Source organism: Arachis hypogaea, chromosome 4 (genome assembly GCF_003086295.3).
Source record: "Arachis hypogaea cultivar Tifrunner chromosome 4, arahy.Tifrunner.gnm2.J5K5, whole genome shotgun sequence".
NCBI classification, from domain to species: Eukaryota; Viridiplantae; Streptophyta; class Magnoliopsida; order Fabales; family Fabaceae; genus Arachis; species Arachis hypogaea.
The window spans coordinates 6,295,018-6,439,196 of record NC_092039.1 but is presented as its reverse complement, the minus strand read 5'-3'; the positions used below and the strand labels follow the sequence as shown (position 1 = coordinate 6,439,196).

At 31.7% G+C, this 144,179-nt stretch overlaps 12 protein-coding genes, 4 long non-coding RNA genes and 3 other non-coding genes across 25 annotated transcripts; 11 read left to right on the top strand and 8 right to left on the bottom strand.

Moving 5' to 3' along the window:
• The first annotated feature begins 1,590 nt into the window (after positions 1–1,590).
• LOC112796027 (uncharacterized) lies at positions 1,591–3,693 on the top strand. Its single transcript, XM_025838273.3, has 5 exons — positions 1,591–2,143; positions 2,235–2,453; positions 2,533–2,631; positions 2,925–3,014; positions 3,168–3,693. Exons 1-5 carry the CDS (start codon positions 1,658–1,660, stop codon positions 3,417–3,419), a joined length of 1,146 nt encoding a protein of 381 aa, XP_025694058.1. The 5' UTR covers positions 1,591–1,657; the 3' UTR covers positions 3,420–3,693.
• LOC112796028 (uncharacterized) lies at positions 3,660–5,809 on the bottom strand. Its single transcript, XR_003199008.3, has 3 exons — positions 5,529–5,809; positions 4,109–4,256; positions 3,660–4,023 (listed from the first exon to the last, which is right to left on the bottom strand). It is a non-coding gene; the product is annotated as an uncharacterized lncRNA (long non-coding RNA).
• A 9,384-nt stretch (positions 5,810–15,193) lies between these two features.
• Positions 15,194–20,035, bottom strand: LOC112796026 (protein NAR1). Its single transcript, XM_025838272.3, has 11 exons — positions 19,664–20,035; positions 19,424–19,497; positions 18,342–18,495; positions 17,950–18,136; positions 17,193–17,319; positions 16,850–17,027; positions 16,705–16,754; positions 16,454–16,625; positions 16,161–16,287; positions 15,981–16,072; positions 15,194–15,842 (listed from the first exon to the last, which is right to left on the bottom strand). Exons 1-11 carry the CDS (start codon positions 19,784–19,786, stop codon positions 15,690–15,692), a joined length of 1,437 nt encoding a protein of 478 aa, XP_025694057.1. The 5' UTR covers positions 19,787–20,035; the 3' UTR covers positions 15,194–15,689.
• Positions 20,036–22,198: 2,163 nt separating this feature from the next.
• Positions 22,199–23,612, bottom strand: LOC140184384 (uncharacterized). Its single transcript, XR_011880885.1, has 2 exons — positions 23,163–23,612; positions 22,199–22,887 (listed from the first exon to the last, which is right to left on the bottom strand). It is a non-coding gene; the product is annotated as an uncharacterized lncRNA (long non-coding RNA).
• Positions 23,613–25,121: 1,509 nt separating this feature from the next.
• LOC112796024 (CASP-like protein 2B1) lies at positions 25,122–28,079 on the bottom strand. Its single transcript, XM_025838269.3, has 3 exons — positions 27,283–28,079; positions 27,042–27,174; positions 25,122–25,664 (listed from the first exon to the last, which is right to left on the bottom strand). Exons 1-3 carry the CDS (start codon positions 27,504–27,506, stop codon positions 25,416–25,418), a joined length of 606 nt encoding a protein of 201 aa, XP_025694054.1. The 5' UTR covers positions 27,507–28,079; the 3' UTR covers positions 25,122–25,415.
• Positions 28,080–32,562: 4,483 nt separating this feature from the next.
• Positions 32,563–36,469, bottom strand: LOC112796023 (DEAD-box ATP-dependent RNA helicase 36). The gene is made up of 6 exons (XM_025838268.3): positions 35,811–36,469; positions 35,012–35,334; positions 34,023–34,226; positions 33,848–33,929; positions 33,276–33,374; positions 32,563–33,149 (listed from the first exon to the last, which is right to left on the bottom strand). The coding sequence occupies exons 1-6, from the start codon at positions 36,408–36,410 to the stop codon at positions 32,916–32,918; spliced, it is 1,542 nt and encodes a 513-aa protein (XP_025694053.1). The 5' UTR covers positions 36,411–36,469; the 3' UTR covers positions 32,563–32,915.
• A 4,267-nt stretch (positions 36,470–40,736) lies between these two features.
• LOC112794553 (FAS1 domain-containing protein SELMODRAFT_448915-like) lies at positions 40,737–41,195 on the top strand. The gene has a single exon (XM_025836548.1). It carries the CDS (start codon positions 40,737–40,739, stop codon positions 41,193–41,195), a length of 459 nt encoding a protein of 152 aa, XP_025692333.1.
• A 5,758-nt stretch (positions 41,196–46,953) lies between these two features.
• LOC112796022 (NADH-ubiquinone oxidoreductase 20.9 kDa subunit) lies at positions 46,954–47,734 on the top strand. The gene is made up of 2 exons (XM_025838267.3): positions 46,954–47,205; positions 47,314–47,734. Exons 1-2 carry the CDS (start codon positions 47,052–47,054, stop codon positions 47,463–47,465), a joined length of 306 nt encoding a protein of 101 aa, XP_025694052.1. The 5' UTR covers positions 46,954–47,051; the 3' UTR covers positions 47,466–47,734.
• A 27,766-nt stretch (positions 47,735–75,500) lies between these two features.
• LOC112796020 (scarecrow-like protein 13) lies at positions 75,501–79,273 on the top strand. Its single transcript, XM_025838260.3, has 2 exons — positions 75,501–75,917; positions 77,021–79,273. The coding sequence occupies exon 2, from the start codon at positions 77,310–77,312 to the stop codon at positions 78,963–78,965; it is 1,656 nt and encodes a 551-aa protein (XP_025694045.1). The 5' UTR covers positions 75,501–75,917; positions 77,021–77,309; the 3' UTR covers positions 78,966–79,273.
• Positions 79,274–79,287: 14 nt separating this feature from the next.
• On the top strand, positions 79,288–82,377 carry LOC112796021 (uncharacterized). Of its 5 annotated transcripts, none has more exons than XM_025838266.3 (5): positions 79,288–80,578; positions 80,763–81,235; positions 81,326–81,496; positions 81,691–81,877; positions 81,988–82,377. In XM_025838266.3, exons 2-4 carry the CDS (start codon positions 80,899–80,901, stop codon positions 81,843–81,845), a joined length of 663 nt encoding a protein of 220 aa, XP_025694051.1. In that variant the 5' UTR covers positions 79,288–80,578; positions 80,763–80,898; the 3' UTR covers positions 81,846–81,877; positions 81,988–82,377. The 5 variants fall into 5 exon arrangements, with proteins under 5 accessions (XP_025694051.1, XP_072091009.1, XP_025694050.1 ...); XM_072234908.1 differs by having other exon boundaries at positions 80,274–80,578; positions 81,995–82,377; XM_025838265.3 differs by having other exon boundaries at positions 80,274–80,578; positions 81,314–81,496; positions 81,995–82,377.
• Positions 82,378–83,545: 1,168 nt separating this feature from the next.
• TRNAT-AGU (transfer RNA threonine (anticodon AGU)) lies at positions 83,546–83,619 on the top strand. The gene has a single exon. It is a non-coding gene; the product is annotated as a tRNA-Thr (tRNA).
• Positions 83,620–83,713: 94 nt separating this feature from the next.
• On the top strand, positions 83,714–83,817 carry LOC112799089 (small nucleolar RNA SNORD96 family). Its single transcript, XR_003200674.1, has one exon. It is a non-coding gene; the product is annotated as a small nucleolar RNA SNORD96 family (small nucleolar RNA).
• Positions 83,818–85,475: 1,658 nt separating this feature from the next.
• Positions 85,476–89,292, bottom strand: LOC112796019 (thymidine kinase a). Of its 2 annotated transcripts, none has more exons than XR_011880884.1 (4): positions 88,856–89,225; positions 86,442–88,610; positions 86,206–86,327; positions 85,476–86,076 (listed from the first exon to the last, which is right to left on the bottom strand). XR_011880884.1 is itself a non-coding variant. In XM_025838259.3 (4 exons), exons 1-4 carry the CDS (start codon positions 89,161–89,163, stop codon positions 85,815–85,817), a joined length of 837 nt encoding a protein of 278 aa, XP_025694044.1. In that variant the 5' UTR covers positions 89,164–89,292; the 3' UTR covers positions 85,476–85,814. The 2 variants fall into 2 exon arrangements, 1 of the variants encoding a protein (XP_025694044.1); XM_025838259.3 differs by having other exon boundaries at positions 86,442–86,586; positions 88,856–89,292.
• A 4,287-nt stretch (positions 89,293–93,579) lies between these two features.
• LOC112796017 (uncharacterized) lies at positions 93,580–101,517 on the top strand. 2 transcript variants are annotated; one of them, XM_072234906.1, is made up of 5 exons: positions 93,580–93,667; positions 97,406–97,623; positions 98,159–98,387; positions 99,067–100,261; positions 101,013–101,517. In XM_072234906.1, exons 3-5 carry the CDS (start codon positions 98,160–98,162, stop codon positions 101,024–101,026), a joined length of 1,437 nt encoding a protein of 478 aa, XP_072091007.1. In that variant the 5' UTR covers positions 93,580–93,667; positions 97,406–97,623; position 98,159; the 3' UTR covers positions 101,027–101,517. The 2 variants fall into 2 exon arrangements, with proteins under 2 accessions (XP_072091007.1, XP_025694041.1); XM_025838256.3 differs by lacking the exon at positions 93,580–93,667 and having other exon boundaries at positions 96,344–97,623.
• A 1,286-nt stretch (positions 101,518–102,803) lies between these two features.
• On the top strand, positions 102,804–102,884 carry TRNAL-CAG (transfer RNA leucine (anticodon CAG)). The gene has a single exon. It is a non-coding gene; the product is annotated as a tRNA-Leu (tRNA).
• Positions 102,885–118,083: 15,199 nt separating this feature from the next.
• Positions 118,084–122,052, top strand: LOC112796015 (inositol transporter 4). The gene is made up of 6 exons (XM_025838253.3): positions 118,084–118,694; positions 118,767–118,837; positions 119,134–119,469; positions 119,567–119,674; positions 120,269–120,874; positions 121,241–122,052. Exons 1-6 carry the CDS (start codon positions 118,562–118,564, stop codon positions 121,751–121,753), a joined length of 1,767 nt encoding a protein of 588 aa, XP_025694038.1. The 5' UTR covers positions 118,084–118,561; the 3' UTR covers positions 121,754–122,052.
• Positions 122,053–122,253: 201 nt separating this feature from the next.
• Positions 122,254–123,420, bottom strand: LOC140184383 (uncharacterized). Its single transcript, XR_011880883.1, has 2 exons — positions 123,305–123,420; positions 122,254–123,169 (listed from the first exon to the last, which is right to left on the bottom strand). It is a non-coding gene; the product is annotated as an uncharacterized lncRNA (long non-coding RNA).
• Positions 123,421–123,500: 80 nt separating this feature from the next.
• On the bottom strand, positions 123,501–126,255 carry LOC112796016 (uncharacterized). Its single transcript, XM_025838255.3, has 2 exons — positions 124,287–126,255; positions 123,501–123,952 (listed from the first exon to the last, which is right to left on the bottom strand). The coding sequence occupies exons 1-2, from the start codon at positions 125,616–125,618 to the stop codon at positions 123,890–123,892; spliced, it is 1,395 nt and encodes a 464-aa protein (XP_025694040.1). The 5' UTR covers positions 125,619–126,255; the 3' UTR covers positions 123,501–123,889.
• Positions 126,256–135,790: 9,535 nt separating this feature from the next.
• LOC112796014 (uncharacterized) lies at positions 135,791–137,524 on the top strand. The gene is made up of 4 exons (XR_011880882.1): positions 135,791–136,143; positions 136,400–136,508; positions 136,609–136,643; positions 137,100–137,524. It is a non-coding gene; the product is annotated as an uncharacterized lncRNA (long non-coding RNA).
• The last annotated feature ends 6,655 nt before the right edge of the window (positions 137,525–144,179 follow it).

The window sequence follows — 144,179 nt, the reverse complement described above, 5'->3', positions numbered from 1 at the left end:
TGATAAAACTGAGTCAGCTAGTGCCAAGTGAGTTTGCAACAACATTGTTGTTCATCTCCTTCCATTTTTCATCTGTAATTCCAGTAGGTCTACCTTTAATTGCTGCCACGCAATTCTTTTTTTCTCATAATGGCTTTATCCATACGAAAAAATTACTCCCACTAAATTTTAGAATTTCATACTTTGCTGCCATTTTTTTACGCGGTAACTTGCAGCGGAAGAAAAAAAAAGATCAATCAGCAACCTTTGGTTCTGATACAACTGTTAGGTACCAGACAAATGACACAGCAAAATATAGAGATGAAAAATTAGAAATTTGTATAAAATATGGAAACAACTGAATAACTTTCTTTGAAATTACAACTTCTCTCAATCACAAGGAGATTACAATAACACTCTCTCTTGGCGAAAGGAAAATTTACCTTTCTCTATGAAAAAAATCTCTAAAAAAATTCTTATATTTTTCTCTTAGGATGATTTTTCACTTGTTTGATACTTATTGTTATCTAATGAAATTATTTATTTATATCAAAATTCTTCTCACTTTAACCACACAACAATAATTGATGAATAATGCGTATTACTTTTCATCGTTAATTTTTAATAGCTTATAAGTAGGAGAATTTTCCTCCTTTCATTTTGTTTAAATTTGTTTTTCTTAATCTTTATAATTTTTTTATAAAAAATTAGCTTTATTATTTTTACAACAATTAGTCAATGATTAAGTTTTTATTTTTCAAGTTTTTACATAGTATTAATTAGTCATTGAACATGGTATTTTGGTAGATAAATTGTAAACAATGAAGATTGATTTTGAATTCCTTAACTAGTGTATATTATGTCACATTCATAACAAGTTACATGTTAAATTACATCAGTCAAATCATCATTTTCCCATTACATTAGCAAAGTCATAGTAAGCACGTACGGATTGGTAACAGATCCAAAACTGGTATATGCAGAGCGGTTCAATCCATGATAATGGTTTTGCAGCTTGGATGATTCTACTAGTATACATTTTAGATGGCCAACAAAATGCGTTAACCTAATACAAGCACATACAAAACAATAAACATAAATAACAAAAATGACAGCTCATAAATACATACCTGTGACTCTTAGGCGGTGATGAGTATTGAGTAGTGTGCATTCAATTTTCAATTTTTCATTCACCTTTTTGCTTTCTCAAATTTCCAAACATAGCAAGGCAGAACAGTACAGTACTACTGTAATGTGTTATATGTCATGCCTTACAATTATGATTTATAATTAGAACACTACTAAGAAGTCAATAACTTTTGTAATTTATAGTTATTAAATAATTATTAATAATATTTTTAGTAGTATAAAATTTTATTTAATAGTATAAAATTATTCATTTTTTTTAATTATTACTGCTAGACTTTTTCTTATGATTATTATTAAACACATAAACACTAAAGAGCACAGTGGCCGCGCCCAACACGTGAAATCAAAATATAAACATTTGAATCAAGACACCGCCAAAATAGGGTACCCACTCAATTATCCGCCACGTGTCCTCATTCCAAACCCTATAACCCCCTTCACTCCCTCTTCTTTCAAACTCAAACTTCAATTCAAACCTCTCTCTCTCTCTCTCTCTCTCTCTCTCTCTCTCTCTCTCTCTCTCTCTTCAATGGCGTCTTCAATGAAGCCATCTTCAAGGTACAGCACCTACGATTCTCGCTCCTCAACTTCCTCGCACTTTTCCGACCCTTCTTCATCTTCCGACTTCACCACCAAACCCCACTCTTCATCTCGCGCGCTCGTGAATGCCACCAAGAAGGTGGATCCGAGCTTAACCACAATGGTGAAGAAGCTCATCATGCAGAAGAAGCCCAAGTCCACCAACCACCAACCCAAACTAATTGTTCCCTCCGATTTGATAGCACAACAACTGAAGAAAGACGCAAAGAAGGCTACAGGGCTGTCGTCGCTGCAGAAGAAGCTCTTCGGCGGGAAGCCACGGTCGTCGGAGGTGAAGGCGCTCACGGAGGTCAAGGGGAACACCAGGACACTGGCAATGGTGCTAAGAAGCGAGAGGGAACTTCTCACCATGAATAAGGAGCAGGAAGGGGAGATTTCTCAGCTCAAGATCTTGCTCGATGAGAAGAACAAAGAAGTAAGTCTTTAATAAGTGTTTGTTTGATTTCCAATTATAGGAAATGAAATAGTGATTTTGTTTGAATTAAGTTAGGGTTATGAATTTGCAGGTGGAGAAGCTGAAGGATTTGTGCTTAAAGCAAAGAGAAGAGATAAAGTCATTGAAGAGTGCAATACTGTTCCCTGATACAACGAATTCTGAGCTTCAGGAACTTGTAGAGAAGCAAAGCTCAGAGCTGAAGCAGGCTAAGATGGTCATTCCAACTCTACAGCAGCAGGTCACTTCTCTCACTGGTCAGCTTCAAACCCTTGCCGAGGATCTTGCAGAGGTATAACTATTTCAACAAATCTGTTAGATCTTTGTTGCTTCTTCATTTGTTTGTAACTCTGTATTTGATATGATTGAAGGTTAAGGCCGATAAGTATTCAGCAAAAACAAGCTTCCAGGGCTATGCAAGTTCTCCAAGAACACCCACACATGCCCGTGAAGATTCTTGTAACTCTTGGGTAAGCAAAATTGAGTTCATCTCTTTGAATAAGAAAAATTGGACTGAGATGTGACAACTTTGTTATTCCCATGATAAGCTTAACTAAGCTCGAACTTTATACAATGCTATGATGCATCATGCATTAAGATAATCTATCATCATGGATCTTGATATACTTTTAAATCAGTTACTTTATCATACACCAAATTTCACTCGTCCTACTGTAAGACTAATGGGAGCTGTCAATATTTCTTGGGCAATTATATCGAGCTGACAAGCGTTTTGGTTCATCTGGCTCAACACTTAATGCAGGATTTCAGCTCTGATGACCAATCAGATGACTTATTACTTAAGGATCTAAATCCATGCTTAACACCAGTCAATACCAAGTCAAGATCAAGGGTAACTCGCACCCTCTCTAGTGATATCCTGAAAAAATGTCTCCTTTCGGCAAAATGTTTTAAAATAGAAATACATAGACACTGAGATAGAGATACAGCAAAAACATTTGATAAATTTTGGTGCAATTTTCTGATCAAATTAACTTTTATACAGGATTTTGAGGTTATGGGGTCCGGCTCAGGCTCTCTACCTGATGAAAGCTTATCTGTATCTGAGGAGGATGTTAATGTTAAAGTATATCCTGAGATTGATTTCAGCTCTTTTGACAGAAAGTTCTCCAAGAGTTCTGATTGTTGCCACAACTCCACCAAGAAAAGCGTGGCAACAACAAAAAAGTTTATAGGTCGAAGATCTGATGAGAGCAAAGTAGCCTATGGAGGTAGAGTGAACCACAGATTTGCATAAATAAAAGAATCTCAAATGTTTTGTTAGAGATTTGTTATCTCTTCTTCACTGTCACCATCTTCCAGTTTTGTTATTACACATGTCTGTTTCAGATGTTGGACATTGTCTCTTTAAACATGAAGAGTAAATTATTGCTAGTTGTATATGGTCAAACATCACAGAGAATAAGGTAACGAGATTACCATGAAACTCGATACAAATATTACCAAAATACCAGTCACTGAACCAAAGATATTTGGGTTTATAGGGTAATAAAGGAATTTATTCTTAGCAAGATTCTTTTACATAATTTTAGTACTGCATCCACACATGTAAGAATCAAATGTTGCTATGAACTATGACTTCACTACACCAAGTTAGCTTGTTGGGCACAGGGCTTAAATAAAAACAGGGCATTTTAACAGAACTAGAAACTAACTATTTATTCATTATCATATCAAAGCAGTTCTGAATTCACTCTCGATCAACATTCAGCTGATCCAAGGTGGACTCTAATATAACATTTCTTTTAGAAACCTGTTGGATGTTTTATAAACTGCACAGACTACAGTAGTAAACGTTCACAACCCTCGGCTTGAAGCGGTCCTAATGATCACAAACAGAGCTGCAAACAAACAAATTCTAATAAATTGGACAGACATTTTAATTTATTAAATTTTGAGAGGGAAAGAAAGGGAGCAATAGCTTACATGAACCGATGAGGATGGAGAGAAGGAAACCAATCAAGATGTGGCAAATTGGATAAGGAAAGATTCCTTTCTTGTTTTCGGAACATCTCTTTGCAATGTTCCTTTCAAACCTTGCAACCTTCCTGTCTGCTACACGCCTTGAAGTAGTCTGTGATATGATATCCCAACAATTGAAGTAACCAATAAGTACATACACACCATACCCACTATAATCTGATTCAGAAACATGATATCTTTAACAATAAACATGTCCAATCTTGCCATGTTCAAATACGATGTTACAAAGTACAGACACCAAAACTCCAAAAGGATGAGATTTTTAGGGAAAAAAAAAATTAGTGTTTTCTTCATAGGCATGTTTGTTTATACTTGATCCATTATATTATAAGTTCGTCTACTCGACTTCATTTGCCTTCATTCTAAGCTTGTTATGAACGATCATATAATAACCATTATTTCCGAGTTAACGACCAACGGTCATAACATCAATTCTATTAATCAATTCTATACCTATAAAAAGACACATATTTCTATATCTCAAAAAAATACTCACATGATAAGTTTTATAAATTCTATTTCATGTGTCTAACATTCTATATTCATAGAATTCTTACATCTCCCCTAAACACACACACTTGAGCGTGAAAAAGTACACCCACAGTGTTTTTTGGTGTTTAAGTTATACTCACCCCATAAAAAAAACACATATTACAACAACTCAAGAAATGAATTATATCTCGAAAGTTCATCCCCACAAGAATAATACTATTTTCGATTTCGAAAAATATTATTTATAAACCAAACACTCTTCACATCCGTATAAAAACCTATAAAAATAGCGTATTATTTATTTTTAATTAAAAAAACAAAGAGAACTGGTATATGATTATTAAGAGGGTATACGAGTCACCAAAAAAATTAAGAGGGTATACGTAGCGCGATTGATCTATATTTTAGCTTGCTGTAAATATAGGATTTTTTGCGGCTTTTATATATCTTTTTTGCACAAAAATAATTCCAACAGCGAAAACCACTTAGAATTAAAAAAAAAAAAGAGACTATGTAATTTTTTTTTTTAAGGAAAGAAAAGAAAAGAGACTCCAAAGTTTCATCATTTTCAAATTCAAAGGCTATTAACTGGCTTGAAAAATCTATCTTCACTGCCATCCTAGAATCAGCTCAGCAGAGCAAAAAAATATGGAATAAAAAATTAAAAAAATGCAGGAAAAAAAAACAATTATTTTCTATTGAAAAATACACAGAAAAATGATCAAGTGAGATAAAACAATGCCATTCAAATGAGAAATTGAGAATCAACAAAAAAAACACCTCCATATTAGTTACACACAGCAGCATTAAAACAACAAATAATGATCAGAAACAAATAGAAAATAGGACAAAAGTAAGTGAAAATCTTTACCATTAGTAGGGCAGAGTAGATAGCCAAAGAACTCTTTGGAGAGAAGAATGCAATGTTCTAAGATCAAACAAAAGCAGCTTACTATAGTTCGGCTTTGTTCCCTAATAAAACAATAATGTGTGATGTAACGACTGAGCAGCCCAACAAGATCCCTAGTTTCACCTATAAATAAACTGAAAAAACAAATGAGGTGAAGATGAATGATGAATTGAGAGGAGGGTGTTATTGTTTTTGGAATCTTATGTTATATGTCAACACCTAAAGATGACTCGTGTGAGTTGCCAACCTACCCACCTCCTCAATTTCTGCAATATATACTTTCTTTCTTTTTGTATTTATTTTCAATGGAAAATTATGCGTTTGGAAGGTAAATGACATGAACAAATTAAATGGCCTTTAGTATTACATTAATCTCTTAAAATAAAACGGTTTATATGTATATTTTATTTTAGTATGTATATATTGTATCAGTAACAAATCAAATCAATTTGATTTGATTTATTATTTATATAAAATATTGATATTTATTATTTTTAAAATATAAATATTAATAAAAAATATTTTTATTTAAATTTAAATAAAATATTAAAAAATCAAAATAAATAAAAATAAAAATGTAATTTTTGTATTTTATTTTAAATTTTAAAAAATGTATATTTTTATAAATTTATAAATTTAAAATAGAATAATAATAATTTTTAAAAATTTATTAAAAATCATCCTTTAACTCATTAGTATCTAAAGAATAATTAAGATTTTGATATTAAAAAAGTTAATATAAACTATAATTTTCTAAAGTAGCATAAGGATTAAACTTGATTTTTTTCAAAATCAGAAATAACAAATAATTATACAATATAAAATAATAAACTATATTTATATAATATGTAATTAAAATTTTAATTATTTTTTAAATTATAAGTAATAAATATCAATAATTTGTACAAATAATAAATCAAATCAATTTAATTGTTTTCAATTTAGTATATATATGTTATAACAATAGTAAATCGATTATTCGATTTAATTGATTCGATTTTTTTTTGTGACTAATTGATTCGATTTATATAATGTTATCTAGATTATTTTTTTATTAGTTTAATATTGATGGTAATTAATTATAATAAGAATACGGGAGAGGATTCATTTTGCATAAGATTAACCACAAAATATTTTTTTGTTGAGAGAGAAAAAAAATTGATTCTTCTCATTTTAAAAATTTTAAATGAATGAAAATAAAAAACTAAAAAAAATATTTTATAACTAATCTTATATGCTCTTTATATATGCTCCTATTATAATTAATTATCATCAACATTAATAATAAGAAAAATAATCTTTGTAATATATAGAATCATTTAAAATATACTTATAACAAAAATTAAAATAATTAAAATAATATATAAAATCTCTATGAGACAAATTTTTAGTTTTATTCAATTTAATTTATTATTTTTTTTCTTTAAAATTTTTCTTCGTTTTTCGACCATGCACCGCTGGATGAATACTTTATATATTATTTTAAAAAATCTCCACTTTTTATTATACTGTCCTGTGTTTGGACATTTTTATATTTTATTTTTCAATAATTAATAAAATATAACCTATTAAAAAAACAAAAACTAAAATAAAACATTGACATAATTTTAAAATTAAAATAATTATTAATGTATTTGACCTAAATAAATATACGGAAATGTTTTGTAAATAGGTTTTATTTACTTATATATATTAATAAAATGAATTCATAAGGTTACGTGGAAACTTTATCTCTAACAGATACGTTGTAATCTAGAATTAAATGCAAATCGGGTTATTGCTATAAAAAAAAAAACAAATGTGTTAAAGAACATTAAATAACCACAATTAATTAAAAGTTATTACAAACATTACCATAAAAAAAAAGTTATAAAATTATAGAAAAACAATTAAAAGAAAACACTTGTTTGAAAATGAAAAAAAAAACATAATAACTTATAGCCAGCTTGATTTGGTCAAATTTTTTTGGTAGATATATAATAACTTCATGTTTGATAAATAAAAAAAACAAATATCTTTGATAAAAAAAATAGCATATTTTTTAATTTTGAAAATTTAAAAGTATTTTAAAAATACCTATAAAAATATCTTTAAAAATTAACTTTTGTCTTTTAAGGTTAAAAAATCAAATATATTTTTAGAAGATATTCATGTATGCCACTATATTTGTTTAGAATATGATATTTTAACTTTTAAAATCATTAAAATTTATATTAAATAATAGATGTGGTCAAAATTTAGTGAATAAAAAAAGAATTTCTGAACCGTCAAGGTTAATGTACTCTTTTAAATTTAACAAAATTTCTGCGCTGTCAAGATCAATATATTTTACTATACATATCACAATTTCATTATAATTCAAAATTACCAAATAAAAACAAATAGAAAATAGGACAAAAAGTAAGTGAAAATCTTTACCATTAGTAGGGCAGAGTAGATAGCCAAACAAGATGTAACCACAGTTTCACACTGAGCAGCCCAACAACATCCCTAGTTTCAATTATAAATTTATAAGTAAATAAGTAAATTGAAAAAACTGAATTCAGAGAAGGGTGTTATTGTTTTTGGAATCTTAAGTTATATGTCAACGCCTAAAAGATGACTCGTGTGAGTTGCCAATCTACCCATCTCCTCAATTTCTCCCATATGGACAGTATCTATACTATCTTTCTTTTTGAGAGAATTTATTTTCTATCAACTAATCTCATCCTTTATTATTCATATCAGGAATTTTGTTGTCTTTCCTTTTTATAATATTTTTGTAGTACTTCTTCATACATGTTATTATTTTTTATATAATTTTTATTATTTTTATTCATATTATTTTTTATTGTTTTTTTTTATGAAATTTTTTTACTTTGTATTGTGATTTAATTAATTTTATTAAAAAGACTAAATTAAATAAAATATTAACATAAAAATAATATTAAAATTATAAAAAACATTAGAATTTATTTAAATATTTAAAATAATATAATATAAAATAATAATTTAAATATATTTTTTTAATAATTTTTTATCTAAAAATAATTTTGTGTATCGTAAAATTTGATGTAATTAACCACTGAAAGAGTATAACAGTTTACAATGCGCGAGACCTCTCTTGCGATTTCTATGAATTTCTAAAAACTACATCTGCAATATTTAAAAATTATAATACAGTAATTTTAGTTCCCAATTGATTTATTTGGATAACTTATGCTTTATTATATATATTATAACAAAATTACAATAAGTAATTGGTGATTAATTTTTTTATGTATGATCAAATTTATTTATATTAATATAATAAAAAATTATAAAATATTAAATACATATATCTATATATAATAAGTAATTGATGATTACTTTTTTTTATGTATAATTAACATAATTAAATAGATAAATAACAAAAACAAATTAAATAACCTCCAATATTACATCAATCTCTTAAAAAAATTTATATACATATTTTATTTGTATATTTACGTAGATTTGATTTATACTTTTTTCGATGTAAATCAAATGTTGTCAGTAATAAATCAAATTAGTTTAATTTGGTTTACTACTTGTACAAATTATTAATATTTATTATTTTTAAAATATAAATGTTAATAAAAATGCTCCCATTTAAATTAAATAAAATATCAAAAAAATTAAAACAAATAAGAATAGAAATTTAACTTTTGTATTTTAGTTTAAATTCTAAAAAATCTGTATTTTTATATATTTATGATTTTAAAATAGAATAATAAAAAATTTCTAAAAATTCATTAAAAATCATCCTTTAATTCATTAGCAACTAAAAAATTATTATCAGAATTTTGATGTTAAAAAGTTAATATAAAGTATAACTTTTTAAGGTGGCATAGAAGTTAAAACTTAAAATTTAAATTTATTCAAATTTCAGAAGTAACAGATAGTTATATAATATAAAATAATCAACTATATTTATACAATATATAACTAGAACTTTAATTATTTCTCAAATTATAAGTAATAAATGTCAATAATCTACAAATAGTAAATCGAATCAAATTAATTTAATTTATTATATATGTGCTGTTTAGTAATAAATCTAATCAATTAACATGTATATATTGTTTAAGTAGTAAATCGAATTAACTAAATTTAATTTACTACTAATATACATCATATATTAATTCGATTCACATTAAAACAGTATAAATTGAATCTAATTTTTTTTATTTATATAGAAAGAATGTTTAAAATAAAAATAAAAAATAAAGCATATATTAACATAATTTTAAGGTTAAAATGATTTATTAATATGATTATTTTAATTAAATAAATAAATAAATATCTTGCATTTTACTTATTAATAAAATGAATTCATACTTTTAATGGTTAAGTGAAAATTTTATTTCTAACCGTTATTATCCAAAATTAAATGCAAATCGAGTTATCGCTATAAAAAAAAAACAAATGTGTTAAAAGAACATTAAATATCCACAATTAAATAAAATAGTAATTTTTAATTAAATATTTATTTGATCTAGCTAATTTGTCTCTCCTAAGGGTTGATGGTAAAGTTATAAATGTAAAAAAAATTAAAATTTATAGTAATAATAAGTGTTAAGTACGATTTTGGTTTTATATAGATCCAAAAAAATTTTTATCTCCAACTTTTTTTACATATAAAATCGTTCTTAAAATTTAAAACCAAATTTCAAAATCGTTATTTTTATTTAAATATTAAAATATTTTAGACCAAATTATTTATAATAAAAAAAAGAAACAAAAAGAATGTTTTTACTACTGGGAAAAAAAGAAAAAATGGTCTACAATTCATCTCTATTTTCGTTTCTTTGGTCACTTCGATATAGTTTTGATTATTAAAATAAAAATAATTTTAAAATTAAGTTAAATTTTATAGACGATTTTATATGAAAAAAATTCAAAACAAAAAAAAATTGATTTATACCTTAAAAAATTAAAATCATACTTAACTCTAATAATAATTTTATTATAAAATTTTAAAACACATATTAACTAAAAAGTCAGGTGCAGCGAATACCATCTTAAGTGCAATACTTAGTACTAGTACTAATGTGAGGTACATGTATTGCTTTGGTGTCTATGTGAGGTGCATGTATATTTCATCCTTTTCCTGATACAATGTTGAATGTCAAAATTGGAATGAAAATAAATTGAAATGGAGTCAAATCAAAAAAATTTGACAACATTAAAACATATGATCGAGCTGCATCCAAAATTGACTTAAAGAAAATACATACATTATAAACATTACCGTCAAAAAATAAGTTATAAAATTATAGAAAAACAATTAAAAAGAAAGCACTTATTTGAAAATGAAATAAAAAGTAACATAGTAACTTATAGCCAGATTGATTTGGTCAAATTTTTTTTGTCAGATATACTTCATGTTTGATAAAAAAAGATATATATATATATATATATATATATATATATATATATATATATATATATATATATATATATATATATATATATCGTGTTTTTTTTAGTTTTGAAAATTTAAAAGTATTTTAAAATCACCTACAAATATATCTTTAAAAATTAACTTATGTCATTTAAAGTTGAGAAATCAAATATACTTTTGGGAGATGTTCGTGTAAGCCATTATATTTACTTAGAATATAATATTTCAACTTTTATAATCATTGAGATTTATATTAAACAATATATGTGGTCAAGATTTGGTCAATAAGTAATTATAGAAAATTACAAATAAATTATAATTTAAATAATATAATTTTTTTATTTTTATTTAAAAGTTTTGAATTCGAGTTTTATTCATAATTTAAAAAAAATTATAAAAAGTCTAAGAAAAGCTTGCAACAGATTTTTTTTTTGTGTGTGGAATGGATAAAAATGTCTAATTTATCCAACTTACATTAAACTCTTGCATCATGATATATGATGAGTCAATAACTTCTATGAGTTATGTCAAGCCTTTTTTTCTTTTTTCCAAAGCATGAGTCTTCAGCTCAACTTAGTTCATAGTGGATTTAAGTATTTAACCCTTTCTTTTTTTAAATTGGCCTCTTAAATACATGTATATTGAATCAATTTGGGTTGGTCGAGTGGTTAGTTTATTTGTCCGCTTAAGTAAGTGTCGGGAGTTCGAACCTCGCCTTGTGCATGCAGCAACTCATTGGCCAGCGGCAGACCCTTAAATAGAGCTCAGATCCACGACGGATTAGTTCTTAACCTGTCGGATTGGAGATACCATTTGAGTAAACCAAAAAAAAAATACATATATATTGTATTATCGTGAATATTGTGGGATTAAAAGCTTATTAAAAAATCGATGAAAAATAATGTTAGAATGTTTTATTTTATTCTTTTTTAATTTATTTAAAATATTTAATTTTGTGTAAAATTTTAAAATTTATTATTTTATATATTATTTTCATATTTCGGTAACAAAATAATAAAATATATATAAAAAATTTTACTTATATTTTATAAGTTTATGTATGAAAAGTATGTAAATATTTCGCTTCTATATAAGCGAAATATACACATCTAAATCAAACGAAAATATTGAAAAAAAATAATTTTGAGTCTCGCTATAAAAATTATATTTCTATGTTAAATGTAATTTTTTTTATCTTTTATTTTTAACTGAGCCATTTCTCAAGGATTACATCAAAATGTCAAATGGCTTGAATTAATTGTTATTTGTACTTTAAGATTGAATTAATTGAATTATATTTTTTACTTCACAAATCTTGGTTTTTTTTTAGAAAATAATAAATAGGTAATTGATCTTTTATCTCGAAAATAAATAAATTATCGACTAATTGAAAATAAAAAAATATTTTTTATTTTCTAAAAAATAAGACATTTAAGACCTTTCGGAGGATTTATTTATCTTTATATATTTTGAACAAAAAAATTTAAATATTTCATGTTTTAAAAGATGAAAAATATTTTTATATTTTTAATTAATAAAAAATTTACGTATCTTCAAATTAAAATGTCAGGACTTATTTATTTTTTTTATTATTTTTATTCGTCTTTAAATTTTTTTCATGTTTAAAACTATTTTTAATATATATCATGTATTTAATACATGTGTTTCTTTTTACCATATAATTTGTTCATTATGAATAAGGTTCTATCTTAATTAAAGTGTGTATTTAAGATTAACAAGTAAAGAATATTCTTTTCATATATAATTTTGTTAATTTTTTTTTATCTTTTGAGACCAAATTTATAATACTTATAAGTGTTGATTAATATATTCATAATTTGCTTTTACGTATTATAATATATATCAAAGGATTTTATTTTATAGAAAAAAATTGTTAAATTTTTTAGTTAATTATTAAATTCTTATAAGTTAACGAATTTAGATTAATAAAACAAGTAAGTTTAATAACTAATAATTTAAATTTAAATAAATTAAAATGAATTCGAATAGATTTCGTAAATTTGCACAAACTTGTATAAATTTGATAACCCTCAAATATATTAGTTTAAATTTATTTTGACCTCTTAAGTATTAAAACATGTAATTTTAAATTAAAATTTTAAAATAAAAAATTTGCCATTTATATCTAATAAATTTTAGTTTTTAATACCATACATCTGTGATTTATTCAAAAATAGATGATTAGGATAGAAAAAAAAAGAATGTTTAATAAAATGAGATAAAATTTTACTATTGTATATTTGATTGCTTAATTCATGTGAGAAAAACAAATTAAAAAAAGACTTAAAATCGTTTTATAACAGAATATTGACATATAAATAAACAAAATTTGCGTATTTTAAGTAATTTTAAAAATAAACTCGAATTAAACTCTCTAATTTAATTATCAAATTAAATAATAATTTAGCAAATATTAGAAATAAGCTTATATATTTAATATTAAACGAATAAGTCACATTATATTTAGTATCGGTTGTTCTTTTATGCATATTAATACTATAATTTATGTAAAAGATACATAAAAATTAATTACTAAATTAATTATTATATATTTTTATATAATATATATAATATTTAATTTATTTTTAATATATTTTATATTTTAATATATATTTTATGTGAGTAATTAATGTTTAGTATAACATATAATATAGTTAATGACCTACCGCTTTATTAAACTTTTTAAAATATTAAATTATAACTATTTTTTATTATATTAACTTATATAATTTATTAATGATATTGTCTATATATAGACCCACCGGAAATCAATTTCCATTAAATTGGATTTGAACACAACAATTATGGGCCAAATCATCTTTGTGAGTTGGGTTTTGTGACAAATCAACTCTACAACGGGAATTATATTTGTCATTTCTACACTCGCTACAAGATAAATAACTACTTAACAAACATTTGGTACATGAGTATCATATTTCAGGTTTTTATACTGGAATATGTGATAATTTTTTTATATTTTTATGTTAGGATAGAGTATTTTTTTGCCTTTATAAAATTTGACAAAAATTTTAAAAATACTCTTAAATTTTATTTTCTTTTAATTTTGTCCTAAAATTTTTCAATTTGCATCAAATATACCATCGACGGCTAAATTTTCAAAAAATTTAAGACTAGTCTAATAATAATGCATGAAAATTATGCTTAATTTGTTTTCGTTGAGGATTGTTCTTATGAAATTGTTTTTGAATTGGTTTTAAATTTTTTAGAAAAATAACCGTTAGAGGTATATTTGATGCAAATAAAAATTTTTTTGAACAAAATTAAAGCAAAATAAAATTTAAGAATATCTTTAAAACTTTTGTCAAAATTCAATCTAACAACAATAATAAATTAATAATAACTAACTGCCTAACAATAATAATTATAATTAAAAAATATTAAAAAAATAAGTTTCTAACAATAATAATTATAATTATAAAATATTAAAAAAATTTCAAAAAGAACTTACATAATCAGAATGACTGAAATAATGTAATATGAAGTTCGGGAATCAACATCTCTATCTTTATGTTTCTTTGGCATTTTCATTTTTCGGATGGTGGGTGTGGGTCTCTTGCATAGATCTATGTTAGGATTAAAGACACCATTGCAGGGAAGTGTCTGTGTGCAACACGTGTCTAGGACACCACAACTCGAACCGTGCGTTTTGTCCTTAACAAATCGGACCGTCCAATTAATAGGCAGAAACTCGCATGGTCCGATTAGTATTACTCTGACACCACACGGATGTAAAACACCTGTGTTCTTTATATCCCAATCCAACTCCATTGTTGCCTCCATATTCAAATTAAAAAGCGTCTTAGAAAAAATCGATAAAAGACAAAACTAAATACCTTAAGTTATATTTACCAAAAAATACGTGTGCATATATTTTGCGGAACCAAAAACTTATTTATGCAATTTTTTATCACAAATAAATAAAAAATATTATATATACACAAAATTATCTACTAAATTAATTATTATATATATAACATTATTTTTAATGTATAATTTATATTCTAACGTATATCTATTTTTTTATATACACGTATAGTTGCAAATAACTTTAGCATCATAGTAAAGGAATTTCATCAAATTAGTGAATATTAAAGAGTGAAAAAAGATTGTCTTTATTTAGAAACGGTTTAAATTTTAATAAAATTTTGTACATATCAATTAAAGAAGCTTACAGCAAAGAGTAACACATAACCCCATAGCCTCTTATTCGACTCCATAGTCAAGATTTACTTGCTTCCTTACTAAACTCAACTGTCATTAGAAGTTAATACATGGAATGAACCGGCAGATGTGTTGGAACAACACACAAAACAGTATGTTTAGTTATCTACACATTGAAATTATTGACAAACCTGGATCCCACAAATAATAGTGGCTCCAGGGGAAAAAAACTAAACAAATATCTGAGTGATTTTTCCATTTGCAATCTAATTGGGTTAAGACTTGAGATGAAGGGTATACAATACAAAACTCACTGGTGCTGACTGGGGTTGGTATAAATATGGAGGGTGTAAACTATATATACATAAGAAAAAAAAACTGCCCACTACCAAAATTGGATGATGATGACCCATTGACCCTTCTGATACCACAAGATTAATTGAAGAAAAATACTGGGAAAAAGGTCCTGTTCCTTTCAATCCCATTTCTGTTCAAACTTTACTTCTGAAATTTTCTCACCAATTATGCAATTGAGAGGTAATGCTTTTCTCGACGGGATGGTACTGCGTGTAAAGGTGTCTCTTAGCTTTATCGGAGCCAGGCTGCTCGAGCCACTTGTCATATAAGCCTCTTACGATGGGATTATCGAATGGTTCTGCTACATGAACCTAGCATATACAGAAATTTAGTCATTCACTGATTCAGAAATGTTGTAAGGAGAAAAATGCAGAAAAAACTTAAAAAGTACAATGCCCCAAAATTATATCATTCATGAAAACTAATGGCAAGTTTGCAACGGTTCTTACATTTTCCATGTAAATAGTTTCCAACAACTGGCTCAATTCTTTGGGAGATTGCCCTTTCTTTGGTTTAATTTGACCTCCGCCATTCAAGCAACCTGCTTAAAATCAGTAGCATGTTAAATCAACATATAAATAAAAGGCTCCATCAAAAAACATTTGAGATGGAAAGGAAAAATGCAATACCTGAAGGGCATGCCATGATCTCCAGAAAATGGTAGTCACATTTACCAGTTTTAACTTTTCTGACAACATTTTGCAGGTTCCGGAAACCATAACAGAGAGCAAATCTCAACACTGTTTTCCCCTCCACCTGCATAAACATTAGAAAACAATTTATATCACTATATGAAGATAATGATATATATTCCATAAATTGTTATTATGCATGAATATGCAATATCTTAAATACTTTGACAACCTTCATATACTCGAGCATAAACAAAATAAGCTATATAAATATTTTCACAAGAACTTGCCTCAAGTGTAACTTCCTGAAAATCTGAATTCCGTATATTTCTAAAGTTCAGAGGGCCATCAATCTGTCTTCCAAAAAAAGTTCTAGCGGCATATCGGAAAATTGTTTCTGCATAACCTCCAGAGCTTCCACGAACCCCATAAAGGTAACCTTCTTCATTAATATTTGTCAACCTGCATGAAAGTGCATCACATCTAAACTATTTCACAAACACAAGAAACTAAAAGATAGAGGCAGTTTTTAGTTTCTTACGGTCTATCCAAAGGAGATTCTTCTAAGCTTTGAAAATCAACTTCTTTTAACTGCAAAATAGAAACAGAGCAGAAAATTATTCACAAGCCATTAGATAGAAGTGAATGAATTCACAAAACTGATGAGATGCATGGAGAATACTAACCTGAATCAATTCCAAAACTTCTCCTGTTGTGAGTACCGAATCGACCTCTGTCATCATGTTATCTTCATTCCCACTCCCTTCATCATGGGACTCCGGTTGGAAAACAAAGTCATCCCTAGCAGCCTCAAGCTTTTTATCATAACAAGGCATAACAGTGACGTGGTAAATTTCTTCAGGCCTGTTAAAAAATTTCCAAGCATTTCACTACATAGATAATTGGGGAAGTTGGCTTCTTTTTCAGCATGACAAAAAAATTAAGACATCATATATTATCATAAAAATAACAGGGGACCTTTTCAGTTTTCATCAGTAGAAACTTTAATATGTTGAGTGAACACCCTACCTAAGCCCCATATCTTGGCATAAATAGTGTTTTATGATGGCTCCAATTGTTTGTTGTGGACTCTTTACTTTTGAAATATTTGGTAAAACAAACGACCCAAGTTGCTTCTCTGCATAGCATATCCAACCTGAAAACATATGTTCACATCACAGTAATCAGTTAGCATTTCTCCCTCCTACTTGAATCCTCACTAAAACCTATTCTAAATACTTTGAAAGTAAAATTTTCAGTTCTCCCTTTCTTATCTCAAACTCCAAATGCAATACCATAAAGCCACTAGTAACTAAAGAAAGAAGCCATTTTTCATTTTTTTTTTTTTTGTGATCAAGACACACAAAATTTACAGAATTAATAACTTAAGATCCCAGTTAAAGTTCCTATTTCCAAATTCAGTACCAAAACAATTGCAAATCCAATATTTCTTCAATACTTCTCCAGGTAATATTAAATAAAAGCCAAGTACTTTCACAAATCACAATATCGTTTTGTCCAGCATCCAGGTGTATGTGCTTGAGACAGTTTTCGAGTGCATTTGCTTGAGATAAGAAAAAGGAGTGTTTTTTATCATATAGTTTTCAGCAAGAGTCTATTACATAAGGTACTTTGTTTAGCTTATAGGAAATGCTCTCAAACTTGGTCTTTTCACAAATATTTATATAATTCTTAGAAGTCTGTATTGGTCTCGTTTAATTAGATTAAACAACCAGGCCTTAAATGTAGCCGCTACCAAAACTAATAAAGAGTTAAATTTATATACCTGGGCATGCAGAAGCAATCATAGGTAGGCTCGACTTATTCTTCTCATCATCAGACAGTTGACTCTGTTTGTACCTTGACATGAACTCCATACAAGATTCAATAAGGGTTAAATCTCTACTGCAACTTGTATCGAAAATTGCCTTCACTCCCAATGATTTGAAAAATCTTGTCAGCTTCTTGAAAACCTGTAATAGCAAATATTTCACATTTAAACCATGAGTAAAAGAATAAGAGAAAAGCAGTCTGGTACAAAGATAAACCAAACAAGCTAGAATTCATAGAAACTGAATGTAGGAGGCTAGAATTCAAAATGGTTGTTTAAATAATGGCATAGCCACATAATTCATAGACTTCAATTCATAGACTAAAAGCAAATATCCAAAGCATCACCTGAAGGGGAGAAATGCCAAAATGAGCTGCAAGGGAGGCCCTTGACTGGGGAGAAACAGACATAATCACTGCTTTTCCTTTATTAATATTAGATAAGAACTCATCCAAACTTTGTTTCTCCAGCATAACTGTCTCCGCAGATGTCACACAGCCACTGTATTGTCAGAAAAACTCATTATGTAAGCCATATAGGCCTTATTAACCATCCCATAAACATAGGGGAATATGTTATTTTTTTTAATGCTAAAAAATAACCACACGTATGACCTATTGACATTAGGTATCTTGGATGGTCAGTCATAAAAAATTCCCTTGGTGTAACCCAGATTCTCATGTTTGGCCTTCAGGATATTTCCCCATAAGTCTATTTTAAACTGCTAATATCTAATCCTTCTATATAAATTTCAGCTTTAACGAATTCTTTATGGAAGATCGAAGTCTTCTTTATGGTGCTAAGGGTTTTGTTTGGATAATAAATAAATTGCTTAGGCATTGTGGAATTCTGATCATTGGCTTTTTAAGGATGTTCTGATTCTCAGACTTGCAATTTTCAACCTTTTAGAGAATTTGGAAAGAGTTGCTTTTGATATAAAGAACAACTTGGACTAGTGTCTTAGAAGTAATTTCTAAAATAGTTTCATCCAATACACCCTTTATTGCATTCAGTTCTAAGAGCCAAAACGAATAAATGCTTTAACATAAATCCAAATACCAACTCTCAAGCTATATTATAAGATTAAGACTCCTAAGCATGAATTGTACGGTTATATCTCCAACAACAAACTACTATGTTTTTGTATATCAGTTCTCTCATAATTCATAGAATGTTTTCATCTTGATGCAAAGTGATCTGATCATTCCATAATCCCGTAGTCCGGAATCCCAATACAGCCCTATCACAATCATAATATTACTGACAGAACAAAAACGTCATGAAAGGTCTAAATTCAATCATCAACTTCTGTACTTTTCATTGTTTTCCTAATGAAAGTTCGCTAGATGTCCAAGGTCATGGGGAAAAAAAGTAATAATAATACTAAAAAAATCACTTCACACTCGCTGAATGTTAAGAGAGGACAAACCTGCATGCCAAACAATCCTTTAGAGAAATCTTAACAGGCTCTGACTGAACTTGCTTGTTTCTGCCAACTGAAACCTACAGTCACACCAATAACAAAAATTATATATGAATAAAGACCCAAAAGAAAAAAACAATGAAAGTTTCAGCTGAATATGAAAAAGAGCTTTTTTTTTTAAACAAAAGAACACTTATTTTCTTTCTATAACAAGAGGAGGATTGAAAAGTGAGTTGCGGAAGTTACCTCGGAATCGGGCTTGTTGGCGTTTGCTTTCAAGCCCTTGAGCGATACTATGCATGCCTGAGACGGCGCTATGAAATCGTTGAGGTCCCCAATCCGAAGCGCCGCCGAGAATTTTTCCGACATGATCAACAATTTGTAGTTGGGGAAGCTGAAAAAGAGAGGTCATGTGGCGGTACGCGGTAAGTTGATTGATGATAAGGAGGTAGAGGGTGTCTGTAAATGATGAAAAGTTAGGGTTTTGGGAGGGAAACAAATATTGGGACGCGCCCAGAAAGTTGGAGAGGGATCTAAGTTAGGTCGGTCAAATGAAGAAGAGGGAGAGAAGTGAAGATGATCGATTCAGTATTCATTTGTTTCGTCGAATAAAATGTCAAATCCGTCCTCGAAAAGTTCACTCGTTTTGTAAACTGATCACCAAATTTTTTTAAATAAATTTATTCTTTAAAAATTTAGAAAGTAGGAATTAAAATTCACTCAACAATTACATTTTTTATTTTAAAATTATTAAAAATAAATGATTTAAATTTTTTTAAAATTTTAATTCCTATTTTTTATTTATATATGAGATTAAAAAGAGTCTAATTTCCAAATATAGTTACACATTTTTTAAACTTGAATTCTATTCTATTAATAATTTAATATATTAGAAATAATTTTTTTTAAAGAAAATAGATTTTTTTCTCATATTAAATGATTTCTAAAGATTTTAAATCTTTTCATCAAGTTAAATGTTTGTTGATAACATGATATGGCATATTAAAGAGTAATTATACATCTAAATCTTTTTATGAACTAAATCTAATTTATTTAAATAATAAAACTTACAATAATACTAGTTATACTGATTTATTATATTATATCAATTTAATTAAATTTAATTAATAAAAAAATTTAAATATATAGTATTATTCTATATTAAATAACACTTCAGTATATATATAACATTTTTAATTAATAGCTGACATAATAAATTTATAAAATTATAAAATCAACCATAAATTAAAATTTTCTTTAATTTAAAATTAACTTAATCTAATTACATAAATTTATTATGTTAGTAGCTAATCATCAAGTGTGTATTGTAGTTTGGTTTTATCTAGGGTGTTATATAAGTGAATTTTGACATATAAGCAAATTTTGACATTATTAGCAACATAAATAACAGAATGACTAATATAAAATTTTAGAAAGACGAATATTTTATTAAAAAAATATTTCAAAGACCATTTTAAAAAATAAATGACTTTTTAAAAACGAATATAACTATTTTTTTCTGTTTGTTCATTGTTTAATTGTGTATTGGGCAACAATAATCTGTTTAAGAAAAATGATTAAGAGTTTTGAATATAAATAAACTCGAAAAAAATTTAAATTTTTTATGTATTTAATATATAAAAAATAAAAAATTAGTAATTTTTAATAAAATATTTTTATTATATTATTAAAATATATCTTTAAGACATGTATTAGTAAGATCCAAAATATTGGACAACAATAATTATTAATTAGGAGTTCTAATTTATTTTTTAATTATCTTTTTTATTTTGAAAATTTTTTTATATATAATCAAATTTTTTTTTAAGTATTACGAGGACGAATTAAAACTCCTAATTGTGATTTTACATTTAATTATTCTTGGTGAAAAGAGAAAAAAGAAAAAAAAACATTATGTAATTATTTAAGATCAAATTTTACTTTTGAATTAAGTTATTTTTCTAAAAAACTTCTCTAACTTAATTCATGAAATAGAATCCTAATCCCAAATAAGAATAATATTATATATTTGTATAATTCTTTAACTGCTTTTATTTTTATTTTTAGTGTTAAAATAATTGATAAAAAATAAGAGAAATAAATATTTTTTTATAAAATAAAAAATATAAAATAGAAATTGTACAAATGAAATTATCTCGACCACCGAAAAGACTTTGAAAAAAATCAAATAAGAGAACATAAGATGAGAAGATACCACATCCAATTCAAAACTTTAAAGTGTCAAATTAATGGGTCTCTTATCTTATAAATTTTTTACCATTGGTTATCAAAATCGAACTGATAATTAACCCGGTCATACGACTAGATCACCGAATCACTGATTCAACCGGTGAGTCACTGATTCACTCGGTTGACTCAGTCATAATTAAATAAAAATATAAAATTATAAAAAAAATAAAATCAAAAGTTAAAATACATGTCTTTACAAACATATTAATAATAATCAAGTATCAACTCAGGTAACTAACTATATAAACATATATAATAAACTAGTCACTAATATAAAATACTTTCTCAATTTAAATAAAAAAAAGCAAAACATAACCAATATTGCCTATGTAATTGTCAATACTCAATATTAAATCAACTCTTATTATTACAATTAAAGGCTAAGACTAAGACTATGAGTCTCTCCACAGAAACTATCTATTCTTACAGTAATAAATTCATCTTGGTGACGATTTTCAACAACAAATTCAACTCACCGATGATTTTCAGCAACAAAAAATATAGTTCAAAAGATGATTTACAGCAACAAACTAAACTCAACAGCAACAATAAATTTAGCTCAATACAGCAATAATTCAACTCAATACAGCGATAAATTTGACTCAATACAGCAACAAAAGATGGTTCAGTAATGATTTACAACAACAAATTGACAGGGACAAGGGAAAAGGAAAAATTGAAAAAGATAGAAGAGGGGAATGCAGGGACAAATTCAGCAACAAATTCAACTTAGAGCAACAATTTAAAAGCAATAAAAGATAGGTATTCTATCATACTTGATACGTAGCCTAAGAACTCGGTCAACCGACTATATCTCCACACACAAACCTCGGCCAGCAAAGCAAATCTCATCTAATAACAAACACCGCCAAAACCGACGATAAGTGCATAACTCAGAATCACAACTGACTACACCAACGGCATCAGCATAACCTCGGTCAACACGAATAATCCCTAAATAAACTCCAACTGAACGAGTTCCCAAACGCCTATATAAACAAATTAGTAACCTCGGGGCAAGGCAGGTCACAGAATTTACTCTGATTTATTTCTCTCATTTTCTTATAACCTATATTCTTACTTGAGCGTCGGAGTCCTTTTTGCATGTGCTCCCGCCGTGGTGTTCCAACCCAGCCGACGTATACCTCTTCCACCTGAGCACAGCAGCAGGCAGAAGGAGTCACTATACCTCGGCCTCATACGCACGGAACAATACTCATCTGTTACAATAAAATGCATCATCAATTCAACATGTTTTCCAGCAACGCAAAAATTTACTGAGCAATATATTCAGCAACAAATTCAGCTCATTGATAATTTTCAACAACAAATCAACTATGATAATTTTCACCAACAAAAACTTTACCTACAAATATGATTTACAGCAACAACAAAAAATTAACTAAATCATTATTCCAGCAACAAATTCAAGGTGTAGTGATGATATACAGCAATTAAAATTGAAAAAGAAATAACAGGGCCGACGGAAGCTCACCTCAGCACCTGCCACGGACCAACTGACGGCGAAGGAAGGAAGCTGACCAACTAAATTGACGGCGGAAGCAATAAGACGACAACGACCACCACCCGAGGGACCAGATGCTAGTTCCGTCTGATTCTTCCGCCGTCGAAGCGAGCGCAGAACAGCGGCGACTGAGCTTGAGACGGTGAGGGCACAGCGCGACGAGTTTGAGTCTGAAACGGTGACTGCCAGACCGAGAGAGAAGTGAGACACCGGAGACAAGAATGGCGTGAGAGAGGTGAGAGAGCTTGAGGGAGAGAGTGGCGCGAAAGAGAGACACGTTGAGGCTTGGTCGTGGGTGATCACTGCACTTCAGAATTAGGGCATTTGGGGTGGATTGGCTTGGGACGACGTCGTTTCCATTTTTATCCCAAAAAAAAAAATTAAACATGATCCGATCCGGGTCTGAAACATGAGCGGTCCAACGAGTGGCTTTGGCCTGGCCAAATAACCAGGTGAGCAGATTTTTGGTCAAACCACCTGAATCAAACAGAATTTGATAACTACATTTTTTAGATGGACACTTTAATGATATTTTCACATAAAAATAATATTATAGACTATTAAATGAGTTTAATTAATCATCTAAAAATTCACAATATCATCTTTATATGAAAATGTCATCATGTGTAGGGATGTCAATGGACAGGGCCAGGGTGGGGGCGGGGGATGCTTCCTGCTCCCCATCCTCACCCCAGATTTACTTCCCGTCTCCGTCTCCGTTCTCCGCCGTGGGGAATATTGTTCCGCATCTCCATTCTCTACAGGGCCCCATTTTCAGCGGGGACCTCATTCCCATAAAAAAATAACAAGATTTTATACAAAGAGTCTAAATAATAAGATGGTGACTTCTTTCCAAATGACGCAATGGGAATGCAACGGCAAGCCACAGGATAGAGAAGTGGACAAGGTAGGAGACGTGACAACAGAGAGGAGAATGGACATGACAACAAAGTTACAGAAAGGAACACCGTGCAAATAGAGAGCACGATGCGGTGAGGATCATGGCACGGTGAGGTATGACGATGCGGTGAGAAGGGAGAGCGGCGAGAGGGTGGCTGCAGAGATGTTGGATGGAGTATGGACACTGTTAGACATTTTCTAAATTGAAGAAGAGTTATACAAATGAGGATTAGGAGTTTTGGGATTCTATATATATGTGTGTGAAATGACTAAAAAACATAAATGAAAAATAAACTATTAAGGACAATTCAGTAAATTTATAAACTTTAGGAATTAACGGGGATAGGGCGGGGATCCCCGCATCTGCCTCGGGGAAATTTTGTCCCCCGTTCCCATCCCCACAGAAAAAATTCTCCACAATCGGATCCTCATTCAGAGCAGTCCGAAACCCCCACATCTCAGTGAGTTTTGCTATCCCTAATCATGTGAGTATTTTTCTATTTTTTATTCATTCTTATTTTTTTCATCGTAAGACTAATTTTCTTGCATAAAACTTCGTTGAAAATTTGAAATCAGACAGAAAATTTGAAACAAGACCTTGTGTGCCAGCATCATTCGCTAACTCATCCGGATTTAGATACCCACAAATTATATGCCATATCATTTACAAATTGTGCACATTAATAACATTCACCACAAAATTTGGTTTTCTTACTTTTCTTCTTTCCTTTGATTAAGAATTTTTTTTTTCTCTAAAAGACCTTTAATTTATTAATAATCTGGCAAAATAATAAAAGTGATGAAAAAAAAAGTAGAAAGCAAATAAGAACTTTTAGTAGCTATATATTGATCATAGACATATATGCTCCATTGATATTTTAGAACAAAATATCATAATTACTTAAACTAGCATCTATCGCATATATTCTAATTCAGAATCATCAATCATGTCTCTTGATTATTAACCTTCCACGCACATAACAAAGAAGTCAACAACCTTCAACTTAAATGGCATAAATAATTAAGCCCTTGACCAGTAAAATATCCTTTCATATTATCAAATAACAACATCATTCACCACAACTAGATCCATACATATACACAAAAAGAAGAATGTTACATGCACTACGATTGTGTACATCTCTTTTGTACATTTTTAATCTTTTGATATTATACCAAAAAATGAAAAATATACAAAGAGGTGTACACAAAAGAAAAAGAAAAACAATTTTCTTTCCTAAATTACATAAATAACTGTTGTAATGGTCCAAAAGAGAGGTAGCTAGCTAGGTTACTTCTTAGTTGCAAAGTGATGCATTATTATTACCAAGCAGCAGATTTGGTTTTGTTAGGACCATACAAACGGAAGAGAGTGAAAGAAGAAATGCAAGAGAGGAGCACCATGCTGATGCAAGCTACAACAGCACTAGCCACTCCTTCTCCCACTTGGTTGCAGAATTTCTCATACATGTTGCATACTTTCATCCATTGCAGTTCTTGCTGCCCCTCCTTTGCAAACACTGCTGATTGCCCTGCACCCGCCACTGCTGAAACTGTTACATATGCCATTATCTGCATACATACCCAAAATATATTAATTTCTAGTCATATCAATGTGTGTAAAGTATATTAAACTACTCTTTCACCTTAGTCCATGATAACAATAAAGAAGTCTCGTGACCTAGAAATTTAATCCAACAGAATACATAAATTCAATTACAATTTTAGTCTTTATTATCTTATATTATCTTATCTTTATCTTATCTTTATTTGCTTTTATCTTTTATAAGACAATGCTCTATATATATTTAGTTTTATCCTCATAGTTTACAACAACACTATAATACAATTCAATCAATCAACAATTAATAAAAGTTCTTTTCTTTGCTTTCCCTATTCTTTCACAATTTTATCAAAGTGTAAACATATTTATTCATTCACTTTTTTATCTATTAAATGTGTGTAAAAATAATTGAGATGGTAAATTTCTTATAATTGGTGACACTGTATGGGGACCTATTCTTTGGGAATTGGGAATGATGTATTTAGAAGAGAGAAAAATATTTGTACAATAAAAGTCTATACAAGTTGTGGGGCAGGGCACATCTACCATACCCATGAAATGTAATTGCTTTGGAAATTCCCAACCACATATTAAAAATCTAAACAATCAGAAGGCATTTGTGACATACCAAACCTTGAGGTTAAGTATATCTTATGTTATGATATATGGTACCTAAAACCAAAGTGGTCCCTCAATGGGCCATACATTAATATTTCATGATTGATATTGAAACACCTCAATTTTGTGGGTCATCATTACCTCTTACATCTCACTATGTATTTTTCTGATATGTTATACTAACTCCTTTCAAATTAATAATTTTTTTATTTGTAAAGATTAAAACAAACTTCTTTGAGTCTCTGTCTATGATATTTTCCAAACTGACCCTACTTTCTTTGAGTCTCCATAGCATATTAAATCAGATCATATTTCTTGTATTGGAAGTCAATAAGAAAAGTCAATCAAATAATTCACACTATGTCCTATGACAGTTTTGCCTAATTAATTTCACATGGGTTCACCACCTCATTTCATAATTCATACACCAAGTTGGTGTGCAGAACAAACAAATAAAACTTCTTTTTTAAATTAAGCCTATCAAACTTGAAAGTTTACCTAAACTTGTGGAACCTAGAAAACTTAAAATTATAAAACAAAAAAAATATATATTGTCACTTATGTTATATCACTATGGACATAATGACAAATTACTTTTTATTATGTCTTTGCATGAATTTATAAAAAAAAATAAGTGATATTAATCAACATGGCAACAAAATGCTTGAGGAAAAAGCAAGATGTTGATGCAAGAATCTTGATAATCTTGTGTTTTAAGACAACAAAAAAACAAAGTAGGATGTGATCTTTTAAATATAAAAGGGTACCTGATCAGCAGAAAAAATGGCCCAAGCTAAGGGCTTGTTGAAGAGAACACTTCCCCTAACCAAACTCACAACACAACGCAGTCCTTGAATCAAAGAGTATCCAGCAGCCAAACCATTAGCAACTACCAAGAATCTGCAGAGTTTTTTAATCCATCAAAAACTAATGAATTAGGACAACAAAACATGCAACACTTTTATTGCTAGAAATTAACATAGAACATAGAGATAAATAGATACTTACACCAAAGCCTTAACATCAGTGAATTTAGCTTCCTTCTCAAAGGAGAAAAACACCTTCACTTGTGAATCAGTTCCAATAAGAACAACTGCAACAACTCCAAGACCAAGAATCATAAACCTTAACACCAACTCAGCTATCTTGATCCTCTTATCCAACAATTTCAGGTTTGTGCTATGGTACACTGGAACTGTTCCAGGACTAACACCTACACCCAAATAACTCATTTTCTCTATACACTAACAATGCAAAAGAAAACAATGGAGATGAACACCAACCACTAAATTCTTCACCACTTAAATAGACACAGGTTTCAATTATGCATTTAAGTTTTTGTAAGATAGTACTAATGGTGTGTGGAGCTTAGATTGTGCCAAGTGGTCAAAGTTTGAGGGTGTGAGGACTGAGAACAGTGAACTGGTACAAATGACAAAGGCACTTCATATTCACACACATAAGGGGTCATTAAATAGGGTCTGGTTTTGCATTTAAGGGAATGGTAAATGAAAAGAAAGAAAGAAGGAAGAAAATGTGGTTTTTAGTGCTCCTTTATGTTTATGGTGTCTAGAAAGAAGTAACATTTTTCATGTCCCAAGAAAAAATATCTCTGATCATTGAAGGGACAGTGTGGTGTGGTAAGTGGTAACAATTTATAGACCATACCAATTAGTACAAGGCAAAACAATACAACTTGCCTTGTTTTTAGGTTTTTACCATTTCTTTTGGAGCTTGGGAAATAGAGATGGGTTATCCAAAACAATTTGCATTATGGGCTTAGCTAAGAATAACAAAATTGGTATAAAAAAAATTAGCTAACATATATCTTAAGACTATAAATTAAAATTATTAATAAAAAATTTATTATAGAAAAATATGCAAAGTTAAGTTTTTAATGTAATTATTGTGTATTTATTAAAATAAAAAGTTAAAATCTTCCATTAATAATAATATTAACTTTTTTTTGGGATACATATTAATTAAATCTTTAAAAAAATAAAAAATTTAATTTTTAATGTACATTTATTAAAAACTTTACTAATAATATCTTTAATGTGTCTTAGTGAATATGTCAGTTGAACTCTTGTATTATTTCTAGGTCATCAAAATTATTAGTTTTGCAAATAAAAATATTTTCTATGCATAAAAAATATTATCTACTAGATAAATCATCATGTATTTATATAAAAAAAATTATATATTTTTTAGTTAACTAATATTAGTCAACTTTGGTATTTATATTTATAATTTATAATTTAGGGTTAAAAATTTATTATTTAAAATTTAAAATTAAAATAAACAAAATAACTTTAAAAAAATTGATTGATATAAATTGAAAAAACTTAATTACATAATATTATTTGTATATAAATATATGTATTGCTTATCATATTTTTAATATATATTTTATATTTTAATACACATACTGATTTTTTTTTTTTGGTCAAGTAATAAACATAACTGATTGTTTCTGTATAGGTAGCATGGTTGGATACAAATATATAGGATTTTTGGGCCTCCATTAAGCAGCAATACTATTATAGTATATGTATTATATTATATATAATGTTGGATCAGGCACCATTATGATAAATAAACAAAAATCTTAATAAATAAAATAAAACAAATTTAAGTTGATTTTGATGTTCAAATTCTCAATTATGCTCCAAATTTTGAAACCTTAAACAATTATCTTAAATTTTAACTTTTATATTTTAAATTTAAATTCTAAATTCTAAAACCTAAACTCTACGCTTTAAATTTTAAATTTCATGTTTCACTCAATATAAATATTGTTAAGTTTAATCATATATATATAGTGAGAGTACGTTTATTTATTTTTTGTTGATGCAATATATAATTAGAGACTAAAGTTTTAGAGTCATATTCGAAATGACATCTTTATATTTTGGTTAACTTAGTTTAATAAATAATTTATAAAAAAATCAATAGGAGTTGAAAAGGAGACCACTTAATAAAAACACTAAAAATGTCTTTTTTATTTTAAGATGTTTATATGTGTCATTTTATTATTAGACATCTTTATTAAATCAGTTAATAATTTATTTTTTAATAAACTAGAACAAAATCGGTTTATTATAGCAATAATAAACTCAATTGTCTGCATTATAATTATTAGATCCGGTTTAATCCGATCAAATTACACAATCTAAATCGAATATCTTTAAATTTTTTGATAAAAAGATAAATATATTTCTGACTTTTTGTTTTGTTGGCATTTGAATCCCTAAAAATTTAAAAATACAATTAAATCCCCAAAAAGAAATTGAATTTATTGTTATTATTATAAAAAAATCGGTTTTATTCTAATTTGTTAAGAAATTTAAAAATAACCAGTTTATTAATATGTCTAATAATAATGCGACACGTAAACGTCTTTACAAAAAGACGTTTTTACACGTCTTTATGGAAGCATCTCCCGGTTGAAAATTTTGGTAGGAAAGAAAAATGAGGGATTAGAAATTAGTCAAATTGGTAATTTTAATTAAAGGATGATTAAACTTTAGTTTTTCATTTTATCACCTTTCTAGCTTGATCTAAGATGAATATTCATAATAGAGATGAGTTTGTTTTGGTTGGGCCAATGGAGAAACATGGTTGTTGGAAACTTGAGCACGATTAAAGTTGATTTCACATGAAGATGGGAATGAAGTTTGTTTGCTTGGGAGGGTCGCTCATTTTGTGTGCTTTTGCAGTATCCGAAGAATTAGTCATTGAATTTCCAGCCTAATGGATATCCTGGTGCAAACGAAAAAAAAAGTTGATTTCATATGAAGGTCGTCTATTGTATCTACTTTGTGGGGGCATATGCATGAAGTAGTAGGGGTTTATAATTGTCCACAAATCGCATCAAACCAAAAGGGTTTGTGAGAATGTGACTATAGTCTCAAATAGAAAAATGGATGGATATAATGGATTGCATTAGCAATGTCCAATGAAAGATAATCCAAAATGATTGTGTCCCACTCCCACTATATGCCAACTACTTTGTTCAACGTAACATACCAAACAGGTTCACAATAGATTGCTACGCGTGTTCATGTTGGGTCCAAAGAGATAGGAAGGTTTCCTTCTACCTGCTATGTTAGGTACACATTCAAATCAAAATGTCTCTTTCTCTCCATTCGTTTTCCTTCATAATCTATTCAATATTAGCGTTTCAACAGTTTTAACTGTCAGTTTCAATCATAAGACATATATATAATTAATATTAATGATTAAAAGGACTAGAACACTAGTATTTTTAGATTATTTGAAAATTTTCTAATCAATTTATTAGTGCACCTAAGTCACATCAAATCTTTGGGTTATTAGGTCTTATAATAAAGAATAAATATAAATATTTATTAATACGTAGAGTTACATGAAACTTTTTTATTTTAATAAATATGAGTTAATTTAGAAAAATATTTTTCAAGTGAAGTTACAAATATAAATATATGATTTTTTATTTATCAACCACAGTGAAATATTTATATTTTTTAAAAGTATAAATACCTTTTCAAAATTTTTTTTACTAAACTTGATACTATATTCTAACTAAAAAAATTTTGAATTATTAATGGAACTGGAACGTAAATAAAAACATGGTTGGAAAACATGCGATGTTTTTCCTTCATAGTGTAGGTATGAATACCATTTAAAGGGCTTCTAATAAATGATAAGTGATGACATCTCTGCCTTTGGTCATCCATGCGCTGAGATCAGTTTTTCCTTTTTCGTTTTTCTTTTTTCTTTTTTATTTATTTATTTATTTATTTTATCTTGCAGTGACTAACGAACTAATTGTATTTTTTCTCTAATTTATTTATTTTTTTGGAAAATAAACTGGGATATTTCCGTATATCATAGGCAAAGGGCCTTTGTGTTTTTGGAAGTAGAAGACTACAAAGTTTGAAACTTTCCGTGTGTCCCATTAGGGCCCAACCCAAGTAAAAATAGGAAAACCCACATTGCTGCATTGGGACCCCTACAAATTAATAAATGAAAATTATGATAGGTTTAATGGTTGAAGCCTTGAACCCTGTATCTGCTCAGGTAAAAAGAAAAACCAACTAAGTGATAATATTTGGTAGGTAAAATAAAAGGCTGCATTCTCCTCTGCATCATTGCAAAAAAAAAAAAAAAAAACGTTTACAAACTTTTTCTTTTCTTTTCTATTGTTCATCTCTATATTAAGATAGGTAGGGTTTATTTTAAAGCATCGAGCCAAAGACTCTGAGATTCAGTGTTATGTTTGTTGACTCAGAAATTAGTACTAAAATTTCGGTCTCTGTATCCAAAATTTCAATATCTCCAAAAAATGGAGACACAAGGAACTGAAATTTTAATAACATTTTATACCTAAAATACTTTCATTTTAATTAATTAATTTTAATTTTACTCTTTGTGCAAATTAAATTAAAGCTTTATTCTTATTTCAATTTCGGTCTCTCATTTTACACCAAACAAAATACTGAAATTTATTTCAGTCTCCGTCTCAGCGTCTCTTAAGGTAGCGTTTGGTGAAGAGACAGAGACGGAAAGACTGAAACTGAGAGACAGAGACTAAGAGACAGAAATTAGAATAAATCTCAATATTCTGTTTGGTGCAAAGTGGAAGACAGAAATTAAAACAAGAATGAAATTCTAATTTAACTTGTATAAAGGGTAAAATTAGAATTAATTAATTGAAATGAAAATATTTTAAGTATAAAATGTTATTAAAGTTTCAGTCTCTATCTCTAAAAATTTTAGTCTTCTATGTCCCTACTTTTTGAAGGTATTGAAATACTAAAATTTCGAAGACAGAGGCAAAAATTTTAGTACCAGTCTCTAGATCAATAAACATGATACCGAATCTCAATCTTCCAGTCTCTGTCTCAGTATCTCAAAACAAACGCTATCTCTTTACCAAACACTACCATATATATGTCTTGGAATTATGTGAGTTGAGTCCCGAAATTTAATGATGATACCTAATTTAGTGCTACCGAATAAAAAAAAGGTTTAGAAGGTTTTGGTGGACTAAATAACTCTAGAAGAGATAAGAGTTCAAATAATATACACTAACGATATATACTTATTCGACTTAAAATGCCTACATCTAATCTCCTTAATCGGAATATCTTTGTAAGTACCGAAACCTAGAGCTCCCAAAGAGTGTTAACCCAAAATAAACCTCACCAATTGCCTCGGCCTTTGTAAAATGTAAATACTCCCACCGTACCGTGCATACATTGGAGATTCTCTCAGGTTCCAAAAAGTTCCAAACACTGGTCAAAATTTGAAAAGCAATGTGGTGTATAAATCTTTTCCTCCATAGAGAATGATAAAACTTCTTACAAAAAATTATGGTCCTAAAATCTAACGTCAGTAATACATGCATTCAGTGTAATTTTTCAAAAATTAGACCGTCACAAACAAAATCTGCCACCTTGTAAAGATGTGAAAACCACTCCAAATTGTTGGAACAGCCATAACTTATCAAAACACTACTATGTTTTAGTTCCATTAAGTCCTCTACTTCAATGATCTTTCTCCTCTTCCTTTTGCTTTGAATTTTGACTACTTTTAGGCCCTTTTCTTTAATAATTCCAATTTGTCCTTTGAGGGGCTTTCCCCATAGTCATACCAGTTTACTCCCTCTTCTTACTCACATTTTTTAAGGATGATTTATCTGCTGATGCTTCCACTTCTTTTTTCTGCTTCTTTCCTTCTGCAAATTTGTTTCTTTTTCTCTTATTACCTCTTTTATTTAACAATCCTTTCTCTGCTAGCATTTTCAGCTTCTGTTTTTTCCTCTCCTTTGCTTTCTCCTCAAATCCATCATCCATCATCTTCATTTCTGCCACATTTTTGGCACTGAAAACCTACAACACCACAAAGGGGAAAAAAAAGGAAATTGGAAAATGTTAAACTTAGCAGAGTTTCTGATTGAACAAGCCACAACCACAAAAGAGATAGGGGAGGGAACCAAATATGAAATTCAGCCATACCTTTTTCATGATAGAAAGAACCTCATTTTCTTTGTATTCAATCATTTCAAGTTGCCTTTCAATAAGAGCTTCTATTTCACAAACAAGTTCAACATCATTCTGCAAGAGCCAAGTTAAAATGATAACTTAGTTACAAAATCAATGCAATGTAAAATCACAATCCTTGATGTTCTCATTAATGACATGAAACAAATCAAATAACAAGGACACTGCAACTGCAAAGCCTATAAAGTTACAACACAAAAAGACACCTATCACACAAATAAATAAAAGGAGAGATATCGAGCAACTAGCAACCACCACTACCCCAAAATTTCACTGCCCTCTTCAGAAAATAAGAGGACAAATAGAATGAAAAGGAAGAGGAGGAAAGTAAGCTTCTGGGAATTCAATTTATTCGCTGGTACTTTCCACTAAGAGTGGTCAGAAGTAATAAGCCAGATAGTACAGTGGTCTTGGTTCAAGCAATGGTAAGAATTAGAAGGGGTGAAAGACAAACAAATCAATATACTTACCAAAAGGTATTCCAAATATTATTAGCAGCTCATTATACTTCTAAGAACTTGACTTACCTGGGTGACAAGGCTCAAAGCCAGTCCTCCTCTACCTGCTCTGGCAGTACGACCAACACGATGAACATAGTCTCGTGGAAACCTGCAGATGAGAAGTTGAACTATCTTTTATCAAATATCAGGTGCTTCAGAAGTCAACTACGAAATATTATAAAAAATGGTCAAGAAAAATAACCTTGGAACATCATAATTGATAACAAGGTCGACTGTCGGGATATCCAAACCACGGCTGGCAACATCTGTTGCTAGCAGTATAGAGACCTTCCCTGATTTAAACCGTTGAAGTGCCTCAAGCCTTTGAGCCTGCGATTTAAATGAATATAGAGCTGCTGCTTCAAGATCAAGCACTTCTAGCATTAAACTTAAACGATGACAATCTCTGCAATTGAGGAACAATAGATGTTATCAATCTTATATGGGGATATCAGTGACAGGCAGCAAACAACCTTTACATAGAAAGCGGAAAAGCCAGTACAGTTAACATAAAATTAATATTTTAATTAACTAAGAGACTATGACCATTCCTTGGAAAGTATAAATGCATAACAATAATCTACCGAAATTGCAAGAATTTAACTGTATTATAGTAGTTATTCTATGTCAAAAAACCATTGTTATGCTATTATCACTCTTCCAGGTCTGGTCATAGTTAATTAAAAGTTGCATCAGATTACCTAACAAAAGTTATATATATCATCACTTTTTTTTACCCAAACAGAAGAGTAGATCAAATTGAGGATAGTTCAATAGGTAGGAAGGATAAGGAAAACAAAGAAAACTATGGACAGAAACATTAAACAAGACTTGGATTTTAATTAATGGATCGGGCACTCGGCCATAAACATGGTTTACAGTAGGACACATAATGTCATTTGATTCATAGACAGTACTCTGCTAAGTGAAAAAAAGTTGCTGTTATAACTGTGAAAGTTGTCTGGGATTAGCTGATAGTTTTCCATAGATGCATAAGTGCCAACTATAACATTAGAAAAATAAGTAGCCATACTTGTTTGAGATATTACCCAAAATGGCAGCACGGTGCTTTAGAACCCAAAATAAATAAATAAGATTATGCACCATAGATAAGAAAAAATGAATAGGAAACCATAAGACAGAAAACAAAAGCGGGATATGAAAGTTCACTAATGTTATTAAGAGAGATACCTGCATGTAGAGATAAATACAATGGCAGATCGGATGTCCATATCTTCCATTTTTGATAAAATATGCATCAAATATACCTCCTTGACCTTTTTAGGGATGAACATAGCCTGTTGCTTAAGTGTTTGTACAGTTTTCAGGCCTTCATATGCCTCATAGACATACAGTCTATCCTGGTAACGCTCAGACAACTTTTGCAGATTACTTGTGGTTGTTGCAGAAAAGAACAGATTTTGTCGATTTTCTGGTAAGCACTTAAAGATAAATTTCAATTCCTCCTGAAAACCGACATCAAGAACTCGATCTGCTTCATCCAGGACAAGGAACTGCATATAAATATGAAGGTAAAGAAATGCATAACATTTAGCATTTAGATATACACAATGTAGTTCCATATATATACACACACATATATAACCTATGTCCTACATTTCAAGCTTCTGGGACACAGTTCTACACTACAAGCCCTCCATATACCTCCATTGAAAATCACAGCATCATTAACAGTAAACCAGAACCACAACAACATCAACACCAAAACCTCATTATCCATTAACAAAACAAAAAAACATCACGATCATTAATACATAGATTAAAGTAAGGTTGCTTCCTAGAAATTCCCTGACTTTTAAACCCTCCTATAATTTAAAAATTGCAATTGAATTCTTCAAATTAAACATTTTTTTAAGCAAGTCACTCCTCACAAACAGTACTCATAGTTTGAGAAATTATCGTTAGACATTGTGAACAATCACATATTTTTAGACTATACAAACACGAAAGAGTTGAACCTAGTTATTACCTTAGTTCTAGCAAAAACTAGAGGAATATCAGGATTCTCGAGCAAGGCCTTGATCCTCCCCGGCGTGGCAATAACGACGTGGGGCCTGGCAGCAAGCTCCTTGGTCTGCCGAAGCATGTCCATGCCGCCGACAACCACTGCAATGCGGAGGTGGAGGCAGGAACCGAGGGCGCGGAACTGCTCCGCTAGCTGGAACGCCAGTTCCCTAGTGGGCGTCACCACCAACGCGAACACACCGAACGGGTGCTCCGACAGGCGGTGGAGGATCGGGAGGGCGAAAGCGGCGGTCTTGCCGCTGCCAGTTTCATCGATGCCGAGCACGTGGCGGCCCTCCAGCACGCGCGGGATGCAGTGCGACTGAACACGCCGGGGACGCTTCATCCCGAGCTCGCCGCAAGTCTTGACAGCCCATTCGGCAAGGCCGAGTTGGGCGAATGTGGAGGCGGAGGAAGAGGAGGAATCTGTGGTGGTGGATGCGGCGGCAGCTGGTGGCTTAGAGGTTGAGTGATTGTTGTTGACGGTGGAGATAGGGTTTCGGGAGGGTTTGGAGGTGGGTTTGAAGAGAGGGAAGTTTTGGTCTGCAAGGATTTGTTGCTCCATTATGTTTCCTAAGTGTAAGCCAACATGTTTCCCTAATATTCACTTTTTGGGTATTAGCTAATTACTAACCTCTCTTACTTTTTTTGTTATTAGAGAAATTTTGTTTCAACAACCAAGATTTTTATTAAATTTATAAAAGTATATGCATTGCATATAATAATTTTTTATTTATAAATAATCTTTATTTTTTGGAACCATTCAGGTAGAGACGTTTAAAACGTCTTTTTTTAAAAGATATTTTTAATAATTAAATTTTAATACATATAATTAATTAAATCGTGTTATTTTTTATCAAAATTAGGTCGATAAATTAGTTTGACTGAAAAAATAATAAATCAAATTTTGAACTAATATAAATTAATATTATTTTTTATACAAAATTACTACAATATTTTTATTATAAAAAATAACTAAAATATTATATATATATATATATATATATATATATATATATATATTAATTTTGAAAACTCTAAATTCTAGCCCTATAACGACAGAAAAGTAAAGGGCTAGAATTTAGGATTCTCTATATAAGAGGAGTATTTTAGTCATTTTCTATAATATATAAGAGTATTATAGTTATTTTTTATAAAAAAATAATATTAATTTAGATCAGTTTAAAATTTAATTCACTATTTTTTCGGTCAAATTAATTTATCTGACCTAATTTTAACAAAAATAATTGTTTAATTAATTATATGTGTTAAATTTTAATTACTAAAAAATATCTTTAAAAATAATAGCTCTCTTATTTTTTACCAGCCAATGAATTATAACTCAAATAATCTTTTCATACTCATCTAAAAAGTCGTGAGTTCGAATTTTCTTATCTTTGGTAAAAAAAAATTCTTTATTCTTTACTATAATATTATTCTTATTATTAGATTATACTACTAAAATTATGTCTAATTTTTTAATTTGCCGATAAAATATTTTAAAATGTTATAAAAATACTCAAACGTTACATAATTATTTTTAAAAAATTTGTTACAGATTAATTTTAATGTGAGTTTTTATAAGTATGATTTAAAAAATGAGATTTTTTATATTTAAAATTTGATGATTTTATTAAGTGAATTATTTATATTTTTTTGTTAGTATTAAAAATACTTTTAAATAAAAAATTCTAAAAATTTAATTTTGATAAATTTTTATATATATTTTAAATATTGTTACAAAATTTTGGACGTCCATGTGCAAGACAACAATGAGTCGGTTGTTCATATTGTTGGAGACTGCTTCATATTCAACGCTAAAAGTATGCAAACCAACACTTTGTTCAACTTGGATTTGATAAGCTGGATTGAAAATAATCTCTCTTCTCCTAATAATCTCTCTTTATGGTTTTACACTTTTTGAAGGTACTACTATCCCAATTTCAGTAGCTTTAAAGCAAATTAAAGTGCGAAACAAGAAATTCTTATGTCATGAACTATAAAACATGATACAGCTTTTTGAGTGATGCCAAGGTCTAAGCAGAACCCAGGCATCTATTATGTTAGCTGGTTACATGTTTTTCGTGAAGCAAATTATGTTGCCAATATTATAGCAAAGAAAGGGCAAAATCTCATCTTTGATGAACTTTGATTGTTTTGGCACCCTTGCTTTCATGGGATCTTCATTTGCTTCCTTCTGTTTTTTCCTTTCCTGGAATCTTTGACCCCCTTCTCACCAAAAAGTAACTCTCCCAAAACCAAATTAGCCAACACATTCTAGACAGAAAAAATTATTAAAATAATATCTAAAAATTTATTTTGATGACAGATATAATTTTAGAAGATATTATTGATAAATAAGTTTCAAACAATAAAAAATATGATAAAAAAATTAGATATTAAATATATTTTTTTAAAAAAATAAAAATTATATTCTAATGTAATTTTTTGAAAACATCATTAGAAAAATAAGATTTCTGAATTTTGTTAGTATACTTTTTAAATATTTATTCAAATGTTTGGTACAAAAATTCAAATTAAATAGATAAATTGTTTGAAAAATATAAAAAAATTTTGTTACTTATAAAAAATATAATATTTATTAATTATTTTTATCATATTTTAAAATTATTTAGAATCTATTTTGTTAATAAAATTTTTAATTTTTTAAAGATTTTATCTGTATTTAAATCTTTTGAATATCAAATAGGTAGGTAATTATTGTAGATATTATTGTGGAAAAAATACAGAGGAGCACAAATTGACCGAGGCGCTCTCACTTTCAACATCCTTTTCTTAAAAAATAAACTAAAGTTCTGCATGTAATTTCAGGGTGATATGATGATTTGGCACTTTGTCTAAGGTTTTCTCTGTCACCATCATTTTGTCATACGAAAATTTTACACTCTCTTACTTTAATGTGTTACATCTGCTAGTTTGGATCTTCATTTCCGTCCTAATGTTGAATTGTCCTCATGAGATAGCTAACAGTAAATGTATAATATTTTAATTAGATTCAAACTAGTAATGATATGTACTTTTAAATATGCTCCAAATTTTTAAACAAAGTAAAAAACGGAATATATTTAATATTTTAGAAATTTACGAGAATATAATAGTAAGTTAGTAACTAATGTTTCCTTAACCAATTTGTTTTCTTAATTAAAAAAGAACTTCGGAAGTAGCACTTATTAGTTAGCTATTACGGATTAGTGAACCTGTGGGGTGGAACAAAGTAGTTAGGGATGGCAAAATTTTTTGAGATGTGAAAATTTCTATAGGGATTGTTTTAAAGGGGAATTTGGGGGACAAAATTTGGTAGGCGCGGAGATTCAAGGGGGATTTCGTCCTTTTTTTTTTTTTTTTCTAATTACCGAAATTTATAAATTTATTAAATTATTTTTAATAATATATTTTTTATATATATTTTTTTAGTAATTTCACACACATATGTATATATAAATTTAAAATTTCTAATTTTAATTTGCATAATCCTTCTTTAATTTAGAGATTTTTAACGCTCTCTATATTCTATCTAACTTCTCTATAGCCAACCTGTTGTTACTTTCCTTTCTCATCGCATTGTCACACCTCACCTTGTCATCATCCTCACCGCATCGTGCTCATTATTTGCGACGTTCTTTTTCGTACTTCTGTCATCGTGTCCATTCTTCTCTCTATTGCTGGGTCTCTCATCTCGTACACTGCTCTGTCTTTTAGCTCGCCATTGCGTTCTCCCACTGCGTTATTTCGAAAGAAGTCACCATCTTATGATTTAGATTTTTTATATAAATCTTACTGCTTTTATATATGATGGATACTTAGCTTGCAGTTCTATTCATATGAAACTTAATAATTAATTAAAACTATCAGATAGATAGGAAATGTGGTCCTCGCGGAGAATGGAGTTCTATAGAAAATGGAGACGGATAGCAATATTCCATCACAACGAAAAATAAAAACGAAAATAAAGAGCAAATCTGGCCGGAGATGAGGAGTAGGGAGACATCCCCCGCCTCCGCCCTACCCCATTGACATCCTTAAAAGTAGTAATCTATAATTGATTAGTTCTAGTAAGCCTTAAATATGCCAATTAAGTATTTTTATAGATCCCATTAAGATGAGATTGATTTTTTTTAAATGAAAAATTGATAAAATAAAAAAAAAGTTCTATTACACTTGTATTTTTTATTTTATTTTATCAATTTTAGAAGAATTTTTTCCATCAAGATGACCCATCAATTTGACAATTAAGCTAACTTATATAAATAAAAAAGATTAAGATCTTATAAAGTAAGAAAGTTAGTAAATTAATAATAAAATAAGTAAATTAATTATTTTTAAATTAAAATAGTGGAACACATATTTTATGAAATCACAAAATCAATCATAATTAACCTTTCATTAACTTTCTTATTTTAGAAGATTTAAATTTAAATAAATAGGAATCAGTAACAACTCCCAACTAAAAAAATAGTATTTTTTAAAAAGGTAAAATACTCTTTCTTCATGACCCCTCAAATTTTCATTTGAAAAGAAAAATCTTGGGATCGGTTGGATTAGGTGCATGATAATAAAAGATTAATCAAATGCTTAATTAATTAACATATTGAGAGCACAGTTAGCACACTAGTACACATTTACATATACAACATTATACCAAAACAAAAGCTTATTGCATGGTTTCCAAGAAAGTGCTTCCTCTCATGTACAACCTACTCTGAATTAGGTTCTGTGAAATAATATTATGAAGCTCCTCATGCTTCTTATCCCTCAGCACCTTCCTCCTTGTCTTCACTTATTTATTCACACACACAAACAAACTCAAGTCTCTATCCACAATCAAAAAATGGGGTTGCATTGTTATTATTATTATTATTATTTGTTGATGATGCTTGTTCTTGTAACTGGCTATGCAGAATCACAGCCAATTTTTCACCCTTTTAACCACACTGATTTACAAGCAGCAATATCTGACATGAGAACAAAATCTTACTATGGATTTGCAATGCTATTGCAAATGCTAAATGGAACATCACAACCAAGTAGCTCCTTAACATTCTTGATGCCAGATGATAGGGAACTATCAACATCAGCCATTGCTGCTGATGAAATTGAAGATTTCTTGCTAAGCCATGCAATTCCAATGCCACTCTACTTCAATGATTTATCTCATTTCCCAACTGGGACCCTTGTTCCCTCAGGCATAAGCACCAAAATGATTAGGATCCATAACCGTGGAAGGGGTGATTTCTTTGTTAATAATGCTCAGATTGTTTCTGCTAATGTTTGCTTGGGCTCTGTCATCAAGTGCCATGGCATTGATGCAATTATTGAATATGATGCTTGACATCATTCCACATTATTATTATTATTGTTATTGTTCTTAGGATCCTTCACTTGCAAGCAATCCACCCTGGCTATATGATCAAATATCAGAAATAAAACCAATAACAATTCTCTTATTTTGATGATTTCTACTGTTTAATTATATATAGGTATGAGTAGTAGTAACCTTTGTGGTTGGATTTTATGTGGTTACCTAACTCCTAAACACATAAAAGAGACAATTTGGACTCAATTGAACTACTTGGAAGTCATCTTCATTGTTGTACTTTCTACAAAACCTTATTGCATGGAAACCGTTTACTTGTTCAGAGGGATTTGTTACTTCTTGTTTCTGCTCTTGAAAACAGTAATTACATGTTCCTATTTCTAAATCTATATATTAAAAGAACATACTATAGAAAACAAATTAAAACATTCTCTAAAGATCCTTCTCATCATCATGAACATACTATATATATAAGGTAGTTATATAATAGCACATAGATCATACAATAATACTAACTAGACATGATGATATGTGCCAACGAACCCACCATATATATATGGAATGTGTAATGTGTCACATTATAGATTGTACTAGGTGTACATTTTATGTGACCCATCATCATCATCATCATATATAATATATAGTTTTAGAGATGAAGAGAAGTGTCAACACCAGAATCACCAGAAGCACAAGAGTCCCAATCATACAAATCGTCATTATTAGTATTATTGTTGTTGTTGTTATTCTTCCATGGCTCTGCATGAGATGTATAGTTCTTCTGGAAGCTTCTTCTGTGGTCCTGATGATGATCCTGCTCTTCCTGTGAAGTTGGCCAAAGAGAAAGAGAAACATGGGGTGGTGGGGATGGTGATGAAGATGACCTTGATGATGATGATCTTGTTCTACTACTTGTTGTTGCTGCTGCAGATACATAACTGTGATTATTATGATTATTGGGACTGAATAATAAGTGTTTATTATTGTTCATAGACTCAGTAGTTAGCATTAACTTTCTGAGCTCTCTTTCTTGTCTCATTTCCTTCACTCTCTGGAGTTGCCTAAACCTCTCTTGTAGAAGAGCAATGGAGGAATGACGAGCCACACTTGCATCATTGTTGTTGTTGTTGTGACTTTCCCTACCCATTTTGAATAGGGTGCAATAAGGGTCTAAGGAAGCATGAGTTGATGTACGTGTGTATATATAGGGTGATCATGAGATTTGCTTATATAATCATGTACTCAACTTTTTAATAACTTGTTGGAACATGTTATTGGACTACTACTCTTCTTTCTTTTCAAAATAAGCCTACTCACGTGAAGATGTAGTGTAAAAATGTATCTGAAAAAAGGTTAGATGGTTTTATAGGTAGGAATAGTAATAAAATAGTATTTTAATATCTACACCTGTTTCTAATATTAACTACTTATTCGGTTACTCGTTTTATTATCAAGTAAATACTCATATTTGTTCGTAAAAAATTAGTCATTTTTTAAATTAGTTTTTTATTTTTTTTTTTTAAATTTATCCTCTAAAAACTTTAAGTTAATCATCACGTTGGTTTTTTTGCCATTTTTTTTAGTAACAATATCAAAGTTTGCTAATATAACACGTTAAATGATACCATAATATATATTTAAGAGTTTTAATCGACTATTAATATAATAAATTTATAAAATTAGATCAAATTAAAACTTAATTAAAAAAAATTTTGAGACATACATTAGAATTCCTTATGAGATTAGTTTTATATAATTTTATAGACTTATCATATTATTTACCAATTAAGATTACTATATATATATATATATATATATATATATATATATATATATTGCTGTGTCACTTAACGTATCACATCCGTAAACTCTAATGCCATTAACAACGGAAGTAAAAAAAGGATTAATATCACTAACTTAAATTTTTTAAAGGATGAATTTGAATAAAAAAAAAATTTTAAAGATCAATTTAAAAAATGAGTAATCTTTTAAAAACTAATTTGACCCTTTACTTAATATTTCTTGATATTTTATTATTAAAAATTCACAATACTTTAATTATAAATAGAGTTGGTTTAAATTACCTTCACTAAAATATTTAACATAATATATATAAATATCTTAATGAGAAATGTTAAGGGTTATCAGTATTTATTGTTTTTTTTATCTAACTCAATATATTTGATCTCATATTTATTCCATTTCAATCATTATCTTTACACAAAAATATCTGATAAAGATGTAAAATTAGGTGTAGTAAAGAATAGAATTAAAATAATACTAAAAAGAGAAAAGAAGTAAATAAAAATGGTGTGATGAAGTGAAGTGATTGAAATGAATGAGAATCGGGAGAAAGGATGGAAAGTCCAAAAGGAAGAAGATGAAAGGGCAATCTGAGGGCTCGGGGATGGTGGGGGAAGGAGGGAGCTCCTTCTTTTTCGGTAGAAAGAGGCAAAAGCATTGCTAAAGCAGAAAAGGAGCGAGTAGAATAGTCCAAGAGAATGTCGGAAGCAAGCACATGGAAGGGTGTGTTTGGAGGAATAATAAGTCGAGTGAGGCACTGCCAACATGTCCCAAAAGTACTTCCTCTCCCTATTCATCTTTCCTTATGCTATTGCTTCTTTCTCAACTCTCCCCTTCACACATACACCAGTTCCCGGCTTACTAGAGTCATGTGGTATTTACAAAGACATTTCTATGCCAATTTAAAAAAGCCAAAGTAATATTAGGTTTAGGTTTAGGGGTGAAAACAGATCGAATCGGAGTCGACTATGATTAAAATTTCGATTCGGTTCGCACAAAAATTATTGAATTGAATTTAATATGATTACTACCTTTGTGGATCAGATATCGGAAATATTTGTAAAACATAAAAATATTTTAAATGTGTATTTTTATTCAAAAAATATCAATAATTTTTGTTTGCACTCTTTTAAATATGTCTACTTTTAAAATATTATTAAACATATTTTTTAAAATAATAAAAATAAAATAATTCAACATATATTATTATTATTAGTTGAAATAAAATATAAAAATAATACTTATTTATTTATCTTTTGCAAATTCGCAGAGAATCGATATACAATAACTACTTAGAAATCTGTAATTCAATTTTATTAGTATGCGAATTAAATTAATATCCACAATTTTCAGATTCGATTCAGATAAATGGTGCGGAAGTAACAGCTATTTTGGCTTGGACGTGACCCTTTTGAGCCGTAACTTGTGTGCCCCCCAATCGCCCGTTTGGGCCTTGGCCAAGATCCAAGAGGTTGCCTTTGGGTCATCTCTTAACACTTTGTATAATGTTATTGCTTCTTCTAATCAATTTCAACTAAAATGAAAATGTTGGTAATGGTACATTATTTGTTTCACCTCTAGTTATTAGATTTATTATTAGGTGTTTCTACCACAATGAACCTTTTCCTTTTGTTGGTTGAGGAATTGGGGGCAGTGTATAATAGGAAGAAGACAAGGGCTTAGAAGGAGGAATAATGTTTGGAGGTAATGATGCTTTGATTGAAGAAATTATGTATGACAAGTACAAACATCCCAACATTCCTTTCTCTCTCTTCATATCTCTATGCAACTCCTTTGTCCACAAGCATTTGGATCTCAATGGCATGCACTAATGAAAGCTGCAGATACCACTAATGCTTTATATTGGATTTTCCTCTCAGAATGAACCTAGCTACCCCCACTTCAATTCTTCTTCCCTCTATTATTTTCTAGCTTAGATATTCTTAAATTACAAGACAAGGCGTGCATTACAAATCTTATTATATTAATTTTTCTTCTCATTGGACTACATTATGTTTAGGTAAAAATATAGATATATATATGTTGGTATATTAGTCCAAATTAGGAACATAACAAGCATAAAAAGTTGATTGGAGGTGCAATAATAATAAGGTTAAGGTGCTACCATTTTGATGACTTGATTATTATGTAGTTAGTGTGGTGTAATAATATATAAACTTGTGCATCGCTATGTCCAATAAAGAAAGAGGCGTTTTTGGAGTTGAGCTTTGAATTGGACATGCATGCAGCAGCCTCAGAAGGGAAGATGTTAGGTTTGCTTCAAATCAGAAAAGGTATCAAAACAAAATGCCTAATGAGTAATGACATTGTAAGTAGCTAGAAGTTCATGTACTTTAACAGCCTGTATGAATCATATGATCATCATGATGGGACTAATTAATTCAATCAAAACTTCAAAACTCATTTTTCAATGTTTAAATTTTCATCTTTCTTCATTTTGTTTATTTTCCCACGGTATTTTCAATTCGACTAATTTATTCGTAGATCGAAATTTTTTTTAAAGATATGTCATAAGTTAATGGGTTATTGCATAAGACTAAATTTAAACTTAAACTTACTTAAATGGACGAATGAACTAATTAATAACCATTAATATACTTATTTTTATAACTTGAATTTTAGTGTAGTTTTCACGTTGTTATTTAAATATAGGTTCTTTTCACATCGGAATAATAATCTTTTAAAGTTTTTATTCTTAAGTATGCATAAAAAGTTAATCACTAGATTAATCAATCGTATAAAATATATATTAAATTATAAAAATACACATTAAAAAATTAATACATAATATTTAAACACAAATATATGGTAATTGTTTTTTTTTTAATGTATAACACATTTTTAATATTTAGTATGCATATTGAAAGATCATTAAAGTTGATACCTATAAGAAACTTTTACAATTTACTAGGATTGAAGATATGATTAAGTTAAACATGATATTATCTCTCTCTATAAACTTGGACCAAATTAAGCATTAGAAGCAGTTATTTAATGGGGAAAAGAAAGCGGTAAAAAGGTACGAGAAGAAGTGAGATATAATTTGGTGGATAGTGGAAAACATGGGTACTTCAGGAATGCAAACATGCAGATTGTTGATTGTTCCGCTAAATAATGGAATCTCGAGATTATCAACGCCAAGTTTGATTGAATCTGAGTTGTCTCCAACATGATTCATTACATTATATATTTCACCTCATCATCACATTCATGTCTACTATATGACGCTACTAAATCAAAATTATTCTTGAAAGAAAAAATACAGTAACTAATAATATTTTTGAATAATGTGTGAATAATGTGAATTAATAGAATTAAAAAAATAGATTTAATAAATAACATTAAATTAGAATGTAGTATATTTGTAAAATAAAATTATAATAGCTATGTTTAGCCGAGTTCGGTCCTTGTATAATACTAGTAATTAATTTTATATACTTAACGTGATTATAAAAGTTGTATTTGATAAAATTACTTTTAACATTTAAAATGAATTTAATAATAAAGAATAGAATAAATATAGATATTTATTATTATATAAAATTTTATTAAACTTTCAATTTAAAAAAAGACAAATTAAATTTTAAAATCATAAAATGAGGTGTCATATACCGTAAAAGTGCAGTAAAATAGAAGTAAACATAAAATGTTGTCATATACTGTATAAGAATTTAAAATTCTGTATAAGAAATCAAAATTCTATATATCAGAAAAATATGTCTTAAATACCGGGCAGGTTTCTTACTTTCTTGTAAGATTTTTTTTTTTAGACAGAAGGTTTCTTGTAAGATTAAAAAACAAAAGTAGTAAAGAAAATTAACTACTGTTTGAAAGCAAAGTCGAAGCCCAATATAGAGAGTGGGCCAAAAGTGTTATCCCTAAAGCTGTAGGTAAGGCCCAATAATAAAAGCCCAATATAAAGCCCACAATACAAAAAACACAGTCTCTTCTTAGTTCTGCTGTTACAGTAGCTGTGTTGGGTGGTGCGTGCGTCTGGTATAGTAATCGATCTGGAGTGAGAGATTCAGCGAAGAAGAAGAAGAAGCGAAGATGAACACAGACATCACAGCATCGACGAAGCCAGAGTACCCTGTAATTGATCGCAACCCTCCCTTCACCAAAGTCGTAGGCAACTTCAGCACCCTCGATTATCTCCGATTCTCCACCCTCACCGGCATTTCGGTCACCGTCGGTTACCTCTCCGGTCACCTCTCTTTTTCCCTCTCTATTAGTTATATTTCAATTAAGCAATTCAATTGAATAATAATAATGATGATAAGATTAAAATTGCCCCCAATTTGGTTGAAATTAGGGATTAAGCCTGGAATCAAGGGACCTTCCATGGTGACTGGGGGACTCATTGGGCTCATGGGCGGTTTCATGTACGCTTACCAGAACTCAGCGGGTAGACTCATGGGTTTCTTCCCCAACGACGATGAGGTAGCTCGCTACAAGAAGAAATAAGCTTTTTTTTTTTTACTATTTAATTTTTTTTATTAGTTGTTATTTTCACATTTGGGACCTCTCTATTACTTTTTAACTCTACGGTGCTAGCTCTGAATAATTTGATCTCCCTTTATTGTTGGGATTGCTTGTTTCTTGAGCTGCATTTCCTTTGTGACGAGCTTGTCTTGTTGGAATGATAAATCAATGTTATGTGGATTTTTCTGTGGCTCTGTATGATTGAGGTTCGATTTAGTAATATACCAAGAGAATTTGTGGTGTGTTTGCAAGTTTGGGGTTTTGTTCTTTCTGGAAAAGAGTTAAGAGTCATAGTCATTCTTTAAACCAGTTCCTTCGTAAATGCAATGTTATCTTATCTTTGAGGGATTCTAAGGGAACATTTGTTATACAAGTTAATAGATGGTATAAGGGGGAATTTACTTACTGTTAGCATTGGTCACCATATTTGCTACCAAATTAAACATGAAGTCGTGCTAATCATTAACATGCCATCAGCCTTTCCCTTTTCTGATTGAGATAAAACACTAGGTGCACGGTTAACACTTAGAATGTTCAGAAGATGAGAAATAGGGGATGTGATAACACAAAAACGGTCATTGTTCCCCATATAGAGAAATGTGTAGAGATAAAAGAGTGAGTCCAACTCTGGTGCTAATACTTGCAACCAGTTTCTCCATGCGAAAGGTTCTACATTGTCCAACTCTGTGCTCTGCTATTAAATTCTGAATCTAAAACCACCTTTTTTCATGCTGTTTCAAATTGTAGCACCAGTTAGTACATGCTTATGTACTACTGTTGTTGCAATGAATATGTGTCATATGTTATGTGCTTGGTGGCTAAGGAGTTAAGGAGATACTGATTTTTTGTCCCCCAGAGCTTATGTTGTTGTGAATGAAAAAATCTAAATTTGGTAATACACTAATACATAATTTATAAGCTGCTTGGGTCATGCTTCATGGGGTTATTTTTTATCGTTTTTTCTTCAACCTGCGATTATCCCTGGTAGGAGCAACATGGTCATGTTACTGTATAAATTGGTAGGGAAAAAAAGGAAGCATATGAATGGATTTTATTACTATAGTTGAACATATTTGGATTTTTTTTCTGTACCCAATTCTTATTCTGATGCTGGTACCTTGTATCCAATATTTGTTTGGTGGATATATAGACTTTCATAAGAATAATTGAGTTGGTGAGATAGGTTGATTTTTAGCTATAATAGCTGAATGGCATCAATATCTTTAAACTTCATAGAATACTCTTGTAATAATCAATTTTTGTGTATTATTAAATATTAATTACAAGCCATGTGATCTTGCACAGTTGCTATATCTGGACTAATTACAAAAGCATGGTGAGTTTCATTGGTCAGAAATGTAAATCCTAATGCCTAGTTGCCTACACATTGGTTGAATAGTAATCAACTAATCACTTAGTAAAGTGCTATTTATAAACTTTAAAGCTGACAGAGTTAAAGGGTTACTTTTATGTGACATGATATCTAACTTTCATCACCTTGTTTTGGCAAGAATAGAGAATGCGTTCACATTGATTTAGTGAATGACAAAAAGAGTTCATACTACGGTATGAACTCTTTTTATCGTTCATGTTTCTTTATTTGTGGTTATAAGGAGCCTCATTATGAGCTTTTTGCATAGTTTTGAAGTGGAAAGAGATAAAAATCAGCTACGAGACAAGTGGGAACAAGGGTTATTACTTAATACTAGATTTGCTCCAAGTGAAGGTGACATGAGCTATTTAGAGAGCAAAGGAATTCACACCTCATAATTACGTTTATCTTTATATGGTGAGAGCTTGAATGTGTGGAGACTGGTGACATTTGAATTGCTTTGCGGCCGAAGGATGATGGGATAGGATTGGTATTATAGTACTACACCACACAAAAGTAGAAACAGGGAGATTGATTGGATTTGGAGGGCGTGGATGACCTCAAAAGTAGATAGTTCTTTCTTCTTTCTTCTTTTCTTTTTTCAAAAAAAGAAAATATAGCATGGAAATGATTGACATAAAAATTATGAATTTAATGGTTTATTAAACATTTTTGTTATACTAATTAAAAAAAAAAAAAGCTGTTGATCGAAGCACAAAGAATTTTCATGTATAATAAAATGATTCAGTTTCCTTTTTGTTTTGGAAACATCTCAATTTCTCTAAGAAGTGTCAATCTGCCGAAGATCTTGGGTATGTTTGTCTTAAGCTATTCATTGATGGGATAGGATTATCTCATATTTATTTTGATTATGACCAAATATATGATAACAAAAATAAACTCTCAAAATATAGTCTTCTTAAATTTTATTTGGCTTATTTTAAGTATCTTCCTTTAAATGTTTATCTATCTTTTAACAGAATCAAGTTATTCAGTCCTAAAACATAAAAATAAAACTAGAAGTCATAACATGGTATACTGGTATGAGTGTGACTAAATATATGGTGGCACAGCACAGGATTTTTTTATTTTAATTAAATAAATATAATAATTACAAAAATGAATCAATGGTGAGGTATTTACGAAAATGCATTTTCGGACACTCGAATGGTGAGGGATAACTCCAAAATGGCTATATCTTAGATGCTGTGACCCCGTGTTGTGATAGGGTGACGGCGAGTCACATCCTGAGTGCACTCGGGATATGTATAAAGGTTGAAATCGAATACTGAGCATTCGAGATAGGCGCATAACGTGTAGGGAGTCTCAGCATCCGAGATATGAGCAACTCCCTAATTCTTTCCTCAGCATCCGAGATATAGTCAAGGATTTAATTAGGATGTCAGCACCCAGGATATGGGTATTATGGTTTAGATGTCTCTGCATCCAATATATGTTGAAGAATAAATCTATTTATAGAGCTCATCCTAATACCTCCTCCCACACAATTCACAAACCAATCTTTTCTTTCTCTTCTTTCCATTTTGTTCTGATGGAGTATAATCAATTCTTTTTTGTTGTGGTTTATCCCAATGGGGTAGTAAGAGACAGTAATGAAGGAATGGTTTTCGAGTCTGATAAGACTATGATGTTGCGCACAAATCAGGTTGATCATCCTAAACAATATGGGGGGAGTAAGTACAAAGGAGGTTGGGTGGGTTGCGTATAGATTTTTGCACGTTCTTCCGAACAGTGGATTTACCAACCGATTATCTCGGATGCTGAGACTCCATCCACGACGATTGCTCATATTTCGGGTACTGAGACCTCCTACACGTTATGCGCCTATCTCAGATGCTCAATATCCGATTTCAATCCTTATACATACTCCGGGTGCACTCAAGATGTGATTCGCCATCACCTTATCACAATACGAGGTCACAATATTCGAGATATGACCATTTCAGGATTACTCCCTCAACGTTCGAAATGTGTCTCAAGATACATTTTTGTAAATATTTCACTGTTTATTCATTTTTGTAATTACTATATTTATTTAATTTAAATAAAAAATTCCACAGCATTACATGTATTGAGATCAGAGAACAGTTATATTTTTTTATTTTACTTTTTTAGTAGCTAAATAATGGTGTGAAATTTGAAATTTCATAATCTTAACATGAATATCCTACCTATAGTCATACTTTTTTCCCTGGTAGTAAAAATACACGAAATTAATTTGACTAAATAATATTTTTTGAACATTGAACTCAGTATATTATTTAGGTTTTTAATTTATTATTTTAAAAAAAATGTTATTTGTACACTAAAATAAAAAAAAGTTAGTCATTTTAGATCTTGGTGCATTTAACATTGTAACATGTAAACTCTTCATTATTTTATTATTATTATTATTATTATTATTATTATTATTATTGTTGTTGTTATTATTATTAAATGAAATACTTAGATGTTAAGTTGTTAACAAATAACAATTTTGTAAGTATAGAGATCATAAAATAGTATTATTATTGTTGTTGTTATTATTAAATGAAATACTTAGATGTTAAGTTGTTAACAAATAACAATTTTGTAAGTATAGAGATCATAAAATAGTAGGGAAAAAAAATCTAAACCATTAAACTTTATATCTGTCACAACGATAACCGTAATATTTTTTATTAGGATTAATCTCTACATATAAGTGTTTTGCGCTTACAAGCTTTACAAGTACTTAGAAAATAAAACCTATAAACGTGCTGTTTATGTTACGGGCCTCTTTAATAAACTTTTAAATCAATCCAAATCAATTAACGCGTGAATATATAACTTCCATTTTTCAAAAGATTTCGTTTACTTTTTCGAGTTTCTTACCAAATTTGTTCGATCTCTTTTGTACGTTCTCTTTTTGCCTTTGATCTCCTTCTGTATTTTTCGATTTTCATGGTTTCTGAAACAAAGTTTTGAAATTGTTTTAAAGATAATAGAATTTCAGAAATACACTCAAACGATTCCAAAAGTACACCCAAAGGCTTATAGAAATACACCCAAAGGATTACAGAAATACACCCAAACAGTTACAAAAATAAACCAAACAATTACAGAAATACACCCAAAGGGTTACAGAAATACACCCAAAGGATTTAAGAAATATACCCAATATCAGGGAGGAAACAATATATTTATTCTTGAAATCTTTTAATGTTTTGCTGGTTAAGGATGAGGCACATGACAGAGACAATCTAGAAAAAAAATCTAGAAGAACAGTAAAACAGTATCTTAAATAATGTTTTTTTGTTTTTTCTGGTGATTTTTTATGGAGATTTGTATCTTTTCTTCTTGATTTCTTCTACTCTTCGCAGAATCGTAATTTGTTTCGAATGTCGCTTGAATCTTGACGGTTTGCGTTTTGATTGAGGAAGAAGAGGAAGAGTGTGGCATAATGAACGTGTTGTAAGGCGCGTGCGTTAAACGCTCAATTTAAAGAAGTGATACGCGTGTTTTTTTTTATTTTATTTGGCTAACTTGTATAACTTGTAAACTAAAAATGTTTGTATACGTAGCAAACCCCTTTTTATTATTACTATTATTTTGCGAGTGATAAAGCTAGATAGATCATGCATAGATATCATCATTGTTATTCTAAATTGGATGAGATGAGTGCAATGATAGGATGGTAGAAAAAGGAACTTATTATACTTTTCTGGTACACGCATTACATAAGCAATTAAGCATACTCACTTTACTTATCTCAATCTTGTCCCTCTTTATTTTAAAGTGAGCCATTTATATTTCTATCTTCTGCACTTTCCTGGTTGTCCCGAAAGAGGAAAAAATTTCTAAGTGGGGTGACGGAATATTGTGGACCTTCTCACGTGTTGCTAGACCTGTTGACAAACTTTGTATATTTACAAAATATGATATAATTAATAAATTAGAAATCAAATTAAATTTGTAAGGATTTAACTGTTTAAGACTTAAGTTTGATTTTCGTTATTGATACAAAGTCAATTTTAATTTGTTAAATATTTAGATATATATAATTTTAGGAGATGATGAATATTGAACCTATTTAAATGTTTTTAAAAAATGCATAATTATGACTATATGAATAAAATTGAGTTTATAACTCAATTAATTAAACAAATATTGTGCATTAAGAGATTAACCGCTTTTAATTAGTAGAATATAATTATGATTAGAGTAAACTATTAAAATAATACTAAAAAATTTACGTTGTTGCTGACCAAAAAGGAAACTCATAAAAAGATTTAAAAATGTTCGGTAGGTCGGGTACCGGACGTTCGGGATGATCCTTGGGTGGATAGTTGGGGCGTGATCTGGAATGGGTCATGAGGGTGAGATGGGGAACTGACGTTCCGAGCTCTCGAAAAAGATGGGGGGTGCCACCTACAATGACACTCCGATGCTCAAGTCAGTCGAATGTGCAGGCGAAAAGGGGGTAAGGCAGTGTATGACGTACCTTGGGGGAAGGGCTGGTCCTTCCCCATTTATATCGTGTCAGAGGTGGGCCCTACAAGGCTAGACCCACTTTCCTCGAAGCTTCCTCACAGCTGTAGTGGAGAGCTGCTAAGGACGCGTGTCCGGCTCGCGCAGCGAGCGGTACGTGCCCGACCGCTCGAGTCGGGTCATCCGAGGGTCGGGGTCGACCCGCGAGAAGAGGTCAGGAGTGCTAGTGCTAGTCTTTCCAGTTTACTGTACTTTGCTTCTGCTCCTTGTAGCGCCCTACTCACGAAGTAGATTGGCTGTTGAGCCTTTCCTTATTCTCGCACTAAGACTACCGCGAGTACTCCCTACGTTATGGCCAAATATAGGTAAAGTGGTTCTCCGACCCTGGGCTTTCCGAGTACGGGGGGTGCCGCTAGGATCTCCTTGAAGTGTTTGAACGCTACCTCACATGCAGGAATCCACTCGAATGCTATCCCTTTTCTCATCAAATTGAAAAAGGGTAGAGCTTTTGCCGCCGATGCCCCGAGGAAGCGAGATAATGCGGTGAGCCGCCCCGTTAGCCTCTGGACGTCTTTGATACAGCCTGGGCTCTTCATTTGTAGTATTGCCTGACATTTTTCGGGGTTAGCTTCTACCCCCTTTGGGTGATCATGAAACCCAGAAATTTCCCGGCCTCCATGACGAAGGCACATTTGAGTGGATTGAGCCTCATGCCATTTTTTTAGAGGGACGCGAATATATTTCCCAAATCTCCCAGGAGATCATCTAGCCAGGTGGTCTTTGCGAGAATGTCGTTCACATAGACCTCCACCGTCTTCCCTATGAGATCGTCGAATATCTTATTCATCAATCTCTAATATGTAGCTCCCGCATTTTTCAAGCCAAAGGGCATCATCGTGTAACAATAGATTCCTTTTGGAGTTATGAATGCTGTTTTGTCCTCATCAGGCCGGTGCATCGGTATCTGATTGTAGCCGAAATAGGCGTCTATGAAGCTAAGGTACCGGTATCCCGCCGCCGCGTCGACGAGCGCGTCAATGTTGGGAAGGGGGTAGCTGTCCTTGGGACACGCCTTGTTAAGATCCGAATAATCCACACACATTCTCCATTTTCCGTTGTGTTTTTTCACCAGGACTACATTCGACAACCAGGTCGAGTAGTCTAGTTCTCGAATAGAACCTGCTTCTAGGAGGCTGGCCATTTGCCTGGCCACCTCCTCTGCCCTTTCTTGCGACATCTTCCTCCTCCTTTGAGCCACTGGCCGAGCTTCAAACTTGACGGCCAGGTGGTGCGACATAAGATGTGGGTCTATGCCTAGCATGTCGGCCGGCGTCCAGGCGAACAGATCGCCGTTGGCTCTGATCATCTCTACCAAAGGTTCTTTCAATTCATGTGGGAGGTTTCTATTAATGAATGTGAATTTTTCCTCTGTGTCCCCAACTCTGAACTTCTCTAGGTCCCCCTCTGGTTCAGGTCTGGGGTTGTCGTCGATTCGGGCATCCAGGTCGGCGAGAAACACTCCTGACGCTTCTTTGGATTTTTTCCTCAGGGAGAGACTGGCATTGTCGCAAGCGATCGCCGTTTCTAATTCTCCTTTTATGGACCCTACAGATCCGTTGTCCGTGACAAACTTCATGATGAGTAGCTTTGTGCTGATCACTGCGCTGACCTCGTTGATGGTCTTCCTCCCTAAGATGATGTTGTAAGCTGTGGAGTCTCGTAGAACTACGAACTCGGCCATAACCGATCTCCGTCCTTGTTCACCTCCTAGGGAAATCGGTAGGAAAATTATGCCATCTGGCTTGATGAAGTGATCGCCTAGCCCGACGACGCCGTGTTGATGAGTCCTTAGGTCGGCGTCTCGTAGCCCCAACACGTCGAAAACGTTTCGAAACATAATGTTCGAGTCTGCTCCTATATCTATAAGAATCCGTTTGACGAGGCCGGTTCCCACCCGGGCCGTAATGACCATGGGGGGATTTTCCAGGATCTCGTCGAACCATTGATCTTATGGTCCAAAGGAAATGGACGGGGCCCTTTTAGAACTTTGTGAGGGTGAAGAGGAGATCGCCAGAACTTTCGTGTCTTTTTTATGTGCTGATCTTGATTTTGGTGCTGTGTTCCTTGCGGTCACTACGTTTACTATGGTAAGACCCTGGTCCTCGTCCCTTGGTTCTTGCTGCCGCTTCGCTGTTCGGGACTTGTCTTCCCCGTCTTGGTCACGACCTCGTCTCTTCGGTTCCCTGGTGATATGGGAGAATTCAGCCAGTTTTCCATCTCTAATTGCTTGTTCAAGCGCATCTTTTAGGTCGAAACAGTCCTGCGTCTTATGTCCGTAGCCTTTATGGTAATCGCAGTACAGGCTTTTGTTACCGCCAGTCCGATCCTTCAGTGGACAGGGCTTCGACAAGATTCCCTTCTCAGCTATCTATTAGTAGACTTCCATGATGGGGAGAGTGAGGGGTGTATAGTTGGTGAACTTCCCTACACGAGGTACCGGTCTAGGTGTTCTGCTCGGGCCGCCGTCTCTGGCGTGCTCCTTCGGTCGTTCTCCGTTGCTGTGTTGCCTGGGCTGAGTGTAGGAGGGTTGCCGCTTGTTGGCGGCCACAACTCGACTGACCTCCTCGTCGTTAATGTATTTGCGTGCCACCGTTTGGATCTCTTGCATCGTCTAGACTGGCCTAGTGGTGAGATGCTTTCTGAAATCATCATTGAGAAGTCCATTGGTCAGGCACAGGCTCGCCACCGAATCCGTTAACCCCTCTATTTCCAAACATTCGTCATTGAAGCGATCTAGGTATTTTCTGGTCGTCTCGTCGGCTTTCTGAGTGACGCCAAGTAGATTGATCGGGTGTTTTGCCTTCGCGATTCTAGTGGTGAATTATGCTAAGAAGGCGCGGCTGATGTCCGAGAAACCGGCCATGGAGCCTTATGGGAGGCTATTGAACCACCGTATCGCAGGGCCTGCCAGGATGACCGGGAAGGCGCGACACCTTACCTCGTCTCCCACTCCCTCTAGGTTCATTCGGGCCTCGAAGGCCGTGAGGTGTTCCTGTGGGTCTTGTGTCCCGTCATACCTCATGTCCGTTGGTTTGTCAAAGTGCTTTGGCAACCGGACCTCGAGGATAGAATGGTGGAATGGGGTGGCGCCCATGATGACGGGTCGTCGCGTTCTCTCGGACCTCTCTTCTCCGTTTTCACAGTCTCGTCTCATGACACACGCTCGCTTGCCCCGAGCGTAGATGATTGTATCGTTTCGTCTCCTAGGGCGCTCCCGGTCCTCCCGACTGCTTTTTTATTCCAATTCCGAGACGGGAGTGAGTCGGGAGCGATTGCTTTGGTGGGAGGCTTTGCCTCGACTTTCGGGGAATTGGGAGTAGTCAGGGTCGGAGGCCTCTTGGTGACGTTCCTGATCCGCTAATTGGCGTTCCAGGTTCTACACCCTATGGCGCAACTCTTGCATTATCCTGGCGCTATCGCTGCCCGTTCCCCCGAAGGGACATCTTTCACGGACTCTTTGTTGTGGCTCGGTTCGTCGTGGAGGGGATCTTAACCGCTCCCGGGGGGAGGCGACGGAGGCAGCCCCCTCAAGACCTCCCGGGCGGCCTTGGTCCCCTGACCTGGCACGATCTCCATTCAGTCTCGTCGTTCCCCACAGACGGCGCCAATGTTCGGTAGGTCGGGTACCGGATGTTCGGGATAATCCTTGGGTGGATAGCTGGGGCGTGATCTGGAATGGATCGTGAGGGTGAGATGGGGAACCGACGTTCCGAGCTCTCGAAAAAGAGGGGGGTGCCACCTGCAATGACACTCCGACGCTCAAGTCAGTCGAATGTGCAGGCGAAAAGGGGATAAGGCAGTGTATGACGTACCTTGGGTCCTTCCCCATTTATATCGTGTCAGAGGTGGGCCCTACAAGGCCAGGCCCACTTTCCTCGAAACTTCCTCACAGCTATAGTGGAGAGCTGCTAAGGACGCGTGTCCGGGTTGCGCAGCAAGCGGTACGTGTCCGACCGCTCGGGTCGGGTCATCCGAGTGTCGGGTTGACCCATGAGAGACCTAGGTTAGGCCGTAACAAAAAATATGACAAAATAAAAGAGTTAGATATTAAATATATATTTTAAAATATATTTAAAGATAAAATTTTGATATAAATTTTTATAATTATTATTAAAATAATAAAATTTTTTATTTTTAAAATTTGATAATTTTATGTTAAGTAAATTTTTTATTGTGAATGACTACAATTTTTTAAGAAAAAAAATTTTCTAGAGACCAAATATACTGAATTAGTAGTTCTTTACCATGACTATATTTTTTGTCCAATTTTTAAATTATTCAAAGTCTGTTTTATTAATAATATTTAAAAAAAATTGTCAATAGCAACATTTTTTGAATACTAAATTGATAATTAATCTTATATAATTAGAAAGAAATAAAAAACTTCACGCCAATTGTAAACGGTAAAAATTACTATAGAAAGATGGAGATAACATAATAAAAGCCACTCAAGAATAGTTAATTATAAGTTTTTAGAAATAATCTTTAAGTGATTTCTGAATTAAATATACTCCCTTATATATTTATTTATTTATTTTATTTATTTATTTATTTATTTATTTATATCACTGAGTTAATACATTCCATAGATGTGATCAGTTGGTATGGTTGGTTGGAACTTGGAACCGGTGCGATCACGACAAATCATTTAGGATCATCTTTGGATAATTTAATCTTAGACATAAGAAATATATCAAATAATTGCTACTAAACAAAATTTTGATTTTATGTTAAATTTATTATGGTTATATATGTCACATAATACATTCTCTAACAATAAAATAAAAATATTTAAATTTCAAATTACTGATAGCTATATCAATTTTTTAGTGAAGACATCAAGAGTAGCCATTTGACCTCTTACAAATTTAAAATTCCACATTTCTGTTTATTCAATTATATGTTGTCCTATTATAAGATAAGATTATAATTTGTCAATAACTCAAATATTATTTATTTTGTCTACCTCATATGACGCTCTAGCTGACGCATCTGGACCTCTATTTGTGACGTGCGATCATTTTTATTTTTAATTCTCCACTAAACCGTGACCCACTTCTATATTTTAAACTTCAATTTAGAATTTTGAACTTTAAAACACTAAACCTAAGCCATATGGTTATATAATATTTTGGAATTCAAAACTGGCAATTTTTTAAATAAGAAAATTCATGCATATAAGAGTAACAATATGTATCCTACTTACGATTGAATAGAATTATTTATTTGATAAGATAAAATGCAGATAGAATTTATTGTAAATTTAAGGTATATTCTATCTTATTTTAACTGTAGTCTTAATATATTATATAATATATATTTAAAAATTATATATTTAATGAAAAAATGAATATTAAATCTACAATCTCCTTCTTATAAAAATTCAAAATAACTATTAAGCTAATTATTTAAATTACTTAATTAATATATTTGTAATTTAAAGAGTAATATTATAAAAGTTTACATTAAAAAAAAGTGACAAATATTTATTTTTATTTATATTATTTTTATTTTATTAAGAATTTTATGATTATGTTATTTATAATTTTATGTTAAATTTTTTAAAAATTTTATTATTTTTAGTTTTAATTTAAATTTAATTTTTATATTTTATTTTATTAATTAATATATATAAATTATTGAATAATTAAATTTTATATTTACTTAAAAATATTATATTTTTCTATGAATAAGATTGAATAGAATAGGATTGAAAATTTTAAATGTAAATAGAGTTAAAATTAAAAGATTTTTAACTCATAAATAAAATAAAATTAAATTTAAAAAAATTAATATATAAATAAAATTAAAATAAAATCCAAATTTTATCCTATTTTATTCTATCTTAATATTGATGTGCAAAAATCTTACTTCAATTTCGAAGTTACATTCGATGAAAATATCTCAACACAGGACTATTTAATCATTAAATCATGAATTAAAAAATAGAAATAATATAAAAATAGATAACATATTCAGGTTAGATATTATTAATGGCAACAATAATAAACAGAAAAATAAAAAAAAATATACATATATCTGAAATAATTAATGTGGAGGAGCAAGTTTGGTACCACATTTAGGTTAAAAAAATTTAGATATAAAAGTGAGATAAATAATATATTTTAATATTGTAATTTTTTGTGTTTTTTAAAATGGTAAGATGTATATAAATCGAAATTTTTTGATTTGTGTTTAAAAATTTTAAAAATTTGCAGTAACAATTTGTATATCAAAAAATTAAACGGTGCGATTTTTATATCTCTTACAAATTATACGATTTAATTTTAATTTTTGACATTATAATTGTATAAAGTATCGATACATTTTATAACTACGTCTTATACTATTCTCTCTTTTATATCTATATTAAAAAATGTGAGATTTATCCAAATAAATAAAAATAAAATAGCCGTTGCCATAATATATATGTGGCTCAGAATGATTATTTTTCGTCATTCTTGTAGACTTAATTTTTAAAATATTGAAAAGTTTAAGTAATATACAATACCTAATCTTCTTACGTCCTATAAAGCATAATAATAATTTTTATTAAATTAAAAAATAAAATTTACTAATAATTAATTTAACATATATTTTTAAAATTCTTAGTTAAATTCTCAACTTTTTTTTGGTCCGGGACTTTTCTTTTTTATTTTATTTATTTATTTATTTATTATAAATAACATTCTAACCTGTTGGGCACGGTGAGTGGTGATAATTTGATGATGATGGTCAGTGGGCCATAGCTTGCTCTTTCTTGGAAGCATAAAAGAAGGTACCCAGATTCTTCTTTTTGGAGTTTGTACACATCCTTACCAACCCTGTTTTGATTTTTGGATATTGGTGAATTATAATGATTTAGTCTATAATCTTTTAATTGTTATAATTTAATTTTTTAAATTTAAAAAAATATATTAATATAATTTTTTGTATATTCTTTTTGTTGTTAGAGTTCAACGTTGTTAATGACTGATTCAAATTTTGTCATACTTGATATATTAAAATTGTGATGAAACCACTCATCCCAAAAGCTTAAGCTGATAGGAGAAGGTAACATTAATGGTTATATTTCTAACAAAAATGATGTTATATAAATTTTGGCGCTAAAGAAGGTATTAAACAATGTCGTTTGAGAATTAACTATTCAAAAAAAAGATATAACGTTTTAGTGTTGTTCAAACCCTCAAACGTCGTTATTTAGTACCTTTTAGTGTCAAAATGCGTACAACATCGTTTTAATATGTCCAGCATCACGACAATATTTGAGTCATGTCACTAGTGACATTGAGTTTGAGGTGACAAAAAAAATATATGAGGACTATATTGATGCATTTTTTTTTAAATTTGGGAGACCAAAATGTATCAATTGAAAAATTAAAGACAGAAACAATGTAATTCGTTAATGTCAGGAACTAAAATTAGGCTTAACTCATAATTTTAACTCACTCCTATATCAATTTATTGACTAATAATAAAATTTTTAAATAAAACTTAAATTTACGATAGATAAATTGATTCTTAATCTTCTATTAGACTAAAAAATATCATAAAAAATAAAAAAATATTTGTTAATAATATCTCAACATTATTCTGATCAATTATTTTATAATATACAAAATTATAAATTTAATTTTAATATGCTTTTGTAAGTTTCGGAGTTTAGCATCATATAATCTAATTAAACAGAATCATTTATGTAGTATATATATGTATGTTGTGTGTGTGTGTGTTTTTTTAATTCAAATTTATTTTCCACTAAATAAGTAGTGCTAGACTCTACTTGAATTAAACTTACATTTTATTGATAATAAATAGAAGTGAACTTAGTATTATTTTAAATATAATTATTTATGCATGTAATATTTTTCAATTAAACAAAAATATAATCAAAATAAAGTAGTAATATTTAATTAAACAAAAAAAGGGTACAGTTTTGTGAAGGGTCATGTTCACTTTTAAAACAATTAAAATTGAAATATTCATACAAAAAAAAATCACTTTTAATTTCTTAAAAAATAACCAAAGGCTATAATGACCAAAATTCTTGTATAAAAGAAAAGCGATGCCACACGTTGGTATTTGACAAGTCTTCTCATCAAGAAAAAGTGAAAAAAAAAAAAAGGAGAAAGTCGAAAAATATAATCGAATATTGAAATTAAAATAGTGAGCCATAAAAGGCCATAAACCGATATAAGTGGGTTAATCAACAACCAACGAGTGCTGCATTAATTAATATTTAATTAACAAGATTAGACTGAAGACTGGAGTTTGTTGAAATAATCAAGATTACATGTACTTAGTTTCAAAATAATTGTGAAAGACTCATAATAATAATAAACACACATTTTGAAAACTTTAAATGACAATTGGTTCTTTTAAAATGATATATACATAAATTTGTTCTAAACTTCTAACAGGGTCCAACGTTGGTCACGTGGAGAGAACCAACCCCATTTGACATTTATGAGTTACAAGTAAAAAACTAATCTTACTCATATCTATGTAGGTATGGAGATTTAATTTGAAAACCCACGTGATCATATTACTCACCAAAAATATAAAGGAAAATCAAAACCACATTAATGATAGTTGACTCTACCGAGTGAAAAAAAAAAAAAAATAGGTATGAGAGGGAATAAAAATAAACTCTACCGAGTACTGAAAAGTAAAAACTATATATAATCAAAATTTGACACTAGAGATGGTAATTTTAGGAGAATTACTTAAAATATCACTAAAAGTTATTCTCCTAAGTCCTAAGACTAATTATATACAGCACTCTAGTTTGATGATACAAATTAAAAAAAATATTACCTAATTTCATTTAAAACATATAAATAAAATTAATTTGAAAATATTTTCTAGTTTTTAAATGTAACTAACTTATTAGAATAAATGAAAAATGAAAGATGGTAACATGCCAAATGTCGCTGATTATTTTTTATACGATAGAATTATGTAATATATTAATATGAATTTAAATTGGTGTATTTTATAAGTGTGATACATAATACAAATTATAAGTATCAATTTATATAATAAAAAAAATCGTTATTTATAATTTTATATATTATCATTTTTTAGATTAAAAATTAAAATTGTGATTCAATTATTTTTTGTTTTATTTAAAATTGTAATTTTTAATTTTTAATTGTTTTTTAATTTTTTTGTTTAATTTAAAATTATTATTTATAGTTTTTTATTTTATATATTTTTATATGATTATATTACATTAAAATATTATAATATTAACGAAAATCTTCAATTACATTCCAATATAAAAAGAAAAAAATAGCCGCTAAATGTTGGGTGAGTGAAAAATTGATTCTCTTAATTTTTTTAATTTATTATTAATTTTATAAGTGAAATAAAAAATAAATATAAAAAATAAAAAATTAAATTAAACAATTAACAACATTTAATTTTTTTTATCGGAGAGAATCTGCTCCGGATGAGTGAGGCTTCGGCGAAAGTAGGAATGGGAGGGGCTGTACAATTAATTAAGACCCCTCAAACTTTAACAAAATTTCGACAATGCCATGGAATTCATTGTTAGCACACAGAAATACTCCATTCTTCTCAAACCAAGAATTTAAGTACGGTCCTTTATTCATGGTAAAAAATATCGTACAATCATTTTTTTCTGGTCAAAATTTTCCCACAATGTCAAACACTCAAAACACCCGATATAAATAATTTAAAGAAATGTGTTTCTTCTGCATCTATGTCTATTCTAATAAATGGCTCATTCTCTAAACCGTTCAAAATGGAGAAGAGTCTAAGATAAGGAGACTTATTGTCCCTTTTTTTGTTTGTGCTAGTTGTGGATGTTTTTCATAGAATGATTAGAAAGGCTGTGAGGAACGAGCGCATTATTCCGCTTTTGGTTAGGCAGGACAATATTGAGTTATCACACTTGCAATTTATAGACGATACTATCCTGTTCTGTCCGACTAAGGAGGAGATTATCCGGAACTACCAATGGTTGTTGCGTTGCTTTGAGTTGATGTCTGGGTTGAGCATCAACTTTGAAAAGTCCAATTTTATTCCAGTTAATTGTGAGCGGCATTGGACACGGAAGATGTGTCATATATTGGGGTGCAAGGAGGCTTATTTATCAGTCAGGTACCTGTGCATTTCTCTGGGAGCAAACCCGAGACTCGTTAGGACATAGAAACCTGTGGAAAGCGAAGTCCCTCAATAAGGCGGGTAAGCTGGTCCTTATTAAATCGGTTCTTAATAGACTGTCTGTTTACTATCTCAATTTATACAAGATGCCCAAGACAGTGGCGGAGAAGTTGATCTCACTATAAAAACGGTTCTTATGGAGTAAAGAGGATGGGGTGTATGGGATGCCGCTAGTAAAATGGGATATAGTAATGGCTCCAAAAAGACAGGCGACTTGGGAGTTGGTGATGCAGTGGTCCGGAATACCGCCTTACTCTTTAAGTGGTGGTGGGGATTTTTGAAGGAAGATTGTCCCCTATGGAAGAAAGTTGTTTGCTCCTGTAATAATATGAATCCTTCTGAGATGCTGAGTGGACAGCCAATACTTAAAAGAAGGGGTCCGTGGAAGGAGATATGTCAACTACAAATCAGTCAGCCACAAGTGAGGGAAAAAATGATCAGTGGTTTGTCCATGGAGGTCAGAAATGGCGGATTAATCCGATTCTGGGAGGATAACTGGCTACCTAGTGGTCCATTGAAAGAAGTGTTTTCAAGACTTTTCTCGGTCTCAAGCCTTAAAGGATCTTCTATAGGGAATTGTGGGTTCTGGGATGGGTTAGAGTGGGTTTGGAGTCTTCAATGGATGAGAGAGTTATTCCAATGGGAGTTGGAGCTAGTAAACCAGCTTCAAGAGAGGTTACAAACAGTAAAGCTAACGAATGATAGAGAGGATTGTGTGGTATAAAAATTTGATAAATCTGGTATTTTTTTCACTAACTCCTTTGTGCAGGTGCTGCAAGCAGAGGTTCTCCTGGAGGACATCACAACCTATAGTTTCACTAGTGCTATTTGGAGAGGATTCGTACCTCCAAGGATCGAGTTGTTTGCTTGGTTTGTGCTAGTCGGTAGGGTGAATACCAAGGATAGACTATGAAGATTGGGCGTTATAGCACATCATGATAATTTGTGTGTGTTATGCTGTAAGTCTGAAGAGACTGCGTTTCATTTGTTTATTGGGTGTGAGCTCACTTGGCAGGTGTGGAGTGCTTGGCTGTTCGTTCTTTGGAGGCTTTGGACAATGCCAGGTTCATTAAAGGAGCACTTTCAAAGTTGGACGAATGGGTCAGTGCGAAAGGATGAGAGGAAGCGGTGGTTCATTGGATTCTATGCTGTTATATGGACAATTTGGCTAGAAAGAAATTGTAAAATTTTCAAAACCCAAGCATCTTGTGTAGAAGAAATTCAGAACAGATCTTTCGAATTTGCTTATGAATGGCTTGGTGGTGAACCCTATGGTTGTTGATGGTATTGCCGAAGATAACTAGGGGTTGTCATGTAAGTTGACTTGTCTGGTGTTGTTACCTAGTTCTTGTGTTGTACTGGTTTGCTTTAACGCTTCACCTTGTGTGTTGAACTCTTTACTCCAAAAAAAATTAATTTTTTATTTAAAATTTTGTGTGAAAAATATAATTCGTTTGATTAATCAGACATTGCACATTGGTAACATGGTTGCTTAATCTACTGATTTATTAAAATTGAGATTGAATAGGTCTAATTTAATTTTTGAAAAGATTTATAGAATTAAAAATATCTTATAGTTATAATTCTTTTAGAGATTTTGGTATTGAGAGATATAAAATTTATAAAATAATTTATTTTAAATAAAAAGTTCAACACAGTGAGGTGAAGCATTTAGAAAGTTCAGAGTTACAATATAAACACTAAACAAAAAATCGTAGTTATCTCTCGGCATTGCCATCAATAATTAAACGGAACAAAGCCAACTCACTCTTTGTAGCTCCTAATCGACTTGGTAATAACTTCTGCAACGCATGTTTCTTGATTCCTGAAAATCCTGACATTCCTTTCCAACAACGTATTCCAAATGATAACAAAAAAAACCAATCAGCCACCTATTACGTTCGACTTTTTTTTACAGGAGCTCCTGTCCAACTTTTAAAGTGTTGCTTAATAGTTCCTGGAATAAACCAAAATTTATTATAAACGTATAACCAAGCACACCACACCTACCATGTGAACTCACAACCAATGAATAAGTGGAAATCATTCTCAATTTCTTTTTTACATAAAACAAAAATCATATCCCTATGATCAATAATGTCAAATCTAATCAATATTTTCTTAGTATTGACCCTACCAACTAACATAAATCAGGTGAATAGCTCAACTCTTGGTGGTACTAGTCCTCTCCATATAAATCTAGTGAAACTATAACTCGTAATGTTCTTCGAGGAGAGTCTCAGCCTGCAAAGCCTGCACAAATGAGTTAGTAGAGTAAACTCCTGATCTATCAAATTTTCATACTATTCTGTCATCCATTTCACTTGTTAACCTGACAGATTGTAGAACACTAGAACTCCATGAAGTTGGCTAACTAATTCTGACTCCCATTGGAATAGCACCCTTCTCCAATGAAAGTTTCATATCCACTTCAACTCATCCCAGAACCTACAGTCCCCTATTACAGATCTGACTTTATTTGAAATCGAGAAAAGTCTTGGAAATACATCCTGCAATACACCACATGGTAGCCAATTATCTTCCTAGAAACGAATTCTTCTACCATCTCCTAACTCTAATGATAATCCTCTGACCATCTTATCTCTCGCTTGTTGTTCTCTTATCTGCAATTGACAAATGTCCCTCCACGGACCCTTTGTATTAGGAACCGGCTGACAAGAAAGAAGGATATTTGGATTTAAGTCATTGTAGGAGCACACAATTTTCTTCCATAATGGGCAATTCTCCTTTGAAAACCGCCACCACCACTTGAACAACAATGCTGTATTTCAGAGCACTGCATTGCCCACGCCCAAATCCCCGAAGCGTTTTGGAGCTTGCACAATATCCCACCTTACCAAAGGTACCCCATCCCTTCCGTCCTCATTACTCCACAAGAACCTCCTCTGCAAATATATCAACTTATCTGCTGCTGCTCTGTGCATCTTATATAAGCTAAGATAGTAAACCGGCAGACTATTAAGCACAGATTTGATGAGTACCAACTTACCAGCTTTATTAATCGTTTTGGCTTTCCACAGATTAAGTTTCTCTTCTACTTTGTTTATAATAGGTTTTCCATGACTTGACCAATTTCGGATTCGCTCCCAAAGAAATACCAAAATATTTGACTGGCAACATTGCTTCCTTACACCCCAACAAGCTACACATCCTTTGTGACTACTCTCGCTTGCAATTAACCGGAATCAAGCTAGATTTATCAGAGTTAATACTCAAGGCAGATATCATCTCAAAACACCGTAGAAGTCGCTTATAATTGTAAATAGTCTCCTTTTTCGGGGGGTAAAAAAGTATTGTGTCATCTGCAAATTGCAAAATAAGATAACTCAATATTGTCTTTTTCAACCAACAAAGAAGAGATCCTTCCATATCTTACTTCCTCTCTTACCATCCTATGAAAGACCTCAACAACAAGAATAAAAATAAACGGAAAAAAAGAATCTCTTTGTCGTAAACCTCGTTTTATTTTAAAAGATTTAGAAGACGAGCCATTTATCAAAAATTTATTTATAAAATGATTTCTTTTATTTAGTTTCTTTTTACGTTTGAATTAGGAGATTAATTATTTATCTCGTGCGAAGGACATATATATTAATTATTTTTATTTTTATTTTTTTGTGGGAAAAAAATAATAGAAGAGATCAGTAGTGATGTTATGGGTTTGATTGGTTTCTCTTTTGTTTTTGTTTTTGTTTTTAGTTTTAGTTTTTTTTTTCAAGCCGTTGGAAAAAAATAAAATCAGAAAATATAAATTGAAACTACTAAGACCTAATATGGTAGGTAAAATTTAGCTACTAACAACAACAATAATAATACGCCTAATGAGTCGTATTATTTTTCACATTAACCTTTTGAAAAAATTGTCATGTAACTAAGTAATAATTGATGATAATGTCAATTGTGAAGCTGGCTAAGTAAGAATTAAGAATAGATACTGTTTTGATTTTTAAAATTTTGAATTAAAATTAATTTTTTTTTAATTTTTTTAAAATATTTTTTAATATTATATTTAATATTAAAATTATTATTTTAATATAATAAATTTTTAAACGATATAAATATTCCTTTATCACTATAACTATATCATTGTCTATTTTTTATAGTTATCAATTACCATCACTAATAATATTACACTTCAGATTTTTTAAATTCAACTATATGACACTTTAAATTCTTTAAATTTAACAACAATAAAAAAATTTTCTTTCAAATTCAACAACAATAACAACAAAAATAAAGAGTTTAACTTCAAAAATTATTGAACGCTAATTTAAAATCATTAAAAATACTAATTTAAAATCTTTAAACCCTAATTTCAAAAAATTAGGAACCTGAACCTTAATTTGTCTATGATGACAGCAATGTGGAGTAGAGTTATATGTAGTGGTGGTGGAAATGAATGTGAATGGTAGCGGTAACAGGAGACAACACAAAGACGCAGACAGAAAGGAAAAAGGAGAGGAGGCAAGGGCGGTGATGCTGAAAACACGAGGAGAATTGTCGGTGGCGTGACAAGAGAGAAGATCGAGGGCCAAATAGCGTCACCAATGATGGTGTGACAAGGGAGAAGACAAAGAGTCAAATTGTATCGTTGGTAGTGTGACAGGAGAGAAGATAATGATAGAAAAAAAAGTATAATAGAATAGTTCCGACGGTAAAAAATAATGATTTGAAAAAGGTGAAAATGAAAGAAGAAAGTAAAAAAAAGGATGAGAAAAAAGAAGAAAGAAGGGTATTTTTTTATTTTAGGAATGGAGTTGGAATAATTGTGGATAAGCAGTGGAAGAAGGACGTAGTTGATGTCAAGAGGGTGGGAGATCGGATCATCTCTATCAAACTTGTGGTGGAGGGAGGTGCTTTCCATGTGATTAGCGCCTATGCACCACAAGTGGGTTCGGACGAACAACACAAGATAAGGTTTTGGGAGGATCTAAAGAGTTTGGTTCAAGGCATACCTTTGGGAGATAAGATTTTCTTAGGAGGAGATTTAAATGGCCATGTTGGGAGAGAAGTAACTGGATATGGGAGTATTCACGGAGGCCATGGTTTTGGGGTGATCAATGCCGAGGGTAAAACTATTTTGGAATAGGACCAAGAGACAAGGAGTCCTGGTGATGGAATGCGAGTATACAAGAAAAGATAAAGATAAAAAGAGAATGCTTTAAAGAGTGGTCTTTATGCCGCAATGCAGATAACTGGGAAAAATATAAGGCGGCTAAGAAAGAGACAAAAGTGGCTGTAAGTGAAGCAAGAACAAGAGCATATGAGGGTCTCTACCAGTCTTTGGGCACGAAAGAAGGAGAAAAAGATATATATAGAATTGCAAAGAGCCGGGAAAGAAGAACGAGAGATTTGGATCAGGTTAAGTGCATAAAGGATAAGGATGGAGAGGTGTTGGCTCAAAAGGAGAAGATTAATGAAAGGTGGAAGAGCTACTTCTACGAGTTATTTAATGAGGGACAGAAGACTCTTTCGAGCCTTGGTCGATTATGCACAAGGGAAGAAGATCAAAACTTTGACTACTATCAAAGGATTCGAGACTTCGAGGTAAAAGAGGCTCTAAAGCAGATGAAAAATGGCAGGGCAATAGGACCTGATAATATCCCGATTGAGGTTTGGAAGGGTCTTGGAGGAAAAGGCATCAACTGGTTAACCAAGCTTTTTAATGAGATTTTAAGGTCAAAGAAGATGCCTGATGAGTGGAGAAATAGCACCTTGGTACCTATCTACAAGAATAAGGGGGATATACAAAGTTGCGGAAATTATAGAGGGATTAAGCTTATGAGTCATACTATGAAGTTATGGGAAAGCGTGATAGAACGGAGGTTGAGAAAAGAGACACAAGTAACAGAGAACCAATTTGGATTTATGCCAGGCAGATCTACCACTGAAGCGATATACCTATTAAGAAGGATGATGGAGAGGTATCGTAGTAATAAAAGGGATCTACACATGGTGTTTATTGATTTGGAAAAAGCGTATGATAGGGTACCAAGGGAGGTCTTATGGAAGGTTTTAGAAAAGAGGAGAGTAAGGATCGCATATATTCGGGCAATTAAAGACATGTATGATGGGGCCACAACTAGTGTGAAGACTCAAGGTGGTGTGACAGAGGAATTCCCTATTGGTATAGGATTACACCAGGGATCATCCTTAAGTCCATACCTTTTCACATTAGTCTTAGAAGTACTCACAGAGCACATCCAAGAGCCTATGCCATGGTGCATGCTTTTTGCCGATGATATCGTCCTTATGGGAGAGTCAAGGGAAGACCTAAATAAGAAGTTGGAGTTATGGAGAGAAGCTCTAGAAGTGTATGGTCTGCGCATAAGCCATAGCAAGACGGAATATATGGAATGTAAGTTCAGTCTGAGAAGGGAAAACTCCAATATAGAGGTGAAAATTGGAGAGAACACCCTACGAAAAGTTAAAAGTTTTAAGTATCTTGGGTGCATCATACAGGATAATGGAGAGATTGAACATGATGTAAATCATAGGATCCAAGCAGGTTGGTCAAAATGGCGGAGTGCATCTGGTTTTATATGCGACAAAAAAGTGCCTTTAAAACTTAAAGGTAAATTCTATCGCACCGCTATAAGACCGGCTATGCTGTATGGTACGGAGTGTTGGGCGGCTAAAGGGGAGCACGAACATAAGCTGAGTGTGGCAGAGATGAAGATGTTGAGATGGATGAGTGGTCATACGCGATTGGATAAAATAAGGAATGAAGATATAAGGGAGAGAGTTGGAGTAGCACCTATTGTGGAAAAGATGGTTGAATCGCGTCTCAGGTGGTTTGGACATGTGAGAAGAAGACCGATAGAACATCCAGTCAGGAGGGTGGATGAGATGGAAGATGGACAAAGGGCGAAAGGCAGAGGAAGACCTAAGAAGACCATCCATGAGGTGGTCAAACGAGATCTACATGTAAACGGTCTCTCTGTAGACATGATACATGATAGAGCACAATAGCGTCGTTTGATTCATGTAGCCGACCCCACTTAGTGGGACAAGGCTTTGTTGTTGTTTTGTATAAAATTTTATAAAAGATAAATTTGTCAAAAAAATAATTGTAATAATAAATGTAATATTAGAAATGATTTTAAGCAAAAAAATAATTAAAAAATTTTGATTTTGATTCCAAATTTTAACACCAAAGCAGTATTTATTCGAAAAAATTAATAACGCTAATACTATGTTAATTATTAATTAATTATATAAAATCTCTTGTTTGTCAAAGGCCTAGAAGTGCCAACAAATTGAATAATATTACCTAACAATGTTAATTTAACTATATATCATTAATAAAAATATTATTTGTATATTAAAATTATTAATTATGTATTTATATATATTTACATTTATATAAAAAATACATATATGTTATCCAAGTCTTTTTGGCTATACGTGCCTCCTCCAATCTCTAAATCGTTTGTGATTCACATGCTACATATAACGTAAATTTTTTATGATCTTTACTCAACGTAAACCTTTTGCTGCAACCTAAACTTTCTTCTTCTTCTTCTTCTTCTTCTTCTTCTTCTTCTTCTTCTTCTTCTTCTTCTTCTTCTTCTTCTTCTTCTTCTTCTTCTTCTTCTTCTTCTTCTTCTTCTTCTTCTCTGCTTGCGTTATAGGCTTTGCCGTTCTCCTCTACTCGCATTTTCTTTCTTGTTCTTCTTCTTCTTCTATATTCGCATTCTTCGTTATGGATCTGGATTGACTTCAACCTAATTAGTTTCGTCGTTCTTCTTCTTCTTCGTTTTCTTCTTCGATATGGACTTCTGAATTGAAACAATGAATGAATCAACTTCAAATCAGTTGAATGAGGTTATTACGTTGAGACAGCTAAAAATGATTGCTGCATGCTATCACAAATTCACAATAATCTTAAATACTGAACAAAGTAAAAGGAGGTCACCGAACCGAACAGCATTCATCTGGTGAATCAAAATCACAAAGGTCACCAAACCGAACAATGTTCATGTGGTGAATAAATGGTGATCAACTTTCAATCAATAAGAATAGTATTTCTCCTCCTCTTCCTCCTCCTCCTTCATTCTTCTTTCAAATTCGTGCACGTAGGTTCTTCTTCTGCTTATTCGTCTTCGTGCACGCAGATTCTTCTTCTTCTTCTTTTGTTATAATAATCACCAACAACATCAACATTTTGCTCGGTTAAGTGGAGTTGCTCATTTTGATTCACTTGATTGTTAATGTGTTCAGTTGAGTCCTTGTGCACGTAGAAATATTTTTCTTACTGATTGAATGCTTATCATGTTTATTCAGCACATGATTGGTGTTCGGTTCAATGGTGTTGACCATTTCGGTTCACCTGATTGTACTCAGTGAACAAAATATAACCCATTACATGAAATCAAATTCGAAACACCTCTGTCTACAATTTAGATATTATCAATTCAATTCAGATTCAGAACACCTGTATCCATTCAATTCAATTCAATTTAATTTAACAATTGCATTCCATTCAATTCGATTGAAAAAAAATCCATTAACAAAATGTTGGTGTTGTTGGTGATGACGATAACGAAAGAGGATAAGAAGAAGAAGAGAATGAGGAGAAGGAGGAAAAGAAGAAGAATCTGTGTGCGCAAAGAAGAAAGAGGAGGAGGAGGAAGTATATGTAAATTTGAAAGAAGAAGAGAAGAAGAAGAAGAAGAAGAAGAAGAAGATTTTTTTTGAAATAAGAAGCTCAACATAGTAAGGTGGATCATTTTGAAAGTCCAGAGTTACAATACAAACCCTAAACAAAAAACTGAAGTTATCTCCGGCATTGCCATCAACAACTAGACTGAACAAAGCCAACCCACTCTTTGTAGCTCCTAATCGACTTGGTAATAACTTCCGCAACGCATGTTTCTTGATTCTTGAAAATCTTGGCATTCCTTTCCAACCACGTATTGCAAATAATAGCAAAAAAATCAATCAGCCACTTGTTATGTTCGACTTTTCTTACAGGAGCTCCTGTCTAACTCTCAAAGTGTTGCTTAATGGTTCCTGGAATAGACCAACATTTATTATAGGCATATATCCAAGCACACCACACCTGCCACGTGAACTCACAGCCAATGAATAAGTGAAAATCATTCTCAGTTTTTTTTTTTACATAAAACACAAATCATATCCCTATGATCAATAATGCCCAATCTAATCAATCTTTCATTAGTATTGACCCTACCAACTAACACAAACCAGGTGAATAGCTCAACTCTTGGTGGTACTAGTCCTCTCCATATAGATCTAGTGAAACTATAACTCGTAATGTCTTCCGGGAGAGTCTCAGCCTGTAAAGCCTGCACAAATGAGTTAGTAGAGTAAACTTCTGATCTATCAAATTTCCATACTATTCTGTCCTCCCTTTCACTTGTTAACCTGACAGATTGTAGAACTCCATGAAGTTGGTTAACTAATTCTAACTCCCATTGGAATAGTACCCTTCTCCAATGAAAGTTCCATATCCACTCCAATCCATCCCAAAACCCATAGTCCCCTCTAACAGATCCGACTTGATTTGAAACCGAGAAAAGCCTTGGAAATACATCCTGCAACACACCCACATGGTAGCCACTTATCTTCCCAGAAACGAATTCTTCTACCATTTCCTAACTCTAATGATAACCCTATGACCATCTTATCTTTCGCTTGATGTTCTCTTATCTGCAATTGACACATGTCCCTCCATGGATCCTTTGTATTAGGAATCGGCTGACAAGAAAGAAGGACATTTGATTTCAAGTCATTGCAGGAGCACACAATTTTCTTCTATAAAGCGCGTGTTTTCACTCGTCATTAATGCGTGTGACTCTATTTGGATTTGGACCAACTTGGTTACATGGTTACATGGATGTATAACACACTTCTATATATTTATATATAATATATGAGTTGTTTAATTTATTTTCAATGTATATTTTATATTCTAACATATATTTTATATTAATAATTAATTTTAATAACTGATTTTAATATATAGTTAGTATAATTGTATAATTAATTAATAAGCAGAAATAATTAAAGTGAGACGTGGCAGCTAGGACCATGATTTTATCTTCGTTCAATAATTAACTTGCATTATTCTTTATATGCAGTTACAATGATCCAAATTAAGCCATCAAAGTTGATCTACTCTTACCCCAAATAATTTTATTTCATAGGGAGTTGACCTTAATGATATTGTATTATAGTTAATTGTGGGGCCGTGAATTGTATATGATGATAGTGAGTTAGTGATGCAGGCTTTAATTTGGTTGTAACTTAAATTAATAAAATATCATAAATAATAAGTCTTGTGGATATATTAATTTATGATCCTAATAGCAACATATTTAATAACTTACTTTTGTTATATATAAAAAAATTAAAAAACTTATTAATGAATAATAAACTAGCACTTCTAAAATCTCAAATATATCACTGAATTTGGAGAAAGCATGCTTTATTATGAGTGTAACCTACTTAAACTATATTTCATTTCCACAGCACTATGATGTGCTTCGTATGTATATATATATATATATATATATATATATATATATATATATATATATATATATATATATATATATATATATATATATATATATATATAAGTTCAATTAATACATTATACATCGAAATAATTCTTATGTGCTTATTTTATATAGAGTTTTGGTTGGTTGTTGTGTAGTCAATATATATATCTCTCTTTAATTTGTCATATGTGTTGGCAAATATTATTTTGATACAAGTTATCATATTCAATTATTTAAATCGGGCACCACTTCTTCCGTTATATTTTTTAATTAGGGTTAAGTATAATTTTGGTCTTTAAAATATAAATTAAATTTTTTTAATTTTTTTATCTAAAAGCATCTATAAAATTTAAAACTAAATTTTAAAAATTATTTTTTTATTTAAATATTAAAATTTTAGACTAAATTATTTATAAAAAATTATAAAATAAAAAATTAAATATAAAATATTTTTACTCATACGAAGAAAAAAGGAAAAAAAAAAGGAAATGGAAGAAGAAGAAAAAGCTGTCTACAATTTATTTTTGTTTCTGCTCTCGTCGCCACCACCGTACAGTTTTAGTCCCTAAAGTAAGAACGATTTTATAACCAAATTAAATTTTAAGGATAATTTTGTATGAAAAAAATTGAAAACAAAAATTTTTTTATCTATACGTTAGAGAACAAAATTCTATTTAACTCTTATAATTAATATTAAAACCATTAATCATTCTTTGATGCATGAGTAATGAAGAATGCAACACTAGTTTTTAAATTTCTTGTTATGGTGATACCGTATCAATTGAAACAGTTAAACGGATAATGTTACATCTTACATAACAAAAAAGTACCATTTTCTGTATTAATTACTGTATTTATATTTTTGTTTTTCCATTAATAACTCTTTATTTTAAGCCATTGTATCTAGCTCCACCTGTTTAAAATTAGAAAATCGAATTTGTATATTCAGAATATTATTTATGCCTACGGAAACAAGAATATTAACTAATTAAGTTCACTTTAATTTAAGAAAAAGAAAAAGAGAAAACAAATTTATTAGTAAATTATAAATCACTTCCAAATTAATTTATGAGTAGCCCACTGAGTAATAAAGAAAATGAATCCTCTCTATTTTTTTTTGTTATTGGATAGAATAAAGTATAATCTTTTATTTTTAATTCTATAAATAAAATTAGAAATAAATAAAAAAATAATAAAAGATGAGATTTTTCACTGAATGTCATCCAATTTTTTTACTAGAGAAGATTCACTCTCAAGTAATAAGTATGAGCGCGTTTGACAAATAGTGAGACGCCACAATAATTTTTTTTATAAACTAATTTTTATAATAATTAATTTACTATTTATAGCAGCACATAATTTTTTCGTGTTGGTAAGAAGCTGAAGAATAAGTACTCTACTCGGTGAGGAACATTCTATCGATTCTTAACACTATTCATGACCTCAAACCGAGTAACATAACACTGCCTAGGCCTCTTTTCGTAATTATTACTTATTCATAGGGGCAAATCTTACAAACCAACCATTATTTATGATATCATCATAATAATAATACTAATTAAGTAATTATTTATTTAAATTACACCAAAACTTCTAGTAACCTGATCACTATAATACATTGCTTTTGGACTCTTGAGACGGCTATCTTTCTCTCTCTCTCTCTCTCTCACAAAACCACTGTCTTCCTTGGCTTCCTAGGAATCTCTGCCGTACATCACACAGAAACTGAAACCTAAGACTCTGTCTCTGAATCTGAGCATCAACATACACCTCACAATCACAAACACAAAGGTAAGTTCTGTTCTTTTAAGGTTTCAGGATTGATGGGGTTTGAGTTTAGAAATGGCATACACACACGTGTGCTGTGATTTGATGTGATGTGTTTTTAGTTTCAGGGTCAAAATCTTTTTTCCATTGGAACTAATCTGTTTTTTTTTTTTTTGGGTTAGATTTATGTTTCAAAAGGGATTGTTTTGATTTAAAAAAAAAAGATTTATTTTGCTTAACTTTGTGGTTGCTGATAAAACAATAAATAAAGTAATAATATTGGCAATGAAGAACTGAAGAGAAAACAATAAGAGTTTATTTCTACTTTCTTTCTTTTTTGTCAGTTCTTAAAACTTGTTGCTTTTGAGGTAGGCTAACGCGTTTTATCTCAATAAATGAGTCTCTATATTTATTTATTTTTTTAGTATATAAGTGATTTTTTTAAAAATATTTTTACTCTCCTGCAATAAATATGCTAGCCTGATGATGCAAAATGAATTACATGTGCTATCCTATTTGGTCAAAATTCAAGTTATTTTCTCTTCAATAAGAGATTTGATTTTACTCTTCTCTGGTCCTTCATGGCTTCATAAGATTTTAATAGTGGATGAATTTGCATGTGAGGTATTTGTTGATGATTTTTGGGGAGTTGGTTGAAGGTTTTGGCAACAAATGCTCCCATTTCCAAGAAAGATGTCCTAATTGGGGTGTGCATGTGTATTTTTAATGTAATTTGGATTGAGTTTGCATCTCATAATTCCTAGAATAGAAATCTTGAATTTTGTGGTGGAGAACTTCTAAATGGGACATGGGACCAAATAAGTTCTTATGATTGGTTCTTTTTGGCCCCAATAGGGATCATAAATTGCATGCAAGCTGTAATTGCTCTGTTTTGCACTTATGGTGTTTGATATATTGCCTCACACAAATAGAGTTTTGCCTTGTTTGTATACACAGACTGTCTCCAAAATCTGTGTTTGGGTGTTGTTTTTCTTTGTCACATTATTTTTATCAGATATTGCTTTGTCATTTGTCAAGCTGTTTAAAATAAATTTCCTAAATTTCCTTCTTGCTTTGTTTTATCAACATTGAAGCTGAATTAACCATATTATTATCTTACTCTGCAGGTTTTGGCTTCTTTCATGCAATTTTGTAGATAGCTTACACAATAATTTTGCCGATGCTTAAAGCACCTAGAACCTTCTCAAAATGGAGGTTGATTATTTAGTAAAATAGTATTCTCTATATTTATGCAACTAACAAGCCGCTGATCTGGAAAAGTTTGGAAGGATTTTCAGAGTAACATTTATTTCACTACTAATTTTTCGCCCCCAGACAAACCGGCATCCGGGTCCTATTCCAGGGAATCCAACTAACCCGACCTATCTCAACCTGAATTAAGCGATTTGTTATCAGATGCAAACCTCCCAGAAACACTCAACCTCAGCTGGTATTCACATATACCACCAGCCAGTGCAAGGCATTGATCCTTACAATCATTACCAAATACTACAAAGCAATTCATGCCATGATATCCATGACAGTAGCAGCCAGGGGACCAATGTGTCGTTTGAAGCCTCGAAGGAGCAATACTATACCCTTGATTCATCCCCAGCAACCAATGGTCTCATAGGTTGTGATTCACCTTCCTGTGCTAGTGTATCATCCAGTAGGAGCCCTTTATCTCCACAGAATTCTCAGTCATACTATTCAGATCAGCACCAATCTTCTGACAACAACTATGGATCGCCAATAAGCGGTTACTCAAGTGCTGAAGATAGCTATGAATTGAAGAACAAGCTAAGAGAATTGGAGATTACATTATTGGGGCCAGAACCAGATATTGTTGATAGTTGTCACTGCTGCTTCAAGAGTGTTCACCAAGGAGCATCTCCAACGTCGAAGTACAATTGGGTTCAGATTGCTGAGATGATTCCAAAGTTGGACTTGAGAGACGTCCTCATTCTTTGTGCACAATCTGTGGCTGATGATGACATTCAAACAGCACTAGGGTGGATGGATAATGTGTTGGTGAAGATGGTATCTGTTGCTGGGGATCCGATACAGCGACTAGGTGCATACATGTTGGAAGGTCTTAGAGCAAGGTTTGAATCATCAGGGAGCTTAATTTACAAGGCATTGAAGTGTGAACAACCAACAAGCAAGGATCTAATGACTTATATGCATGTCTTGTACCAGATTTGCCCGTATTGGAAATTTGCTTACATATCTGCAAATGTTGTCATTGGAGAAGCAATGCAGAATGAAGCAAGGATTCACATAATTGACTTCCAAATTGCACAAGGCACACAGTGGTTCTTGCTCATGCAGGCTCTCGCTCGTAGGCCGGGTGGACCGCCATTCATCCGTGTCACTGGTATTGATGATTCCCAATCAAATCATGCCAGAGGTGGAGGACTTCACATTGTGGGAAAAAAGCTCTCAGAATATGCTAATTCTCTTGGGGTGCCCTTTGAGTTCCACAGTGCTGCAATGTGTGGATCAGAGGTTGAGCTAGAGAACCTTGTGATTCGGCCCGGCGAAGCTCTTGCTGTGAACTTCCCTTTTGTTCTGCACCACATGCCGGATGAGAGCGTAACCACTGAGAATCACAGGGACAGGCTATTGAGGTTGGTGAAGAGCTTGTCACCAAAGGTTGTTACCCTTGTTGAGCAAGAATCCAACACCAACACCTCACCTTTTTTCCAAAGGTTTGTTGAGACCCTTAATTACTACACTGCCATGTTCGAATCCATCGATGTGGCTCGTCCCAGGGACGATAAGCAGAGAATCAGCGCAGAACAGCACTGCGTGGCCCGCGACATTGTCAACATGATAGCTTGTGAGGGCCCTGAGAGGGTGGAAAGGCATGAGCTTCTAGGAAAATGGAGGTCAAGATTTTCCATGGCTGGTTTTTCACCTTGCCCTATGAGTTCTTCAGCTATGGCTGCAGTTAGAAGTCTCTTGAACGAGTTCAATGAGAATTATAGGGTTGAACAAAGAGATGGTGCTTTATACCTAGGATGGAAGAATAGAGCTATGGCCACTTCTTCTGCATGGACATGTTACTGACTTCACTATATATCTTAGGTGCATGTATATTTTTCCTTATTGTTCTCCCTCTTTCTTCCCCTTTTTTAACCCTTAGTTATAATTCAGTGATATGCAGTTTCTGAATAGGATTTTGAGATTCAGCTTTGTTCCAACATGTATTGTTGTCCCTTTTTGTAGCTGAATCTCTAAACTTGATGTACATGTCTGAATACTTGAAAGAGAAAGAACCTCAGTTTCAGTAGTCATAGACACAGTTTTTTATGTGCACTAAGCACTCAGTTTAATGTGGTATTTACTGTGAGATGACAAAGTAATCATTTTAGGTACTTGTTTGATTCCCTTTCTTTTTTCATTTTTACTTTGAGCTTATGTAAGCTGCTATCTAATGTTCATGGAGCTCAAGGTCTTGGTTTATTACTGCACTTTGTGTACTAGTTTAATGTATGTGTTCTGATATAGGTGGAAATGAATTGGATTGGTCATCACACTTATCCAAACAAGAGGATCACCACAACTTTCATTCAACTTCTCCATGTGTGAATAACTGAATATATATATTGAATTGTTGATATTAGTATATAGAAATGAGGTGTATTAATAACTAATCTTGTCTAGTCGTATACTTAAATTGATGTTAGAAAGTTGTTTTGAAAGTCAGAGAGCAGTATGTGTTATTTGACTGAACATATTGAACCTGTCCAAATCTTGAATCAAGAAAAGGAAATTCAGATCTATACATTTTTAATTATTAGACAAAATATGGTAACTATCCTTTATTAATATTACAAGATTGTATATCAAGTTAATATTGAATCCTTGACTAATTGAATAAATAAATATGAATAACACATTTTTACTCAAAAGGCAGACACCAAAAAAATATAAAAATAATGATAAAAAATATAAAAACAAAGATTGTAAATAAAAAAATTAAAGAAATTAAAATAAAATTGACTGAAACTACCTACTAAAACAGTAAATTTTTTATTTTGGAAAAACAATGAACTCCAAACACCATTCCATAACAACCTTTTGACAAGAAAAAAGAAATGTTAAATAAAAGAAAATTTCTTCGTTACCTTTGTAATAAATTTTCAGCCACAAATAATACAAGATATTAACTCCAAAACAGTTAGACACTACTACCTGATATAACCCTTAAAAATAAAAGAGAGAGATCGTTAAAAGAATTGGTATGGAGTAACGTAAAAGTTGGTGTTATTCTATGCTTGTGATGGAAAAAGAATTAACTAACACAATTTCATTGGACGACAGAAAATAAAATAAAATTGAAAATATATTTAATTCAGTTACAACATATTAGTAGGGCATGTTAGATGTTATGTAATAATGTTTTAAGAGAGACCAAAATGGTCAAGTGTCAATGATGGAAGGAACGGTTATTATGGGATGTAGAAGCCACGAAACTTGTCATGCAGATCTCAATTTGGAAAAGAAAACAATAAAAAAAAAAACAGTTAATAGTATTACTCATAAAAAATTAACAATATTAAATTATTAATAATACTACCATTTATTTTCTGATCATGTAAAATGTAAATTCTCCTTTTTCACGTACACACGCAAATTGCTCCTCTGCCTCCTCCACTATTCAAAATCTGCACTCTCAGGTAACAACAATCTCTTCCATTCCCCAACCTTCAAATTCTTATCTGTTTCTGTTAATGAATTCTTCTTGTTAATTTGGATTCTGTCTCCCTAGAAAAAGAAATGATTAGGCTCTTTTTGATGTTAATGATGCCATTTATATGAATTTGAAATTGATTTTGATTCAATTTTTTTTGGTGTAATCAGGGAGAAAGAAACATCACTGTCAGTGTTGTGTGTGTGTGTGTGTGTATATATATATATATATAGATAGAAAGATATTGAGAAAAAGAATCCTAATTTGTTGAGGATCAGGTTAAATTTTGTTGGAGTGTGAGTGTGCATGGAAGAGTTTGGAGAGGGAGATGTTTTGAGGAGGATGCAGAGGGAGCAAGAGAGGGAGAGGAGGAGAATTCGCGACCGCGAGAGGAGGCAGGCCATGACTCAGGAACAAAGGGAGCGCCACCTGGCCAGGAGGCGCCGGAACTACCAGCTAAGGAGGCAGAGGGCAGCAAATAACAATGCTGCCGGATTCATTCCTCTCCCTCAACCACCGCAGCCGCAGCCGTTTCTAGAATCAAGTGCTGGTGAAGCCAGTACTAGTGATGAGCTTCAAGGTCTCACCACTCCATTAGACCATACTGCCCTCTCTCATCATGGCATTGCTCTCCCTCACCAAGGTTTGTTTTCTCTCATGTACTAGTTGTTACATTTTTGAATATGTATAGTTTGTGTGTTCTAATGCTACAATTCAATAGGATCATCATCAGTTCATATGGAAAATCTAGCATATAAACCAGCCAATTCAGCAACATTGCGGCTAAATCATATTAAGCGCCTCGCGCGAAGCCTGACATCTTCAATTGATGACCCAGCAGCTGCTACTCAACAGGTTCCAGCTGAATTGATAACAAAGGAAGATCTATCAACTGCTGATTGTGGTAAATTATTATTATTATTGTTATTGTTATCTGGAGTTGTGTTGTTTCTGCATTCATAGTGTTTGACGTTATGCCTATCCATATATACACACAACATTTTTTCTATTATTTGCATCTATTTTGAGAAAAACCATAGCTAGTTAGCTTGGAACCTTTAATTGTTAGTTTGAATCATTGAGATGAACAAATTTCAGGTGGCGCGCAGAAATCTCTGCGTTTGAATTGTGTCAAGCGCCTTGCGAGATCAATAAATTGTGTTCCCAAAGAGATTGAATCTCAGAAAAACTATACTTCTGCACAAGAAGGGATTCAATTACTTGGTAATGAGAGCTCTATAGCCTCTAGTTAACATCTTTATGAAATCAAATGGTTCACTCAAAGGTACATTACAAAAAGTTATATATACATTATTGCAATTGATATAAGTAACCTTTACTTGCTGTATTGAACACACTTTAAGGCTCTGCTAAAATAATTGTGTATGTCATTAGCTTTCAGGTAAACTTGGAAGATTGTAGAAACTGCTTTTTAGGTTTATGTCATATACACAGAGGAAAAAGAAGAAAAGGCTTATACTTGAAGGGTTTGGCTGCAGTATGGTGTATAATGAACTGTGATAGTCAACACCAACTTCACAAATAGAAATCCTTTTCAGCATTCTTTCATTTGTATTTTGCAGCTACCATTGTAGATGATGATAGATATTTTTAGACTCAGCTTTCTTTTCTCGTTTACTAGCATATTAGACCAATATACTTTGGATAGCATTTTGATCTCCATCAGAATATTTCTTTATTTATCATTGTCAACAAAGTTGAGAATTGAGATTTGTTCTTACATATTAGATCAATATAAACTTGCCTAGTTGAGCCACCTTTTCATATTGTAGCATGAATTCTCACTTCTCAGCACATAATTGTAGTTGTAAAAGAAAATAATTTGGTAATTGTGTGATGGACTAAGAAAAGTAATTAAGAACAAACATGCATGAATGAACATGTACACAAGAGACTAGGTTCAGCTTACCTTTCTCAGCTATGAACTTTATTCCCAGGTGAAGAGAATGACTTCAGCTGAAAGTAAAATAATTAAAGACTGTTCATCTGTTCTAATAACTTCCCCTTCAAAGATTTGGTCCCTTGAGAATCTATTTTATTAATTTATTTTTTAAAAGATATACTTGATATCAATTTTTTAAAAGAAAGACAATAATAATATTTGAACAGTTTTTAATGGATACTTTACTCATACATTGATATAAATATTTAAAAATATTTTCAAAAAATATGTTTAAATAACATTATTAAAGACAAAAGAAAAAAGCTTCTACTTCACTAAAAATAAATCTTTTTTTATAAGGATATTTAAAAAGAATTGTGAATATTAACTTTAGTAAGAAAGTTTTCATTAGTTGGTAAATTTTGAACTTACATCCTTATATAGAATGAGACAAATCTCATTGTCTTTGGTTAACATCCAATCATTTAATCTTATGATTCGGCCAACTCTATTCTAAAATATTCCTTCGTCCAAACATAATATATAACACATTACCTCAAAAATAATACTTAACCACAATATTAAAAACACAAATTTCAAATGTATATAAACAAAAGTTATTTACATTTAGGACTCGTTTGAAAAGTTTTAAAAGTAATTTTTCTGAACTTTTAAATTATGAAAAGTAATAGTATTAATATCTGGTATAATTTTTAAAATTAAATTGCAACTTTTTAAGAAGCTATTTATGAGTTTATAGAGAAGTTAAAAAAAATTACTTCTTTCATAATAATTTTTTTTTATCACATTTCTTTTAAAATAAGCACTTTTAGAATTAAAAACTCAAACACAAAATAATTTATTTATAAGTTACTTTTAATATAGTCATTTATTGTTTAAGTTATTTTTTTAAAAGGAATTTATTTAAGCTATTTACCCAAATTCGACTTTATCCTATGATTTTGTCCAATAACTTTTTCAGTTTTTTGGATATTACTGAGTTCTTTATCAGAATAAAAATGTTTATCTGTGATCATTATAACCATCAAAGCTTTCATAGCTCAGTTGGTTAGAGCACCCGTTTAGTAAGCGGGAGGTCTTGAGTTCGACTCTCAATGAAAGCATTCTATGGTTTTTGGTCCCTCCCAAGTTCCATGCTACAATTGTTCTTGATGTGTTGTTTTGTTTTGTCTTTTATGCCATTATTCTTAAAGTAATTAGCCAATGGTGTTAATTAGTTACCAAAAATACCATCTTTGAGGACTGAATGGCTTTATTATTGTTATTTTATGCCCTGCTCTTATTCTTCAATTCTGAGGCTTTATTCTGCCTACTTTTCCTTTTGGGCGGTTGCTTGATGCTCTTTTTCGATGTCCATGTTGTAAAGTTGGCTCATGATTTTGAAAGCTTTGAGCTTTTTAATATTTTAACTTGTTTATTAGCTCTTAACCTTGTTGGGGTGTGCAAATTTGACTGTGCTTGCACAATGGTCCTTCCAAATCCAATTGGTTGAGTTCTTAGATAATGTTTGTCTCATATATTCCTTATCATTGCACTCATCATGTTTCTAGTTGCTGAATTTGCTTTGCTTTTATGGAAAATGAGGTGGAAAGAAGAACTTTATTTGGAGGATGCATAGATTCGTGTTTAGAGTTTAGATGCCAGTTTGCTTTAAGTACCGTTGCTCAATCTTTTTACTTGTCATTACTCATTCCTAATCAAAGCATGTTTGTGTAACTCATATAACTGATTCTAGGTAGAATCAGTTTTACAAAAGCATACTAAAATATGAAAACTCACGTGCATTTATTTTCATATAAAATTCATAGCTAAGAATTGTTAGATAATTTGACAAGTTTAACTAAATTTTTATTTACTGGTTCTCAACTATTAATTTCACATGAAGATAACTGTTTGTGAGTTTCTATCTTAAAAATATACCAAGTTTTATATGACTTTGTTCCTTCTGTTATGGGATTTATTTATTTTTGAAGCTTCTCTTTTCTTTTTTCTTGTGAATTGATATGCTATGCTATGCTTGTATTGCAGGTTGTCAGTGCACATGCCTCACATAGATGCAGATGCTAATCCATATATGCATCAATTGTTGGTAGATAGTTAATGATTGGAAGGAAGCTAACATGAATTGTATTATAATAAAATACTTAAAAGAAATGAGACCTTTCAGCTTTAGTTGATGGTGACTCATCATTAATTTATATATTTATTGTTTTAATCATGTTTTCCTTTAACTATTAAATAGATTACAAAACAATAATTATTAAAATATGTAAGTAGTGAATGTTGTCATTAATTAAAGTTTAGAATGCCACTCTGTGGAGTATGCAATAGATTCTGAAGTGAAGTTGCAGTTCTCAACTGCTATTTTCGTTTTGACTTGAGTAGTTTTTTTTTTTTTTTCATTTCGAGTTTATCAATGTTTGCTAATCATCACAATAAAGGTAGATAGAAATTGAGGGGCAATTTGTTGAAATGGTAATGACTAAGTTGGTAAGAATTGCATTTAGTGTTAACAAGACTTTCTCATAATGCAGCAGTAGGTTATATCATTAGTCAGAATTGAAGTAGATCAAGCATATTATCTACATGGTATTCTAAGAGAAAGCAATAGTTTCTCAACCGGATTTGTAATCTCTACTATTTTGACCTGATCAATATATATGAAACATGAAACCAAGGTGTAGGATTGTTTGTTATTTTGATTTAGGTAGAAACTCATGCAGATATCTTAATATAAAATTAGTAATTGAAAACTATTAATGACAATTTAGTCAAACATATTAAATTATCTAACAATTTTTAACTATTAACTTCATATAAAGACACCTGCATGTAAACATTACTTATAGTTTGTTTCTATTTTTTGTGTATTAGTAATGGTTGGAGGTTAGTTGATAGGGATTGCATTGCATCTAAGGGTTGGTTGGATATCACATGCTAATGGAAATGAATGTGGATAAATATAAAAAGTAAGTTCTTATAACATAATCACGGATTAGCATCATTAAACCATTGAGAATTTTCATCTTCTATAATACATAATCACTTTGTTGATGATTAAATTCAGACCAACTAATCAACAATCATATAATCATCATCACAATCTAATACAGAAATAGTTTCATCTTAAAGAACAGTCAGAATGTTCAAACCCCTACCCTACTCCTTCCTTCTCTTCTCTGAAGTTCTTTAAATTCAGGTCCATCAAAATGAAGGCTATACACTACATGCTGGTTGAGGAAAAGATCCCATGTACTAGTGGCAGAAAATTGAAATTCAGCTGCCAAGGAATTTGGACCTACTTATGTATATGGGAGGGACATTCAACCTTGTGAGATTCCAGAACAAATCTTGCTGCTTCTACAGCTACCTGTCCATTGACATAGTGATGCCGGCAAACCGGCATGTAGACATCCCCTCCACCAATCAACTCGACCTGTTTCTCCTGTGTCTTCCTCAGAGTAAAGAATGCGCGCTTTCCACAGATTTCACATAGAGCAGTTAGTTTAGTTACAGTATCAGCAAGGGGTATTATATCAAGGACAGAACCAAAGCTCCTCCTGCCAATAAATATGTAGACACACAATTAGCATGTACTTCTTGGCACTATAACTTCCAACCATAGCAACCTTGATCCTTATCTTAAAAGGATAGGAACATTTGAAATTAGAAATTCTAAGTAATAATACCTCAAATAGTTACCATCAAGTCCTGCAACTATCACTGTTTTGCCATCATGATCAGCGGCTTCACGGCAGAAGTCATACAGGTCTTCAAAGAATTGAGCTTCATCAATACCGATCACATCCAACTGTCATTAACTATTATTTGTTAGGATAAAAAACAAAATAAAACCCTAACATTCAAGCAGTAAACTGGTATCGGGTAAGCCGATAAGAAGCCTTAGATGGTAAAAGTATGATACCTTCTCGTAAGCCTCAATTCCAAACTTCTGCTTGAATGATGATAAGTTAGTTAGGGCCCAACACGGTAATTTTGCACCATCATGTGTAACAATTGAATCCAATCCATATCTTGTATCCTTGCTTGATTTAATTATTGCCACATTTCTGCGAAAGAGGATGGTTTATTAATACTTAGAATCTGCAGAAAAATACATCATCGTAAACTCCACATAGATGCAAGTACACCCAAAATTCTGTACTCATTATGCAAGATTGTCAGCACTACAAGGCACAATTGGGGTCTATAAAATTGAATGTTATCAAATAGAATCTACCTAGTCTTCAACTCATCATGTTCATATGAAAATCAGGATTCTCACAATGCAATGCCTTGAAAATCCTTGTAGAAGATAAAGGAATTAATCTGGGAACTTTCATCATGGGTGATAACCAAAAGGCAAAATCAGACAGTATTCCTGGGAACTCACTTCCAATATGAAAATATTCCAGTAAATGCTTCAACTGACTCGGTAATGGCATCAGTTGAGGCACAATGCTTGCTTAATAGCATGGAAAAGGAACCAGAATTTGAAGACTGAACCAGTCAACCAGCTAGTAAAAACAGAACATATGTCTGCTATGTATGCTTCCAAGAGAACACAGTGATCCAAAGAAACATAGCTTGGCAAATGCATAAAACCAAAGGAACATTATTTCCATGCTGCTACAGAATATATGGCCATTTGTTTCACTTCCACTTCAAATCCAGAACCTGCAATTAGGCAGCTTTGTTTGCAAGACAAAGCATTGTTTAAATGCCAACATCATGATGTCCATTTCCATCAAGGCAAATCCAAATTATATTCAATGTTTCATTGCATAATGTATGAGTATATCAGTTTCCACTTGAGTCAGGAATATAACCAGCATCCTTTAAGATACAGGTGATCTCTCTAATTACCTGATAAATCTCATCAGCTTGTTGATGAGATTTATCACCTTTAAAGAAGCAATAAACCTCACTTTGTACCTCAATCCTGCTATAACCAGGCTCCTTCATCATCCCTGATTCTCTCATTGTAGATCTAACTTCCTCAACATTTTCCCACAAGCCAGAAGAGGCATAAGCATTTGACAAGACAGTATACTTTCCAGCATTTACCCGTTCAAATTCAAAAAACTTCTTTGATGCAATATTCAATAATTCTACATCACCATGAATCTTACAGGCCCCAAGCAAGGCACCCCATACGACTGAATGCTCTTTACAAGGAGACTTCAGAACAAAATCATAAGCCTCTCTTAATTTCCCAGCACGCCCTAAGAGGTCGACAATTGCCGCATAATGTTTTCCTTGTGGCATAATTCCATAATCTCTTATCATTGATTGAAAATATTTATGCCCTTCATCAATTAAACCACCATGGCTACAAGCAACCAAAACTGCAAGAAATGTAACATAATTGGGTCTGAAGCCTTCAGATAGCATTCTCTGAAAAGAATCTAAAACTTCCATTACCCTTCCATGCTGACCATATCCAGATATCAGAGTACTCCAAGTAATTGTATTTCTACTCAAACATTTCTCGAATAGCAACCGCCCGTCACAGATACAACTGCATTTAAAATACATGTCTATCAATGCACTGTTGATCACTACATTTTCTGTAATTTGAGACTTGATCATGACAGCATGAGCTTGCTTCCCAGGTTCCAATGCTGCCAGAGTTGCACAGGCTCTAAACACCGATGCAAAGGTATACTGATCTGGTCTCAAACCAGCCTGTCTCATCCCACAGAAAAACTCCAATCCGACTTCTTCAAGGCCTTTCTGAACATATCCAGCCACCATTGCATTCCATGGAATTAATCCTTTGTCAGCCAAATTATCAAACAAGAAGCTTGCAGTTTCTAGATATCCTGACTTTGCATACAATATCAGCAATTTGGTCTTCAAATATTCGTTGGGAACAAATCCAACAACAATCATTTGTGCGTGTATTCTTCTGCCTCTCTCATACTGTTTCCAGAAAATACATTCCTGAAGCAACAGAGAATAAGTCCTTTGATGCACCGGCAACCCTGTTCGGCACAACAGCCCAACTGCCTCAGTCAATCTCCCAGATACACATAAACCTTTTAAAACATTATCCAAGTAAGGGTCGGTTCGGCGTGGCTTGACCTGAAAGCTGAGAATACCTGAGCTGTGACTATCACAACCATGGCATTCAAAAGAATAACTAGTCTTGTTTCCATTCAGAACCAAGTCACAAACTCAACACATAATGCTTTGGCACCACCACAACTAGAATTTTCTATTTTTTTTTTCACATTTTTCTATCTAAAAGCCTAAACTAAGTTGAAAATGAAATAAATTTCGGATACCGTTGGTTTAAACAAAGAAAGTTAAGGAGAGAATAGAAATAGAGTTTACTTGCTGTTGGCAGATTCTGACTGAATCCGACGGAGGAGAGTGGTGGTTTTGCCGGCGAACATGGGGCCCACTATGACGTGGATTTCACCGGACGGGGGGCGAGTGGGTTCCGTTTGCAAGGTCCGATTTTGAGCTCTGGAAAGGAAGGAATTAGATGAGAAAGGCGTTGCCTTGAGGCTTGGGAATGGAAGCTGTTGCGAGTTATTGCGGAAGATGGTGTCATGGGGGCGTGAGAAGAGAGAGAAAGGAGAGGTTTTGGGAAGATGCGGTGATAAAGCTGAGAACTTTGGGTTTAGAATTGACTTCATGATTCTCTCTCTCTCTCAATGGTGCTCAGGGGGAAACAAGGGTTTAAGGGTTTTGCACCTTTGGTGGCTAAGGAAGGGGGTAATAAGGTAATTATCCCATCATAAATTTATTTATTTTTTTAATTGTGTATGTATTTAACAAATAAATTCGCTTATATATTTTACTTACATAATAAACATATCGTATTATTTTTATATTTTTATTCATATAAGAATGTAAAAAATACTTGCGTAATTCTATAATACATTTAACATGTGCTTTAAATATTTATTGTTATTTAAACTTAACTAATAACTATAAGTTAAATTGGTTAAAAGTGTGATTATTTTGTGTGTTAAAAGTGTATAAAATTGGTCTATTATATAACATTGCATGATAAAAGGTAGACGATCTTTTTTTTGTGTTCTGAAAAATACCAAAACAATTGTCTTTTATTTTATTTTATTTTGTGGTAATTTTGGGAGAGTTTCACTATAGTTAAATTATCCAAATCAAGTGTACGTTAATTAGTTTAAAAAATTAGGCAAATGAATTACTATTACTATTAAATTAGTTTTTTTATTAATTAGATAACGATCTTTTAGCCTATGTTTGATTTTGAGAGCAAACATAAGACAAAACACTAAAAGTAATATACAAAAAATAAAAATATAAAATTAATATTTTTATATTTTATTTGGTAATAAATAAAAATAAATTATAAAAGTTTAATTTATTATAATTTTTTTATAAAAAATAATTAAGAAAAAAAATATAACAATAAAAATACAAATATTAAAATTTAATAAAAATAATAAAAATAAAAAATAAATTATATCTTTTGTTAGTATTTTTATATTTTTTTATTAAAAAAGATATATAATATAATAATTTAATATCTTTAAACACAATATCCTTATTTATATTTTATCTATCGAACATAATTTTATATTTTTATATTCCTATCTTAATATTTCATATCTATAAACAAACATAATTTAAAAAATGATCATGTTTTCACTTAAAGCTAGTATTTAAGAAGTCAAAATTGAGCTATGGGAGTTTATTTATTTTGCTTTAATTGAATTTGATCCTAGTATCCATTAAGATTGGAGCATACTTTTCTTGATTTGATGGGCACTTTAAGAGTTGTTAATGGAAATTGAGTGAGAATAAACCTAGTGTTACTTTCATTTGAAAGGAGGTAATATAGTGTGTGTTTGGATTGCAGTTTGTTAAATTAGAGTTTAAATAAAATTAATTTTATATAATTGATTTTGGATAGAAGTAAGTCTGTGTTAATATAATTTATGTTGGACAACTTTATATTAAAATTGATTTCGATAAAATAAATATTGTTTGAATAATATTAGTTAAAATCACTTATAGATAGATAATTATTTAAAAGAACATGATATTAAATTATAATGTTATTTTTTTATATATGTTTAATTTTCTCTTTTATACTTTTTTTTATATATTTTTTATATAATATATTTTTAATACTGTTAGTACTCTTTTTTAATACGTTATAATTTTTAACTATTATTATTATTTATGGTTAATTTTTTTGTTTAATTTATTTTACCTAATGAGATTAATAAATTCTATTATAAAAAGATAATAATAAATATAATACACAAAAATTATAACTATACAAATATATAATGTCAAATAAAAAATTAATAAAAAATATAAATAATAAATAATAAAAAAATTCATATAAAGAAAGAAATAATAAGAATTCTATAAATAATGCAATAACATGTATAAAGAATAAAGTTGGTAAAAGAAAAATAAATGTTGAAAATAATGACTAAAAATACATTAGTGTAGTAGAAAAGTTAGAAATTATTACCTTTTGTAAACGTAATTTTAATAATGATGTTAGATCTTAAGCAAAATATTAAATATAATTTAGAAATATATATTTTATATTAAATATAATAAAAAGACTTAATTTAATTTTTATTTTTTAATCTCAATATCTTTTTCAAATACTACTTTATAATCTTAATCTTGCACAATTTTATATATTTTGAACAAAATGATCTTATATTGATTTTTAAAGTTATAAAAAAAATCAATCAAATTTGGAATAAAGTTAAAAGATTGAACTAAAAAATATAGTTAAATGATTTCATATTAAAAGTAAGTTTTTTGGCCAGCAGAATAATAAAAATTATTATGATACTAAATTGGGGGCTAGAAGTAAAATATAATTTTTGGGTTATTAGAAAACCCAATTCACCTAATCAGTTCCACTCTTGTTATTATTAGGTCAAATAATTGTTTTATCACAAAGTAATGCATACTTTAAAAAGAGAAATGAAAAAAAGAATATATTGGAAACAAACTAACATGGATGATACTGTTTGTTAATTAATAGAAGAGGATTCATGGTTTGCACAACCTTATCTCCAACTCAAACATGAGTCTAAATTGTGATCAATCATAGTTGGCTTATGGCTGTAACCAATCATTTATCCCATATTATAGTTGCATCTGATCTAATATGACCAATTTAGAGTCATTGTTATATCCCTTTATTAAGATTTAATATCCACCTTATCACAAAACATGGAATCAAGGAAACATTTGACCCCTCTCCTACATTATTACCCCCACATGGTGGTCAATTATGCAAAATTGTATATATAGCTGGAAAAGGAAAAAAAATTAACAAAGTTATTATTATTTATTATTATGCACGGCATATTGATTCCAAAACCTTGCAGCCACCCATTTTATTTTACCACCAATCCAAATTATCTAGACTATGTTCACGAGGTATAAGCTTCATTTAAAATTTGTGTCAATGTCAATTTCATGTATAACTTCCTTTTTTTGTAATAAAAAAAAAATTCTTATCAATGTTTAAATATTTAATTTTAATAATTTTTGTTTTTATACTTTGGGTTGAAAGGAACCCATTGTCTCCTTGTGGTGAAGACCAAGGACCGACCTAGGTTAGAGAAAAAGAGGGTATTTGCCTTCACTGAATTATGAAATTTGATAATAATTATATATGAATGAATATATTTGATTTTATTATTATATTATCTTTGTCTTCATATTAAATTATAAATGAATTTTTTGAGAATTATTTTAAAAAACATATTTTGTTAAATTTAATTTAATATCAAAACTAAAAATAAAAAATAATAAGTAGTGATAATATTTTTTTAAAAAAATAGTTAATTAGTTAATTATTAAATTGATGCTTAGTTTTTTAAATATAAGTGAAATTTTTATTTTTTTTTCAAAAATTAGTTGAAATAAAAAATATATTATTTATATATTAAATAATAAAAAATGATAAGAAATTGACTTTTAGTCATTCAATATTAATTATTTTTTTAATTATAAAATTGTCAATTTTTTAGAGATTTAAAAGGTATAAATTTTAAGATAAAGATAATTTAAAAAAATTGATATTGATTAAAATTAGTTAAAAAAATTAATTTCTTAATTAAATTCTAATTCATATTCTTTGTTTTAACTCTTATACATAATTATTATAAATATAAGTAAAATTATTACTATATATATATATATATATATGATTTTAGTTTTAAATTATAAATATTTTTTGTGACTTTCAAATTATAAATATATTGATATTCAATAAAATTTATTTTAGTGTATTTTTGCCCTTACTGTACAATTTTTTTAGATCCCTTGCTAGTAAAGGGTACGTAGTGAATATTAAGATAAATGTATAGTATATATTAAATTATTAATACTCAAACATCTCACCAGTCACCATTGACCAAACAACCTTTCTCCAACTTACTCTTACAAACACACTCAATAGGCAAATTGGATTACTTGTAGTGCAACTATAACAATTTTTGTCAATTAAAAGGATCAATTAAAATTATTTTTTATAAAAAATATCCAAAAATAGTTTTAGTGTATTTTTTATATATTTATTAAAATAAAAAATTCAATAACTTGTACTAATAATTATTTTAACATGTGATCTAAAAATATTTATTAGTATTAAACCTTTAAGGATTTAACTTACATACACCTATCATAAAGACACATGTTAAAGTTATTATTGATATGTCATAAAAAAAGTTACTATTGATAAAAAAGTTTTTATTTTTATTTTAATAATATATAATAAATATATTGAAAATTAAACTTTATCTCTTTTCTTATAATTTTTTAATTAATAATTTTAATATATACCTTTAGGATATATATTAAGTAAATCCTTATTATTATTATTATTATTATTAAGACACTTATAATAATTTGAGTTTTAATTTGAAGATTATCTGTCTTACCATATTAGTAGAAAAAAGCAAGTATAAATTTGCGTGAGTATGACAAGAACATTAATGGGCGAGGAATGATGCATTTTTGTAAGGACATGTCTGTCCCTCTCTCCAACTATGAAAATAGAAATAAATAAAGTCTGAGAATTTCAGTTTTCAATCACTTATTCTCTTTGTGGGGTGCCTCTCATCCAATTCCAATCTATAACCCTCTTCATTCCCACTCAATTACCAGGTTCCTGCTATCTCATTCTGTATTCTATCATCGCCTCCACTTTGTGTTCTTTTCAGCTCTGTTTTCTGTTATTTTTAATTTAAATTACCTACATTTAGTGATGTATATATCATATGATATACAGTTACTTCTTATTATTAAATATAATGATCTTACTACAAAGTAGTTAATAAAAATATTTAAATTTAAATTTAAAATGTGTCTCGAGTTTTTATTTTTTTTCTCAAAATGATTTAATATAATCAAGATAAAATCTAACCTATCTCCAGCTGCTTTTCACTCTTTTTGGTCTCATTTACGACATTCTTCCTCACATCTCTCAGATTGTTTTTGTTTTTGATTTTCTTTTATCTCAATTTAATATTTTAATCATTTAATTAAGCTATCAACTCTTAGATAGTAATATTTTTTTTTTCTTTTTAAGACAATAATTTTGTTTTGATATAGTTGAAGAAATAAGAATTTGTTTCATTTTAACTCGATGCAGTCCTAAAATAAGTATATTTATTTCTATGTTGCATTGCATTTTATTATTTTTATTTTTCTAAGAGTACATTTAGTTATTTTAATTAGGTTTAATTATCTTGTTAGTCCTTCTAGTTTTACCAAATTTTTAATTAAATTTTTATATATTTTTTTAATTAGATTCCTATACTGCTTTTAATTTTATAATTAAGTCCTTTATAGCGTAAAAAATGTTAGAGTTAACTGAATATTTGTTCGCAAATTAAATGTATTCATAATTAAAACCTAACTACGTCTTTAATTGCATATATTTTAGGAGAAATATTCTATTAATTTTAACATTTTTTATATAAAAAGAGTTTAATTACAAAATTAAAAACGGTATAGGAATCCAATTAAAAAAAAAAAATATAAAGACCTAATTAAAAATTTAATAAAATTATAGAAACCAACAGAGTAATTAAATCTTTAGTTTATTTATGTTATATCAAATTTAGTAAAAAATGTTAGTACTATATATGTTATATCAATAGTAAATTGAATCTAGTTTATTCGATTTATTACTTCTGCCACATATACATGTAAATCAAATTTAGTTAATTCGATTTAGTACTAATACATATTATTGACATTTACTATTTTAAGTTAATTGTTATTAACTTTAAAACATAAATGTGAATAAGAAAATATCTTTATTTGAATTCAAATAAAATATCAAAAAATCAAAATGAATAAGAATAGAAAATTTTTGTGTTTTAGACTTTTAGTTCAAATTCTAGAAAATTTATATTTTTATAAACTTATGAATGTAAAACGGAATATTAACCGATTTTTAAAAATTCATTAAAAATCATTATTTAACTCATTAGCATCTAAAAAATTATTACTAGAACTTTTGATGTTGAAAAAATCATTAGCATCTAAGGTAGCATAAAAGTTAAAACAAATTTTTTCAGAATTAAAAGTAACAGATATCTATATAATATATAATGACTAACTATATTTATACAATATGTAATTTAAAAAATAATTAAAATACTATATCAATTAAATTATCATTTAATTTATAAAATTAAGTATAAAACTTATTTTTTGATGTTTTTATGCTCTGAACAATCTAAGTTTAAGTTAGAAGTAACGTTGTCAAAGAAATAAGTTCTATACTTAATTTCAAAAATTAAATAATAATATAATTAATATAATATTTTAATTATTTCTCAAATTACATATTGTATAATATATAGTTGGTCATGATATATTGTATAATTATTTGTTGTTTTTAACTCTGAAAAAATTTAAGTTTTAACTCCTATGCTACTTTATAGAGTTATATTTTATATTAATATTTTTAACATCAAAAATTTCGGTAATAATTTTTAGATGCCAATGAGTCAAATAATGAATTTTAATGAATTTTTGGAAATCTTTTAATGTTCTGTTTAACATTCATGAGTTTATAAAAATCTAAATTTTCTGACATTTGAACTAAAATACAAAAATTGAATTTATATTCTTATTCGTTTTGATTTTTTTATTGACATTTATGTTTTAAAGTAATATATGTCAGTAATCTATATCAGTACTAAATTGAATCAACTAAATTCGATTTATATTAGAAAATTCGATTTACTACTTTTGCAGTATATACACGTAAATCGAATAAAGTTAATTAAATTTATTATTGATATAACATATATAATAAATCGAATTTATTTGATTTAATTTACAATAAAAAAATACAAAATAAATTTAGTTGATTTGATTTATATAAAAATAAAATCGAATATATATATAAACTATTTTATTTTAAGATGTTTATGTAATATTGATTTCTATTTGATTTGTTTACCTAATTTATGAGGGCAAATGAATATCACGGATCCCATTTAATAATTATCCTAGTGAAAAAATAAGGAATATAAGGACATTCCATCAAAATTTATCCTTTTTATCAAATTGAGAAAAGAAATATCTTAGAGCCATTGTGGTGATGAAATTGTAGAGAGCCTAAGGTTAGTTATGCACATGCATTTGTTCAAAAATATATAGTAATGATGTTTTGGTTCATGTAGCTGTTGTATTATTCTGCGGATGAGTGGTTGCACAAGCAATCCCTTCTGTCACTGGCACATAACATAACCCTACTTTATTTTTATTTATTTCTTTAATTTGAAAGTTGATGCAAAGGTGTATATGTAGAGCAACCACTCATTTTTTTTTTTAATTTTGCTTACATTAATGTTTGTGCCTATCCCACTTCCACTTCACCGATTCCATTGATTTTTTTCTGCTTCACCTCAAAATTCATGTCCTTTCCCAAAATGTTCCAATCTGTCAAATTTTTTTGCATCATCACATCACAACCGTTTGATTTATCTACATCTTGTTTCCTTTGACCTCAAGAAATAGTAAATACTAGAATATGTCTGTTAGCTTCCAACTTCCTACCCAATATTGTTAGCTCAAATTGGTAGTCTAGCTTTAGGGGCAAAAAAAAAAAGTAAATTAGTCTTGAACAATACTATTGTATAAATGGATAAACATAGGGGGAAAGTGTAAAATGAAATTGAATAATATTTTGGTGATTATTATAATAGGATAGGACGTGCAAGAACAAAAGATGACATTACTAAATACTTTTAATTTTTGTTTTTTTGGTGAAATGGGGTTCACACCTACAAAGACTAAAATACAAAATAGTAGTAAACTTAGAGTAATAAATAAAAAATAATATATACAAAATGGAAATATATGGGGCAAGTTGTAATTTCAGAATGTTATAGAATCTATAATCTAATCTCCCCATTTTCTTCGCTATTTGTGCTAAGAATACTTTTAACGTGGAGCCCACTTACTTTCTCCTTTCATCCTCTGGTTTTTTTTCATCTAAGCTTGAGAAAATTGGAAAGAAATAATTGTTTTTGTTAATATAATAATATATACATAATATAAAATTTTTTTATATATCATTACATCAAAATTAATATTAGTAATTAATTAAAAATATAAAATTACTAATATACATAAAATCTTAAATTCAAACCGGTATTATTAATGTACCCAAAAAGAGCTAAATAAAGCAACAATAGTAAAATTTTTAAACTTTAATATATTGAATGTAATAAATTTATAATTTTTCTAATAACTTAAATGGCATTTTTCATTTTATGATATTCCAATTTTATTCTTTTATTTTAGACGTCAAAAAAGAAATGATTTTTATTTTCATTTTTTGTGCCCATACCAATTATGTGTGTTGTGTGTGATGCACAGCTTTCAGCCTTTCACAATTCAGAAATCATAATTCGATACATACACACATATATATACACACCATTGCTGGAACCAAAGCCATAATTTGCAAACGCAAAAAAGAAAAACAACAAAAGGGAAAAAAAGAAGGAGGGCCTCTCGCCCTCTCTAACTTATTCATGCTTTCTCTTGGATCTTAGATTCCCATCAATTTTCCTCTTCTGGGTTGTCTTCATTTGGTAAGCTTTTTTCTTCATCTTCACAACTTCATCACCCATTTTTGCTTTTCTTCTTGTTCAGCTCCACTCATCTTCAAAGTTCGATTCTTTTTGCAATTTTGGATTCTGGGTTCATCCTTTTTTAATGATCGGTGATGAAAAATATAGTGCTTTTTCATGGATGCAACTTCTGCTGCAGTTTTCTAACTTTTGTGTGTTGAACTTTTTTATTTGGACTCAATCAGCATTATGTTGCCATGCTTTTGACGATTGTTGTTTCTTACCGTGTCTGAAATGAATATGAAGTTTTGTTTTTTTATTCTATTTTTAGTTTTTTTTGTGTGTGTGTTTTTCTATGGATGTTATGAGTTACTAATTAGATCAAATCCAATCCAATATATCGTTTTATATATTTTGTTGTTACTGCTTTTTGTATATGCGTTTCAATGTTTGTTACATAAGAAGAATAATGCATTTTTTAAAGATTTTTTTCATTATATATATATATGGGGTTAGAGATAGAATTTGATTGGGAAGAGTGTGGTGAAAAGTGCAGAATGGAAATGGACCCTGGCAGTGGCAAGCTTTTCATTGGAGGGATTTCATGGGACACAAATGAAGACCGACTCAGACAATATTTCCAGGGGTTTGGTGATGTCGTGGAAGCCGTGATCATGAAGGATCGGACCACCGGGCGTGCCCGTGGCTTCGGCTTTGTTGTTTTTGCTGATGCTTCTGTTGCTGAACGAGTTGTTATGGAGAAACATGTCATTGATGGAAGAACTGTAAGTTTGCCTGTCTCTGTTTATATGTGATTATGTTTTTCCCAATGTGCTTGTGCTTAAAGGTTCACTGTTGTATTGCTTTCTGTTGTGGCAAAATGAATCAAGATGCTTCTTCCTCACAATGATAAAGGATTCAGGCAATCAGATTTATTAAATCGGATTATTGTGATTGTTGATGCATTACGATGCAACTTCAGTTTTAGAAGAGATTGTGATTTTGAGTTAGAAAGATTGATATTTGATTAGTATTAGAAGTTTGGTTTTGCTTTTTGTTAAATCTTTGAATGAGAATTCGCATTATGTGTTCGTGGTGGTGAAGTTTAGATGTTTGGCATCATATTTTAAGAATGCAGATTTGTTGCATTTGGACACGATTTGATTCCTAATCTAGATGAACAGATGCTTGAGCTGTCACATCGTTTTGTAGTTTACATCATTGAATATTTTTTCCCTTTATTCCTTGTGTCGAAGGCTAAATGTTGACAAGTTAATGGTAGGAATTAATGCGAATAAGCATGGAGAAGATTGAGTCTTGATTCTAAATATGCATTCTACTACACATTTTTCTTAAATTCAATTCCTGATCCATGATCTTTGTTATTTCAATAATGCCCCTCTTAATTATTATTTAGTAACATGATCTTGAATTGAATTCTGTTGTCACTTATTCGACATGTAGGTTGAAGCAAAAAAAGCTGTCCCCAGAGATGACCAGAATGTTTTGAACAAAAGCAACAGCAGTAATCACAGTTCACCTGGTCCTACTCCATCCCGTACGAAGAAGATATTTGTCGGAGGTCTAGCATCCACGGTTACTGAGAGCGACTTCAAGAAGTACTTTGATCAATTTGGAACAATTACAGACGTGGTTGTGATGTATGATCATAACACCCAAAGGCCCAGAGGTTTTGGATTCATCACCTATGATTCGGAGGAAGCAGTTGAGAAAGTTCTATACAAATCTTTCCATGAATTGAATGGTAAAATGGTTGAGGTTAAGAGGGCTGTACCAAAGGAATTATCTCCAAGTCCAAGCAGAGGCCAGTTAGGTGGATATAGTTATGGTCTTAGTAGAGTTAGTAGCTGCCCCAATGGTTTCATTCAGGGATTTAATGCAAGTGTAGTTGGAAGGAATGGACTTAAATTAGATGGAAGATCGAATGCTGTTACTGCTGGCCATAGTGAATATCCTCTTTTCGGCCATAGTTATGGAACAGGACTCAACTTTGAGCCACCATTGACCCAAAATGGAACTTCAAACTTTACTTCTACCTTCATAGGGCGAACAATGAACTCTTCGTTCGGTGGTAGTCCAAGCAGGTACAGCAATGCCATAGGTTATGCTGGTGCAAATGTAGGCAATAATTCGGCCATGAGTTCTACAAGTCAGAACTTGTGGGGAAATGGGAATCTTAACTATGCATCTAACCTTACAAATTCTGATTCTCTTTCTGGTTATCGGAACGAAAATTCAAGCATGGCTTCTTTTGGTAGTATAGGACCACTTTGGAGTTCCTCCCTTGGAACAGATCAAACTGGAATTATCGGCTCCGGATATGGTAAGGGCAGTCTAAGTAGCTCTGGAGATGTGAATTTAGGGTCGAAAACAGTAGGTTATGGAAAAAATAGCGATAACATTGTTACGTCAGGTTCTTCATATTCCTTACCAAATGCCAGTTATGATGAGTCATACAATGTTGCTTATGATGCTGGGTCATTTTACGGGGACAGTATGTGGAGAACATCCCCTTCAGAATTAGAGGATTCCGGCTCTCTTGGCTTTGGCATTGACCATGCTGTTTCAGGCTTAATGCGCAAAAGCTCTGGCAGTCACATTGGAGCTTATGCTGTTGCCAACACTCAACCAAATAGAGGTAGTAATGAACTTCTCTTTAATAATAGTTTTAAAGTATAAAATTAGAAAGTCCTCATCGTTTAAGGTTTTTTCACAAGATTACAACTGAAGTTTGGGATTCCTTTTCTTCCCTGTCATCCTCCATATAGTGGATGTTTTGTCTACTAGATCTTGTCAGTGACGTTTGGATATTAATAAGAGTTTGAGTATTAAGATACCATGTTGAAAAGCATCTGTTCTAAAAGCTTTTGCTGTTAACTAGAGGTACAAGGGTACTTTGAAATTGAGATGTAGATAATGCACAAACCCACTATGTTCTGCTAAATCTCAACTTATTTTATGTCAAAGAACAGAGATATCAAGGATCAAACTTTAGAATATTTTGGTTATAGAGGCTCTAGTACCATGTCGAGATTGTGGGCGTCAGGAAAGAAGAAGATAGAGAATAAAGGCCATATTACCTTGTTATAATATGATGCAACTACAAAGCATCAATTCCTTTATTAGTGATGGCAGAATCCTTAGCCTACTCTTAGATATGATATTAACTTTAAACATGTGCTTCAAATTGCCATTTGAAATATAAGCGTTAGACTCTTGAACTTTCCTAGTGCAATGTGAACAACTATGGGATATAATAGAACATGCACTATGGAGCCATTTATACTCATGGGAATCCAAGTTGGAATTGTAGTGTTTGTGATTACCTTTATGCTTAACTTGTTATTTATTCCACAAAAAACTGAACTCTTTTTTTTTTCTTGCTTCAGGAATTGTTGCCTAGGAAGGTTACACCAAGAAGTTAAAAGATTTCAGTGAATTATGTCTGGTGCAGAAGGCAAATGAATTCGGAAAAGCTTAAAAATTAGTGCTTCTAAAAAAATCCATAGAGCTTAGTTGGTTGCAAATGTTGAATAGCTTGCAAAATACATACAGCACTTAACAAAGGGCTTGAGTGAAACATAGGTTTTTTCTTTTTCTTTGGGATTTTGAGAGAGACTTGTAATCAGCATTCAGCAGCAGGTTATGGAGTTTGTCAAGAATGTTCATATGGCAGTCACAGAGCAGCACACACAAAAAAACAAACAGGCCTACTTTACCATTATTGCATAGTGTCTTTCTATTTCGTTCTCTTTTTCAGTGTGATGATCTCTCACAGTTTATAAGAGATACAGGGTTGATTTGTCTGTGGATTACTGAATTTTATTATCAAGGGATTTTCATCTGAGTTCACTTAATAATAATTGATTCATCTACTACCCATTTTTTTTAAAATCTTGGATATTTTGCCTCAAGTCTTTCCATACTTAGACAACAATCCTTTTTCAGTAATGTAAGCTTCATTTCATGATGCTTTTGAAACTAAGTACAAACTATTTGAATAAAAGTTTTGTTTGTAGTTTTGATAATTATACAAGTTCATTAAAAGATGTGTTGTTTAATCACTTTGCACAACAAGTAGGGCAACCTATCTTTGTTAGTTATATTTCTCCAGAATTTTAATCATTTTCAAATCAAATGTGTGTCTTAGAATCCGTTTGAGAAGCTTTAAAAATAACTTTGTTGAGCTTTTGACTTATGAAAAGTAGTAGTATTAATGTCGGGTACAATTTTTTAAATCAAATTGTAATCTTTTAAGAAACTATTTAGGAGTTTATAAAAAAGTTAAAAAAATAACTTCTTTAATAATAAAAATTTTTTTATCACATTTTTTTTAAAATAAATATTTTTAAAATTAAAAACTTAAACACAAATAATTTATTTATAAACTACTTTTAATATAATTATTTATTATTTAAGTTATTTTTTTAAAAATAGTTTAATTAAGCTATTTCCCTAAACTGATCCTAATGGCTAAAGTTATAAATAAATAACAAATTTTTATTGTTAGTCTCTTTAAACACTTTAAACAAATAATGTTATATTATTTGTAAACTAGATAAATTTTAATACTTTATTTTGTTATGTTTTGTATGATTGGTTACCATCTTGTTAATTGGGTCAACTATATTTTTTTAAAAAAATCAAATGATTACTTAATATTTTTTACAAAAAGAAAAACAAATAACTTAAAAGTAATAATCGTTATTTTATTTATTATCACTAATAATAGGTCATTTTTTAAAAAGGGTTATATTCCTTATTTTATTCGGAACGCATTAGCAATTTAGCATTTGTTTAGTTAATCTTATATCTTAATTACTTTATTATCTAAATATTTTTCTCTTATATAATTAAAAGTAATAATATGCTTACCAGATTTTACTTCAAGTTAATGGGCTTGAGAGGGTCAAAAGTCAAAACAAAGAAAGAAGTTAACAAATTAAGGATGGCAATGTGGAAAACAGAAGACAAATCCCATTTTCCACCTCATGTCTTGAAACTTCTCATCTACGCTATGGGGGAAAATTCCTTGTCATCCCCAATTCTCATAGAAATTACCTTTTTCAATAAAAATTAATATCAACTATTAACATTAACTAAATCAATTGCTATGTATATAATATTATTAGAGTGAGTTTGTGTTTATAAATATGTTATTGGTACCCAATGCCATCAAAGTCAAGATGGCCGAGTTGGTCTAAGGCGCCAGTTTCAGGTACTGGTCCGAAAGGGCATGGGTTCGAATCCCATTCTTGACATTTTCATATTTTATTTCTGGTCTTTTGTTATTATACCCAAACAACAACTTAGGCAAACAATTAGAATTTGGGAATTTGATTTCCCCAACAAATCCACAACAACGTTGCTTCAGTTATTATACACAAAATATAATAACTTTTTGTGGTGTTGGTTGTTTAAACATATTAAATATCTGTATTGTTGTAATACATAGGTTTTTAAAATCTATGTGAGGATATATATGCTATTAATATAATTAAATTGACAAGATAAATTATATATATATATATATATCGTCTTCAAATATTTATATAAAGTATAACTAATAAAAAAGATGGATTTTTTCTGGTGTTGGTTGTTCAAACGTGTCAAATATCAGATTATATTGCTGTAATACATAAATTTTTAAAATCTATGTGAGGATAGGTCATGTGATGAGTTAGTGTGACTTTCATTGATATTAAATTATTCTCAATATATTCTATCTTATTTAATCACTCTCAATTATCAATTTTACGTAAAATTGATTATATCTGAGTTCTACCATTATTTTTTGGAAAAAATTGAGTAACCAAAAAATTTCAGCCATAATTAGCCAAAATTTTCTATAATATACTTCATTTATATCATTTAATAACAGTTTTATTTTTTAGCCCACTCTCTTATCATTCTACTTATCATTCCACTTATCATATTCTTATCAACTCCACTTATTAATAATATTAATTATAATATCATATCCTTTACTATTAAACATTCTTATAATTAATACTTAATATTTTCTTTTATAATTTGATTTTTATATTTATGAATAAAATAAAAATGATTATATGACATTAATTATCCTAAGACACACCTAATAGCATATATAGTTCCTCTGGTATGTTCATATAAAGAATAATAATAATAATAATTAATAACGGTTATGATTTATCATTGTAATTGATTCATACTTTAATCTTTTGCCTAATAGAAATACGATAATATCACATAAATTCAATAATTGTAATTGATTATTATTATCATATACGCTTTTTTATTTTATTATTATTATCATTATCGTTTTTTATTGTAATTAATTTTTTATTTTGTGAAGTCATTTATCATCATTCAATGGAGAGATACAAAATCTGCTACTCTAATATGATTTTGTTTCCGTTGATTCAATTATTTTATTCAAAATTCACAACTCTAATACCATTACAAGCACAATTAGAATAGGTCAAGAAATTTTATAAGAAATAATCTTTATCATTACAAATAGTATGGCATTTTGAATTCGACCTTAATACGGTATCTATAGTAGAAAGTGTTGAAGAATTTGAACTACAGATGGACTCACCCGACGAGGTTATTGCCAGTTAATCAATTTTTGAGAATATGAAAAACTACACTAGCTTTGATGAGGTATGATAAAAATTGTTTTAATTTTTTGTGTGTGTTTTTATGTGCATTTATAATTATATTGTACTAACTAAGTTCATACACATAATAACATCCATAATTACATACAAATAATATCTATAAATTAAATTCATGTTTATTAGATATTACATCCATACACATATCATTTTCTAGTTATTGTATAAGTAACTATAAAATTAATACAGATGTTTTTAAATTCTATCATAATTGAATTTAAAAAAATATCAAATTCTTAAATTAATTTATTCAATTGATAAATTTACTCGTAATATCCATAGATTCATACACATAACATCCATTATTTCATGTTAATAACATCCATAATTTGTATTCATAGTATTCATAATTTCATACCTATATGATGTCTATAATTAATAAATTTTTGTAATTAATATTATCAAATTTTAAACTATACGTCTTATTGTATTTTTCAAATTATCTCATATGTGTACTAATAGGTCATGATTTTAATATTTTTATTTAATATTCATATGTATGCTTATTTATTGATTTTAATATATTAATTATTTTTAAAAATTTATTTTTTAATTTTTGTTTATATTTTATGTTTTATTTTTTAATAGTCTATATGTAAAATATAAGTTGTATAGTAGAAGTTGTTAAAAAATTTTAATTTAATTTTCATAATTTTTACAGAGAATTATTGTATTTTAATAGATAATAATGTGATTGAGAGATGTTAGGGATTTGATTTGGGAGAAACTGAAATTGATTTTGAAAAGAACATTAATGATTTTAAATATGTAGTAAAATAGTAGATGACAAGGAAAATAAGTGATAAAAAAGTGTATATCACTTACTTATCAAAAAAATGAGAATTTTTATGTAACATTTCGATATTGTAATTATTGTAGGTGGATGCATGATATCCTGAAATTTATCCTAATTATACATAGCACAATTAATTAGTACATTTTTATTGTTAATTTTTTACATTTACTCATTTGATTCATAATATAGTTTGTTCCGTGCATGCTTTTGCTACTTGAATAAAATTTTGTAAAGAGGAAATGTTTTTTTTTCCTTCTTTCCTTTTTTTTAATTTTATTTATTTATTTTTAATAAATTATATCCATAACATGAAGGACAATCTTGTAAAATAGGTACTTTGCCTCTAGTCCTCTACAAATTAGGGGTTGGTTTATTCCATTTAGACTTGTCATTTAAAATAAAAGTTCGGTTTATCTAAGAGATGTCTGCTGAGCTAAAAGGACCAATTCATTTGTTTTCTATCTAATAAGAAAATTTTTAATTCAAAAAATAAAGAAATTTAATTTTTTAATTAATTTTGAGCCAATTCTTTTCCTTTCTAAATACATTAATGAATTGGAGCTTGAGATATTTTAGTTAGAACTAAAAGATATTTGAGTGGGATTATTAAAAAAGTTGTTAAAAACATTTAAAAATTTAGAAGAAAATAAAACGAATGAAAAAAATTTAAACAGCTTAAATAGGACAATCCATTTATTTTACGAATTAATTAAATTGAGTTCGTTAAACACTATGTTCACAAATTTTTTTGAACCGAAAACTAACTCATTTAAAATGTTAAATGAACCGGCTCAAGATTCGGCCCATTTAACATACTACTAATTTATTGAGACAACACACACTTTTATTCTGACCAAAAAAAAAAAAAACACACACACACACACACTTTTGTTGCATATCTTCTCTTAAATCTCATTTTAATTTACTCCACCACACCTTAGCTTCCCTTTTAAAACTCAATCATGATCAAATTAATCTTTAATATTAGTTAAAGCTTGACTCTGGTTTAAGTCTAATTAAACATGACAATCACGAGAATTCATTTCTATACTTCTAGTCAAATTAATACCTTTTACAGTATCTATAATTTTTTTTTTCTTTCCCTCTAAATTCTCCTCATATATAATCTTATCCTCATTCTAAGTTCTAACAAGCCAAAACTAGTTCAAATTTACTGAGCATATATTTAAATTAAATAAATTTTAAATATTCAAACAAATATATTACTATTCGCCATTAATCTAATGAAAATTTAATAAAAGAAAGGATAGATTCACCTAAATTATAAAAAAAAATGAAAATAGAGGTACGTTACGTAAATAGGAATATAGTAGTCAACGTTTCGGAGATTACAACTTTGACCAGCATTAGTAACAAATCTTCATGGGATTGCCACAACGATTTAGAATCTGATGTGAGAGTGAAACAAACAAGAGCTATATAACTTCATGCGAAGTTGATAATTGAGAGTCGTTAGATAAAAATTTAGTCAAATTGATCAAATAATCTAACGACTTTCAGTTATCAATTTCACATGAAATTGACTGCACCTGAATTTTCATCGAATTATTATTATTATTATTATTATTATTATTATTATTATTATTATTATTATAGAGGTGACTCTCAACAATCAACATAGACTCATAACACAAAATTCTCAATTCCTCCAAGAGTAACATAAAATTTTTGTGACCTTTTTCTTTTCTAACCCTCTCTGGAGTGGAACTACTGTCTAACTCTTTATTCGGGGAATAAAGAGATTAATTATCATTATTGTTCAAAGAAACTTTAAGAAATATTAGCTTTGTTTTGGAATAGTCAACAAGGTCCTGGAGATATTAAAGGTTCCTGCGAATATTTTAGCAGTGTTCCTATATTGGTAACTATATATATATATAGATTTTCTTCTCTTTTGGCTTTAGCACTTGCCATTATTATTCGATTGATGTGTCTCTATAATATTCTTAGATATATTTAGCAAAAGTAAAGAATTTTGTTTTGTTGTCAAACCTAGATTATTCTTACCTTAATTATGGGATAAGTAACGGGTGGTGAAGCAAGTAAGTTCAATGAAAGGTTCTTAAATCTTAATTAATAAGATAAGAAATATGTTTTTTAGGCCAACAGGTAGAAGTTGATATCACCATCATCATAATTATAATAAATATGGTTTCTTTGGCATATGCCCATTGGCCGGCAGTTAAATTTTTTTGTTAAAAATCTACATCTTCGAATTTTCAAATTTTGCGCTACATGTTTTTAGCTCTACAAAAAAAGGGTTAATTATCGTCAAATTTATTGTCAGATTAATTAAATAAATCTGTCGCTAAATAGATTATCGTTAGATTTACTGTCATCTTATAGTTGACGGTATAAATGGCATTGAAAATCTCTTATTGACAAATTTTTTCTGTCCGACACTAATTACCGTCGAATTTTCCGTTGGTGTGTTCAATGGATTGTCGAGTCTGAGTTAATGATTACCGTTAAATTAATTCGATAATAACTTTAGTGCTATTTTGCTTGAAATGGTTCCAAAACTTACTATCGGATGAAGCTTTTTAATTTTAAATTTTTTTTGGCACAATTTAGCCACAACTAACCGCCAAATCAAATTAATTCTTGTTAACAAAATTGTAATCAGAAATCTAAAATTAGCAAAAAATCAACAAATTATTTTATTAAAAATAAATGATATGAGTACAATAAAATGTCACAAAAGTAGAGTAATGTATCCTAAACAAACAAAAATGCATAAAACCTTAACCCCTACAAATCCTGATAATCGTTGTCAGCGGCGGCAGCATCGTGGTCTCCCTGCTGAGGTGGCGAAGTAGGTGTTGTCGTCGGTGCCCTTCTACCAGCAGCGTCACCGCTGGAGCCAGCAACGCCGCTGCCTCCAGCGTGCATCTGCTGGCTGTACTCCTCCATCTGCTATCGCAACTGATCGAGCTGCTCCATCTTTTTTGTTAGGTCCGAACTGACGGCAACGCGTGCAAGAATTTTTCGATACCTCTGCTCAGATTGCTCCTGCTGGTGGTGAAACTCCTGTGTTAGCTTCTGCACCTCCTCCCTCAGGTCGATAACTTCTTGGGAATCCGCATGGCTAGTGGCAGAGGCAGAGGTAGAGAAAGTCGTCAATACGGAGGAGCGGAGGCCACTGACGAAGACAAGCCCAATCCGAAGTGGCAATTCTTGTGGGGAGGGGGGTTCAGAGGCAGTCTCACGCCAAATTCTGTCGGGATCCACGTCTGAAGTCTCGGAGTCGATTTCGTCGGCTCCACTAGGCGATTGATATTGCTAGGTCGACGGCAATCTCGCGCCAAATCCTGTCAGGATCCATGATTGAGGTCTCGGAACCGGTTTCGTCGGCTCCACTAGGCGGTTGAGATTGCTAGGCGGCCTCCAACCTCTGTTGATACTCCTCCTGCGTCACACACGTTAGTTGTGATTAGAATAATAGTTAAATAATTGACTTTAAACTAAATAAAATTGAAATTTAAGATTAATTTAAACTAACATAATGGACCGTTGACCACTCGTCATCAAATTTCTCCTTGTTTGCCTTCAAAATATAGGTATACTTGAAGGTCTCCGTCAGTGTCGCCTCACGATCCAACGACTTAGACTACAAATTAATATATCAATCAAACAATAAAATAAATGAACAAATTAAATAATGACAGAAAAATATGTATGAAGCAGAAAATTTTAATTCTAATTCCAAAAACGTAATTTTAATTTTTTTTATTTTACTGAAAATTTTATAAAAATTCGAATTTAGCTACTCTTTAAGGGTTCCATCCAAACCAAATATCCATTATTTTCACAGTCAAGCATTTTTCAAACAATTTTAGCAGCAGGGATCTGCAAACAGTTCAATAATCTAATATTTTTCAGCAATCTTAAAACCTAATCTAACTTACTCTCATCTATCCTAACCACATAAACCCACTAAAGCTGAAAATTATACTAACTAAACTCTACTAACTACTCAAGTAACTTGATAATCAAAAAAGAAATTAAACCGACCAAACAATTCTATATCAGCTCAGTTCAGTTCATACAGGACTATATAAGTATATATCAACAGAACAAGTAACTTATAAAATAATTGAACAAATTAAAAACTAATTCAAGTAACTACTATAACATAAAACAATGACAAAATTCTTACCAGTCTCGTCTTTGTCTTCATGAAGGTCGCCGATCAACCTGTATACCTTGACGACCTGGGCGAAGTCCTGTTGGCGATGTTCGTCAGACGATGACGCTTGAACCCCTCGTTATCTCTAAAATGAGCCTCTAGTTCACTCTTGATATTTGGACGGATCCACAATGTCAGGTGATCTTTCTCCTGACGAACATCGCTTATTATTTGCTGAAAATGTTTGGCTGTCCAGTAGTCGTAGATCTTCTGGATCATGAAGTTATGCTCCGCATCCCATATGAATTTTAACTGCACAAAATGTTTCGCCAACATTAGTTAGTTGGAATAAAATATAGTTCAAATATAGTAAATTATTTCTAACCAAATTGGGTTCTTACCGTTCACTTTTGAAACCAACACTTTCTGGGTCTTAGCCGGAATTTGCGTGTAGGTCGGCCATGGGTGGTCGTACATAGATTTAATGACCTCGGCTATCTCCTGTATGCAAGTATTAAGATTTGGCACAAATTTGTCAGAGAACAAACTGCACATTAACAAATACATAAGATAAACAAACTCAAGATAAACAAATTTAACATAAACAAACTTAGGATAAACAAACTTAATATTAAAAATTGAACTCACAATTGCATCCCAACAAGCCAAATCCTTAGCCAGATGACAGACGGTGGTGGAAGGGCATCCTGCCCGAGGATATTAAAGGTATCACCCACCGCAGGCTTTGTTGACGTCGTTGTTGCATCTGCAAGGGGTGTAGAAGAAGGAGGCACCCAGTTCGGATTTGGGACCATAATAAATTGTTAGTTCGATGGACCCGCCTATAACGTCACATGGGTTAACGGGGTAGCCGAAGTAGAGGGCGATGACTAGGCAGCCCGAAGAGATTTAGTGGATGTCCACCCTTTACCACGACCACGTGTCCCACTTGACCTACCTCTACTGCCTGTTGTCATATCCATACAGTGAATATATTAATAACATAACAAACACTAATAAATAATATAACATAAAAAGAAACTCAAGAAATAACAAATAATTTGAAAAGTGGTTTAGTTTAGTAAATAAAAAAATAACATTCTAACGTTATTCTATCTTATTTTCTTTTCAAAGTATTCAAACTTTTATAGCATTATAACAAAGCATTCTAACTCTCAAAGCACTCTAACTTTGTTAACAATTTTTCAAAAATATTCTAACTTTCAAAGCATTCTAATAATCCAAAAAATTTGAAATGCAAACTCAAGAAAGCACAAAATAACATGATGAAACATCACTAACAATACATACGGCAAACGCTGTAATTAATCATTATAAACTAGCAGTTCTAGCAGCAATATAAATCAGTAAAATAAGCATTAAAATAGTAATTTCTTAACAAAGCAACAGTAACCAGCGAATCATCAAAATAGTTAATAAGCATTGCTCAAACAAATTTAGCAATAATTTCTCAACCAAATTAACAGTAAAACGCAGAATTAATGATTTAAACCAATTCAAATAATCCCAACAACATAATTTGGCAATCTCAAGCAATAATTTCAAACACATTGAGCAGAGATCAGAACCTATCAATCTAATTAAATTATCCTAACTTCACCACCTAAAATCAATTACAACGAAAATTAATCTACCTAAATTAATTACTAAAAATCAAATACCTAAACGAAATTAAATAGCGTGAAACATAATTTCAATGAAAATCCCTAACCACATAAAATCAACTAGAATATAAATTAATCTCACTAAACTAATTACTAAAAATCAACTAACTAAATGAAATTAAGATTAACTAAGTAGAAATTAAATAGAGTAAAAAATATATTCAATGAAAACCTGGAATGCAAAGCAATTAGAAGAGAAAAGACAAAAATGGGTGATTCAAGCAGCGGCAGCCTTTTCAGCGGTGGCAAGACAACAACGACGAGAACAGAGAATAGAGAAGGGGGCGTTTTGAGTAGCGGCGATGATAGTCTTTCCAACGGCGGCATGGCAGGGCAGTAACGGTAGGGGATAGAGAGAGACTAGGAGGTGAGAGGTTAGAGAGAGAGAGAGATTAGAAAGAGAAATCAATTTCGAAATGAAGGGAAAGAGAGTTCGTGATTCGAATTTAGGGCACGCTTACCGTTAGATTTACTAGCGGATTAGTCCGACGGTAATGTGGTGTGTGTAACCAAAACGCAACGTTTCGCTAAATAAGGTTCAGCGTCAGATTTACTTACCAGTAAATTTGACGGTAGCTAGCACGTCAAAATTTATTTTTTTCCCCTCTAAATTTTATGATCGATGTTACTGTCCATCAACTCTGGCAGTAATATTTTACAGTGACAAATTTATTGTCAAATTTGATGGTAAATCTAACAAAAAACTCGTCGCTAATGTCCAACACTAAATCCAACCGTAACTCTAACCTTTCTCAATGTTTTTTTTGTTTTAGCGAAAGTTTTAACGTTTCAACATAAAACCACTAGTAAAATTATTTTACACTATCCTCTTAAGATAAAGACTCGTTAATTAAATATAATTACCTGAGGTGTGTTGTGGTGTTTATAGACATAGTGTGAGTATTAATCATTAAAATAGAGAACGCATTTAGTTTACGATGAATCTGTTTGTATCTACAAAAAAAATATTTGTCTAACTTAGCTTTCTTAATAACAGAAATAGAATGAAGTAAGATCCATTTTTTCATTTTTGAATTTTATGAATATATGTTAGACACTATAAAAGATATCTTAGTTTATTAGTCCAAATTGAATGGAATGACTTAAATTGGCCTATTATTATGTGATATAACTTTAGACTTCAAGTGTTTTAGGTTTCATTAGGAACAATTATATATTTTTTATTTTATTTATATATTTATATTTTATATTGAATTATTTTATTTATGTTTTAAGATATTCTAAATTTAAAATTTTATTTTACATAAAAATTTAAACCCATAAAAAAGTACTATCAAATATTCAAATCTTATTCAAAGTTTGAATTTAACCAACCACTTCAAACCGCTAAATATCATATCAAATGTAGTTTGATAAAAATTTGAAAATTTATCCAATCCAATACAAAGGTATAGCAAATCATATAATCCAAAACAAGGACATAACCTTATCTAATTCATCATATTGGTCATTCATGAGATGAAAGAATATATGTGAAGCCTATGCCATTTTAGAGGCACAAGTTTAAAGGGAACAATATAATTGGAGTGGTGATTGGTGAATCTCAACACTCAAAACAGGAAGAAAATTCTGCCTCTAAAAAAGTTACACTAAATTCTCTTTTTATATTTTGTGCCTTCTTTCCTCCTTCTAGTGGGACGTGTATTTTAATCTCTTGTGCCTTTATTCCCTTCATCGAATATTGATTTATTATTGCATTCTACACAAATTAAAAACACTCCAAGAAACAAGAAATAAGAGTATAGTAGTGTTTGATTTTCCTAGTCTTTTTCTATTTTTACTTTGGCACTTGCCATGAATAATAATGCATGATCATCTGGTTTCAAAAGCATTAATTTTAACATATGTTGGATTGGATTATTGCATGTATACGATATAGTTAATGAATGTATGAAGCATATGCATGGATGAACTATGAACTCCCCTTGAGTTCACTAGCTAGTGAAGCATGCATGTACCTAAATAATTAACATGGCAACGTGTATAGTCAGAATTCAGAAAGGTGAATATTGTCCAAGTTGTATATAATAAGATAAAAGTATGCAACCATAATATACTTTCCCTTTTAATATATTGGGCGATCCTCTAGAGAGTTCTGCGCTTATATTTGTGGTTGGTGGCACTAACAATAATTGGTAGCTTCTTATAGTAGTATATGTTTAGAAAAACAATAAAATTTAGTTGATAAGGAATTAAAAAAAATGGATACATTTAGAATATAAAAATGACACCTTTATTGTTTGTTTGAAATACTAACAATTAAAATTCAAACAAGAATTTTTTTCTTATTTTAGAACAACTAAAAATAAATGATTTAGATTTTTTTGAGAATTTTTATTTTAATTTTTTTTTCATTTGTAAATTAGATTAAAAAGAATCTAATTTCTAAATCAATTTTCACATTCTTTAAATTTAATATGTGAAATATTAAAAATATTCTTATTTATAACTAATAAAATAATTTTGTCAAATTGTAAAATTAAAAAAGAAAATTATTCAATTTATATAAAAATTATTCTAAACTAAAAAATTAAATTCTATTCTATTAATATATTATAGTCATTTTAAATTATGAAATTAAATTTAAACAGAAATTATTTTCTCATATTAAACGATTTTTAAACAAATTCTTAAACTTTATGTTAATTGATTATTGACTAATATTTATTGTTTCTTTCAAGTTTTTGTTAGATGTGAGTATACGACATGCCTATTTAATTTAAAATTTAATTTTAATATATTGTCGGTGTAAAATAAATTTATATTATATTTAATTACATAATCGACATCATTAAAAATAATTATTATTATTATTTGACTAAGTAAATAATTAATTAATTATACTACACTACACTAAGTGCATCAAAATAAATTTTTTAATTCGAATGTTACTTGTGAACCTTTTGTAATTGGATATTTATATCGAAACTGAGGATTGCTAAACTGGAATACTGCCTATAGTGGTGCTTACATCTTGTTTGATTATTTATAGCTACTTATGTTAGGAAACTATTTTAAATTTTTAATTTGTATGTTGGTAATATATATATTAAGAGTAATTCTTCGCATACAAGCGATTAAGGCTTGTAAGCCTTACAAGTTCAATTAAAACTAACGCTCAAAACACGCTTTCAACTATTCTTCTTCCTCTTCGTTTTCTCCTTCTTCTTTTCTTTCGTTTCTTGCCTTCTCTTTCTCCTCCTTCTTCTTCTTCTTGCTGCACGTTCTTCTTCTTCTTCTTACTCTTCTTCTTCTCCTTTTCTTTCGTTTCTGCACGTTCTTCTTCATCGTCTTCCTCTTCTTCTTCATTTACGTTCTTTTTTCTCTGTTTTATCTTTTTTTTTCCGATTTGGTGAAATCGTTTTTGAAGAAGAAGAAGCAGTAGAAGATGAGGAGGAGAAAGAGAAAGAGTTCTGAATTATGCATAAGATGTATTTTAACGAATTTTGGGTGTATTTCTTTAAATCCTTTGGGTGTATTTTCTGTAATCCTTTGGGTGTATTTTCTATAATCGTTTGGGTGAATTCCTGTAACCGTTTGGGTGTATTTCTGTAATCCTTTGGGTGTATTTCTGTAATCATTTTGGGTGTACTTCTGTAATCGTTTGGGTGTATTTTTGAAATTCCATTATCTTCAAAAGGATTACAGAAATACACCCAAAGGATTACGAAAAATACACCCAAAGTATTTAAGAAATACACCCAAAATTCATTGCATAATTTAGAACTCTTTCTCTTTCTCTTCATCTTCTGCTGCATCTTCTTCTTCAAAACGATTTCAAAACTTGATTTCAGAAACCATGAAAATCGAAAAAAAAAACGAAGAAGAAGAAGAGGAAGAGGAAGAGGAAGAGGAAGAGGAAGAACCGTTCTGAGTGTAGCGCTTTAAAAACAGGAAACGTTGAATAACGCATTAAAAGGCCTAGTAACTTGTAAGATTTGTAAGTCAAAAAGACTTGTATGTGTAGCATTCCTCATATATTAATTATAATTACAAATTATGCTATTTTAAATTAAATGATTTATATAATGAAATTTATTATTATAAATATTAAATTGAATAAGTTATTATTATTTTTAATTTTAAATTAAATGAGAATAAAATAAGATATTATTTTTGTTCTTTAGATAATTATCTTTTGAATTTTAGATATATTATTTTTTGGACTTTAAATATTATTTTATTTGAATTTTAGGGTTTAATGGTGCCATACTCAAATATAAATAAGTCTTTAGAAATACCCAATATACAAAAGTCGTTTTTGTTACTTTTTCTCTATCAAAAGAATTGCAGTTCAGTATTTTGGTTGAGAAAGATCGAAAGAATCACAAGATCCAAATTATTCCATCAATTTTGAATCTTTTTACATTATATTATATTTTTTTATGATTCAATATGAACGATTGGGTTAATAAAATAATTTATTCCAACTTATACTTCTAGCTATACGTACGTATACCGGTGAAGTTGATTACAAATTTATCCACACTATATACGCGTATACCTATGAATATTAGTGTATTAATACTTACTAATATGCATATTGACTAATTCTTTTATGTAAAATTAATAAAAATATAATTATTTGAGATAGTGAGCTATTTATAATTTAATCAAAAGGTTTTGGATTTAAATATTTGATATAAAGAGATATTATTAATAAATTATATATAATAAAAAGTATTTCAAAAGAAGTTAAACATTTATTCTTTAATTTCATATTCGCATTATCTATAGTATAAATAGAAGTATAAATTTGTATAACAATTTCGATAGATATATATACTCACATAGAATTATTATATAAAATTAATAATTAAAAATTATTAAATAATAATTTAATTAAATTTATTAAATTATTTAATAATTTTTAACTATTAATTTTTCGTAAATATAACTACACGTAAATTTAAAAAAAATTGGCGGTTGATTTAAGACGATTATTGATTAACGTGAAGTTCAGACACTATTATAAATATTTATATTCCACATGATCATGATCTTATCCTCCCTTAAACTCCACAAAGGTCTTGAATAACCACTAAATTAAATACGTAAACATTATTTTTCTTAAAGGTCGTGTTAATATGGCACATTTTAAGAATATTACAAAATTTTGTTTTTTAAATATTTTTAATGTATCAAATATATTAAAAATTTTAAAAAGTTTTATTATTATCCTTTTAAAATATACGCTAAAGACATAAGATAATTAAATCCTATTCTTATATAGAAATAATTTAGGTAAAAAGTATCTTAAAATATTAATTAAGAAAACCAAAAGAAGTTGCTTAAAATTTTATATTAAATATGTAAACCTTTTAATTGTAGTATTTTTCTAAAGTAAAAAAATTAATAAAATAAAAAAAACTAATTACTCTAAAATCAAAACAATTTAATAATAAATAATCTCTTTCCTTTATTGCTTTATAAATTCTTTTACAATTTTTTTTCCCTTTATTAGGAGGACTTCTTATCAAAATGCAAATAGAAAAAGTGGTAATTTGAGATAATTATGTAAAACAAAATAATCCAAACATTAAATAACATTGAAGAGCGTTCCATGAAAATCATCAATATGAGAATTATACTAAGAATGCATGAGTACCAACTGGCGACAGAGTCTGAATGACTATGCACATTGGAGACTGTGGATAATTACCATTATCATCCACACGTCAAGCTCCATTAAATTTTTTCCTTTTTCACACCTTAATTTAGTGGTTCCGCTAAATTGTGTCTTAAAAAGGAGGTGGAGATTCAGATTAGATTGAGACTGAGATTTTTTAAAAAAAATTAAAAAATAAAAATTAAAAAATTAAGATTAAGTTAAATTTTTATATTATTAATATAAAATATATATAATTAAGTTATATGTTATTAGTATTTTATTTAATTTAAAATAATTTTAATTATTAAAAAAATATTATTAAAATATTTTTTCTATACTTTAATTATTTGTGTTTATACTTTTTAAAATTATTAAAAAATGAGTTTCAATTTTTTAAAGTTTTAGTCTCTCAAAATAAATACTATTTAAGAATATACGTTTAAATTAAAATACTACAAAAAAAAGTGTTTTATAAAGATTATTAAAAATAATTTTTTACGTTTTAAATATATTAAAATTTTTTATTATCATATATTTTTAAGACAAAAATTAACTAAATTCTTGGTATGTATCTAAAATCTAAATAGAAATTGAATTTACCATTGTTCCTTTACAAAAGACAGACACATACATTGACTACATGTCTACATGACATTCAACTTTGGCTGCATGTCCATCAATTCGTCACACCTTATTGCCTGAATACAGTCTTAATAATTAGATAACCCTAACTTGCTTCTAAACTCAGAAATCAAATACCACTTCTTTATTCATCTTCATCAAACTTTATGCTACTAAATCCTTCACAAATGACTCAATTTTACACAAGATTTTTTCTTTATTATTTTCAGTCATATTATCCAGATAAAAAATTTAGATATCATATATGAATATAATCATGGTTAAATTTTTATGAAAAATCTAATTATAATATTATAAAGAATTTAATTACTTTTTGATTCATTATTTTATTACAAAATAAAATAATATTAAAAAAATATAATTATAATACACGGTACGTGTAAATAGTCTAATAAAATTTAAACTGTAAAATAAATATATAATAATTAATTTATTAATTTTTTTTATTTATGTGTAGCAAGTCCATTATGTCTGTTCACATTCTAGTTTGTAACTTGAGAAGTGAACTGAGGGAAGGAATCTTTTTAATTATTTTTAATAATTAAAAAATTTTTATTATTAATTTTATAAGTGAGATTAAAAAAATATAAAAAAATTAAAAAATAAAAAATTATATTTTATTTTTTTAATATTTTGTAACAATTGAAAGGATCACTTTGTTGATGAGTAATAGCTCAAATGGTATAGTCTCTCCATACTCAATAAAGAGGTTGCGGGTTCGAGTCTCTTATCTTTGGTAAAAAAAAAAAAATTGAAAGGATCTCTTCCATGAGTAAGGACAATATTATGAAAAAGTATAGGATACCAACATATTACCTGCCAACTTTTATTTATAATTGTGTTTTATGGAACCGCAACATTATTTCAGCACTCACGGCAACAATTTCAAGTTCAGAGAACCAAGTCCTGCTATCGTTATAACGTTATTTTGTTTTTCCTTTTTCTCATTGTTTTCAACAGATCCAATTAAATATTTGCATTTAGTTATTTTTAGAAAGAATGTAATTTTAACACACTACTAATAGAAAACTGTGTAAAATATCATCGAATTAGAATTAAACCCTAATTAAAAATGTCAAATTATAGGTCATACATTTTGAACGTGAAGGTCAAAATCTTTCTACGCAGATAAGGCATACAAATTAAATCTAATTATTTAAAACAGTTTCTATAAGTAACGGAAGGGTTGTTTCAAGTTTCCATTTTTATGGAATTCTTTAGTATAAAAATGAGCAAGAGTTGAGAGTTGAGTGTTGAGTGTTGAATATTGACTAAAGAGTAACGTATTTTCTTCCGGGTTTGCAGAACTTGCACTGCATTGGTTGTGTCTGATTTTCACAGAAAGCGAGCATTTTTCAACCTCCATCAACAATGGAAGGTGGTCAACCGAGTGCTGACAAGACGGAGTTCACAGAATGCTGGCGGAGATCCATTCAATCACCATATATTATGCGCCTCGCTCTTTCTGCTGGCATTGGAGGCCTTCTCTTCGGTTATGATACAGGTTTTAATAACAGTAACTGTAACACCCCCTTCTTTCATTCCAACGATTCATAATTGTATCTTTTTCTTATAGGTGTCATTTCTGGCGCTTTGTTGTATATCCGTGATGATTTTGAACAAGTTGATAAGAAAACATGGCTCCAGGTATGCATGCATCTTCATCTTCTCATCCTTTTGTTCTTTTCAGGTTTAGACAGGATATCATATGGTTTTATAGTATTAAGCAAGTGGCAAGGATTCGAATTTTACTTTAGGCATGAAAAGCATCTATGGAATTCCGTCATTAGGAGGGAATCAGCCGGAATTCGCCATCGATTCCGGTGGTGGATACCCTGATTTCTCTTAATTGTTGATTGATCTAATGGGACAAGGCTTTGTTTATTGAAATACTTTGTTGTCATGTGTGTAATTATTGCTATAATTATCCATTGTTTTGGCAGGAAACTATTGTGAGCATGGCTGTTGCAGGAGCTATACTTGGTGCAGCATTTGGGGGGTGGATGAATGACAAGCTAGGCAGAAGGAAGACACTTTTAATGGCTGATGTCGTGTTCTTTCTCGGTGCAATAGTTATGGCTGCAGCTCCAGCTCCATGGGTTATCTTAATTGGGAGGATTTTGGTTGGTTTGGGAGTTGGCATGGCATCCATGACAGCTCCTCTGTACATATCTGAGGCCTCCCCTGCTAAGATCAGAGGAGCATTAGTCAGCATCAATTCTTTCTTAGTCACTGGTGGCCAATTCCTCTCTTACCTTATCAACTTGGCATTTACCAGGGTATGCAAAAACTGACAGTGATAGATAAAAAGGAACAGATTGAGTAGTTTGATTGATTTATGTTTTCTAATCGATCTTTCAATTTGATTTGTTTAAGGCTCCTGGAACATGGCGTTGGATGCTTGGTGTAGCAGGCGTTCCTGCTTTGGTTCAGTTCATATTGATGTTATCCCTCCCTGAGTCACCTAGATGGCTATATAGGCAGGTAAATACTAAGTATTGCCAAGCAAAAAAGTTTCCATGATGGTGAAGATCGAAATTTCCATGCATTAGTCTTGAATGATTCTTAATCTACTGAAATTTATGCTGTCTCTGACAAAATACTCACAGATATAGGTTTGTTTTTTCTTATGTTGAATAGCAAGGACAAGGCTAAGGTTTGATATCTGAATATCTGATACATAATTATGATGAAACTCAGATGTTTGTTAACTTCTTCCTGTGTATCTCATGAGCCACGAGTAGTCTCCTAAAAACCAATGCTGTGAAGGGTTTGCTAATAAATGCCCTTATTTTTTTTTTTAAATTTCAAATGCATATTTTCTCTCATTAGAAACCTTACCAAATCTTATGATTTAAACTAAAATTCCATAATTTTTAACATCTAGCTACTCTGTTGATGTCATGTGAGCTTATATAAGCATATAAAGTTGAAAAATTAATCCCAAATAATTTATTAATAATACATGAGAATGATCAACCATGTGAAGCAAGAATTCTGATTTCATACATCTGCTAACCCCAAAAGAATTTACATTGGTGCCAATTTCATGTATACTAATTTAGTTCTTTTTGGCAGAGTCAGGAAGACAAGGCAAAGCAGATTCTGTCGAAGATTCTTCTCCCCAACGAAGTCGAAGAGGAGATCAAGTTGATGCATGAATCCATCGAAACAGAGAAGGCAGAGGAAGGCTTGATTGGGCAAAACCTAGGACAGAAACTCAAGGGTGCATTGGCTAATGAAGTTATCCGAAGAGCACTCTACGCAGGCATCATAGTGCAAGTTACTCAGCAGTTTGTTGGCATTAACACTGTCATGTATTACAGCCCTACCATTGTTCAATTCGCTGGAATAGCCTCGAATTCTACGGCTCTTGCACTTTCTCTGGTTACTTCTGGTCTGAATGCGTTCGGCTCCATCTTGAGTATGCTCTTCGTTGATAGATTCGGAAGGAGAAAGTTGATGCTAGTCTCCATGATTGGCATTATAGTTTGCCTCGTAGCGTTGAGTGTTATATTCAACCTCGCAGCTCACCACTCTCCTACCATTAGTAACAAGGATACCCTCAGCTTCGGTGCAAACTCTACATGCCAGACTTACATAAAGACTCCGAATTTCTCCTCATGGAACTGCATGCAGTGTTTGCAAGCAGAATGTGCATTTTGTAGCAGCAGTAGTGGTGAAGTAAGTTCTACTAGCTTCCTGTTCTGTTTCATATAATAATATTAAAATTCTTTGTTCACCATTTAATGATGCACAAGTACTATACACAATCATATATGATTGGTACCATGGTAGTATATTTTCAAGAATCGTGTAACCTATTGTATGGTCATATCATGTATGCCTCATGCTTTCCATTGTGTTCCTCCATTCTAAAATATCTGTCACTTTGAGAATTTGGTATCTTGATATTATCTTATCAATTTTTTTAAGTCACAGATATTTTGAACGCGGAGAGTATATTACTTGAAAATCAGAAATTTCTCCTAATGATACATAGCTTGATTAAGCAAGACTTAATTCTATATCTTTTTATCTGTGATCCAGTTTCATCCTGGAGCATGCTTGGCATCATCAAAGAGTGTCAGGGGCGTGTGCCATGAGCATCATCGAGTATGGTTTTCACAGGGGTGTCCAAGCAGAATCGGGATCCTTGCAGTCGGACTCCTTGGATTGTACATATTGGCATACTCACCAGGAATGGGAACGGTGCCTTGGGTCCTGAACTCGGAGATATACCCATTGAGATTCAGAGGTCTGGGTGGAGGCATAGCTGCAGTTTTCAACTGGTGCTCTAATCTCATTGTGAGTGAGTCATTCTTGAGCATGACAAAGGCATTAGGCTCCTCTGGCACATTCCTCCTCTTTGCTGGATTCTCTTTTCTTGGGCTTTTGGCTATCTATATGTTAGTCCCTGAGACCAAAGGGCTTCAGTTTGAGGAGGTTGAGAAGTTGCTTCAGAAAGGGTTCAGACCTTTCCCATTTGACAAGAAAAAAGAGGATATCAAGGAGAAAGAGGATAACAAGGAGAAAGAGCTAAAACAGCAAGGAGTAGTTTGATGCTAATAGCTACTTGTCTCCTTTGCTAAACAACAAAGATAATTGGTTGGCTTTCTTTATCTTTGTGGATGAATTAGTTGGAGGTGAAAAAGCTGTTTATAAATGTCGTTGGGGAATTATAAAGTATCCGTAAATAAGAGGCTTAATTTTCCCGCAAGATCATGGTTTAGACCTTAATATAATACTTCTGTTGAAGAAAACTATTATTATAAGTGTGTGGTGTGTGAACAATTTTAAGTGGACAAGAAACCAAGTATAGTTTGTGAATAATATTATGAACAATTTCAGTTTTTTTTTTATATCTTTTTCTCCTCTTGGTGTCTTTTCCTTTTTCTTTTTGGTTGGTCTTGTAGTCACACCATTGTAGAATCCAAGTTGAAAGTAACTTTGAGTAAGATATTGCAAGATATGGTGGAGTAAGCTCTAAGTAGTGTAGTTGACGAGAAACTCAACAACCCAAGCTTTGTTGAGTTCCGGTAAGTCCCAGGAAACTTCAAATATTTAGATAAACCAAAGAAATCTCATTATCACTAAATAACTTCACTTTCTGATGATGCAAGCAATCAACCTAATAATTTATATAATATTCATACTTTTAAAGTGCATGAACTATACTGCAAACACCGACACTTGGTCATTCAAAACTCTGGATTTGAAAGTGCAACCCTCCAAACAAACATCGTGACAAAACATACCTGCTCTGCCAGCTAATTGGTGATTATTAAAAGGGACAATAAGATTTGAAAAGTTAAAAGAAAATAAAAAAACAAGATGTGAGATGCTGGATGAGGAAACTTTGTACAACAAAAAATGATGTAATCTTTGGTGGAATTGACTGCAAGGTGGGGCTCTAGGTGCAACTTGGAATCTCATATGGTAGAATACAGCGGTAGTGCCGCTTCGTTCACAAGGACAAGCCACCCGAGGGACCTACAGCATGATCACCACCCAAATTATTCATGAAAACACTAATAATCATGTCCCACTCTCGTCCTTAATCTTTCTTAACACCACCAAACATTTATCTTAAGTTGAAGATCTTTGCGGTAAGATAAGGTACGCAATCTAAATGGCCATTCAGAAGGAGGAAAAGGATAAAAGCTAACTCCAATATTACAAGGCCCATCTTGACTGAATCTATCAGATTCGCTCCTTTTAGGAAATTGATAATTAAGTGTTTTATAAGACTCTTGTCGTTTATGGAATAATTCTTTTGATTTTCTGTAGTATACTGATAATTGTTTGAATAATCACCACACCAACTTGGACCTTGCAGACAATTCTGAATTCTCAACAAGTTTCTGGGTTACCCTGCCTATGTCTTAAGATAAGTACATATTCCGTATTTTCACTCCCAACTTTCCAGCCAATCATAGTCCAAACCTTCAAGGCAAACAGCCATGAAATGAATAATTCCTGGGTATAAAAAAGCAGATACATTTGTTGACTTCGGATATGTTTACTTGGGCAGTTAAAATGAGTTGAAAATTTTCCATGGGTGAATGTCGTGTGTACTTTTTCACCTCATTTTTACCCTATAACTAAACATACCTTACAGAAGATTCTCTCGAATACCAGCTTCAGTCGAGAGTTACATCCAAAGTGTTAAACAGATAGAGTTCATCTAATAGCCTATAAATTAGGCAATACATTCAGCAACATCCAATATAAGAAACTCAAGCTCTGTTTAGAGTTTAGACCATAGGAGACTATGGACACTAATCACTAAACATTCCAGAGGTAATAGTGTAGTAAAAGGACCATACTTCCACTAAAAGCAGGAAAATTAACATACAATGATACAATCAGCAACCCTTTTCACAAAACAAGGGTCATTAAAAACAAAGAAAATTTAACAACCTAATTAAAAAAAAAAAAAAAATCCAAACACAACCAGATAGCTCCAGGGAAACGTAACAAATTGAACAAGGGAAAGCAAAATCCCAAACCTAGCTAAAATCCATGCATCTAAGGTGTCAGTCTATTATAACTCGCTAAACTGCTTCTAAATTCAATAGACATCGTTCAAACTATGTTGGACACACTGTACAAACAAGCAAAAACACTATATATACAATAACCAATTACATTGTATAATTAATTACCTCCCTAAGTAGTAGTAGTAATAACTCCACCTTAAGAACTTGAAGACGATGCTTCTTGTCTTGATTCTCTCAAATATCGAAGGAGTGTTTCAGCCTGCAAAGCCAGAAGCAAACATAAGCTTGAATACGAAAGAGGGTCATGTAAGATTTAAAAAGTAGAATAATAATAAATTAAATAGTAATGAGCAAGTTTTCAATCAAAATAGCACAATTTGCGGAGGATGGAAGACCTTCTCCTTGGTCAATTCCATTTCATATGTTGTGAATGACATGAATCACGTGAGCGTTATCAGGTCAATGCAAGCTAACTGACATTGAACACTTTTGCTAAACCGGCGTGTTTCAGTGATGCAGATATTATAATGAGAAAATATAAGCACAAGATTAAGAGTAATAAAGAGAAAGTAAAGAGGGAGACTCCAACTGACCTTGTGCTTAGCTCGAGCAGTACCGGACTGGGAAAGAGCAACGAGAGGAGGAATGGCGCCTTCCCTCACAAGAAACGCTCGGTTGATAGCACTCTCACTACACAGCTGAAGAAGCGTTAATACGGCGAACTCCTTTCCCTTCATCGAACCATCTTCGATCGCTTCAACCAGAGCAGCAATTCCACCTTCCTCCACGATTGCGTCTTTTCCTTCTTGAATAGCTGCTAGGCTGTTCAGCACTACCATAGCCTTCTCCGCCATGCCAGACCCCTGTTCCGCCACAAGCTCTACCAGAGGCCTCACCGCGCCGGCGCTCACTGCCCGCTCCTTGTTCTGCTTCACCGAGCACAGCTTGTACAGCGTCGTCAGCGCGTCCTTCTTCCCGCGGCTGGAGCCGTTCATCAGCAGCGACACCAGTGGCGGAATCGCGCCGGATGCGCCGATCGAGCTCTTGTTCTCCTCCACAAGCGCTAAGCTGAGAAGCGCACACGCTGCGTTCTGCTTCGAGGTTTCTGTTCCTGTCTTGAGCACGTAGATCAGCGACTTCACGGCGCCGGCATTGGTTATCGGCGTCTTGTTGTCCTCGTGGAGTGAGAGGTTCAGCAGCGCCGTCACCGCGTGCTCCTGCGTCATCGGATCGCTGCACCGAAGCAGCGGAACCAGAACCGGAACTGCGCCTGACTCGGCGATTAGGACTCTGTTATCGGCGCGATTCTTCGCTAAGAGGCGGAGCTTGGCGGCTGCCGATCGCTTTACGGCGATCGACGGCGACTGGAGGCCGTCGATGCAGAGCTTCACTGTTGGCTGAAGATCCTCCGGCGAGATGCTCTCGATGATCTCCGTGGAGAAATTCTCCCTCTGCAAGAACCCTACGCAAGGCTCTGGCTCCGTCTCCTGTTCCTGGTTACCTCCGTTGCCAGCGTCGTTGCTCTTCTGGACGTATTCCGGCGAAGGTAAGCATGCGAGGCGCTGGAGTTCACCGGAGATGTCACTGCTGCAGGCGGAGAAGTCACTGAAGGCGTGCGAGAGGTCAAGAAGTTCCTCATCGGGGACGGGTGAAGTAGGCTTGATGACGTTCCTGGAGGCGAGCTCGCCGAGGCGGAGGTCGACGACGGAGTCGGAGAGGTTCTCCGATAAGCACGTGGATTTCTCAGTAAAAGAGTAGCAACTGTTGCTGCTGTTATCGTCTTGAAAAAAGTTGGAGCGTATGGTTCGCATAGACCTCCCTATACGACGGTGCGTTTTGGGAGAAATCGCCGACACGGAGTGGTAGCTCCTCTCCAACGGAAAACGGTTAGTGTTGTTGGAGCCAGATTCCTCCAGCGAAACCATATTCTCAAACTGGAAAACCAAACAAGAAACACTAACGGTTATCGCGTATACCTTTAAAATGTTTCAGTTCATAGTAGCAAGTGAAGTGAAGAAGATTGTGCTTGGAGGAGGATTGAAGGAACAAGAGCAGAATAATTAAGTTGCCTTTTATTTATTTATTTTCCTTTTTTCTTTTTTTGTGAAATGAAGTTTTTAAATAGCTGGTTCTTGATGTGAGTGGGGTGGCTTTGGTATCAGGGGGAACGATAGCCTCACAGGGCGCTCAGATTTGTAGGGGTGACGGTCTGTCATGAGTTTGCTAGGGCCCACTATAATCGACGGTTCTGGTGAATCGAAGAGATGTCGGAAGGTGAACGAACCGTGGTGATGGGACTTAGATAATTTCAATTGGGGTTGTCAGCGTCGGCTTTAACCGTCGTCGTTTTGTGACCCCTTTCTACATTTTTTACTGTTCTACTCAACTTGATTTCAGGTCCACCAACAAAATTACTGAAAAGTCCTCGTCACTCTTCCAAGTTCCAACTCCACTTTACCCAGTTTTGATTTTTTAACCACTTTTCTGAAGATTCTGTGGTTGGAGCTGTACGAAAAGACTAAAACACAGTTGTCAAATCCCAGGAATGTACGCCACGTGTTGCCCTCGCCATATATTCGCCGTCGGATCTGTGTACCATTGGTTATTTTTGGCAAGTCAAATCGCTGTTTTCATTCATGACCTGTTACTATACCATATGTAGCTGGGCTTGGGCTTTTCCCTGGGCCTCCGATCTTTTGTTTCTTATTCTAAAAAAGTAAAAAGTAACACTCTGTGTCTGCACGTGCATGTTGGAGGGAACTATCGGCCCCTACGCAAAACCTTATGCACAGTAGTCTAATGGCCATTTTATTTATCTATTTAAATAAATATTAAAAATTTAAATTTAAATTTATATTTATTATAAAAAAAATGTTTAAAAACCAAAAAATTATATAATTTATAATTATTAATTAATTATTATTAATATTTTAATAATATAAAAAAATTTTATTAATTAAATATTAACTTAAATTTTAATAAAAATATTAATTTTTTATATTTTTTTATTATAATTAATTGATAAATAATATATTTTTTAATAAAAAATTATTTTTTAACGAATTAATCTTTAATTTATTAGAGTAAACAAAAATAGTAGGAAATGAAAAAGTTAACCTCGAAACCTACGAGCCAACAGTCAACCCAACCCCGGTAAAGTACAATTATGAAAAGGAAAATTAATGGGTTAGTACCTAAGTCAATATTTATTTAAAAGAATTTCAAAATGCAATCAAAGAATTAGGCATGCATGACCAAATATTTATTTATTGGATATCACTGTGCCTTTGTGTGCTGTGGAAAAAGCAATTTCTTTTACTACTTTAAGTTTGGTGGAGTAGCTTCTATATTCACATATCATTATCACTACTAGATAAAAATACATAATTATATAGTATACCACCCAAAAATATATGTACTATATTTCTTAATTTCATGTGATGTTGATGTTATAATATCAACATGATTAATAAATTATTTTTAACTATACAATCCATTATCTTGGTCAGTATGTATAATAAAAAAATTTCTAAGTCGTACTTTGGTTAGGATATATACTTTTAATCTGAAAGTAGACTAGGAACTTATTTAATTTCTGTCAAAGAGAACTAATTGATAAAAACTAATACTTGTGGTGACATAATTTATGTATATTTCTTTATTATTGTACGCAATTGTTTGATTCTGTTCTAGATAAACATATCTCAAAAGCAACCAATCAAAATGTGTAGTGTTTTTTATACCAATAACAACGTATAGTTTTGCCGGGTTCACTACTTAATTAATTAATTTGATTAATTATTTCTGCGTTAATGATTTTTGCACGTACCATTAATGTACACAACGTAACCACTAGATAGAAAATTATAGTTAATATTATTATTGTGTCTATCGTTGATGGAACGGATCTAGACTACAGATGATACAAATTAATTAAAATACTTGCAGTGCGTTCTTGGCATTATTATATATGTATGACTGCACATTAATAATTTAATTCTATTGTTATCTAATAATGCAGCATTATGAGTTGTCCACAACAAACCGTAGTCTGACATAGATTTAGACAAAATATATATCGGTTTCGTTCATATTTTGCAGGGAATGGTTTTATCTAATGCATGCAAAGTTCGATTGCCTTAATAGCAGACCAAGACCATTAAACTAATAATGAAGGAACAATATTAATATTGTTATATATTCTACATTTTCTTATATGAATATATAGAAGTTGGAAGTAGACATCCAAACAAGAGTTTAAATAATTTCACATTAGGTTATTATTATAGTGAAATAACTAATGAAGAAATAAATTTTGTTGCTTAAGAAAATACTGTTTGTCAAAAAGTCATTTTTTCTAAAAATATAAATTAATAAAAAAATATATAAATAATTATATTTCTAATACTATCCTACCTAAATTGAAGTAAAAGTATATATATGTTTGTAAGATTTTAAAAAGTAGTAGTATAATTTTTTTAACATGTTATATATTAAAATTTTCTATTTTTTCTTAAAAATTTGCTACTTGAAAGTTTATTTTAAGAAGTGTTCTTAAGAAATTTAGTATCTAAATTAAAGTTATGAAATTATAATTTAAACAAGTAATTTGCAAACTGAATGTTTAATTAAGACGGAGATCTATATGTAGAAGATATAATTTATGTGTTTGTTTTTATCAGCTTAATAAGTTTCTAGAAAAAATAGTATCATGATATGAATTATGATACTAGAGTTTCTATAACTATAAATACAGAGTTCAATCTTTGTTAAAAAAAACGAATTTCAGTATAAAAAATATAAAAAATAAAAATTTATGAAAAAATTCACGTAAATTTCAAAAGTAAAAAAATTTGTATATAAAAATATTAAAAATATAATTATTTATAGTCTTCTCTTATTAGCTTAAATTAAAAAAAATAATATCATAACAATCTTTACTTATTATAATTAATGTGATTTATTATATATTTTTGTCATCATATAGTTATATATTCAAGGGGTAAACACTTATAATAGTTGACCAACATCTAATGGAAACGATTAATTAAGCTTAATTTTGATAGTTGATTGATATGTATACTTCCAAGAAAAAAAATCCTATGTATTATATATTTGTCTTAGATATATTTAAAACTTCATTATTAAGAGAGTTTATTATGAGTTGAACTACGAGCGTTGTTGTTCATGATAACGCGCATTTGACCTAAAAATATCGCTTATTAGGTACCTAATGATGAAATCATTAGAATTAAGGAAATGTGAATTAAAGTGTTTGATAGAGAAATTAGTTATTGCTTGAGTCTTGAGACACGCAAGGAAGCAAGATCACAAAGAGTGCGATATAGAGTAAGATCATTTCAATGTTTATGAGGCTAATGATGATGGTTGCGAACCCTTAAGCTTATCATCGTCGCACTTTAGTAAATGCGATACATAATTAACAAACTTGTAACAAAGTAAGAAAAGCAACCTAAGAATACGATGCTTATTGGTGTGCTCATCACTACTCACTAGTCACTACATTCGTGCAATGTTTCATTCACCTAGATTTTTTTTTTTGGGCAGAATTATTATGTCTTGAATGTTCCATTTGTATAATTAAATTTTGAATGTGAAATGTGTATTACTCCCATCCTTGTTTTAAATCCTGTCTTTTAGTAAGAACATTAAAATGGCCAGATTTTACCTCTAAAATTAAATCCGTTTAAATGTTGGGCTAAACAGGTTGAGTCCGATTAATCCAAAAAATAATGGATTATAAATGGGTGACCTATTTAGTTTTTTTTTACATTTTTATAAGAAAAGTTATATTTTTAGCCGATATTTCTTCCAATTCGATCCGAAAATTCGACCTATCAACTAAAAAAATATTTTTTTTAAAAGTTTTTAACCCAAAACTGGTATTTTTTGTCAAAATATTTTTCAAAAAATAAAATAAAAGAATAAACAGGCCGACCCGTTTAACCTATTGGACTGACCATAAACGTTACGAGCTAAAAAATTGTAGCCCACGAATAAAGCTGGCTTAAACATACCAGCCTATTTAATCCGCATACTTAAGAGTCTGGACTTAAATGGATCGAGCTAACCCATTTGATAACCCTAATCTTTAAGGCCGTATATATATGTAAATTATCTTTAGAAAATTATACGTATAATCCATTCAACTAATCCTTAAACACAGTTATTTGGCCAACTGATGAATTATAAAAAGAGAAAATAAAGAAAATTTTTATTAGTTAATTAATATTAGTTAAATTTTTTTAACTATAAAAAATCTCATTCTTGGAAGGATTTATTTAAAGAGTATAATCTAAGATTTAAAGTTAAGAATTTATTGTTTAAAGTCTAGAATTTAAAATAAAAATTAAGTTAAAAAAATTAACTAATATTGATAAAAAAATTGATTTTCTATAATTACTCTTTTAAAAAATAATCCTTTTGTTTGTAGCTAGTTCAACTCATGACAAATTATATGAATCATATACCGTAAAATCTTAAACCTAAGGCATCAAATTAAAAGCTAGCGTAGCCGTTAATTAATACATAGAATTTTATAGAGCTTACATTGTGTGTTCTATTTTCTTTCTCTCGTTTTCTTCGAATACGTACGATTCCATTAAATTTTCTAACAAAACAAAATATATGTCAAACCACTTTACATATAGACCTTTTGAAATTAATCAAAGTTGGGAGCACAATAATATATATGGAGGTTGTTAAATGATGCAACATATATAATTCGTGATAATGAATAATGGGCCATTTGAAATGGACAATGAAGCTTTGTTCACCTCAAACTACACTATTATATATTGTTGGTGTTCATCACAAAATTAATTAATGACCCTACTACAAATATGTAAGCTAGTAATAATTGAAAATTTTCTTCTTATAAGAATCCACGTGGGGGCAGCATATCCAAGACCAAGAGTTTCATATCATATGTTACAAATCCAAAGCATATATATATCCAATAAGTTGAAGACTCTTCTAGCTTTTTGGATTTATTTTTTTATTTTTTTTTCCTACTATTATTTTCCCCATTCTTTTTGTCACTTTATCTACTTTCGGTTTTTGTAGCCTTTCCAAATTTTAATTCATCTGCCTCTTCTTTTGTGATATCCGTGTAGCATGCATAACACGACTCGACTCTTTTTTTTTTTTTTCTTTTATCTTTCCCAATTAATATTAAACTAATGAAAACGATTACATATAATATAATATCAAGCAAAGTAAGCATGAAAAGTAAGTAATAGTTTGTGTAAAATATTATTCTTAGTTCTAACTTCTAAGTTAAATATTCATAGTAACTGATTAACCGAACCTGAAGTCGCAGGTTATAGCTATATTTTACGTAAAATTTAAGGAAGATTCCGTACGACTAATTATTAACCTGCATCATCTGCATGTGGGTTCAAAACAACATAGAGTAGTTTGCAGTGCTGTCCTTCTTTCTTAGCATGCTTTTCATTCTTCACTTCTCACCGACACTCTAAACTATAACACAAAAAATAGGCATGTAAAACTGTAAAATAAAAGTAAAAAATAATAACAAAATAAAAGTAAAAAATAATAACAATAATAAAGTCTTATTCTACTAGTTAAAATCAATTACATAATTCAAACGATACTTGTATCATATCATGTTTACAGTAAAATTGTTGACTTATAAATTTTCTTGGATCAAGATAAAAATAAAAAAATCAAAGGCATAAAATAAAAAAATAAAAAAACTTAGATTGAATACTAAAAATAAATAATAAAATAAATTAAATCACTATTAAATTGTAATTTTTATATTATATAAATTTATTATTTTAATTTAAAAATAATTATTTTTTATTTTGTCGCTTTATAATTTTTCCATTTAAAAAACTTGATTCGGATAGAGATTTGATGGCTGGGTGGAAAGTTGAAAGGAAGAGTTATAAGAAAAGTCCAAAAGAAGAGGCGCATCAGCATGAATCCATAACCCATAAGGAGCAGTCCCATAGAGTATGGGCCTAGCTAGTTCTTCACTATGACTTAGGCTACAATAGAATCGTATTAATAAAAACAACTTGAGTGGGCCAAACTTCATTTTAAACTTTTATTTATAGCGTCAGAATATTTACTTTTATAAAAATACTATCTACATATTTAAAATTAGTTATTATTACATTTTTATATTTATGTGTATAAATACTAAAATATATGTTATTTAATTTATTTTTTATATATAAATAGTATGATTGTTAATAAGAATTTTATTAACTTGTGTCTTAATAACATAAGTTAAACATATTATAAAAAAATATTTTATAAAAATTATTGTAAAAATTAATTTGTTTTACGTTTTTAATGTATTGAATAATAAAAAACATTTAAAAAATGTATTATTATATTTTTATTAAATATGGCCTACTAGTTAAATCCTATTAATAAAATGATGTATGCTAAAACGATCTAAATTTTTATGTCTCCAATTGTATGTACTAAAAGAAATGATGATAAATATAGTGGTTGCAGGGATTATGACATTTGAATATGGATGATGGAGCAATGAGGAAGTATGATGATCATAGTTTGATATAGGGACAGGTGGAGACATAGGCCTATTTTATGGCCTTAAAATGGAACACGAATCACCACATGTCCAATTCAAATAGCAGTGTTTGGTTTTGCTTCTTTTCTTTGGTGGTCAACAACGCACCGGTGACTGATTTTCTTGTAACTCTAAATTCATACTATATTGTAGGTTTAATTTCTAGGCATGCCAACTCTTCAAGTCACTCACTATTATGACTTCTTATGCTGCCAACTACTTTGACCTTATCTCTTCTTATGAAAGCATTTCATTATTGTAATAATGATTCTCTCTCTGCTCACCCCCGTCAACTTCTCATACCAATTGTTCATAACCTAATATTATAGTACAAGTCTAAACACACCAAGTCTCAATTTAAAAATTGGCTTTCATTGCCTATCAACCTCCTCATAAGAGATCAGATTCCACAAAGACTCTATCTTAAAAAAGTCAAGCTTAAAGAATAATTGGCAGATAACACTAATTCAAATGAGTAATTGTCTTTAAAATCTCTCAACCTATTTCTATGAGTCATATCTGAACTATTCTAAGATAAATGGATGGTTATCCACTTTTTTAAGGTGGAACTACTCCAACAGTGATTATTTGTTCACCACTATAAATACACTGACACCCCTCAAGTATCTCTAAGTTTCAATACTCTCTAAGCCTACTTACTCCTTTGCTGACTTAGACATCGAAGTGTCTTTGCAGGTACCAACCCCCATTCCTTCATACACACAAGTCGAACGGCGGTTCCCAGACGTAAACCAAATCGTAGGCCGCTTCATCTTGGTGTTGGGGCCAATCTTGCAAGCCCAGTCCATTAATCTCCAGTTACCTACCGTAACATTGGCGCCGTTGCCGAGGACCTGGAGATAAACTCATGATGACAGACGACTTAAATGAGGATGGAAACACATCGTTCGATTCTGAGCAAGAGAATCAAGACGTTGGTAACAATGATAGAGCCATAGTCACTCACCAAGGGGCGACTAATCAGCACAGAGAAGGCACTTCAGTGAACCCAAAGAAAAACTCTTCTGAGGGGCGCAAATCAAGAAAGGAGGGACAACCCCATGCAGCTAACTTCATGGGATTGTTTCATGGCCACCAGGAACGGCTGGAACAACTTGAGCAAGAATTAGAGTGGCAGCGAAAGGTAGAGAGAAACTTGAGAAGTGAGATCGAGTGATGAAAAGAGCTTGAAGAAAAGCTCTTGAGACTAGAATCCACTCTTCGAGGTCGAAATTCTCGCAATGACCGAGAAGACTCTCCCTTAGGGGAGAGGACCCATTCAGTGAGGACATAATGAGGGCAAAAATTCTCAGAAACTTTAAAAATCTCGATATGGACCTCTACGATGGGACTACCGATCCAAAGCATCACTTGAGCAATTTTAAAAGTCGGATGTACCTAGTCGACGCCTCTGATGTTACTCATTGTAAAGCATTCCCGACAACTCTAACGAAGGCAACGATGAAGTGGTTCGATAGCCTCCCCCCCAGATCGATCACCAGCTTCGACGACCTCTCGCATAAGTTTCTTATGTGATTTTCGATCCAGAAGGATAAAGTAAAGCATGCACCAAGTCTCCTAGGAGTAAAACATGAGGTAGGAGAACCTTTGAGGGACTACATAAAAAGGTTCAACAAAGCATGCTTAGAAATCCAAGACCTGCCCACGGAGGCAGTGATTATGGGCCTAGAAAATTGACTCTGAAAAGGTCCCTTCTCCCAGTCCATCTCAAAAAGGCACCCGACTTCTTTGAGTGATGTACAAGAAAGAGATGAGAAGTACATCAACATGGAAGAAAATGCTAGGCTGCGTGAGCCAAGCTAGCGACCTGGGCACTCTCACTCCTCAAAGAAAAAGGAGAGAGAGCCCAAGAAAAAAGAGGAAGTCAATCTTGAAAGGCCCAAGAGATATCACTCCTATACTCCTTTACGAGTTTTCCTAATTGATGTCTATAGAAAAATTTGTCATACTGAAAGGCTACCTCCCCCTAGACTGATCAAAAACAAAAAAGGGAAAAGTCGTGGCGAATACTGTGAGTACCATAAGCTATATGGTCACTCAACAAATGAATGTTATGACCTAAAGAATGTGATAGAAAAGCTGGCCAGAGAAGGTCGGCTTGATAGATATCTCATGAAAAGGTCGGACCATCATGGCAAGATAAAGAGATGAGGAGGACCGAAGAAACCCACCACAGCAGACCCGGAAGAGACACATACATATGATCCCAGGAGGGTTTGTTGGAGGTGGTCTCACAAAGTCATCTTGCAAAAGGCACCTAAAGGAAGTCTACCAGGTCAGGGGCGAAGTCCCCGACCTCCCAACCATATCTTTCACTACAAAAGATGGGCAAGGCATCATTCCTGCACATGATGATCCGGTAGTGATAACCATGATCCCTGCCAATGCCCATCTACACAGAACCCTGGTGGATCAGGGGAGTTCGATCGACATCCTATTCAAACCAGCATTTGATAAGCTGGGACTAGATGAAAAGGAGTTAAGAGCTTACCCTGATACCTTGTACGGGATGGAAGACACACCAATAAAGCCACTATGATTCATACTCTTACACACAACTTTTGGAAAGGGGATGAGATCCAAGACTCTGAGCATCGACTTCATAGTCGTCGATGTGGGTTCGGCCTACAATGCTCTAATAGGCAAAACGACCCTCAATCGGCTCGGAGCAGTGGTGTCTACCCTCCATCTCTGTATGAAGTTCCCAACTCCAGAGGGAATAGCAACCATCAGGGGAGATCAGAAGCTAGCAAGGAAATGCTACAATGAAAGCCTGAATCTGAGAGGAAAAGGCAAGGAGGTTCACACAATTGAGCTCGGAGGAGTCTGAGCTAAAGAATAATTACGACCACAGCTCGGGAGAAAAACTGAAGAAGTACAGGTAGGGAAGGAGGAAGGAAAGAAAACTAACATAGGAGCCAACCTAAAAGAAGATTTGAATCAGAAGCTTATAAAGCTTCTACAAGAGAATTCCGACCTCTTCGCCTGGAAAGCCTCCGACATGCCCGAAATAGATCCCGAGCTCATGTCGCATAAATTGTCAGTGTACCCCGGATCGCGACCTGTACAACAAAGAAGACGAAAGCTCGAACCTGAACAAGCTCAAGTGGTGGAAGAACAAATACAAGCCCTCCTAGAAGCTGGCTTCGTCAAAGAGGCCAAATACCCGGCTTGGTTGGCAAATGTAGTGCTAGTCAAGAAGCAAAACGACAAGTGGAGGATGTGCGTCGACTACACCAACCTAAACAAGGCGTGCCCAAAAGTAGGGGTGTTCAAAACCGATCCGAACAGAACAAAACCGACCAACCGAACCAAAAAAACCAAAAACCGAATAAATCGAAAATCGAAAAAACCAAAAAATGGCATTTTGCAGTTTTTTGCGGTTCGGTTCGGTTTTCAGTTCGTTCAGTGAAAATCCTAACCGAACCAAACTGAACCGGTTCACTTAAAAACCCTAATATATAAAGCCCCCTCCTTCAAGCAGATAACCTAGCTAGCCGGCGCCAGAACTCCTCCTCCCACCCTCCTCTCTGCATCTGACTCACCGGACAGCACCGTCAAGGCGGCCCTTCCGCATCGCGCTCCCTCTTCTCGGCGCGGTCCTTTCTCTGCCTCCTTTCCTCGTCGCGCTTCCTTCTCGTCGTCGGACACTAACCCTCAGTTAGAGAGCGAGCCCAGACCCAGGTTGCTGATTGCAGCGTCGTAATCGTCCTCCACTACTCTGCCATACGTCTCAGTCCAGTCCAGGAGTGTCGTCGTCCTTCTCAGTCTAGTCTCATCCCCTCCGTAGCAGTCGCCGACCCACCGTGTCTCACTGTCCAGCATCTCCGTCTTCTTTAGTAGGACTTTTTTAATTCTAATAATTTTGGGTTTCAGCTTGTGTTTATGATTCTGAATTTTTATTTCTATTTTGATGATTCTGTGATTCAAATTCTGTGTTTAGGGTTCTGATTTTTTATTGTATTTTCAAAATCTGTTATAATTATGCAGTTATGGGACTTGGTGTTAAACCTCTTTTATTGTTGATTTGTTTTTTTATTGATTATTATTCGCTATTGACTTCTAACTATGGGTCGAGGTACTTCTGTATTACAGGTGAAGCGTTTGCCGACAGAAGCGATTTGATGAAAGATGAAACAATAACATGGTCATCATCTTTGCCTTAAAGGTCCCCAAGAAAAAGATGTGGTCTTACTCTCTCACGGTAATATTTTAGACAGAATTGTCAAGTTAAGGAGATCGATCAAACAGTGGAATGTCGTCCAACAAGCCAAGCTAAGCTGATGTTATATTATGGTTTGCAGATTGAAATGCAGGCCAAGTTGGAATGATTTTGCAGGTGTCTATCTCACAATTTATAAGCTTTCATTACCATCAATATCATAAAGAATACACGAGCCCACTTACTTATAAAATATTCCTTGTTGATATTGCAAGTGTCTATTTCAGAATTTATTTAATGCTTAGTGTCTAACTATATATATGGAATATAAAAACAGAATGATTATCACACATGAATGATAGAGTATTTTAAATTGATCGAAAATATATGTTCAGTTCTAATTATGTATATATGGATTAAAATATTATTAGAAATAATTAATATCAAAGTAAGTTACATATGTTTTTGCAAGTTATCCTTGTAAGTATTGAGTATTTATTGTTGATTTTTTGGAAATGTTATTGATTATTTGTTGAACCTATTTTATTTTGTTGTTCTGCTGCTTCTGTTAAACTTTTATATGATTCTTTGTTTTCAATATTGATTTTTAATGCATATATCCTCGAACTTCAGGTATATCTCCTGGTTTATCTGCAACTCTGGCCGACTCTCATGGTATCTCAGATAGTCATGAATGTTGCAACTGACTGGATTTGTTTGAATTTTTGCTTCTGTTGACTAATTTATGTTCTATGTTCAGTATATCTTGAAATTGTTAATTGTTGTTGATTGTTGTATTTGTTTATGCAGTTTGTTGTATTTGGGGGTTTTAGCTTACGAATGTGTATTATTTCTAATTGTTAGGGTTTTCGGTTCTGATTGTCAAAGAAGGTATGTTTTTTAGTGTTAAGGTTCTAGGTTCTAATTGTTGTATTTGGGGTTTTAGCTTATGAATGTGTATATTTATTTGATTAGGGAAATTGCTTCTGATTGTTCAATGTATTTGTTTAGGGAAATTGGTTCTGTGGTTCACTGTTCAATGTATTTGTTTAGGAAAATTGTTTCTGATTGTTCAATGTATTTGTTTAGGAAAATTCCTTTCTTATTGTTTAAAAATCTGCAGAAATTTACAGGATACAAAAACAAAAAATAGCATATAAATAGTCATGAAAGAGATTTTGTGTTATGATGATGGATTGATGCTGTGCTAGTTCCTCATGGTAGTTTTTTTTAATTGATTGAAAAACCGAACAAACCGAACCAAACCAAACCAAATTTAATTGGTTTGGTTTGGTTCGGATGGTCTTAATAAAAAAACCGAACCAAACCGAACCGTATATTAATTAAACAATTGGATCGGATGACTTTTCTCTAAAAAATCGAATCAAATCGCACCGCGAACACCCCTACCCAAAAGACCCATACCACTCCCAAATATCGATACCCTAGTAGACTCCAGCTCGGGATATCAATACTTGTCATTTATAGATGCCTACTCGGGGTATAATCAAATCCCAATGTACAAATCAGTTGAAGAAAAAACATCTTTCATCACGCCAAGAGCAAATTATTGCTACGTGGTTATGCCTTTTGGGTCGAAAAATGCAGGAGCCACACATCAAAGGCTGATGAATAAGGTGTTCGCACCTCACCTTTGGAAGCTAATGGAAGTATACGTAGATGACATGCTAGTAAAAACCAAGGATGAGGCCGACCTCCTGACCGACCTCTCGCAAGTCTTTGACACCATAAGGGCGCATGGGATGAGACTGAATCCTGCAAAGTGCACTTTTGCAGTAGAGGCTCAGAAATTTCTAGGATTCATGCTAACACAAAGTGGGATTGAAGCTAACCCCGACAAGTGTAGAGCAGTCATAGAAATGAAAAGCCCGATTTGCATAAGGGAGGTCCAACAGTTGAACAACCGATTTGCAGCCCTCTCCAGGTTTTTGGCAGAATCAGCGTTAAGATCCCTATCACTTTTCTCTCTACTAAGGAAAAGATGCCAGTTCGAATGGACTCTTGAATGTGAAGAAGCATTCCAAGAGTTCAAAAGATTTTTAAGCCAACCTCTAATTCTGACCCGACCTAAAATCGGGGAGAAAATCGTCCTGTACTTATCCGTAGCCGACAAAGGTGTAGCATCAGCTCTAATACGAGAAGATGAGATCGAGCAGGATCTAATATATTTCACCAGAAAAGTTCTACAAGGCCCCGAGTTATGGTACCAAAAAATTCGAGAAGTTTGTGTATGCCTTAATAGTGGCCTCTCGAAGACTACGACCTTATTTTCAAGTTCACACAATAAGAGTTCGAACGAACCAGCCCATGAAGCGAATCCTTCAGAAAATAGATATTGCGGGCAGAATGGTTCAATGGGCCATAGAGCTCTCTGAGTTCGACCTAAAATACAAAATACGAACTGCAATTAAAGCTCATTGCCTTACCGACTTCGTAGCAGAGTATGCAGGAGACCTAGTGGAAGCCTCCACAGCATGGGAGCTTTACATGGACGGCTCTTCCAACAAAGTCGGAAGCGGTACATGCATAATATTGGTCAACCAAGAGGGAACTCAAATAGAAGTTTCCCGCAAATTTGAATTCCCAGCTTCTAACAACCAGGCAGAGTATGAAGCCTTGATCGATGGGCTAAAACTAGCAGAAGAAATCGGTGCAACCAAAGTACTGGTATTCAGCGACTCTCAGGTGGTGACCTCCCAAATAAATAGAGAGTATCAGTCTAAAGACCCCATTATGAAGAGGTACTTAAACAAAACCTTGGTGTATCTTAGGCGATTTACAGAGGCCAAGGTCAAACACATAATTCGGAATCTCAACAGTAGAGCAGACGCCCTTTCAAAGTTAGCAAGTACCAAGCCCGGAGGGAATAATAGAAGCCTGGTCCAAGAAACTCTCCAAGAACCCTCTGTCACAAAACAGAGGGTAGACAGGATGTCCTTGAAATATCCATATTGGACCTGGATGGATGAACCCACTAATCGAATATATGAAATTCAACATCCTACCCAAAGAGAAAAAAGAGGCCAAGAAAATTCGGAGGAAAGCACAAAACTACACTTTGGTGAAAAATATCCTCTATGAAAGAGGAATATCCACACCATTATTAAAGTGCATCCCGACCTCAAGGATGACAGAGGTCTTAGAAGAGGTGCATAATAGAATTTGCGGAAATTATCTCGGAGCAAGGTCTTTGGCTAGGAAAGTCATACGAGCCGGGTTCTACATGCCCACCTTGCAGAAAGATGCCATCAAATTCGTAAAGAAATGTCAGCCATACCAAATGTATGCAAACTTCCACGTTACTCCCCCTGAGGAGTTCATTAGCATAACTTCTCCATGACCTTTTGCAAAATGGGGGTTGGACTTATTAAGGCCCTTCCCCCAAGCCCCTAGACAAGTGAAATACCTAATAGTGGGAGTAGACTACTTCACGAAGTGGATCGAAGTAGAACCATTAGCCACCATCATAGTCTAGAGAAGTCAAAAGTTCCTTTACAAGAACATTATCACAAGGTATGGAGTTTCCCACTCCATCACCACTGATAATAGAACTCAATTCACCGACTCTACCTTCAGAAACTTAGTAGCCAGTATGAGGATCAAGCATCAGTTCACCTCGGTAGAACACCCACAAACAAATGGGTAAGCCGAGGCAGCTAACAAGGTTATACTGGCTGGGTTTAAGAAAAGGTTGTAAGATGCAAAGGGAGCCTGCGCCGAGGAACTCCCTCAGGTATTATAGGCATATCGGACTACACCTCAGTCTGCCACAAGAGAAACACCCTTCCGACTTACTTATGGCATAGAAGCCATGATACTAGTAAAAATCAATGAGCAAAGTCTAAGGGTGAGCTTCTACGACGAAGTTGGCAACATACAGGGGCACAAAGAAGAGCTTGAACTACTCCCTGAAGTCCGAGAACAAGCCCAGATAAGGGAAGCAGTGTTGAAACAAAGGATGACAAACAGATACAACAAGAAACTCATTCGAAGAAGCTTCGCCCCAGACAACTTGATCTTGATCAGAAATGATATCAGTGTTAACAAGTCGGGGGAGGGAAAGCTCGCTGCTAATTGGAAAGGGCCATATAAGATTAGTGATGTCTTAGGAAAGGGGTACTACAAGGTAACTGACTTAGACAGTACCGAGCTACTAAGATCGTGGCATGCTTGTAATATGAAAAGGTACTATAGCTAAAAGTGAACTCCACTCCTTGGTGTACTCTTTTTCCCGATTTCATGGTATTTTCCAAAAAAAAAGGGTTTTTCTGAAGGGAGTTTTAACGAGGTATCAAAGTGGAGGCTAAGGGGCAATAATTTTTAAACCCCTTAATAGCAAAAGGTACCTTCATCAATAAATAAATATCTTTTTACTACATCTATTTACAAATTCCATTAGTTGTTATCATTTTCCTACGAAATGCGCTGACTTAAGCTCGAAAAAGAGTAAAAATCCCATGACCGACCTAAGTGGTTGGCAGGATGAAACGACGAGGTAGAAGTCGGTGTAAAGAGGTTATAACAGCCGATCATGGTAACTCGGAAACGTTGCAACCTATTAGTCAAAAAAACCGAGAAGAATTGAAATGCATCGCGAAAATAACCTAAGTTTTGAACAATTCAAATGAGAAAATTTGAATTTATAAGGAATACAAAAAGAGATAAAGGAAATCCATCGAAAACAAAGGCAAAAGCTGTTCCAAGTCTTTGACAAACCACAAGTAATTTAGACAACTAATAGCTTGCCCAATAAAAGGTTTTTCCAAGGGAAAGATCAAAAGGATTTTTTTATGGAAAACTCATAAAGCATGCGAACACGAAATTTTGCTCAAAAGCCCTTATCCAAAAAAGGGAAAATTAAAATAACGTAATTTTTTATTAATGGCTAGAAGGCCAGAAGAGTCAAGAGCAACCATCACCAACAAAGAAATAAAAATTGTTTAAAAAAAGGGCCCACAAGCTGGGCCCCAAAGTAGCTCAAATCAATCACTGGGAAGGTAGAGGGGAATTGCCAACAAGAAGGGAGCTCGGATCTGCATCAGGAGGGGTCAGAGCGGTCTCTTCAGCAGCAGGAATCAGAACCTCTGAAGAACTCAGCAGGTATCCCGATTGTTGCTCCCCACGATGAGGAGACTCAATTAGCCTCAGCCCGTGAGTCTTCAACTCGAAATCCGTCTCAGGACGAGGAGGGGAGACTATAGCTCCATTAATAACGACCTTATCGGGATGGAGGGGAGAAAGGTCCAGGCCGGGGGCAATCACTCCGACCTGCTCCTTGAATATCCTCCACGCCTCCTCCAAGCTCTCCGCCATGGAATCCTCCAAGTCCTAATACGCCTCCCGGTTCAACTCCAACTGCTTCTGAATGTCAATATTCTCATAAGCTTATTCTTCCTTTCCTGAAGTCGGGCTCGCTCCTCCTTCAGCCCGGCAACCTCCTCCTGAAGCCTCTTCTCTTCCTCTTGATAGAGGACAATCCTCCCCTCCAATTCCTCAACCTTTTGGGTAGAGCCCAAAGAACTGAAGGGAGTTTTATCTATAATATCAAGGAGTTTTGTGCAGACCCCAGCAGCCCGAACACTCCCCCAAACCATAATTTAAAGGTGATTTCGAAGGAAAGCATCATCCATACTAATTTGAGTATAGGGGAAGATGTGATTCTGAACGAACTTGGGACTATCGAAGTTGGCCTCCCCTGAAGGAGAAGAGTGGGACTCTGAGGTCTTCCATTTTTTTCTTTTCAGGTTCGGAAGGAAGTCGAACTAGGGGGATAGGAGGAGGAGGAAGAGGAGAAGCAGAGGCAGAAGTTATCGAGATAGGGCGGGAAGAAGTCCCCAAGTCCCGAGGAGGAAGAGGAGGAGCGCCAGCAGCCCTCGCAGCATCAGTACGGGCACGCGCCTTCTTCTTTGCCTCATGGACCTTCTGGTAAGCAGCACTTGAACCACTCTTCACCATCTCTGAAAAAGAGAAAAGAAGCAATTAGTCTACAAGTCAGAAAAAGACCACAAGTCAGAAACTTCAAAAAATGACAACAAAAGACTACCTAGCTGGGTCTATATGAAACTAAGAGAACTCAGAAGAAACTTTTTCGTGTCCAAATTGGTGGCTCTCCTCTAAACTTCCCGGAAGAACCCCACTACAGCCTCCTCAACCTCGTCCAAATCCTCCAATCCATATTTTTATACAGGGGAAGCCTCTAACCAGTAAAGAGGAAATTGGGGGTTGGAGTTCTCATCAAGAAAAAAGGGATGGTGACCCTTTATGGCCCGGACTTTGAAGAAAAAGTTTTTAAAGTCATAGAAAGAATTGTCAAAAATAGAGAAAACTTTCCGACCTTAAATGGCCCGGAAAGAAATCCATTGCCGCTTATTGTTTTGCCCACTAAAGGACTTGGTCAGGTGAAAAAGATAGAAAAAAATCTTTATGGAAGTCGAGAAGTCTAGCTCTCGGCTAACAAGTTGGTAAATTTTCATGAAACCCTAACAGTTGGGGTGGAGATGAGTGGGAGCAACTCGGCAATGGGATAACACTTCCATTTCAAAGTCAAAAAGAGGTAAAGAAACCCTCCAGATGGGTAAAAAAGCAATCGTACATGAAGAAGAAGTGAGGATCAGAGGCAGTAACCCTGCCACAACAAACCCGATCTTCAAGATTCGGAGCCAGCAATTCATACTTGGGCTCATCCTCCTCTAAGACACAAATCCTATGATGAACATGAACTTCAGAAAGGTAGTCAATGTCCACTAAGAGTTTTTTCCATTAAAAAGAAGTAGGAAAAAAAAGCAACGAGACCTACAAAAGAAAATGGAAAAAAGATCAAGAACAGGGATTCTAAAAGACAAAACAACCTCCCTCAAAACTAAACAAAGAACAGATTCACCAGACCAACAAACTCACTAAGGAACTAAGCGTCAGCATGCAAACCTCCTATTAATATACAAAGCAAAGTGCCAACGTAAAGGAGGAAAGAAAAGGACTAACCTTTGTTTGCGAAAGCGAAAAAGGAGCAAGAACAGCAGCAGCAAATCACTCCAAGAAAGGAAGCCTAAAGATTTTCTCTTTGGAAAAAATAAGGATTGTAGGCGAGAAGTTTTAGAAGACGAAAGAAAACAGAGAAAAGAGAAGGAAAAGTATTTATAACAAGCCAGGGGCATAAGGGTAAATTGACGCGATCATTAAAGAAACGCGTCATTACCAATGTAACTGCTCCCACGTGTAAATATGAAAACCCCGACGAACGCGACGTTTGATTAGACACGACGGTTAAGAAATTTAAATCACGTCGGTTTTAAAAATCACGTCGGCTATGCACCCGAGTTTTAATACTCGAATCCAACTCATGAATAAAAGATATCAGACTCGAGTAGGGGCACTGTTCATACCCTGACCCAACACTATAGCCCAGGTCCAAACACACCAAAAGGAAATCCAAAGATTGGCCTTCGCCGCCTACCGACCTCTTCAGAAGAGGTCGGATTCCACATAGACTCCATCCCAAAGAAGTCGGGCTCGAAGGATAGCTGGCAAATAACACTCGTTCAAATGAGTAACTACCCCTAAAATCTCTGAACCCACTCCCAGGAGTCATATCTCAACTACCCTAAGATAAAGGGACGGTTATCTACCTTAAAAGGTGGAACTTCTCCAACGGTGGTTATTGATTCACCACTATAAATACACTGACACCCCTCA

Coding starts and splice junctions, on each gene's coding strand:
- LOC112796027 (XM_025838273.3), top strand. CDS start 1,658: ATGGCGTCTTCAATGAAGCCATCTTCAAGGTACAGCACCTACGATTCT. Junction 2,144..2,234: donor TCGATGAGAAGAACAAAGAA/GTAAGTCTTTAA, acceptor ATGAATTTGCAG/GTGGAGAAGCTGAAGGATTT. Junction 3,015..3,167: donor ATACCAAGTCAAGATCAAGG/GTAACTCGCACC, acceptor ACTTTTATACAG/GATTTTGAGGTTATGGGGTC.
- LOC112796026 (XM_025838272.3), bottom strand. CDS start 19,786: ATGTCGGAAAAATTCTCGGCGGCGCTTCGGATTGGGGACCTCAACGAT. Junction 19,498..19,663: donor CCAACAAGCCCGATTCCGAG/GTAACTTCCGCA, acceptor GTGTGACTGTAG/GTTTCAGTTGGCAGAAACAA. Junction 18,496..19,423: donor AAGGATTGTTTGGCATGCAG/GTTTGTCCTCTC, acceptor CTGACAATACAG/TGGCTGTGTGACATCTGCGG.
- LOC112796024 (XM_025838269.3), bottom strand. CDS start 27,506: ATGAGTTATTTGGGTGTAGGTGTTAGTCCTGGAACAGTTCCAGTGTAC. Junction 27,175..27,282: donor ACTGATGTTAAGGCTTTGGT/GTAAGTATCTAT, acceptor AAAACTCTGCAG/ATTCTTGGTAGTTGCTAATG. Junction 25,665..27,041: donor CCATTTTTTCTGCTGATCAG/GTACCCTTTTAT, acceptor GTATGTATGCAG/ATAATGGCATATGTAACAGT.
- LOC112796023 (XM_025838268.3), bottom strand. CDS start 36,410: ATGGAGCAACAAATCCTTGCAGACCAAAACTTCCCTCTCTTCAAACCC. Junction 35,335..35,810: donor TAGTTTTTGCTAGAACTAAG/GTAATAACTAGG, acceptor ATTTATATGCAG/TTCCTTGTCCTGGATGAAGC. Junction 34,227..35,011: donor GTATTTATCTCTACATGCAG/GTATCTCTCTTA, acceptor CCTCAATTGCAG/AGATTGTCATCGTTTAAGTT.
- LOC112794553 (XM_025836548.1), top strand. CDS start 40,737: ATGCTTGTTCTTGTAACTGGCTATGCAGAATCACAGCCAATTTTTCAC.
- LOC112796022 (XM_025838267.3), top strand. CDS start 47,052: ATGAACACAGACATCACAGCATCGACGAAGCCAGAGTACCCTGTAATT. Junction 47,206..47,313: donor CACCGTCGGTTACCTCTCCG/GTCACCTCTCTT, acceptor GGTTGAAATTAG/GGATTAAGCCTGGAATCAAG.
- LOC112796020 (XM_025838260.3), top strand. CDS start 77,310: ATGCAAACCTCCCAGAAACACTCAACCTCAGCTGGTATTCACATATAC.
- LOC112796021 (XM_025838265.3), top strand. CDS start 80,899: ATGGAAGAGTTTGGAGAGGGAGATGTTTTGAGGAGGATGCAGAGGGAG. Junction 81,236..81,313: donor CATTGCTCTCCCTCACCAAG/GTTTGTTTTCTC, acceptor ACAATTCAATAG/GATCATCATCAGTTCATATG. Junction 81,497..81,690: donor TCTATCAACTGCTGATTGTG/GTAAATTATTAT, acceptor AACAAATTTCAG/GTGGCGCGCAGAAATCTCTG.
- LOC112796019 (XM_025838259.3), bottom strand. CDS start 89,163: ATGAAGTCAATTCTAAACCCAAAGTTCTCAGCTTTATCACCGCATCTT. Junction 86,328..86,441: donor GAATTGAGGCTTACGAGAAG/GTATCATACTTT, acceptor AGTTAATGACAG/TTGGATGTGATCGGTATTGA. Junction 86,077..86,205: donor CTTGATGGTAACTATTTGAG/GTATTATTACTT, acceptor ATTTATTGGCAG/GAGGAGCTTTGGTTCTGTCC.
- LOC112796017 (XM_072234906.1), top strand. CDS start 98,160: ATGGAAATGGACCCTGGCAGTGGCAAGCTTTTCATTGGAGGGATTTCA. Junction 98,388..99,066: donor ATGTCATTGATGGAAGAACT/GTAAGTTTGCCT, acceptor TTCGACATGTAG/GTTGAAGCAAAAAAAGCTGT.
- LOC112796015 (XM_025838253.3), top strand. CDS start 118,562: ATGGAAGGTGGTCAACCGAGTGCTGACAAGACGGAGTTCACAGAATGC. Junction 118,695..118,766: donor TCTCTTCGGTTATGATACAG/GTTTTAATAACA, acceptor TTTTTCTTATAG/GTGTCATTTCTGGCGCTTTG. Junction 119,470..119,566: donor TCAACTTGGCATTTACCAGG/GTATGCAAAAAC, acceptor GATTTGTTTAAG/GCTCCTGGAACATGGCGTTG.
- LOC112796016 (XM_025838255.3), bottom strand. CDS start 125,618: ATGGTTTCGCTGGAGGAATCTGGCTCCAACAACACTAACCGTTTTCCG. Junction 123,953..124,286: donor CTGCTCGAGCTAAGCACAAG/GTCAGTTGGAGT, acceptor CTGGCTTTGCAG/GCTGAAACACTCCTTCGATA.